Below are 120522 nucleotides of genomic sequence, written 5' to 3'. Positions count from 1 at the left end.
AGGTTTTTAAAACCCATACCTCATTGTACACCCCCCCCCCCCCCCCCAAAAAAAAAAAAAAACACCTCATTTTAATTTTGGACAAGTCATTTGATTGCAAGAGAGTTGTCTAATTCTTTTTTTATGGTCCTCTTTGAATTTTCCATCAAAAAGAGTTTATCATCCTTTCAATTTTCTTGAAAGTGAGTTGAGGCAAGAGATACACACTCATGATATAGAACATGATCGTAAAAATGTATTTAATACGTTTCAAAACTCATCCTTCACATAAGTAAAGTGATGTTTTTCCTTCTACCCACCGATGCGAGAAAGGCTTAGAAAGTATACTAGCGGTAGTGGCGTCTCCGAGTTTTAGGGGCTCTGTGCAAAATATAAAAGTGATTCTTTAATAAATAAAAAATTTAAAAAAAATAAAATTATCGATTTAAATTGTATATAATACAAAAAAAAAATCACTCTTATTCTTGTAAACATATAAATTACCAATATTAAATCAAATGGGATAAAGAATACAAAACAATTATCTTTGTATATAACGTCAAAAAGGAACATCATAATCTAAGATTAAATTTTATGCAAAGATTAAAATGGACTAGAACTATATTTACGAGTATAGATAACTAATCTATTGATACTCATATGATATTTTATGAACATTAACAATATATAACTATTACTTTAGGCCTAAAAATTAATCAATTAATATACATCTGATATTTTGTAGGTATAAATAATATATAACTAATATTATAGGACCTCAAAATTTTGAGTTGAGGTCCGATATCGTCGCACATGCCGCACATGTGTGCAAGCCGTCTCTGATTAGTGTGCCTAGGCAAGAATGCCTACCATTGCCCATACTTTGAAAGTTGAAACAAAGGCCATATATATGATTTTTATTTTTCATTAAACTAACGGTAAACATTAGCTATTTTTTATGGTTTTTCTTTTAGGAAAATGCTAAACAGTGCCCCCGGGGCACTTGTTAAGCATACCTAAAAAGGAAATAAAAAATAAAATTTATATTGAAAAGACAATTTTTTATACTTTTGAGGCATTGACCCTGTTTAGCATGACCCTTTTTTTTATTGTGTAAATTCGTTATAATATATGTGTGCAACTGTTGTGACTAAATGTGTGACTTAAATGAACAACAAACTATCTATAAGAATTTTAATCACGTTATGTTCAAGTTCGAACTCGAAATATTGATTAAACTAGAAGATATTCGTGTTATTTCATCTAAGCACTTTTGAGTTGTTTTATGTTGTGTTATATTTCTGTAATCCTCGATGAATTTTTCTGGTTTCATTCATTGATTAAACTAGCTAGTGTGGTTGGTTCAAATGATGGGAGAGGAGTTGAAAGAATTTTAATTACAAACATGTTTTAAAAGAAGTTTTTGACATGTGGACGATGACAAGAGACAAACAGAATTGAACAAAAGCTTCGAAGAAAAAAAAAGCACCAGATATGTCAGCAACACAATAGATAGCCTTTAAAATCTCAATTAAGATATTGTGTCTGTTAGACCAATAAATGTGATTTTTAGAATGATTGATTTTGTCATCCAAAAAAAAGAGCAAAAAGCGGTCTAAAATGTGTTTTGAATCCCTCTCTTTCCCTCCCCTCCCCTTCTTAAAAATTGAACCAAACAAACCTTAAAAATAATTTTGTAAAAATATTATTCTCTTTGTTGATTTATGCATCCTTTTTATAATTGTCAAATTGGTAACTCATGAGAGGGAGGAAGAATTTGACTATATATCCATATTCAATTGCACCTTTTTTGAATAGAAAGATTGCTTCGTTTGGTAAAAGGATCCCAAAAGCAAAATGGTCCTTTCCAATGCTACCATATATGGCCCAGCTGACACACTAACTTCAATCTCAACTTTGTGCTACCATTGAATTTGAATCCGCCATGATTTATTCATTCAACCCACTTGACCCCTCCATCGTCCTTGCATGTTTAATGCTAGTACTGTATGTGTGTTCACATTGGTCTATCATGGATATGGAAAGAAAAGAGTATTTATTTTAAACTTCAAATTTAGATATGTTGGAATTATATGTGGGTTTTAAATTTATAAAAAACAATTTATGCAAATAAATAATTTTTATATTAATTTATAAGCTAAAAAATAAGTTATTTAAAACAGAACTTAAATATTACTATAAAACTAGAATAAATAAATAAATAAATAAATAAATAAATAAAAATTGAGTCTAACAATGGTTGTTGGAAGCAAGTGGAGGTTGTGTCAAGACCAAGGTTCAAGTGGGACTTGGACTTGATCCATTGTCTTGAATAGAAGTTCAAGATGGAGACATCAGCTAGGTGGCAGATGGTTAAATTGGCATCACCACTGATTTGAAGTTAATGTGGAGAATTGTGAGAGTGAATTTAAAATCAGGAAGATTCAAGTCTGTTCAAGTTCAGGATGAACCGGTGCATATCAGGGATGCACTGTGCAAGCAGCCTAGAACGTGTGAACTAGTGCATGAACAGGATGCACCGGTGCATGGAAAGTTTGAGCTGGTGCAAAACTATCGAAACTGGATCCAATAGGAACTTGAACCAATGCATGGCTAGTATGCAATGGTGCATCCGCGAAAGATTTGAAGAAAATATATTTTGATTTTGTTTCAAAATATAGCATATTTGTTCCTAGCTTTAATGGTTATATTTTTCCATAAATAGGAGTTGTTTTATTCATAGAAAATATTAAAAATTAAAAGGAAAAATAAGGATTTGTCACCAACTGAAAGATCAGGGTTTTAGAGAGAAACAAGAGAGGTTGTCTCTTGGTATATCTTTAGGGTTTGGCAAAGGGTCATTGGATTCATCTTGGGTAGTCTAAATTATGGAGTCTCTTGGCAACATGAAGAGATTCGAAAAAATTATAGAATTAGGATTGAAAGCTAATTCTTGTAAAAGCCTTTAGAATCTCTTTGTAACCAAACTCATTAGTGAACGGAGAGCTGCTCTCTCCTTCAGAATAGATCATTGTTAGGCCGAACTGAATAAACGAATGGCGTGTTCTTTCATTTTTATATTGGTTGTCATTCTCTTACTTCATGTATTATTGGTGTATTTAATCGAATTCACACCAATAATAATAAGTACTACATCTCTCTAGTAGAAGGAGAAATTTAATAATTAAATTTGAGATGAACTCTTGTTTCTAGGATATATAGTAGTTTGTTTTGTATTACATCCATTTCTTTCCAAAAGTTTTGATGCAGCATGGAGTGATTCAAATACCATCGTTAGAGCATATAATATAGTAATATAATATAGGAAGAATATTATGTATGTCATTTTTTTATGTCTTCCGCAAATTGACAATGATTTTCTTCATGCTACTTTTATTTTATACACAATATTTTTGTCTTGATAAGGAAATATTGGTTGGTGCCAGCCTCATTAGCATTGGAATATAAAAATCATTTTATAATTATGAATAAATATTTATTTAGTATTATGTTTATCGTATGTATATGTAGTTATGCACACCAAGTTAGGTTGTGCATTTTGTTTTGATTTATAACATAATTGTTTTCTTAGCTATAGATCTTGTGCAAAATTACGTCAGATCTGAAGAAAATATTCGAACTCATGCTAATAAAACAAGGGTCATGCTAACCGGTGCTCTCGGGGTACTGGTTAAGGAAACCAAAATTAGAAAGTTTTGAAAAGAAAATAATACTTTTTAAACTTTCGAGAAGTTGACTGCACAAATTCCAATGCCAAATTACTATTTTTGTATCCTTAACTAGTGCCCCGGAGGCACTGTTTAGCATTTTCCATAAAACAAAAGAAGAAAGGAATGAAACTTGACACCCATGCATTTGACCATGTTTCTATCATTTTTATTGGATATACTTATTAATGTTTAATTTATGTAAAAGTAAAACTAAACAAAAAGAAAAGCTTATGGAAGAAATGTTTAAAGAATTAAAAAGTGACTAACCAAAACTAAAGCACTGGTTTAGCTTCTTTTTTTTTTTTTTTGTTGACAGGAATGGATATATTTCATTTAATGAAAAAGAATATTAACAAGAAAGTTATGAGAAAGATGATAAATATTGTGAAGACAAAAATCACATAGTGATTTAACTTGACAATGATGAATTGGCCGTTTGAGAACAAGAGTAGAGGTTTAGAGGCTAAGATATAACATTTGCATCAAGAGGAGTCAATATTGGACATTGAATGGAAGTCGTTAGGAATGATGTTAATCAATGTCGAGATCAAGTAGTCGTTGGGAGGTGTTACGAACTTGATCAATCGTTTGTGAGCCGAGTAAAATCTAAGATTATTTGATGGTTTCGATAAATTGGACACCCCTTAGAGAAGTTAACCTCAATCAAGATGGAGACGGACTAGACTTTATGCTAGTCTAGAATATTATAATATTATAAATAACTGCTACGTAAAAATGATAAAAAGATTGAAAATAGATGGACAATAAACTATTACGCTAAACCTTTTTCTTTTTGTATAGAGATGTGTTATATAAACACAAAAAGTTGGACAAAAATACAACATTGTATTTTATTCACTCACAACACGGATATCGAGACATGCAATAAATATTAAAAAAAAATGTGTAGTTTTATTGTATTTTTGTTAAAAAATTGTGTTTGAATAACATTTTTTTTTGTATAACATAATCAATTATTTGAAAAACTACATCTATAAATTTAGGGGACACGTAATGTTGTGTATAACTCTTTGAACTCTTTTTAGAAGGTTTATAACCTTCGATACTAAGAAGTCAAAAGAAACGAAAATGGTATAAAAACATGTCGAATAGAAGTTGCCCCTTCTAACATTCTCTATCAAGTTTTTTTATTCTAAGTATGAAAAGAGATAACAATAGAATTGAAAATGAGAAAGAAAAAAAATATTGTACTTAAAAAATAAAAATCAAAATGGGCACACTAGAGTAGATGACATCACAATGTCAAACCCTCCTAACACTGTCCTTTGTGCTGTTCATGAAATTCACAATGCGGCAAGAAAGAAATTGCATTTATAAGGGTCCATGTGTTTTGATTGTGACTTCAACAGTCACACACACAAAATAAAAAAGAAAAACCAATTCCAATTCCAATTCCAATTCCAAAACCTCACCACCCTTTACACACACACACACACACCACTATATAGGTACTACAAAAGCCTCATCAAAATTCTCTCTAGCCTTCATTTTCTTCCTTGTTTTCATTTTCACACCCCCCCCCCATCTATTTCCTCTTCATATGGCTCAGGTATTGTCCCTTTTATTTTTATCTTTCTTAATGTTCATAATTTATTTCTTCCTTTCTCTTAGATTCCTTATGCACATCCTCATGATTTAGCCAACAATTCAATATAAAAATATATTTATTTTAAATACTTTATTTACCATTGTTTTTTTTTTTTATTGGATTGATTCAAAGCAGAAGGTTGTGTTAAAGGTATTAACTATGACTGATGACAAAACAAAGCAAAAAGCCATAGAAGCAGCTGCAGATATCTATGGTTAGTAATTAATTTTACAATTTTTTTTATTAAATTAAAATAAAAAATAAATTTTTAATTAATTCCCAGAATTTCTATGGTTAGTAACATGCAACTTTTGAAAAAAAAAAATTAAATATTTAATTCTGGGAATTTTTATTTATGTAAAAAAATGTTATGTAATAAATTAAAGGCTGATCTAATGAATTATTGGTGATTTTTTTATGAACAGGGGTTGATTCAATTGTTGCAGATGTAAAGGAACAGAAATTGACTGTGATTGGTTCAATGGATACAGTGAAAATAGTGAAAAAGCTGAAGAAAGTAGGAAAAGTAGATATTGTTTCTGTTGGACCTGCAAAAGAAGAAAAGAAAGAAGAAAAGAAAGAAGAGAAAAAGGAAGAGAAAAAAGAAGAGAAAAAGGAAGAAAAGAAAGAAGAGAAGAAAGAGGAAAAGAAAGAAGACAAGAAATAAATAATTAGTATTATTATTCTGTTTTTTTTTTTAAAAAAGCTCTTCATTTTGTTTCTTTTTTTCTTTCTAATTTTTGTTTGGAGTATTTTTCCTATATTGAGAAGCCAGTGTAAGCTGCAAAAATTGTGTATAATTTTATTTTTGCTTATTATTATTATTATTATTATTATTATTATTATTATTATTATTTACTTTATGTAATTTCTTTTCAAATATGATGTTCAAGATTTTTTAATTAAGCATTGATTAATCTTCAATTACCAAGATGAAAATGGGTTTTGAATGGATGAGAAGAATTAAAATGAGGGCTTTTTGCCCTCTTTGATACCAAAAAAAAGAATTAAAGACAATGCTTAGAATTCTTTCCTTTTTTTCTGTTACATATTTTCGGTATGGGAAAGTAATAATTGGTAATTAAGTTCATCATAAATAAATTGCATTGAAAATATTGTTACCTGATTTTTTATAGTTTAATCAAGATTTTAGATTTGATCTCGGACTTAAGGCTCTGTTTGGTAACACAAATAAGCTAGCTTATAGCTTATTATATGAGCTTATAAGCTTGTTTCAAAAAATTAGAGGTGTTTGGTAACAAGCTTTTTGTACTAGCTTATAGCTTTTTTTCAGATGCTATTTCAAGTAGCATTTGAGCTTATAGCTTATAGCTTTTTACACTTTATTCCATTTTTACCCTTTAATTTAATAACTATCCACTCTAAAAAATAAACTACCCACTATCAATTATCAATTATGTAATTTTATATTTAATAACCACTTTAAAAGCTAATTTTACCAAACACTTTAATTTCAATAAGTTAGCTTTTCAGCTATCAGCTATAAGCTAGCTTTTCAGCTATCAGCTAGCTTATCAGCTATCAGCTAGCTTATAGCTTATTTTTACCAAACAGACCCTAAGTATGTATCAGTATTAAAATTTTTAGGTAGAATTTGGCACTGTTTGGTAAGTCCAATAAGCTAGCTTATAGCTTATTGAACTAGCTTATAAGCTTGTTTGAAAAAAATGTGAAGTGTTTGGTAACGAGCTTCTCTAAATAGCTTATAGCGTTTTTTGAGAAGCTATTTCAAGTAGCGTATGAGCTTATAGCTTTTTCATTTTATTCCATATTTACCCTCATTAATTTTTTTATTTATTTTTTAAAAATTATAATAACTACCCATTAACACTTACCAAAAAAAAAAACTACCCACTAACCATGTATTTTTATGTCATTTTGTACTTACAACAACTAAATTGTCAAACACTTTAATTTTATTCTACTAGCTTTTCAGCTATAAGTTATCAGTCATCAGCTATCAGCTATAAGCTAGCTTATCAGCTAGCAGCTAGCTTATAGCTTATTTTTACCAATTAGAACCTTTATCACTTATTTAGATTCCACGAGACTTAAAAAATTAGTTATGTATTTAGTATGAGTAATGCTAGGATCACACTTATTTACACACTCTTTAACACACAAAAAAAACTATTATATTTTTTATGAAATTTCAAATTTTTGTTACTATTATGTTAATAATTTTGTTGTACGAATTATTCCTGTAATCTCACTTTTGTTTTTTCCTTTGTTTTACTATTTACTCAAATGGCTCATGTGACTGATAATATCAATGCCAGTTGTTATGGTTATGGATAGTGAATCAAAATTGTGAATAGAAAATATCCGTACAAGTTGATGAAGGTAAAATATAGTATGTATATTTTGTACATTAATTTAGTTGAGTGGATAGAAATATTGTTATATCCACGTTTTGAAATTTGAATTTTAGATTTCTTACTTATTTATTTTAAGGTGTAAAATTTTAGTCATTGATAAAAAAATACTCTCTCTATTCTATATTATAAGCAAAAAAAAAAAAACTTAATTAATAGGTTAACATAAATTAATGTATTTGGCTTAAATTTACACCAAATACATCAATTTTTATTGATTAATTTTTGCTTATATTATGGGACGGAGGGAGTATATTTCATACATGATTACTTCGTCCATAAATATTGTAACATGCACTAATAATAAATTGGTTCAAGTGGTAAGATTATTAGACTCTGTAAATAAATGGATAAAGGTTCGATCTTTGACTATTATGTATGAAAAATATTAAGTTGAAAGAAGATAATTCATCTTGTGTGCATTATAGTGCATGTCTCCTTAGTCATAATATTAAACACCAACTTAATATAGTTTGGGTATATATAAAACGGAATGGAAGTATTGTTAACATATCAATTAAGAATTAAGACAGACATATCGATACTTATTTGATTTTTGTTATCTCTCTGGTTCTTAGGAGAATAAGACATTAATAATACGATAATTATTGTTCCATTCAAAATTCATACCCATATACACCCTAAGGGTCCGTTTGATCTGCAAAATATAAATACTGGACATAACAGTACAGGACAGTACAAGACATAACAGCACAGGACAAATGTTTAAGGTATTGAACAAACTTTGTGTTGTACGATGTTTGGTGGATAAAAGGTTATTTTGGTATTTTAGACAACTTGTGCTTAGGACAAAAAGTTGTCCCGTGGTTCTTTGGGGGACAAGAATTTCAAGTTTTGTCTTGTCACTTGGCCCCCAGTTTGTCCAGTACCAGGAACAGTTTTAAAATCAAACACAGTACAGCAGAAGTTGTCATGTCCAGTCCCTTATTTTTAAGCAGATCAAACGCACCCTAAAAACTCTTCTTTTTTCAGAGTTCATTAACCATTTGATGTCAACTACTTAATTATATTGATATTTGACTAGTGACTAGTGAGGTCCGACCTCAACACTAGTTTGATTGTTCAAGTAATGACAACTCACCTTGTACAATCATATCTTACTTTAACACTAGCGTGATTGTTCAAGTCATGACAGCTCACCTTGCCCAACTAGGTTTTACCTTAACACTAGTTCGAATGTTCAATCATGTCAACTTTCCTCGTCCAACCATGTTCTATCTCAACACTATCTTGATTGCTCAAGTCATGCCTAAATCGACTAACCATATCAAGCTTGTCTCCAAGTGGGTTGTGCAAGTCAGCTTGTTGTGGTCCTCCTTCAAGGTATTTGGTCTATAATATAGACCAAATACATTCATTATGCAATGTACCTAGAAAAATGATTTTTGCCTATATAGTGCTAGGGATGGAGTATTGTTCACAATAATTAGGAAGTAAAGTTGGAATTAATTAATTAATTAATTACTTGTATTGAGAAAAATAAAACAACACTTATTCTTCTATAACAAATTACTTTTGCTAAAACCAAGACACTATTAATGAACTCCACCTATAACGAATTGATTGGGAAAACCCGTGTTCGTTTTTTTTTATAAGCCCATGTTCGATTCTTAATACTGTATGAATCATTCTTTTATCAAATTTTAATTACCTCGCGGTCGAACTCTAAATTATCGAAGTCATTTTTTCTAAAGTGACCATCATTGTGAAACAAAAGGAGTAAATTAATGATTTAATTAAACATTCCTTCCTCGTCACGAAATTTCATGTATTCGCTTGTGGGTCATTTTCATTTTCTTAATGTCAATAACTCCAAAGTCCAAAAGAGATGGCGATCTCATTCTTCTAAAAAAAAATGAAGTAATTCGTGCAGATAAAAATTGTTGTCAAATTATTATTTCGAGGGACAGGAGATGACTCATTGCAACCCTTTACTTGATCAGCTAAGCATTTTTTCGATGTGAATGAATCAGCAAAGCATTTTAGTCACTTTTCTTCCTTTTTGTAATATTTAATGTTGGGATATTTCTTATTTTAACACTTCTTTTTTCTTTTACTCTAGTTGTGATAAAATATAAACAAAATTCACTTTTTTATGTTCACTTGCATGATTAATGTATCTGATCTATAATATAGAACAAATACATTAATTATACAATAAACTTAATCGTGAGACTAGAGAAAATTGTGAACTTATTTTAACTATCCTTAATGTTTTGGACCATTTTTAGGTATCGGTCTACCGGCAGGAACCACCTAATATTTTGCCTATATGACGATAGGATTTTCATTAAGGAATACTTTCTCCACTAGAAATCTTTTTCTGTTGGAGAAATTCAACATTCTTCCATGCTAAGTTTATGTATTTTCTATCTATGTTTAGTGTGATAAAGATAGAATCATAACGTCTCTCTTGCCTTTGGTTTATGAGTTCAATAATGGCCCAGGCTTAGCATGGGCAAAGGCAGTATGAACACTTCTCCAACCCCTCCTCACACCTGATTTCTTAAATATAAGTTTTACGATACATACATATGTACGAGTATTAGATGCCTAACTTGGTGAGGACAACGGCAGCCCATCACAAGTTCTCAACTTAATCTTACCGGTAGTATATCTTGGGTGCGCAGTATGTTGGGAATATCTAGCATAGAGACCCCCAAGCATCCCTGAGTGAGTTACAGCAGCTGGCAGAGGCAACACAAATCAGGGAACCATTCCGCAGAAGTCAGACAGCTAGTAGACCACCTCAGTGAGCGCCCAATAGTAGTTTACACCCGAACCAATTCCAGGAGTAGGAGAAATATCTTTCTAGATAGAACTAGGCCCTGAAATTTTATAAATGAAATCTAATATGGAAAAACAGATATCAGCAGCCCGAGGCAAATAATTGAATAAATATAGTGAACCATGAAATTACATAAAAATCATATTGAGGGATCAATGAAGTGTTTCTCTCAGCTTCTACCTAGGAAATTTTGTAAAAGATTGTAAGAAATGGAAGTTTGCGTACAACAAGAACAATAGCAATAAGTTGTCAAAGTTAAATAAAGATTAAGAGAATCTTCAGGTATGATAATTGTCATCCTCTTCGTATCTTTGAAGCCATTGGCATTATTTTATCAGAAGCCGGTGCTTTACACTTTTATCGAGGCCAAAAAAATGTTAACTTACAACAAACTTCAATATGCCCAACCTCATAGTCGTCTCCAATAAATCATGTGCAATATTGCATATTGCGCAGACAATGCATTCATGAAATCTGGACTATAGCATCCAAATTCCAATGAGCATGTTGATGTAGCGAATACTGCATGAAGAATTGACAACAATACATGCAATAGCATTCATACATGTCAGAAATAGCATACTGCTACTCAATCAGCACATGCAGGTCACCACATTCTTGCATGATGACAGATTTTGTTTATCGCATGTTAACTCAGCACAAAATATCTAGCCGACGAATGAGCCAGCCAAAAAATAATAACAGTAAAAGGTCACTCTTCTTGATAAACCATCTGGAACACGACAGAAGACAGATTGCTGTCATTGAAAACCCAGAAGCAAAGCAACTGACTTAAGCATGTGTGAAAAGCAACAAAAAAATGCCTCACATCTAACTCTTGGCAATAGCTTCAGGTAATTTTGCCCTCATCTTGCCTGCTTCAGAGATATAAGGAGATTATCTAATATACCAGGTGACCAACAACTGATTCCACATTGCTTTCAATTTTAGGTCCAACATCTGCAAGCAAGAATATGGAAGTGAGTATAGCAAAAATGATTCTCATATTTTTATTTTTATTAGGATCAAGATGCCCTACAGTTTGGGATACTCTTAGTACACAGTCAGCTCATCAGTGACCGATTCATGAGGACAGTACGGTTCTAATTTCGAGCTTGGTACTTTAGATTTAAAAAAAAAAAATCAAAATATGCATTTTTGTAAACTCTACTATCTGAATTCAACGGTCACCAATGCACTGACTGTGTGTATACAGGGAATCCATTTTGCTTGTTACCAAACCCGAGTCAGCTGACTAAACAACAATATTATGAATGATTGACAAGCATAATAAGCAATATTGATAATAATACATTAATAAAAAAAATGGCTTACAGTTACAGATTTACATGTAACAAGCTAAAGATTGAATGAATAAAATATGTTAGAAGGGGAAAATTACATACTTTTTATCTCCAGCTTCTACATCAGCTCAGCAACCAGAAGATAATTGGTCCGGGTTGACCGGATGTCCGGATCAATAAGTTGATGCATCACGAGTTTACATCAGCAAATCTGTTATCTCATTTCTTATATCGTTTCGCTCTTAACTTGGGAAGTTGATGGACATTCCTTCCCTTCTCCATCATCTGCCGTAACACTTTTCGAGCTCTAGAAAGCTTTCCAGCATTCCGTAGATTACTCACTAATGTCCTATAGACAACAAAATTTGGACTACAACCTTTGGTCTCCATTTCCGTAAGCTTTGAGCATGCTTCGTCAAACTTTCCCACCATACAAAATCCACGAATCATGGAATTATAGGTAAATACATTTGGAATTTGTCCTCTAGAAATCATCTCATCAAACATTTCCTGAGATTTCTCGAATTCACAAGCCACCACATATCCGGTGATCATTACAGTGTATGCTACCACATCTGGCATGCAGCCAATCTTCACCATTTCATCAAAAAATATTTGCAAGCATCCATATTTCCTGATCTACTCAGTCGATCTATGAGTGTTGTGAAATGAAGAACAGTTGGTTCTATACCTCTTTCTCTCATGTGATTCAAAAGATCAACGGAAGCAAGTGGCTTATCCCCTCTACCAAGAACATGTAGAAGTATATTATAAGTATGAAAATCCGGAGAAAGGCCGCTTCTTTCCATCACATAAAGCAATCTGTGAAACAGATTCATCTTCCCAAGACTGTACTTCGCAAGCATGACAATATTATATGTCAAAACATCCGATGAAAAATCTTCCTCAGACAACATCTGGCCATAACATAAACCCACTCAATCAACGGGTACCGATTCATATAAGATTGAAGAGCTAGGAGATGAAGGAGTAGAAAATCCAACTTAATTGAGGTATGAAGGAGTAGTATTTTCTGATTTATTGAATCACGAATATGAATCATATAAAATAAATATAAGTATATATACCTTGTGAAAACCATATAAAATAAATATAGCTTAGGAACGTCTGCATAAACATCTGGGCCATTTGGTCTATTATATATATAGCCAGGAGATGGGTTTTCATCGTTGAAGGCGATATCATCATACATCATCACCCAATTATATTCCCATCCCTTAGACCACCATCTTTGAACACATGATAAGCATGGCATACATCAGCTTGATGTCTATAATTTGAAAATACTCTTGAAGCAGCAATTAGGAAAGCCCATTTGGTTCCTGTCCCATCACCATTTATGCCACTCATCCACGCCATTGAAACCATCCAAAATACAAATATATTTCTTATTTCCATTTTTTTTCTTCAAAGTTTTATTATGAGACTATAACAAAAGAGTTTTTTTTTTTTCCTTCAAGTTTTACAACTATGAGACTGTAACAAAATTAATATCCTTATATACTTTAACATTCCACTCTTTTGTTACAATGTCATAGTTGTAAAACTTGAAGGAAAAAAAAAACAATTTTGTTATAGTCTCAGTAAAATTTTGAAGAAAAAAAATGGAAATAAGAAATATATTTGTATTTTGGATGGTTTCAATGGCGTAGATGAGTGGCATAAATGGTGATGGGACAAGAACCAAATAGGCTTTCCTAATTGCTGCTTCGAGAGGATTTTCGAATTATAAACATCAAGTTGATGTATGTCATGCTTATCATGTGTTAAAAGATGGTGGTCTAAGAGATGAGAACATAATTGTGATGTGATGATGTAAGATGGTCCTGGCTATAAATATAATAGATCAAATGGCCCAAATGTTTATGCAGACGTTCCTAAAGTATATTTATTTTATATGGTTTTCACAAGGTATATATACTTATATCTTTTATATTTATTTTATATGATTCATATTTGTGATTCAATAAATCAGAAAATATTACTCTCATACGTTAATTAAGTTGGATTCTCTGCTCTTTCATCTCCTAGCTCTTCAATCTTCTAGCTTCTCCTCTTCCTCTTTGTTCTTTCTCTTCTCTTCTTTTCTCTTCTCTTTTTTTGCTCTCCTCTCTCTCTACCTCTTTTCTATCTTTTCTTTATGTAAAAATGAGCTATCCTTCTATATCTTCCTATTTATAGCTAGGTTTCACTAATTGCTCCTTAAGCCTCCTTACTCATCTCACCCCCCAACCTCCAAGGCCCAAAACATAATCTTGCCCATTACTTCCCTCATTCTATTCTTAATGAATTAATCTACCCAAAACACATAAACCAACAATTAACACATAATTTATTAAATTAAACCACCACAAATAAACAAATATAACTAATCAATTAATTACAAATAATTAATTCTAGGTCGTTACACTCCAAGACAACTCTATAGGATAACTCACTTGTATTTTGTGTTTATTTAACATGTGAACATTTTTACTCGCATTTAATTCAATTTTCAAATATAAAATTATTTCGTTACTGATTTATAGATGAATTGTATCTTAAATTTTAATCTCTCATCCCTACCATGTTATCTTTTGATTTTATACTATTTAAGATCTTTAAAGAGTACTCCCTCTATTCCAAATTATAAGGGGAAAAAACTCATTTTTTTGTCCAAAATTATAAGAGAAACAAACCAACATTTTTCTTTTCTAAGAATTAATTTTACATATTCTCGTGAAATTAAATGTAAATTACGTTTTATTTCTCTATCTACTTTTCCCAATAAGCAATAGCCAACGAAAATTGATTTTATATGTTTCTATTAAACTTATTTTAAGGAAAACACAAAAAATACTCCAAATTATATGTTTTAGTTTTTCTTAATGAGCTCCTCCTAGAACGAATTGTTTGGGAGAACCCATATTTGATTCTTAATAGGAATAATTTTTTGTCAAACTTACTTCAAGGTCGAACTCTAGATTACTGGAGTTTACTTTCGGGGATTATCACCCAAAAAATTACTCCCTCCGGTCCTATATATAAGAAAACCCTGTTTTTAAGATTCATTGTAAGAACGCTTCTCCAATCCCAGGCTTAGCATGGGCAAAGGCAGTATGAACACTTCTCTAATCCCTCCTCACACTCAATTTCTTAAATGTAAGTTTTACGGCACATAAATATAGATAAGAGTATTAGATGCCTAACTTGGTGAGCGGCAGAACGTCGCGGAAGTTCTCAGCTTAATCTTAAGGGTGGTATCTTGGGTCCGCAATATGGTGGGACTGTCTAGCACAGAGACCCCCAAGCATCCCTGAGTTACAGCAGCTGGCAGAGGCAACACAAACCAGGGAACCGGGAAGTTCTTCCGCAGAAGTCAGACAGCTAGTAGATAACCTCAATGAGCAAGCCCAATAGTAGTTTACACCCGAACCAATTCCAGGAGTAGGAGAAATATCTTTCTTGATAGAAATAGGCCCTGAAATTACATAAAATGAAATCTAATATGGAAAAACAGATATCAGCAGCCCGAGACAAATAATTGAATAAATATAGTGAACCATGAAATTACATAAATGTCATATTGAGGGATCAATGAATTGTTTCTCTCAGCTTCTACCTAGGAAATTTTGTAAAAAATGTTAAGTAATGGAAATTTATGTACAACAAGAACAATAGCAATAAAATGTCAAAGTTAAAGCTTCCACTATAAAGATTAAAAGAATCCTCATCATATGTTTGAAGCCATTGGCATTATTTTATCAGAAGCCGGTGATTTACACTTTTTTTTATTCCAAAAAAATGTTATCTTACAACAAACTTCAATATGCCCAACCCCATAGTCGTCTCCAATAAATCATGTACAATATTGCTCAGACAATGCATTCATGAAGTCTGGACTAGCATCCAAATTCCAAAGAGCATGACGATGTAGTGAATACTGCATATCCCATTGAAAACAACACTGCAGTGCAATAGGATTCATACATGTCAGAGATACTCTGCTACTCAATCAGAACATGCAGATCACCACATTCTGCATGATGACAGATTTTGTCTATTGCATGTTAACTCGGCACAAAATATCTAGCCGAGGAATGAGCCAGCCAAAAAATAATGACAGTAAAGGGACACTCTTCGTGATAAACCATCTTGAACATGACAATTGCTGTCATTGAAATCCCAGAATCAAAGAAACTGACTTAAGCATGTGTGGAAAGCAACAAAAAATGCCTCACATCTTAGTCTTGGCAATAGCTTCGTGTAATATACCAGGTGACCAACAACTGATTCCCCCACTGCTTTCAATTTTAGGTCCAACATCTGCAAGCAAAAATGTGGAAGTGAGTATAACAAAAATTATTCTCATTTTTATTTTTATTAGAATCAAGATGCCCTGCAGTTTGGGATACTCTCAGTACACAGTCAGCACATCAGTGACCAATTCATCAGGACATTACGGTTCAAATTTTGAGCTCAGTACTTTAGGTTTAAAAACAAATTAAATATGCATTTTTGTAAATTCTACTATCTGAATTCAGCGGTCACCAATGAATTCAAAGATCACCTATGCACTGACTGCGTGTATGCAGGGAATCCATTTTGCTTGTTACCAAACCTGAGCAAGCTGACTAAACAACAATATTATGAATGATTGACAAGCATAATAAGCAATATGGATAATAATACATTAATAAAAAATGGCTTACAGGAAACTAAAGATTGAATAAATAAAATATGTTAGAAGGAAAAAATTACATTTCATCTCCTGCTTCTACATCAGCTCAGCAACCAGAAGGTAATTGGACCTGGTTGACCAGATTAATAAGTTGATGAACCACAAGTTTACATCAGCAAATCTGTTATCTCATTTCCTATATCGTTTCGCTCTTAACTTGGGAAGATGATGGACATTCCTTCCCTTCTCCATCATCTGCCGTAACACCTTTCGAGCTCTAGAAAGCTTTCCAGCATTCCGTAGGTTACTCACTAATGTCCTATAGACAACAAAATTTGGACTGCAACCTTTGGTCTCCATTTCCTTAAGCATTGAGCATGCTTCGTCAAACTTTCCGGCCATACAAAATCCATGAATCATGGAATTGTAGGTAAATACATTTGGGATTTGTCCTCTATAAATCATCTCATCAAACATTTCCTGAGCTTTCTCGAATTCACAAGCCACCACATATCCGGTGATCATTACAGTGTATGCTACCACATCTGGCATGCAGCCGATCCTCACCATTTCATCAAAAAAATATTTGCAAGCATCCATATTTCCTGATCTACTCAGTCCATCTATGAGCGTTGTGAAATGAAGAACAGTTGGTTCTATACCTGTTTCTCTCATGCGATTCAAAAGATCAACGGAAGCAAGTGGCTTATCTCCTCTACCAAGAACATGTAGAAGTATATTATAAGTATGAAAATCCGGAGAAAGGCCTCTTCTTTCCATCTCATAAAGCAATGTGTGAAACTGATTCATCTTCCCAAGTCTGTACTTCGCAAGCATGAGAATATTATATGTCAAAACATCTGATGAAAAATCTTCCTCAGACAACATCTGTCCATAAACCCACTCAATCAACGTGTACCGATTCAACACAAGAAGACAATGTAGAATTGCATTATAAGAATGTATAGAAGATCGAAAGTTAAAAGACCTTGACTTTATAAACCTCACAACCAAATTCATAGCGAAACCCGCCTCACCGCTAGCGCAAATCAAAATATTGAAAGTGCGAGCCGTGGCAGGGAAACCCTTCTCAATCATCACATCAACAAGTCTCCACATTGCCTTAAAATCCTCACACTTGGCAAATATCTGCATAATCAAGTTATAAGAATTAACAGTATGGCAATAACCTTTCTTCTGATCACACCAGACAAAGAACTTATAAGCCAATCTTGCAATACTACTCTTGTTATCACAATTCACCTCTCTCAACACCGCATACAAAACCTCTCTAACCAAAATCCACGTCGGCCTTATATTCAACTCATCTAAAGCCAACTTAAAATCAAAATCTAACTCATCTTTTCGAAGAACCTCAAGAATCCTCTCAACATTAATCCTAACATTTCGTAACAAACAATCTCTAACAGAAAACCTCCTTTGACCGCATCCAAAACTATTATCCTCATCATTCAAATCCCCATTTTCCCTCTCGAAATCGATCCTCCCAACATTTCCTAACAAACCATCTCTACCTAAAAACCGTCTTTGATTGTAACCAAAACCATTTTCCTCATTATTATTCAAATCAACATTTTCAAATGAACCTAGAAACATTTTTTTCAAAGGCTCCTCAACCAATTCAAACCCATTCCTAACAACCTCGTCATCAACAACATGAAACGGTTGATCACATAACTTCCGTGTAATATTCAAACATTGATAAATTTTATGAACCATCCTATGACCTAAGAGGGTTATTGAATTCATGATTCGAATCCATCATCGTCTTTGAAACGACGACGTTATGAATATAACTGAAAACGAATTTCCTGATGATAACAGATTGCGTTTTCCGATTCCGATTAGAGGCTTCGAGAAGCTCATTGCGAGATGAGAAAATGAAAGGAAAAATCGTACCGTTGGGGACGAGAAATTGAGGCGAGTGTTGAGAAATTGCGTCATCGCGAGGTACAGTGCATGGTTGCTACTGGGAACTGTGGTGGTGGAGAAAATGGCGGTGAAAATCGGCAAATGTAAATCTGAAAAACCCTAGAAAGTAACGAAGGAACAACATGGAGCTGAACGCAGCGTTTTAGTCATATATAAATCTCAGTCACATTAATCATAAGTCGTATTAAAATTGCAAATTAATCCACAATTTTTTATTATTAATTATTTCGGTTCTTGAATCTATTAAAAAAATAGTGGGACTCAACAGTACCAATTTTTGGGTCAATGGAAGAAAAAAGTTTACTCAAAATTAACTAATTAAAATGAAATTTTCAATACTATGTTTTTTTTCTTGTAATAAAAAGTATTTAAATTGGAAGAACTAAAAAGAGAAACACAATTAGAGCTTGTTTGAATTAACTTATTTTTGAGTTTATGGAAATATATTTTTATATATTATTATAGGATCAGGATCAAATAATACCAATTAGTTTGACACAAAATGTTACACCTATCAATAACGTTTTAACCCATATAAATTTTATAAAATCCACCGTTGGATTGAAATTTTATATCATATAGATCATTTGTGTAAAATTTCAAACAAATCCAAAATCATTTGATATGTTATTGCGACACATAAAGATTAACGGCATATAAAAAAGACGCAAATCTTAATTTTGATGTATCTCAATAGTATATCAAATAATTTTAGATTTGCCTGAAATTTTACACAAATATTCTATATGATATAAACTTTCAATCCAACGATAGATTTTATAAAATTTAGGGGTTGAACTTGACGCAGTACGGAAGCGTGAAGGAAAAGCAAACGCTAATCCTATAATAAAAACTCTGGAATCCACCAGATTTCCGGAATCCACCAGAAAAAGTAACTAATCTAGAATCCACTAGACTTCCGGAGTCCACCAGAAGGAGTAATTTGGAATCCACCAAATTTGAGAAAAATCTCTGAATTTTATTGAATCAAAAGTTTGTCTTTCAAGGCTACAATAGTTTGGTTTAAATAGTGGTGAAAAATAAAAATAACAAATCTCCTAAAAGATTGTAAAAATAAAAATAACTAACCTAACTAAATAAAAATAACAAATCTACCTAAAATATAAAAATAAGAAATCTGCCTAAAGTATAATAAAACTAAATATAGCTAAAATAATAAATTATTAAGGAAACTCTCCTACATCAGTCTCCTCTACCTCAAAAGAACTCGACCCCGAGTTCTTATCTTGATAAAGAACCTCATATGCTTGATACTGACTCATGCGTTTATCATAGTAGAAACTTAGTACTGGTTCTGCTTTAATTATCAAATTCTTTCTCGTTTGCTTGATTGCTACTTTTTGCTCTTTGTTTTTCTCCTCTAACTTGAGATAACAACTTGTTAACACATCTAATAACTCCACAGTGGAGGTAGAGCTTATATGCATAACATGGGAATACCGATCAATGTTCATAAGTTCCTCTGTTTGTGTTGTCCTTGAAGTTGCATCATACCGTGTTGCCGATGACCATAAATTTGTTACAAAACCTTCTTTCTCCTTTGTTTCTTTATCAATTTCGGGTGTCGCCTCTGTTTGGATGTCGTAATCCATGTTATTGTTGTTCTCGTTGAAACTACCCTCCAATTCTAGATTGAGCGCTCCTTCCTCATCGATTGTATTTTCTACCATTTTACACTCCACATCTGTTTGATCCTCTTTCTCTGAATCATCATGTTCATCGATCTCTTCCTTCTCATCTTTCGATTCATCAACTTCAACCGAAGCATCTTGTTCAACAACTACTTCGGTTTCTTTCGGTTCGGATTTATAAGCAGGATCGTCAAGTTTCTCGGGAAGAGATGGCTGGTTATCATATAGGGTTTCAGTAGCTATGTGGCGTAGATGAAAATTATTGGCATGATTGTTGTTATTGGCATTATTGAAGATGCTAAATGCTTCCTCAAATTTAACATTAACATACCAATTAACATAAGTTATCAAAACAGAATGTTTAGCAATATCTTTAATCGTTTTACGCGAGTTACCTGTCATTCTGTAAGCATGCCTCAAAAGGCCGGACAACGAGTAATCTTTGTTGTAACAAAACGGACAACGATATGTCGAATAAGAGATTTTAAACTCGTAGTAATCATCCTTCAACCTTTTGTAATATCGACGCTCATAGTATTCCAAATCAGATTCACCACGAGTATGTTCTGATTTTACGTACGTAACAATATGGTTGTTATTGCGAACCCTAATAACCGGAATTGATTCTCCCATGGCTGATCACGTTAGGAAAAGAACAGGAGAAACCTGCTCTGATACCAACTGACGCAGTACGGAAGCGTGAAGGAAAAGCAAGCGCTAATCCTATAATAAAAACTCTGGAATCCACCAGATTTCCGGAATCCACCAGAAAAAGTAACTAATCTAGAATCCACTAGACTTCTGGAGTCCACCAGAAGGAGTAATTTGAAATCCACCAAATTTGAGAAAAATCTCTGAATTTTATTGAATCAAAAGTTTGTCTTTCAAGGCTACAATAGTTTGGTTTAAATAGTGGTGAAAAATAAAAATAACAAATCTCCTAAAAGATTGTAAAAATAAAAATAACTAACCTAACTAAATAAAAATAACAAATCTACCTAAAATATAAAAATAACTAATCTAGGTGAAATATAAAAATAAGAAATCTGCCTAAAGTATAATAAAACTAAATATAGCTAAAATAATAAATTATTAAGGAAACTCTCCTACATCAGAACTTTTTATCAATACTGTAAAGTATAATCCCGATGTGATAAAAACAGAATATTTAAAAAAGTAAAATCTTTTTTTTTTAACGTTTAAAAAAGTAAAATCTTAAAAGTTTGTATTTTTGTTAAAAAAAATAAACAAAAGTTAGTATTTTGTGAATTAATAAAGTATAAACCGAAAAATATTATATTTAAAAAAAGAAAAATGTTAAAAGTTTGTATTTTTTCAAAAAATAAAATAAAATTAGTTTTTTTGTGAAATATAAAACGAAAAATAGTATATTTAAAAAAGAAAAATGATACAGTAAAAGTTTGTATTTTTGTCAAAAAAGAGAAATTATTATTTTTAGGCAAAAGAAATTATACTTAGTATTTGTAGTCAAAATAAAAATGAGTTTAATTGAAGTGCAATGGCAGTGTAAAGATTTTTTAAACATACATCCAATGATATGCTGCCACATCATTTAATGAACGTGACACATTATGTGTTTTTAAATATCATATATGATGTGTTAGTATGTTATTGAATGCATGTGTAAAATAACTTTAAACTGACGATATATATAAATTAAATTCAAGAGTTTAATTGTTATGTACCGTCGGTGTAAATTTTTTACGCATACATCCAATGACGCGTTGCCACAAATTTTTTACGCATACATCCAATGACGCGTTGCCACATCATTTGTTTTTAATGACGTGTGAGAAGAAAATGAGAGAGACAGATGAACTTAAAATATTAGAGGAGTGCTAGCAACACACTCTTTAACTAACACACTCTAACACACTCTCTTCTATTGGTTAAAATTTATATGGGTCCCATAAAAGTTATATGGGTCCACATTTTTTTATGGGACCCATGTGAATTTCAACCAATAAAAAAGAGTGTGTTGGAGTGTGTTTGTTAAAGAGTGTGTTGCTAGCATTATTCAAAATATTAACATTAACGTAATTAATGTTAACGTAATACATTTCTCCTTTAAACCTAAAATTGCAACAGAGTCTTGTACCAGAAGAGTTACATAACATCATAACGATAAAAATAACACATCTAAACAAACATGACTTTAAAACAAGATACAAAATCTACATAAACATAAAATATTGATAATTCACATAAGTAACCAATTCTTCAATTCGTTGACTCATGTAGTCTTCTTTCACCTGCAGTTTGATGAACCTGTCTAACCTCTCCACTAGTGTTCTTAGACAAATCTCCTGTTCCTACAATAACAACAAAACAACCCAAATGAATGAAATCACACTTTCGACAAAAAAGAAAAAAGTCAAAAAAGATAATGCTGCTGTTTTTTTTGGAACTAAGGACCTTTTTGGATAAAAAATGACAAACATTAGGAAAATTATTTGAAAAGAGCTTCTTGTAAATTACTCCTATGTCATTTTTATAAACTATTTTTAAGCTCATTACTATATGATTTTTCAATATAAAATATCAAAATATTTAAGTAAAGAATGATTGTTATTTTTTTTTTATTTTAGATGAAATAATAATTCACTAAAATTAAATTCACATATAATAGTGAGATCCCGAGTTCGAACCCGGGACCTAATGTCTGAGGTAACAATTTTGGCATTTTACCAGTTGAGCTGAGCTAAGAGTTATGAGATTTAATCTAATGGTCTCTAATATGCTGAATACATGAATGTGTAAAATATTATTATAAACATAAACACTTGCTGGAAAATAATTAAAACTATCTTTATAATCTAAACAAACTAGAAAATATGATAATTGAAGAAACAAAACCAAAAAGTACTAACCTTGAGTAGATTCATTCTCCTCTGGTTTTTCAAACCAAGATCCAACAACACCCTTAACCATATCAACCATACCCTTCCCAAAGTCACCTTCTTTCACTTCCTCATCCCACCCCCCTAATCTTCTCTTCACCTCTTCACTCTCAGTCACTTTCCCTCTTGGCCTCTCCATTTTCCTTCCCTCATCATCACCTCTCTTATGCACAGCATCAGAAACCACTTTCCTCACATCTCTACTACCTTCATCATTATGATAAACCTCTTCCACAGACTCATCTACACTTTTCTTATATAAACTCTCAGAAATTGCATCAGATAGTGCTCTATCATCTTCACCAGGTCTTAATTTTTCAGCTATATACTCTTTCATTGATACCCCTTTATCCTGTTCTACACCCCCAGTTTCTCTTTCAGTTCCTACACCAGCAAATTTTCCGTATACCGGAGCTAACTTCTCTGTCAAGGAAACTGCAATTTTCTTTCCATATTCTGCAGGTGACACTGAAGAAGAAGAAACGTTTTTCTCATTGTTGTTGTTGTTCTCTTCATAGTTTGTTTCGGTCTCATTCTTCTCGCCAAAGCCGAGCTTTGAGGCTACTGTGTTTTTAGCAGATGCAGCTTTATCAGCTATTGCAGAAGTTGCTGATGAGATTTTCTCTGTATAACTACTTTGGTTCGATGGTGCTACTGCAGATGTTGCAGATGAGTAGCTACTCTGGTTTGATGGTGTTTCGCCATATCCAAGCTTCGAAGCAACTGCGTTTTTAGCACCGGCGGCTTTGTCAGTGACTGCAGAAGCTGCAGAGTAGATTTTGTCTGTGTAACTGCTCTGGTCAGACGGTGCTTCATTGGTTGTGGTGGTTTCACCTTTTTCACCGTATCCAAGCTTCGAAGCAACTGCATTTTTAGCAGCAGCGGCTGTGCCAGTCACTGCAGAAGTTGCAGAGTAGATTTTATCTGTGTAACTGCTCTGGTTCAACGGTGCTTCTTCGCCAGTTGTTGTTTCTCCTTTTTCACCATAACCCAGCTTCGAGGCGACTGCATTTTTTGCATCTGCAGCTTTGTCGGCGATTGCAGAAGTTGCAGAGTAGATTTTGTCTGTGTAACTGTTGTTGCTTTGGTTTGATGAGTTCTTCATTGATTCATGGTGTAGCTGAGGTTGTTCCTCAACTGTGATGTTTCTGTTGTTGGTAGAAAACTCTGGTGTAAACTGATCATGGCTTCCAGCTGAAGGGTATTGAGTTTTCATTCCACCTGAATGCTGTGGCATATATTGGCCATGACTTGTAGCAGAATGGTGTTCAGTTGGTAGATGGCTTCCAGCAGATGGATACTGAGTTTTCATTGCACTTGAATGTTGCGGCAAACTTGTAACTGATTGGTGCTGAAGATTAGGCTCAGTTGCACTAGAATACGGTGCCGCATATTGATCATGGATTGTGGCAGAAGAGAGATGTGGTTTAGCCTCAGTTGGTAGCAAATTTGTTTTAAACTGATCATGGCTACCAGCAAAAGGGTATCTAGATTCTGTCGCACCTGGGAGAAATGTGCCGCCGGAAGATGGTGGCAGATATGTGTCATGACTTATAGTAGAAGAGTGATAAGGTTTAGGCTCAGTTGGTAGTAAATTTGAAGTAGTTTTTGTTGCATTGGAAAATTGAGGTTTATGTTCAGTCGGTAGTAACGACGGTGTAACATGATCATGGGTTGTAGCTGAAGGGTATTGAGTTCTTGTTCCACTAGAAAAATGTGGCAAGTTTTGGTCATGAGTAGTAGGGTGTTGAGTTTGTGTTGAAGTAGAAAAAACAGGTGTGAATTGATCATGGCTTTTAGGGTATTGAGTTTTGATTTCAGGTGATTGTTGTGGTAAATTTTGGTGATGTGTTATGGTTGATGATGGATAAGGTGTTTTGGTTGGTGCAGAAATTTCTGGAGAAAATTGGTGGTGGATTCCTAGAGAAGGGGAAGGGTGTTGTTGTGTTTCAGAAATAGTTGAAAGAGTTTTTGGTTGTTGGGTTGGTATTGGTTCATTGTATACAGTCATTCTGTCAATAGATTTTTGAATTGGAGTAATGTCCATTTCTGCAGCACCTGTTAGAATTTAGTAAGAGACAATATTAGAAATTGACCAAATTTGGATGTGATTAAAAAATTGATTGCGACTAAAATAGAAGTGTTACATTCAATCAATTTCATTTTCTTAACTAAAATAGAAGTGTTACATTCAATCAATTTCATTTTCTTAAATTATTAAGGGCAAGGGCTTGCCCCAACTTTGTAGTAGTTGACACATGATTTTTTTTTTTTTTTGAGGCCCTATGTGGTGGCACACCCTGAACACCCCATAAGGACAGTCTAATTACGTTTTCTTAAATTATTACTGTGTCTACATATTATTACTATTTTGGGTACTATTTGAGTCTACGCAACGGTGTCATATCTATCTAATGGTCATGACCTATGTCAAATATTTTTATAGGAACTAAGTTGATAGAATAGAACACTTTCTACAATGTACTACACTATGTCATGAGACATAACAAAATCAAATTTTTAAGCCAAACAAAGACTCAGCAAAATAATAATTTCATCAAATTAGACCACTATCTTTCAAACTTTTATGACTAACAATTCATTAAATTAACGAATCAAGTTATTTTTAGTTATACTTAATAATAATTACCTATCCCAGTTGGATCAGTGACTTTGGTTTGATAATTAGCTGGAGCATATGCTTGAAATCTACTTCCTGGTGCATGAGGATCTTCCTCCAAATTAACCTTAGGTTGCACCATTGTTCTCTCTTCCCTAACAAATGTTCTAGATGGCTCATTGATTCTACTTTGATTAATATTTTCAGTAGCTGATTTAACAACTACTACTCTTGGCTCATTATGATGATGATGTTCTTCTCCCATAATAGTTGTGCTTCCAAAATTCACTCCTTGACCTGAATTTTTTACTTTGCCAGTTGGTGTCACATTTCTAACTTTAGCACTGTCATAAACTGCAAAAAAAAAAAAAAAAAATTCAAGCTTGTATTTGTGAAATCAAAATTATTTCTTGATAATTTTAGAAAATCTAATTGTTTTAAAATTGGTTTTGGCCCTGTTTGAATAAGTTTGTCAAGTTTGTTTATGATAAAATAACTTATAAAAATACAATTTTCATTAATGTGAATTTTTTTTTTTTTTGAGGAAAAAGTGTGAACTAACATTTTATAATTCTAGAAACATTATAAAATATTAATATTGTGAACAAATAATTTTCAGAACAAATTGTTTGATCAAATTTCGTAGACTAAATATATGATTTACTTATTATTAAAAAATAAAATTGAAGGCTTGAGTTAATTAATTTGAAAAGGGTCCAATCTTTTTCTATCTTGCATACATAAAAAGTTAATTCCTATATTTCTCTAGATAAATGCTGTTTAAAAAAACTACATAAATAATTAAAGATCAATCCTACAAAAAATAATTGAAGTGAACAAGTAATGATAACATCTTAGAAGAAATGAAAGGAAAAACAATTACTTGGTGCACCATGGATTTCTGGGTCATGAACATCATCTTCTTCATCCAAGTCATGGTCATCAGGGATATGTTGATTTTCATAATGATATTGATCATGACCATGACCTTGTTCATGATCATCATGATGACCATGCTTGGTGATTGTGTCCTTAATTTTCTTAGCCTTTGCCTTCACTTTCTTGAGAACTGACTTCTTCTCATGATCATCATGATGTTCCACCGTACCATGTGTCACTATACATCCAAAATTTAAACCAAAAATTAAAAATATGAAAAAAATAATGCATGACCATTAAGTAGAAAACAAGTAAAATTAAAATGTTCCTTTAAATCAAAAGATCATTTAAAATATAATACATAATATTAAAACAGACAAATCAATCTAATCAACAATTTGTCTCCGAAAGTGTAGTCCACCTATAAAAGGTTGGGACGTTGAAGAGATTTGAGAAAGAGGTTCAGAGTTCGATTTCTGACTACTAAAATTTCTCCTTTCCTTTCTAAGAATATACTAACAACTGGATTGAGATTGGATTGAGATTGGATTGAGATTGGCTACGGTTGAAAAGCATGTAGTTTTGGCATGTAGTTTTCATGCGGTTTTCAATCTCAGCTGTTTGATTAAACGGTTTAAATTGATAAAGTAATAAAATCAGTGAAATCAATCACAGTTGTACATGTGAAATCGAACGGTCATAAATGATTACCGCGTGAAAACTATGTCAAGGAAATCCACACGCCTAACAACTAACCTACAATATATTAACAAGTAACATTTACAAAAAAAAAATCTAATCAACCAATTAATTAAAATCTAAAATACCTTGTTGTGAGCCCAAATTATGGGGATGGCGATGTTCTTCTTGCATTGTTCTAGAGTTTATGATTTTGATTGGAAAAGAAATTGTAACTAGTTAAATTCTTGTTGAGTAAGTAGTAAGCACGAGGGAATGTTAAAGACTAAGACAAGGGGGTTTATAGAGAAAAGAACAAAAGAATATCATACTCTGCTTTGCCACCTTTGCATGGTATTGGGCTTGTGGCTTCTTAAAATGGTGACACGTGTGATGTAAGTAAACATGTGTTTGTCGTTTGACACGTGTTGACCAGTTTTATCTACGTGTCTTGCTCTTATACAGCATGGTTATATGAACTCAACTTTTCGAAATACTCTTAGAGTGTGTTTGGATGAGAGATTCTAGAAATTCAAGGGATTTTAAATACTAGGCAATTCAATTGAATCAATTGAATTCCCTTGATTTTCAAATTCCAGTGTTTGGATAAAGTGTTAAAATTGCATCAATTGTAAAATTCTTTGTTTGGGTAATGTAATTGAATTTCCTTCATTTAATTTTATTTATTGTAATAAAATCGACTCTAAACCCAAAAATTGGCCGAAAAACCAAAAAAATCGACGGAAAAACCTAAAATCGGTCAAAAACCATAAATCGTTTGAAAAACCTAAAATCAACTATAAACCATAAAATCGGCCGAAAAACCTAAAATCGGCCAAAAACCATAAAATCGGCCGATAAACCGAAAAAATTGGCTAAAAAACCTAAAATCGGCCAAAAACCCTAAAATCGACAGTAACACACAAAATCGGCTGAAAAACCTAAAATCGACTCAAAGCCCTAAAATTGACTATAAACTCTAAAATCGGCTGAAAACCCAAAAAAATAATCGAAAACCCAAAAATCGACCCTAAACCCAAAAAATCGGCCGAAAAACCTAAAATCGGCGAAAAACCCAAAAATCGACCAAAAAACCCAAAAATCGACTATAAACCCTAATATCGGCCGAAAAATAGGTTTATAGTCGATTTTAGGTTTTTCGGCCGATTTTGGGGTTTATAGCCGATTTCAGGATTTTGGGTCGATTTTAGGTTTTCAGCCGAGTTTTTTGGGTTTAAGGACGATTTTAGATTCTTCGGCCGATTTTTTGTATGTTGGCCGATTTTGGGTTTTCGGTCGATTTTTGGTTTTTCGAACGATTTTTTGGGTTTTCGGCCGATTTTAAGGTTTATAGTCAATTTTTGGCCGATTTTAGGTTTTTCTGCCGATTTTTCGGGTTGCCGGCCAATTTTAGGGTTTATAGTCGATTTTTTGGATTTTGGCCGATTTTAGGTTTTCGGCCGATTTTTTGGGTTTATAGTCGATTTTTGGAATTTTGGCCGATTTTAGGTTTTTCTGCCGATTTTTTGGGTTTTCGACCGATTTTAGGGTTTATAGTCGATTTTTGGGCTTTTGGCCGATTTTAGGTTTTTTCTGCCGATTTTTTGGATTTTCGGCCGATTTATCATTTATCGTCGATTTTAGGTTTTTCGGCTAATTTTAAGTTTTACGATCAATTAGTAATTTTTTAAAAGTTTATAGAGAATAAGGAATTTCAAATTCTTTGGTTTTAGGTGTCATTTTGAAATTCTCTAAATTTAACTTGAACAAAATACTTCATAAATTTCCATCATTTTGAAAATTCTTCAAATTTTCATCTAAACAATGAAATTCACCTCAAATCATTTGAATTCCCTCAAAACATTACTTTACCTCAAAAAATTCCCCTATCCAAACACACGAACAAACTTATTAGCTTCATAAAGACAATGATATCTTTTAACATTAAATGCTATTTTTAGATGTACACAAGTAAACCGACAACTCTCATATATGAGTAGAAGATAGGTAAATATTGAGCACGGGTCCGTTTGTCCAACTTTTTTAGAGTTTATGCAAATAACTTATACAATAAAAATTATATTTTATGTTATTTTATAAGTTTATATTAGTGAAAATTGTAATTTTATAGATTATTTTATCATAAACTACCTTGACAAACTTATAATAATATAAAAAAATTGCATAAGTTGTTTGCATAAGTGTTATCCCATATTTCAGTCGAGCTAAAATATGCATTAAATCTCTTGTTTAAAGTAGTAATGACTACATTCAAAGATACATTGATTTTGACTTTCATAGAGAGACACAAATGTCTTCAAGAACAAGAGAGATTTTACTTAAATTCTCTTAATTATGAAGGTTAAGGATAATGTGTTTGAGAATAAGAGGGTTCTAATGGAAAGTATTTGAAAGTATGAATTTTGTATCGTACTTTAAGTCTAGGGTAAATGATCATTTACCCCCCTGCAAAATAAGCAAATTTTCGTTTACCCCCCTGCACAGATTTTTTTTCTGTTTACACCCTTGCAAAAAATAGATTCCCTCATTTCGCCCCCTGGGTGTACAGCAGGACAAGTGACTATGCAAACCTGTTGACGTGGCTTGTACATGTGGAAAAAATCATTTATATTTATTTTTTAAATTCCACGTCAGATAATATTTTTTAAAAAAAATAAAAAATATTTTTTTCCTACAAAATAAAAAAAAATTCTGTTTTGTTTCCCCAAAAAATTTTTAAAAAATTCCTACAAAAAAAATTAATTTTTTTTTCATACAAATGATTTTAAAAAAATTTCCAGCAAAAAAAAAATTTCCTCCCAAAATAAAAAAAAAAAAAGAATTTTCTTATTTTGCTCTCAAAATAAAGATTTACTCCGAAATAAAGTTTATTTCCGAAATAAAAATTTTAAAGATTTATTTTCAAACTTTTTGAATTAAAAAAAACATAATCTTTATTTTTTAAAAACAAAACTTTATTTTTTGTTATTCTCTTTGAATTAAAAAAAATAGAAAAAGATTTTGAAAAAAAATATAAAATAGAAAAACAAGTTTTATTGGTGTTTTCTTCTTCTATCAAAACCATTTGCCCTAAAACTAGAAAAATATAAAGAAGCAGAAGACAATAATGAAGTAGAAGATGATTTCGGCGACTGAAGAAGACGACGACGAATACAATCATGACGGTGGAAGCAAACGATTACGGCGAAGATTCTGTTTTTTTTTAATTCAAAAAGATTTGAAAATAAATCTTTATTTTTGGAGTAAAATAAGAAAATTCGTTTTTTATTTTATTTTAGGAAAAAAATACTCAATAATTTTGTATGAAAAAAAAAAGTTATTTCTAGGAAATGTTTTTTAAAATTTTGAAAAAAAAAATTCGTTTTCTAAATTTTGTAGGAAAAATAATTTTAATTTTAATTTTTTTAAAAAAATATTATTTGACGTGGAATTTAAAAATAAATATAAATGATTTTTTTCCATGTGTACAAGCCACGTCAGCAAATTTGCACAGTCACTTGTCCTGCTGTACACCCAGGGGGCGAAATAAGAGAATCTATTTTTTGCAGGGGGGTAAACAGAAAAAAAATCTGTGCAGGGGGGTAAACGAAAATTTCCTTATTTTGCAGGGGGGTAAATGATCATTTACCCTTAAGTCTAAAAGGCAAAAATGAAGAAATAACTTAGTTTCTTTTACTATATGATATAGCTATATGCCTTTCGATTATTCTTTCTTTCAATCACATATATTAGATCGAAATATTAATGATTGTGGACTTAGAATATTTTCTTATTTCAAAGCATAATTTGATTTCGACGGTTGTAGTGTTTCAAGTAACGTCTCATTTCAAATGAAAGAAGACACGTGGCAGAAGATTAGTATTAGAACGTTAGACAACAGTTATCTATTTGTAACTAAAAATACTAGTTTTTTAGTTGAAATCTGGGTCACAATTTGCATACAGAAATTTTCACAAACTTAAAGTACCCATGCTAAAGCGAGAAACGAGTGCAAAGAGAAACATGTTGAATCTATGAACCATTCCTTTTATTTGTAATCATTTACAATTCAATGCAAAGTTAATTTCTGCAAAGTCTTTACTTTCAAATCTATTTTTCTGCATTTAAATGGTTTTCTCATTCGATTGAACTTTCGCTCCTTTTACATTCAAACTTGCAACTTATGTTTTCTTTGCAACTTCTATCTTTCAAACCATTTACAATTACTTGCATTTAAAACCTTTTTTTCGCATTAAACGTTCTTCACTATAACAAATGTTTCATTCAACGGTAAACATTCAAAACTCTTTGAATTCAATGCACAAACACTTGTCCCGAGATTTACTAGTTGATCTCTCAAACAATTAATTTAAACTAGCGCTTGTTTACCAAAAATCAATGTAAACAATAAACTTTTAAAAAAGCTGGGCCAAACGAGCCATGAGAATATGCTGATTTGATTAGTGTGCGATTTACTTTAGAGTGTAAAGTGAGCGATTGACTTTTAATTAATAAAAATTATAGGTTGATATATCTTAATAATTACAATTATAATTTTTTATTTTCTCACTTTACATTTTACTTTAAAGATCTAAATTCGAATCGGTACCCATCATTCAAAACTATGATATTTGTATGCGCCTTATATTTATACGAGTATCCATTAAACAAATAATTCATGAAACTTAAAGTATCCGTAGATAATATATAATTTTTTTAAATAATTTATTGATTTTTGAATTTTTTTCTAATTGCCCAAAATTTCTTCAACTTCAGCTACACTGTTGTGGATGGCACGTGCGTTGCTATATGTGTTTTATTCTTTTTCATCATGTTGTTGATGAAAGTATTCAAGCAGTTGCAGGATATATTATGTAGGCTACACAAAATTTTCTATAAATTGTTTGTTCTCATCAATCACGTCATTATAACTTCAACTAAATCGCTTTTGTTTTGGTTGAAGTTATAATGAAGTGGTTGAAGAGAACTAAAGAGAAAATACAATTTATAAAAATTATCGTGTAGCCTGCAACATATGCTTGAATAATGTTTCATTAACAGGATGAAAAAGAAGAAAACATAGATAGCATTAAGACGAATGCGTCATCTACAGTGTAGCGTCCTTCTCTCGAACACGCCATTCGCAATGTGGCTTTCAGCTTTTCAGACTCGCATCTGAGCGCGTCATCCATAGTCACGCGTTTCAAGATTAAGTAGGCTTAGGGATGGCTAACCCATACTTTCACACCAAAAAGTAGACAATTCCATATTTTTTAAAAGGAAAAAGCTAAACAGCGTCCATGAGACACTTTTTAGAAATGTGTAAAGTCAACACATTAAAAATTAAAATATTTTACTTTTTAAATAAATTATTTATTTAAATAAAATGCTTAAAAAGTGTCATGTTTAGCGAGAACCTGTTGAAAAAGGGTAGGTCAGTTTGGCACTTTGGCATATATATATTTTTTGTTAGAGGGATATTTAGAGAAAAAACAAAAAATCCCCAAATGTTAATCCTCGTGTCTGTCTATAAATACAGAAAATAAAGCGCCAAATTCAATTCGATTTCGTTCCGTTACCTCCATTTTCTTCAAAATGCGAACTCGCTTTCTCAACAACGACTACTTCACTCTCCCTCCATCCCAAACCATCCCTTTCCTCCACCTCCCTGTCCCTCGCCTCCCTGCTCCGCCTTCCTCCGCCGTCAACCACCATCTCCACCTCCTGTACTCTCCTTTCCCCGACGTCTCCCTCCACATCGATCCTTTCCCGATCCAATCCGCACTCTCCTCTTTCCTCTCCTCCGTCCTCCCTCACAAAATCAACCTCCAATCACACGATCTCGAAGTTCCAATTCCAGATCTAGCTTCCTCCGTTGCCAATTATCAAAATCGCAAGGTTAGTTTCAGTGATTCACTCCACGATTTTCGTTCCTCTGTAGATTTTGTGTTGATTTTCGTTAGTTACTGTTAGAATTTCATTTCACTGTGAAAATCGAGATTCTAAGTGCTCATTGTTTTGATTGCGTTGCAGGGAGAAGCTGATTTTGTCTTGGAAGATTATGTTTCCGATGGTGATATTGAATTTTCCAATGTACAGTAACGGTTATTGTTCTTTGAAATTTTTATCTAGTTTATTTATTTTGGTGAGATCTTATTGGATTTTGTTTGCAGGAGAGTAAAACGGTTACTCGTAGTGATGAGAATGAAGTCGTTTATGAACCGATTCAATTCGAAGCACCTGAGCAACTGGACGCACTCTTGGTGAGATGAGATACATGTTTCTAATTTTGTAGTTATAATAATAATTTGTTGTGTTTATGGCATTTGTTTGTTTTCATCTTCAACTTTAATTTTCCTAATTCGTTGTATTTTAAAATGATCGTGGAATATAGAAGTTTGTTTAAATATGGTATTGTTGATACACTATAATCGCTTTTTGACAACACCGATGCTAACTTACAAAGCCATTTGTTCAAATTCCACTGCTATCGCCATGTTTGGACATCATTTTGTAGTAAATAGCTTATCATGAAACAATATCAATTTGCTTAAATTGTGCTACACTAGCGCCACTACAGCTACTATTATTTCTTCTTCTTTTGAACAACACTATAGCTGCTATTTGATGACACTAATGCTAACTTCTTGTACTTAAAGCATTATAATTCAATCCTTACCTTTTTTTTTGTATTTTGAAGGAAAATGTATGCTTCACTGAGAAGGAGCGGATGCAAATGTTGTCTCAGACTCCAGAGGTTGAAAATAGCATGGTAACTACGCTATAATATATAAGTACTCTTATGCTCACTAGGTTTTGTTAGAGCTTGTACTGTTGCTGTAGGTTTGTGGGCTTGCATTGTCTAAGTATGAACTGTGTATAATATAGATTCGGTAAAGGAGTCTGATAGTTTGCTATTGGAGTATTAATTTAGGGTGTGTTTATTGAATATCCAATATGGAGGATCTAGGTAGACTTTGTTTTAGTTTTTGACTTGCACCCATTCAGGAAAAAGGGTGGGATTTTCAGACATAAGAATGAATTTTGAGGAACATATGTTATATAGTGATAGACAGGACATGAGCAAAGATTTCAATTTTTCTTTATTCATGTGTTCTTGTTTCCAAATTTCTTTGAGAACAAGCTCCTGTGTTTTCCTTGCAGGAAATGCTCATGCCTGAGTCATTAATGCAGTACCCTTACGAGGATCTGGAATCAGTATCAAGGGTTGAGGATGTTATTTCTGAGTACCTGAATGGGGATAATGCATACACTGTAGAAGGTAATATTTCTGCTCAGCCCCTGCCACACTCCGACAAAAAGACATTTCTCATTTTGGAAGTGGATGAGGAAAGTTTGGGAATTCCCACAAGCTTATCTATGGTAGATATTGTTGAATCATATTTTGGAGATCTCAGACCTCAAAGTTTTGATGAACGATACCAGTCCATAACAGAGGGAAATTCACTATTGGATTCGAAAGTGCATGACATGGTGAAGTTGTTCTCAGAAGACTGTGTATCAAAGAAGAGTTTGGTGTTATCAGATCTATTTCCTGAAAGAGATTTTATAAATATGTTGGAAAATGAACATGTGGGTGGGAATGCTACTCTAGATGGGACATTGCAGGCTGATTATCATTTATTAGTGAATCTAATTACCTTCCAGGAGTTCGTGTTCCTTGATGAGGACATGATTAATACCTTTGAAGCTTTTTATGATACAAAAGCACCGGATGATCTAGAAACAAGTGACCGGATGTTCAAGAAAGAGTTTAACTTTAAGAGTTTTGATGAATTGATTGTTAGTAATGAGATGGCACTAATAGATGACACTTTCAAATCATTGCCTGTACCAGTAATCTCTGATCACAAAAAGATGATAAATGTGCATGATATCATTGGAGAACTATTTTCAAATGTGAAGACCCTGCCCTTATATGCATCTGATGGAATTTACTTGAACTGGGATCTACTGGAAGAAGATAAATGCAATTACAATATATCTAATTGGTATCAGAACATATGGGCAAAGATAGATATGAACAACTATGATTTCAGAGGAAAATCTTTTGACGATACAAATATGATATTTGATTTAGTTTTCTTTGGTGATACTGTAGGTGAATGTGACCTTAAAAATAGTGAAGAGTTGCAGAATTTACTTTCTCATAGAATTTCTCAGCTTGACAATCAGTCTGTAGAATTTGCTGCGAGCACACTCTTAGAACATGGATCTTCCAATAAAGGATGTCAAGAACGGTTACCTGAAAAAAAAGTACAGAATACTTCAATGTCAGAAATCAGCAACCGTAGTGATACTATAGGTAAAGGTGACCTTCAACAAAGTGAAGAGTTGCAGAAGTTGCTTTCTGATGGGGTTTCTCAGCTTGACAATCAGCCTGTAGAATTTTCTGCAAGCAAAGTTATAGAAAATGGATCTTCAAATAAAGGATATCGGGAACAATTACCTGAAAGAAATGCAGAGAGGGCATCATTATTATTTAAGTCTATGTCAGAAGTCAGTAACATTGATTATTTCTTAAATCCTCAAAAAGCAACCATTAAGGGGAGTTGCCACTTTGCAGTAGATTCCACCAATGGTAATGTTAATATTCCAAATATTCCATCCACCGCATTGAAAGATGGTATACAATCACTAGGATGGCACACTGTTCTGCATAGAGTAAAGCTATCAGATAATATTGTGTCCCTTGCTAGATATTTTGAAAAAAGCTATCTGGCTATTTTGCAGAGTGATACAGAGCTGACAAAGACGCATAAATCAGATGTACATTATTTTGATTTGCTGAGTCTTCAAAAGCACAAGCTGATTGAATTCCATGTAAATCAAAATAATATGGCGTTTATTGTGTTAAGTGCAATTAAACAGGCAGTTTGGTACTTATGTTTCTATGGTCTCAATCCAGCATGCTTGTATCTAGAAAAACTATGTCAAAACACGGACTACTTGAAATCAAGATTAGGCATCCTCCAATCTTTGATCAAAGATGAAATCAGGAAGATGGGAAAAAATATTACTATGGCACACCCATCACTGACAATTGTCAAGGAAATTTTACAGGCAAACATCAAACGGGATAGTTTGAAAGCTCTAATTGTGGCTGAAGAAGTATTCTGGTGGCCTTTGAAAAACCTCATTCTCTCGTTGGGGTTATCATTTGGTGAACTAAATAATTCTTACAGAAATCAGCCATTTGCAAATAATCTTCTGCCTGAGGACACTCATACTAAAATGACGGAACTTCTGAGCTCAGACTGCTTGCTGGTTTCATTCAAGTAAGCATTCATTTCAGGATATTTTATTCAGTATTGTCAAATGCAGAAAATAGCAGTCTGTTTAAATTTTGCGACACTAAAGCCCTATAGCACCGCTATAGCCACTATTTGATAACACTTTGTACTAAATTATGTTTCCCGGAATAATCGGTGTGTTCAGATTCCATTATGCTATAGCTGTTATTTGACAACCTTGATTTTGTTTATCTTGCATATATAAAATTGGACTTTATTTTCATATAACATATTTTAAGTATCTTGTGTTCATTGTACAAAGATGGGTATGTCAACCATAGGATTCAAGCAGAGTGAATGATATGAGTGAAAGCTTCAGGTATAACCTGTGATAAATAAACACCACTCAAGTTTAAAAGAACATTTTACTGCACATCTAAAAATATTTTCTATGTTGTATGAAACTTAATGCTGATTGGTGAAAAAATCAACAAGAAAACAAAATTAGTGTTGCAGAGATGATATTTTTAGATCATACTTTATGGTATGAAACAAAGTAATTTATTTGTTAATTGAAGGAAAATACTATTCTGTAGAACAGTTTACGTTATATACTTCTGCTATGAAACTAAGTAGTTGCTTTGTTAAATGAAGGCATGTTTCTCCATTTTTTCCATTCAACAAATTCAGCATTATCTTGGAATATGGTGGTCCACAGGGCTCATCTAGAATATCTGAACTTTCATCAAACTCGGTTGGATTGCCTAATCTTCATTTTTTGATGGTTGAATTGGATGACCATGGCGTTCTCAAAGCACTCTGTCAAGGTGTTGAAATGCCTCCATATACTGAAACCTTGCTGGTAATCCTCTGTGTGGTTCTGGATAGTTTAATGCTTATAGAATCTAGATTATACATACTATATATGATGTTGCAAATGAATATCGAAATCACTTATCTAGTAGTTTCTGATTTTTTTTTTTAAAGGAGAAGTTTCTGATTATATATCTGTTAGTTGCACAATTTCTACTGTTAGAGTATAACACTTTACAATAAAATCAGATGATATTGTATCTCCTGTTTTATGATTTAATTTAGTACAGGAATACTTTAATATGGTTTATGATAACTCAATTAGTATTAGAAATAAAAAATCAACAATAATCAATGGAAAAGAGATACTTTTATTTGGAACAATTCCCCGGATCAATGTGATACAGATGTGGAAATCAAATGCTTTTAGTTGTTATTGAAATTACTGAATTAGCTACGTCACCTATTGTTATTCGTATTTCTTGGCTTATACTTTACCAATCAATATGTAAGAATATTAAAAACTTACACATGAAACTGACAATGATTGTCTGCTAGGAAACCGAGACTCCTCTTATTTCCAATCACAAGGAAAGTATGGTGAAGCGAAAGTTTGAGCGACTATTGAACTTTTATCCTGTGGAACAAAGCTATGATATGAAATCTTCGAAGACTGCACTTGAAGCAGACAATTTGGTGCCTCTAGTTCCTGCTGTGAAAACTGATTATGGCCATCAAAGCTGGGAGTCTTTTGCTGGACCAGTTATCATTGTAAATACTCAAAATGTAGATAAGGAGATGATAGTGTCTAGAAGAAGCTCTTACCAAGTAATTCTTGCAATGGAGAAAAGAGGAATTCAAGTTGTCGAACGTGATTTAGAATTACCTGTGGATATTATATTAAGTTCAGCAGTTTGCTTGGCATGGTATGATAGTAGAAATCTTGGGAAGAAAGCAACTCCAGCGAATGAGGCATCTTCAAGCTTACCTTTATATATTGAGAGTATTGCAACTGATGTTCTGCCATTGCTTAGTTTTTACTTTCGTGCCTGCTTTCTGGTAATCAGCTTTTCATTTTAATTACACTATGTTCTGCCATTGCTTAGTTTTTACTTTCGTGCCTGCTTTCTGGTAATCAGCTTTTCATTTTAATTACACTAGCATTATGTGATTTTCTTTTTAGCCGCTTCTATAAATACTGCAGTGTCAAATGGGGATTGAGAAAAATTACAAAGGTGGTAGATGTTGGGTACAATTGTATTTTCTTTAATTAATATTTGAGAAACCTTTCTGGTACAAAGAATGTCAATCACGGGAGCTAACATTCAGTTTTTCCATTTTAGAACTTTCCTTAGACCCCTTGAATGGTGTCTAACTGTATAAATACATTCTAATATAAGCACCACTGGGAAGGGGAATTAAGGGATTTTCACCATTGTCATCATTGGGATTTTTGTATTATTATATGCATGGAGGATATAAGCTTTTAATACCATTGAACTGATAAACATAGTTTGCTGAATCTGATTTTCATGCTATATGGTCGTTGTTTAATATATTATTGACCACCTGTACGTAGAACTGGTTTCAATATGTTTTGTTCCCCTTTCAGGTCTTTGAAGGAGAATTTAACTTTCTTTCAACTATTATGGAGTCCTCGGATGGACTTTATGCAGCAGCAACAAGTCTAGGAATTGATTTGCAGATTTTCTTCTCGTACTCACCTGAGTTGACCAGTGAGATTATGATAAACTGCATTAGGAGCACTGCCATTCAGACAAGGGGTCTGTATCCCAAAATGCCTGATTCGGTAACTCTAGCAGAGTCATTTCTTACACAATTTCCTGGAATAAATCCTTTAACAGCACACTCTATACTATCTTTAGAGGCCACACTTAATGAGTTTCTTGCGTGGTCACATGAACAAAGGATGCGTGTTTTAGAAAAATATCATGTTCCCGAAGAAAGTCTTTCTCTACTCGGTGTTTTCTGCAGATATGGAGAACGCGAGGATTCAAAATCCATAATGACAGACTGCTCCTCTTCAGTATCTTCTGGTCCAGACTCAGATAGATGTCACTTTTATCAAGGTGACAATAAAAGAAAAAGAACAAACCCTGTGATCATTGATCAGAATGATGAACTATGTTTTGATGAATTGTTGCAATTCGAAACAATGAACCAAGAAGTTCAGGCTGCCCCAGATTCGTCTACCTTGCAAAATCATTTTGATTTTGGTATGTCAAGAGATGCTGGGAGATCCAGAGACTTGGGAAAAGCTAGATTCTGCATGAATGACACGTTTTGCCAAAAGCGAAGAAACATTGAGACAACAATGAGAAATTCCAGAGTCTCCAAATCATCGTGGAACGGAAGAGCTCCCCAAATATCAGAGCAGCTAGAACAGCCCAGTTTATCTTTTAAAAATAGAGAGTTGTCTCAAAATGAAATAATGGATACTGGTTTGAATTGGCACAACCTTGGTAATTTTGAGAAGCTGCATGAGGACATTAGAGGTGAGGTAGTTGATTTGACTAATAGTCCTCTATTAGATGAAAGCTTCTCCATTTCTGACTCCAAGTATTTCCCAAATTTGATAACTGAGACGGAGAAAGATCATATGAGAAACAATAAAATTGTAAGGAAATTGTCATTTGATAATAATATTCACCCAGAAACCAACTCAACATGGAGATCAGTGAGACATACAGGAGAAGTTGATCACCATGCAGAACCTGACTTTGGAAGAGATGCATTTCCTCTTGATTTCAATCCGCATGGGAACATTGATTCAACTCCAGTAAGAAACTTTGGAGGAATAACCTTCCAGGAGGGAATGTCATATTTGAGTGAAACTCCACTCTCACGTGTCCGCAGGTCAGGTACTCCGTTAAAGAATTCACCTTGGACTACTGAATTTATTAATAAAGTCAAAGAAAAGAGCAAACTGCGTCAAAAATCAGCATTAAGTGGGAATATCGGCTCCTATTTTGGGTATCGGGGGAATATTTCGAGTGCTTCTAAGAAGAGAAGTCCCTCTATACTTGAGTCCTTTAGGTACCAACCTAGTAAAACACCAGGAAATATTCAGGAACAGAAAAGACAAAAGCAATCTGGTGGACAATCTTCAAACTCAGCCAAGAAAGGAAGATATTCTGTTCCCGTATCCTCATCAACTCCCAATGACAAGAGATCGACAAAGGTACGTTTTACATTTTATATATTGGTCTATACTCAACCACAAAAGCTAGCTTGAGAGTTGAGGTTTGCACTACACTTATAAAGACTATCTTTACCATATCTCTAGCCAATGTGGGACTTTTAACACACCCCCTCACGTCCAGAACTGAACAAGCTGGAACGTGGAATCAACACCCAAATATAGGCTATCTTTACCATATCTCTAGCCAATGTGGGACTTTTAACACACCCCCTCACGTCCAGAACTGAACAAGCTGGAACGTGGAATCAACACCCAAATATGGGAGGTCTCCACAACAAACAACAAATGGATCTAGGATAGACTCTGATACCATATTAGAATTTTAGAGGCCTATACTCAACCACAAAAGCTAGCTTGAGAGTTGAGGTTTGCACTACACTTATAAAGGCTATCTTTACCATATCTCTAGCCAATGTGGGACTTTTAACAGATACATGTGTAAAAAAAGTTATATTCGAGTACAAACTAAAACAAACTCGTGAGATTTTGTATAGAGGATCTTTATTTTGGGAGATATAGTGACATTATACTAGACTACATGTTTCCTGCTGTCATATTATTCATTGACATTCAGTCTATGGCAGACACTTACATTTGGGAAGAGCGCAAGTGGAGGTCAAACTAAGCTGGTCTGGAGTGATAAAAGAAAGTTTCCATATCAGGCACATTAATCTATTACTGGAGAGAAGAATGGAGGTTTATATTATATGACCCTGGGTTTAATAACTTTTGAAATGTAGTTTGGTAAAAGCATAGTTACGGAGTACATCTCGTATGATTTAAGTTTCATGTATTTAGTTTAGTTTCATCTAACTAAGAAACTCTCAATTCAATTATCAAAAAGAGAAAAGAAACTACCAATTGAGTTCCTTTCTGTACTTGGTACATATCCAATATTTCTCCATAAAAATGATCAAATTGTTGACAAATGACAATCCATTTGGTACATAACCTGTCTCATGGCTACCATGTGAATGTATCATTTGACCTAAAAATTTGGACTAATCGTCTGTTTGAACTTTGAACCACGGTCATATGCCTTATTAACGCACAATCATTACCAAGCTACAATTATAAGCTTTAACTCAGCATGCGGTGGAGTCTCTTGACGTGAAAACAAACACATATTAAGTGATCAAGAAAATTTGGGGTGATGTGAAAATGTTTTTTGACTTGCAAGATAGATATAGGTTAAAACTAAAGTGAAATTGTAACAACACCTGTTTTTTTAACTTTTGACTTGACCAGACCATTAGGACTATGATATCCTGTTTGCTTCATTCATAACCCACATCTGTTTTGTGAGTAACACCTGAAAAGAATTCTAGTTCTTACCATTCTTGAGATTATTACGTAGAACCATAACATTATCTTTCTCTGTCGGCCTCTGCAAATTTAAGGCTAATATCTGAATATCTTTCGCCTATTTCTTTTAACACATTCCATATATTTTCTTCTTTCATTTAGGAATGCCACTTCCTTCAACAATTCATTTGTGCAAACGCCATCATGATCATAATTGAATACAATAACTTAATTTGCGAGCATGTTTTTACATCACTGTTAAGAGTGAAAAGGATTTAACAAGAGTGGTAAACAGAATTTAAGTAAGAGTGAAAATGATTTAACAAGAGTGGTAAACAGAATTTAACAAGTTTATTCTATTTTAATCTATTCGCATGCCTCATGCTACCTTAGATTCTAAAAATTTGTCACAATGTGACATCTAAAATTAATCAATTAGCGATGGTTATATTGTATAAAAATAATGTAGAAGTAGCTAACATTAACTCTATACTTCAATTTTTGCTTTTCCTTTTTTTCTCTACAACATGCCAGAATAAATTGATAAACTATAATCCCTTTTCTTGAGAATGAATTGATGACATTGATCATGCTTGGCCTGAAGCAGTAGGACTATAAGCATCTTCCTCTACATTGTCAAAGGCAGATTTCCCGGTTAACATCTTTAAAGCCATTTCACAAACTTCAACAAACCATTCATCCTCGGGCAAGACACTGCCATTCAACTCTCTTAGATTAGTACTACGAAGCAAATAGAAAACAAAAATGGATACTCACAATATTTATCTATTCATGTGATTAGTTGTAGACTCATTTTCAAATAATACATCTTTGGTTTAAGAAAAATAACTTCATTTTCTGTTTTCATTTTTAATTGCAAAATTGGTAATTGTTTTTACTTTTTATATTGTTTTGTGATTTTAAAATACCAGAACTAGTGAAATATATATATATCGTTATATTCATTTAGGATTAATTCAAGTAGCGGTTAAACCTCTACATAAATTAGGATTAAATACTCCAATATTACTGGTATTAAGAGATAGCAGAATTAAAACGTTTCCTGAATCTATAATAGCTATCCTTGAATCAAATTTAAATGATGGACCAGTTTATTTTAACTGTTATCCTAATTACTCTATGAATTTAACAGATAGTTTCACACCTACATCATTAGTAATTAATAAGTTAATAGTTTCCCTTTGATGAGTTATAGATTTTGAGGATTCTATCGTTTGAGTAATACTATGTGCTCTAAAGTTATCAAACATACTTGATTTATAAATCTCTTTATAACTGATTTCGGGTAATTTCCAATTTTGTAATCTGTTTTCAATTTCAGCTATTTCTAATTCATGGTTTTGATATTTATCTTGGTCACTTCTAACTTCTAATTCTTGGGGTGATAATCCAGAAGTAACTATGGCACGATCTCTCCTAGAAGATCCTAGTTCACTTAAAGTTCTAAGTATTCTAGACATACTACTTGTTTTCTTTATTTTTAGTTTCTTTTCTTAACGGGAACACCAACAGACTCAAAAGGTTGCAGGAACACCACTCAACTCCTCTCCTGGGATTTTAACGGGCTTACCAACACAACTATCCGGGCTTACCAACGCTAGGAAATAGAAAAGACAAATAAGAAAATAAGGAGTAAATCTTAGTTTACAAAAAACCTTAATTAAACTTTAATCTCTAAGAGACCTCTTTCGAGGCTCTGATACCATAATTTACACATCCTAAAAATCTTTGTAATTGAGTTTTATCTTTTAATTCATCTGGGAATTTATCTCCAAATTCTATAGCTCTACTAATGGGAGTAATAGTTCCTTGATATATGTTAAAGCCTAAAAATCTCACATTAACTTGGAATAATTTCATTTTTCTAGCTGATAAAACTAATCCATTGTTTTTAATGATTTCAAAGAATTTCTCTAAGTGATCAAAATGTTCATTTAGAGATTTAGAAAATACTAATATGTCATCTAAATAGACAATAGAAAATTCTTGATAATCATTTAATATATCATTCATAATATTTTGGAATTCACTGGGAGCATTTTTTAATCCTAGGGGCATTACATTCCATTCATAATGACCGAAGGGGACTACAAAGGCAGTCTTATATTTATCCTTTTCTTCTAATTGAATTTGATAATATCCTGACTTTAAATCAAATTTTGAAAATATAATTGAATTAGATAATCGTCCTATTAAATCCTTTTTATTAGGAATAGGATATCTGATCCATTGAAGTACCTTATTTAAGGGTTTATAATTAATAACTAATCTGGGTGCACCTCTCTCTAATTCTCCTGGATTATTAACATAAAATCCTGTACAACTCTTTTTCTATTAGAGCCAGAATTTAATGCCAATGGATCATTACTACAAATTACTTCCAAATTCTTCCCTCAAGGTTTTCATTACTTACCCTCTCACCCAGAGAAGTCCAGATTATTTTATGAGTTTATTTTAGTGGATACTGAGTCCATTGATATAACTCATACTTTTGATAAAAATGATAAAAATAAAAATACTGAGTCCACTAGACGCTTTACTCCCCAGAATTACTCATATTATGATTACATGGACGCCTGGTCCAATATGTTATATTATCAGCCATTTGATCATTCTTGGTTCATCTGGTTTAAGAAAGACTTCGCCCTTAAATTCCCATTATGGTTTATTAAATGGTTCCATGAATGGGGCCCAAAAAGCAATATTTATCCAGATTTCGCAGCAATAGCTTTTGAATCATTTAGCTCAAGAATTAATGTACCAGATCATCTAAAGGTATTAGCTTTTCATGCTACTTTTGGAATTTCATGGATTACTTCATGGACTTTCAAAAAAGAATTATCAGTTCCAAATTCCAACATCTTCTGGATCGTTCGGAGCATAAGAATTAAATGGTGGAACAAGTTCAACCCAGAATTAATTAAAGCACAAGTATTACAAGATTGGTTTATTAAAAATCCTAAGTGCCTCGAGTCCAAAGAGGTCACAGAGAAGGAAGAAGAATTCTTAGCTGAAAAATCAAAATTTTTGGCTGATTTATCTTCTTCAACCAACAAAAAAGAATTTTTAAAGAAATTACAAGTAGCAATTTCGGAGTCAGACATCAACAACGATGAAGACTCAGGAGATTCGTCTCAAAGCCTAACCAAAGATAATGGAGACGATTGCTATGGCATTATAGATCTACAGGATTAAAAATTATTGGTTCAAGCATCATTATTTTTATCATTTGGCCGACAAGATTATTTGGGAATCTTTGCTTTTCAAAAAGCTAGATTCGTGGCAGACATCTTTATCTTTACTTTTGACTATTTTGTAAAAGTTTTTTGTTTGTATTAAAAATAATTGTCATGTAATTATTTTGTTTCAACTGACAGCTGTCAGTACATTAAGTCTAGGCTCTTCCTTCCTCTCTATAAAAGGAAGTTTAGTTTTCATTATGGATCATCGAAAAATTCTCAAAGAAGAACAATCTGAGGAATTCTAGAGATCCAATATCTTGTAAGCATCTTATATTTGAATAAAAATGTTTTGTTATAATTTCTTCTTACTTATATTAACTTTTCAAAGCATATATTATTTTTTAGCAGCACTGCGACGGACTGTAGCAGTTTCGTCTTATTATAATTCTATGCGACGGACTGTAGCAGTTTCGTCTTATTATAATTCTATATATTTTCATATTTTAAATATGCACTCAATCTACTGTTATTCGATCCAATTCAATTATATATATATTTTATGTTTCCTCTATTTTCTGTACAGATATTTAAAACAGGAAATAAAATAAAAATTAGTGCTGGATTTGAATTTAAAATAAAAATAGAAAATATTTTCTCAAACCAAAACATCCTGACCTTAGGTCCACCCAGGTGGGTTCTGTGGGGTGGACCAATACTTAAAACTCATTTGAAATTCTAATGATGATTGACGATGACCCTCAAAAGTAGAAACTCAGTTCTTATGACCCAGATGGTAACCTGACCAGTGTCAGTTCGACAAAAACAAGGAAATCCGAATGAGTTGAGTGTTTTGTTTCCTTTGAACCGACATCGATCAAGTCATTATCTCATCCATGACAAAGTAGGACCGTGAGCTTCTACTTCTGGAAGGCGACGTCTATCAATGGTAGTGTATTAAATAATTTTCAAGCACCGTTCCACAATAGACTACATATCAAAGTAGTCCACGGTAGAATTTGTTTGTCACACATGTTATTTAGAGCTAGATATATATGTACTAATGTACCTGTTGGGATCTAGCCCTGAAGCAGCAACAGCATCAATAGCCCTACCAATAATATTTTTAATAGCTTGATGCAGATGGCGAGACAAGTAACGACCTTGGGCTGAAAATATCATCACAAATTGCATGTCCAAATAAAGCTGCACAATTATTTAATAGTGAGTTTGAAATTATTTTTGGTGACTAATCTTAAAGCATTAAACTAATATCTTCAATAATTTATTCACAAACTACCAACTTAGAAATAGTTTTTGTGTATTAAGAGTTCTGTTTAAGGATACTTTTAGAATCCATGCCTACTATTTGTTTTTATAAAATACCAAAATATAAATATTTTTACAATATTTTCAGAGTTTCGTCGTTATTTATTCTATTTCCATGTCCACTTATCAAAAGCTTAACTTGTCTCGAAAACAACATTTTCAATGTTTACTTACACCAGAGATTATGTTTGCAATTAAGTTTTTAAAATCACTTCCACACTACCTTGTTTTAATGTTCAAGTTTTTTGTATAGTACCAACAAACAATGCTTTAAATCAGAAACAAATGATTCTGGAAAAAACTTTCTCCACCCCTAACATGAGTCCATATGTACGCACATTCAGAAAACTAATGATTTGTGCCGCTTAGAAGTATTCTTTCAGACAATATATGTTGTTAGAAAGTACACTTTCGAAAACATGTGACATTTTTTAGAAACTGAGGTAAGGTGAAAAGTAGCACTCTACCTGTTGAAGGCCGAGAGGACCCAAAGGGCCTGTTTCAATGTCTTCCCAAAAGGCTTGGTCATCAGAAAGCCATAGTATCACTGTTTCTGCAAGTCGCATCAATAAAATAGTTGCAAACCTTTCCCTTCCCACAAATACATCTGCCGCAATGCTTGCTACTCCGGTAAGCCTTATAAAAAGCTCCTGGACAATCATTTTGGAATTGATCAGCTTTATTATATTCTGTTTAGCATTGACATTTCATATTGAAGTCGTATTCAGTGTCTGACACATGTTAGTGTCCGACGCCAATGCATGTGGATACACTCAATCACTTCTACTTTTTCAAATTATTACTGATGTCTATATCGGTGCTACATAGATTATACTACTATCACTATGCTTATATGAAAACATGTTAGAATATAACAAAGTAGAAGTGTAGAGCTATAACCAAAGGAAGCATGAAGCACCCTTTGTTTGTTTACCTGAAAAATTCCAGAAGGAAACGAGTCAGATCTCTCCCCTTTCTGCTCCATACTCAAATACATTTGAGCATTCAAAAGTGGTTCTCCATCTTCTGCAAAGATCAGTTCAAGGGCATGTTGTCTGCAGAAACTGTCTCTCAGACGATCAACTTCGCGCTGCAGCTTTTTCTTGAGTTCGCGCTGTTCAGGAGGTCTTTGTATATCTGATGCTCTTCTCCGAGAATCATCATCACCTTTTGTGCTATGTGAAAGTTTGATGACAGCTCGCGGAAGCAGCTCGTCTGCTAGCAGTATTGCGTTAGCTAACAATGCTATCTGTTGTGTTTCTGTCTCGGCAATTTTAACAATTTTGTGTCCTGTGCCTTCTAGATTCTCAGTGACAGCTGAACCTGGCATTGCATTTATTAACAGATTAACATAAAAGTTGAACACTTGGTGAAGTCCTTCTAGTGCAAGGCCATCCAATTGTAGGACTTCAAGTGGCCCTACGTCTTCAAAAAGCTCCTATAGATTCACACATAAAAAATGTATTACATAAAGATGGAAAGGGGAGTGGTTTCAAATTGCAGGATGCATCACGTGATGTAGCCACAATATTGCGATTGCGGCAGTGTCCGCAACTGCATCAGGCCTAATATTGCTAGTTGATATGATTTGCTAATTCAAATCCTAATTGATTGATATAGTTAAGAAGTAATCACCTGAACCATAGAGTTGAATTTGTGAGCACTGCTTGAAAGCTTAGGCTGGTGTGAAGTCAAACTAGAAAAAGAAGAAACAGGAGGTAGGCCAGTATTATTATTCCTAGTAGTTGGCGCATAAGCAAGCAACCAATCATCAGCAGCAGCTAAAGCAGCACTACTTTGTTCAATTCTTTTCAAATTTGTGTTAAGTGCTTGCTCAACAAATGGTCTAAAATGTTTAATCAACACAGGTGAAAGTGCCATTCCACTAGCCTCTAAAAGATTACAGTGACTAAGACAAACATGAACACATTCAGATGCAATTCTAAGACCTCCTGATGCAGCTATCGAGGCGAGAATTCGCTTCTTAAGGAGAAGTGAAAATTCTTCGGCTTGTCTTACTGCCCAAGTTACTAGCTCAGATGTATATTGAGGTTCTTCACCAGCAAAAAGTGTCAAAGAATCTGATGCTGCTTGTGAAATGGTTGAGAAAACAAGGTGTGAAATTGATGCAGTGTATGCACCGACTCCACCATAAGTTGTCGTCTCGAGACTTTGCATATTACGGTTCAACTTTTCTTTGTGAGATTTAAGTAGTAACGTATGAGCCCGAGGACCGTCTCCGAGATTTTTCAATGCTAATGCAGTTGATCGAATCTCCGTGGCACGAGTTGATGGTTGGCAGATTGTTTCTGCTAGCTGATCAGCTAGTTTTTGTCTGTGTTCAGTAATGGCATTTTCAAGTGCTTGAAATAAACTTGGACTTAAAGTGTTCCCTTCTTCAATTTCTATTGTCATTTTTTCTCCTTCTTCTAGTGCAGCCATTGATTCACCCACTCTTTTCTCAGCTAATAGAACATCAAGGGTTTCTAGATATCCTATTAACCATTTTTCTGTTTTAGATATATCTGTTTTCTCGTTTAGTATATCGTCTATGTCCGAACCTTCGTTTCCGGTTACCAATGAACCAAGTTGACACCCATCTGCTACACCATGAACCAATGCAGCTTGGTTGGATAAAAGGTTTCTCATGGAAAGTAGCTCCCCTTCAAGATCTGAAATCTCTTTGGAAGTACTGCACATAGTATTGCAGAGAGTTAGTTTTGAAGATACTGATAGAAATTTTAATAATGATTTTAAATAAAGGTCCTGCGGCCGCGATCTGGACCATGACATTAGGATTTTCGATGTCTTCGGACCGCAGTGCAACCTCAACTAAGGCATTTTAGACATCATATTATGGTAATACATTGCTGTAAAAAGTGGTATGAAGCTATAAAGCACTGACACAAACATGGACATCGGACACGACAATGACACATCGAAACCAGTAATAATTTGAGGAAATGACATAATTGAATGTAATCACATGTGTCTGAAATTTATCAAATATTGGACAATGTTGTGTTATAATATTAGGTATATTACCTTCCAAAAACCGTAAAATTCAAACCAAATTACTTGTCCCAAATTAACAACAATAAAAGCCTAATTTCTAACTTCCATTGCTTTATATCTCACAACAGAAAAAATAAGCTTGTATAACAGAATTCAAACTCAGCTCAACTTCTTATTTCCTATCCTCATATACTTCTTTTCTGGAACTGTATCAGCATCATTAATATGTAAATAGAACATACAAACTCTCTAAAATTAACTTTAGAATGTGTGCCGGATACCAAGCTTTCAAAAAAAACTTTAGAATGTGGTAACCCTGAAAATTAACATAACTACTAACTAATATTTGTCTGATGTGTACTCACCGTATGAAGGCAGAGTAATTAGCAAGAACACTTTTGCGCATTTCTTCTGCGGAAGCCTTCTTAAGGTCAATAAGATAAGCACACAAGTGTTTTATCTCCTGTAAAAATTGCAAATATTGATTAAACAAGGCAACACTGTCTCTAACACATTGCATAAGAAGACACAGATATACGCTGAAACTGTAATCTAATCATACATACATTGTCAGTACATATAATATTTAGAAAATGGATTCCCTGCGGTCAAAAAGTGATTATAGAGAGAGATCTTGAACATTGAATATATCGAATATTATCTAATGATTAAAATTTTGTTAACGAATTTATAATACAGGTCGTCTGGTCTTGCATAAATAGTAGTGATTCGTCTAGCTACTTGATTGCAGGGGATTGTGACTGCAAACAATCTCGTCATGATATCTATAGGCACACATCGTTGGATATTAAGTGAGCGCTACACAAAAAATATATATTTTATTTTTATATGCATGTCAGACAATAGAATAATCAATCATCAATGTCAGACAATAGAATATTCAATCATCAATAAATGTTTATTCGTTTATTCATACTAAAAAACATGAGATGATATATGTCTTTCCAATTTAACTAGTCATCTCAAGTTCGAATTCAACCTTAAATATACAGTAACGTTAAAACTCTTAAGGACGTTTTTTTTTTGCACCACCGGTATCCGGCCCACTAGACTGCCTATAGTTTTGGGGTCAGTTCTGGCATCAAGTGGTTTCAGCCCCCTCTCGATCACAGTTGCGGGGATCAAACTGTGATCCTCCCTACCAAGTTCAACGCCAATCACCACTGGACCAACTAACGACTGGTAAGATGGTTTTACCTTTTACCCTTTATTTGTTGTTAGTGTGACCAACTCAAGGAATTAATCTCAACATAAACACACATTCCCTTTTATCAATTCTTGACATAGAACTCAACTTATATAAATATTCACAATGTATACAAATAAGAGACATTAAGATAGAGAGTAATGAACCTTCTCATTCATGCTGCGAGATTTGGAAGCAACATAGGCATTGGGATCAAATGTAGAGCTTTTGAAAACCCTAAGCTTATCACTTAGTGAGAGATTTTGATTGGCTTCAAGAAGTTCAGCAGCATCTCCAATGCTTGTTGAAAGAGATCCTCTTGGAGTTATGAAAGGTGTTTGATCAAATGACATCTTGATTTGATCTCTCTTTGTTATATAATGTAATGTGTTACAATATTATATACTAATATGCATGCATGCAATAATACATTACAAATAAGAAATCCCTATATAAGAATGAATTAGGAAACATGAAAACTTCAAAGATGAAGAAGAATCACTCATAATAAAGATCGAGTGTGTTAGTTTAACAATATGATGATCTTACATGGATTATAGATATAAAACTAAACATTGAGATATGAATTAATGATCTAATATTTAGGATCTGGTAATTGCAAAATGAAAAGTAGCATAATTTAGAATGATTCAAGACAATTTTGCTTTCAAATATATAATTTATTTTATTTTTTTGTTGCTTTTCATAGATATAATAATAACTAGAGGTAATGACTGTGTAACGAATGGGCTTCTTGATTAATTAATGTTTTAAAACTCTAATTAGAAATAAAATTCTGAGTAATTTATCTAAAAAAAAATCATTTTTGAAAACTTTTTTTTTTTAAATAGTTTTTATTATGGTAAACAAACACAAAATAAGTAAATAACTTATAAAAAATATCTAAATTATTAAATATAAAAAATAATTATAATTCATTACTGCCGCGGGAGCCAAGTGTCCTAACCCTATGTACACTTTAGTGTGAGTAGGGTTAATAAAAGGACCCGGATTGGGTGCAATTGTCATCTATGACGGCATGCAATCATTGAGATCAAAATCGAATAATTTTTAATTTTAGGTAAAAAAAGTTACATTTTAAAATACTAAAATTGAGTTAAAATTTGATCGGACAACTCTAATTAGACGACCACTGCATATGAAATGACAATGAGACTGAATCTGTTTCCTTAATAAAGGGAGCAACTCTTGTGTGATAACAAAAATTTCGGTATAAAATTTGAACACTCAAAAATTAAAAAAATTAAATAATGTATCAAAACAATCTAAATATGATAATTTCACGAGATAAGTTTTCTCACCCTTTCTTCTTATACTATTTATTTACGAGATAATTTCACTTATAAAGGTGGTCCACTGTATTGCTTAACAAATTTATCGAATCAGGAGCCTCATTTACTTCATCAAAGTTCATTCACAATCAAGATAATATGGACTGATCACTGAAGATAACAAGGAGCCAACTCTATTTACTGCTCATCAGACCATATATCTAACAGAAGTATCTAGCCTCATCTGCTTATAAGGCAAGTTTGCCTAGTAAAAAGTTGAAAGATAATTATGTGTATATAAGCTAAATTTAAAAAGAATCAATTATATAGGCTCAATGATCAAATTAGAATTAAATATCATACATAAGTAAAATTAAAGAGTTTAAGTCCATAAGTAGCAGCAATTGTTAGAAGAACATATGCAAAATCAACTACACTGACAACATTCAATAATTGAAGGAATCTTAAAAAGTCAAAAGTTCTATATCAGATTAAGGTAACTATGAGGAAGAAGGATTTAGTCATACAAATGAAGTTGTTAGATGAAGATAAGACGACTCAACGCTGAACATGTCTTTTAATCCGATTTGTTGATTATGAGTCATCTGATCTCTATCCAACGACTCGACGCATGAATGTATGACTACATTTGTTAGTCACATCTACCAAAAAGTGTATTGAGAAAACTTTCATTTTGTTCTGAGAATCCAATTTCATCGTCTAGAAGGCGATTTAGTGCAGAATCATAAGAATCGAGAAATTCATAATAGCCTGACTCTGAACCTGTTATGCCATCTTCAAGTTTTGGTTTATAGTCACTACCTTGTTCTTCTTGTGACTTGTTTACCAAGGCACTGCTATCATTGTTTGAACATGACTCCAATTTTGAGGATGATGATGCCTCTGAGACAGTGCTTTGACACATTATCTCTTTTCCTTTGATCATTCTAAATGACTTTCCAACCTCAGAATTCCAAAGTTGAAGAAAGTAATCAGAATGTGTTTCACTTGTTGGCAACTTCGCCTCAGCTTCGATTTTGTCACTTTCCCATTGCATCATGTGCTGTTTCGAAGGAGATTCGGGCTTGACAACAATATGATCAGAACTGAGATAGTGGTGCTGTTGTGTCGCTAGTGAATTTCCCGACTGAGTGACGCGCTTCTTCAGTTGTGTGTTCCAGTAGTTCTTTATTTCATTGTCTGTTCGTCCTGGAATTTGGGATGCTATAGCAGCCCACCTATAAATTAAATGTAGGATTTAGTTCATATACAATGTCAGTGTAAAAATATTTTACAGTGTCAATCAATTATAATCATATCACTAAAAACGTTTAACCTTAATCTTAATTAAATTCATACATGAATGGTTGGAAATTTTGAAATTGTAAAACTTTTTACACCGACAGTATATCAAAATTAAACTCTGAATGTAATTGCCGTTACAATGTCAAGGTTTATAGTCTCTTGCAACCACATTGTAATAGTAATTGCGGTTCATCAGAGAATCCGACCACAATTTTCTATAATATTAAGGTTCACAGCAGAACTGCAACTACCATTGTATAAGCAAGAAAATAAGCATAAGGAGCAATGTGTTACCTGTTGCCAAGCATGGTATGAAAATGAATAATTCTGTTTTCTTCATCGGTAGTAAATGGTCCACGCTTAATGTCAGGGCGAAGATAATTTATCCACCGAAGCCGGCAACTTTTTCCACATCGAAGGAGACCTGTTAAGTTCTGAACATTAGAGTTTTACTAATAGAATAGATATGTAAAATTGTAGTATGTAATCAATAGAGACTATTTTAGAGAACACTTTCAAGTGTTTTACAGTACATTCTTAATTCATTATAGAGAACTGAATACAAGGAGAAATACAGTTGGTTTGATCCATCAAATATTAATAGAAACTACTCTCAGATGTTTTCTGTAATTTTCACACATTTAGAAACTATAGTGACACCGTCTCAGCCATCTAGAGGCCAAAACGACTACTTGGTCTTTTTTTTTTTTTTTCTTCTGAAGAATCGGTATCTAGCCCAAAGACTGATTAATCCGAGGAAACCAATCTCACCGTCCACTAGCGGACAGTCCATTTAAGGTCAGAGCTTTGCTTTGTATGGACTTGCCCATTATAGGAAGTGGCACTAGGAAGATTCGAACCTGAGACCTTGAAAAGAGCACACTCCAACGTTTCAACTAACCTGTGGGTTTACTCTTTGGTCTTAAGAAAATCACATTGTGATTGGAGTTTCTTCAAGATCTAGAGTCTTCAACTAATATCTAAAAACATTGTGACCTAGATAAGGGCAGCAACAAAATTTGTATCTTTAATTTGTCACTCACTCATAAATACCAGGTTCGATTTCCCCTAGTGTCAATTTCGGTGGGCTAAGTCCATACAGAGCAAAAAAAACTCTGGCTTTAAATAGGGCTCCCGCAAGTGGGCGGTGGAATTGGTCCCTTTGGATTAGTCGGTCCTAGGCCGGATACCAAGTTTTCAAAGAAAAAAACTCATAAATACCAACACAAAAAAAGTTTTTAAAAAAATTGAAATTACATGTACTTAGACCACCAACCAATGAATGTAAATCATAGAAGAAATATGAAATTCAAATACACCCTCTTCTAAGCCTTTCTACCATAACCTCTATTTCCACCTAGCTTCAAGACTTTCAAAGCTAAGAAGCAAAACAAAAGCAAAGAAGAAAAGGAACAAAATAAAACAAGAACATGGAATGAACAAAGCATACTAGGAAACATGCACCTGCTAGTTTTGGAAGTGTTCTCCAACTTCCATGTCCATTTTTGTTAATATACTCAACTAATATTTCATCTTCTTCAGGTGTCCAAGCTCCTCTCTTCACTTCATGTTTATCACAACATGGTGTTTTTCCCATTTTAATTTTCACCATTTCATTACCAGAATAATACTATTAAAAATTCCATTATATAATAACAATCTTTACACTTGCAAATCAACCATCATCATAGGTAAGAAAAAGTGTAGCAGAAGAAAAGCAAGTGGTGGTTGAAAATTTGAAACAGAAAGCAATAAATGCATATGTATAGGACAAATGAGTAGCATTGGCTTTGGCCTTTTACAGGATCAGGTAGCATTTAATTCAATTTATTGCATTACATTAAATGGAATACAAAATATGAAAAATATACTCCATAAAGAGTGCCTATTTATAATGCTTGTGTTATACAAATACGAGTGAATTTGTTGGATATTTCCGATTCTTCAGGGTACATGTTAAAAAATTTAGGGTAAAAGATCATTTACCCTATAAAATAAGCGAATTTTTGTGTATCTCTCTATTCAGATTTTTTTCTTTCTGTTTAGCCCCGCAAAAATAGATTCACTCATTTACCCTCTAGGTGTACGGCAAGACATGTGACTGTGCAAATCTGATAGTGTGACTTGTACACGTGAAAAAAATCATTTATATTTATTTTTAAAATTCCACGTCATCAATTAAAAAAATTTAAAAACAAAACTTGATTTTTTTTATCGTACAAACTTTACTCCCAAAAGTTTATTAAACATTTATAAAACTTTATTTATTTTTTAAATCTTAAACATTTATAAATCTTTATTAAATCTTATTTATATTAAATCTTTATTTTTTTTAAAAACAAAACTTTATTTTTTGTCATAAAACTTTATATAAAAAAACATAATCAGAAGTAGAAGTTTAATCGTGTTTGTCTCTTCTACCAAATCGTTTGCCCTAGAAATAGAAACAAGCAGAAGACGAACGATTCCGGCGAAGAAGAAGACGATTCCGGCCAAAGAATAAGACGACGATGAATTCGATCACGACACTATATTCATATGAAATTATGCAGCAAAGTATGCAATAATTTTGGGTCTGCACAGTAAGCAAAATTATGCAGCAAGATTATTATGAATTTTTAAGAACCAAAAATTATCAATTTTATGAATATTATAAATTTTTAAGAAGCAAAATTATCAATTTTATGAATTTTTAATTAAAAAAGGTTTAATTATTTTTTTTAAAATAAATTAATAGATGACGTGGAATTTTAAAAATAAATTTAAATGAATTTTTTTTCACGTATATAAGCCACGCCAGCATATTTGTACAATCAAATGTCCTACTGTACACCTGGGGGGGGGGTAAATGAGGGAATCTATTTTTTGCAGGGGGTTAAACAGAAAAAAAATCTGAGCAAGGGTTAAACTAAAATTAGCTTATTTTGCAGGGGTAAATGATCATTTACCCAAAAAAATTTAAAAGTATAAATTGTGCATTAAAAATAGTTTTTGTACTTCTAAGAAATTTATTCCATATTTTTTTTAGACAAAATTATTATATATAATTTTTTAACATGTATATGTTATCATTTTTCATATTAGATTCATTCAACATTTGGTCAAATTTTTTATTTTAAATTCAATATTCAATATTCAAATTCAATATTCAATGTATAAGTATATGTTAGGAATCTCAAATTCAATATTCAATTTTGGTCCCCGTGAATTTAGCTCGGTTAGAAGGGACATCACACTATATGTGCAAGAGCCCGAATTCGAACCCGGAACACTTCATTTATTCACCTTTAATGTGGATTTTCTAGCCACTAGACTACTTGACAAAAAAAAAAAACTCAATTTAGTATTTAAGTCTTGAAACTTTCACACCTATTTGAATTTTTGAGTTGAACTCTTCTCCTGTCCTAAGTCGTATAACAATTGGTACTTTCATTGAAATTTGTTCCACGAAAAAGGCTCTTTAAGCTAGATTAAGGTACTCCACTGTGTTGGGAAGTCCTGAGAAGTTCAGAAGAAACATTGAGTCAAATGAAAGAGAAGCGAAGAAAGTGACAGAATATTTAAAATGTATATTGAAGGAGAGGTGCATGAAGTTCTGTAGTCAGAATAGATCTGACAGTCCGATCATAATCAAACATTTTAGATTGAAAGAAAATTTAATCGAACTTATTGGGTCACAAGGGGTCCATGGATCATCTCAATAACTACATATAAGTGAGCTGGACACCACATCTTAACCCAAAACCTTAGGGTATTATTAGGTTTATGAGTTCTCTCACTTATAAGGTATTCAACATCTACTATTCCATTTCCGATGTAATTGCATAACTATATGATTGTTTTATAAGATCTGTCTGCACGACTGCGTGGTGGAAGCCAAAGATATTACCAAAAACGAGGGGATAGCTTGACTTACATGCATTCAAGTATGAAGTCATTTAATTTTTGTCTGAAAATCCTTTGGATTAAATGTCATATACACACTACTGTATATGGTATCCGTATATTTATGTGTGCACTGTTTCACACACGACCAGAGTTGGCATTTTCCCTGTGGTTCTGCTTCATCACCTTCATTTGCTACTTTTCGAATGGATATTCATATGAACCAATGGATAAAAGAGGCACTTATTGGATAGATTGGGTTGGTCCGGCGGTGGTATTGGTTTGGGACTTGAGACGAGTGTACTCTTTTTTAAGGTCTCATGTTCGATCCTCTCTAATATCAATTTGGGTGGACTAATTTAGCTTCTTAAAAAAAATGTTGGTCATTTTTGAGAGATTAATTGAAGAGAATTGGGATACCAATTAACGGATCAATGCATCAAATTAATGTATTAGTTATAACTTGAATTATATCTTGAACTTGCATTTTATGAATCATGCATAGTTTGAAAATATTGAAGTCTTTGATTGTTTACAAACTTTGAAGTTTGAATACTGAGCAATGCACAAATTAATGTTAAACCTTGTTTCAAGAATTTTGTAGGATTTTTCTTTAAGGACAAAAATAGTTCTAAGTTGGAAAGAGATGATATTTAAAACGAGTGATTTTAATTTGCCTAGTATATTTAGGCACTTAGGCACTTATTAAACCTGTTTGGCAAAAAAAAACTATTTCCTTCGTCCCAAATTATAAGGGAAAAAACAAAAATCACACATATTAAGAAAAAGTAAAACATGATAACTTGAAATATGTTTTTATGGGTTTTCCTTGGAATAAGTTGCATGGGAAGATGTAAAAACAATTTTTATTGGTTGTTGTTTATTGAGAAAATGGGTGAAAGAGAAAATTAAATGCAATTTGCATTTAATTTTATGAGATTAAGGACAAAAAAAGTTCTTGAAAATGATTTTTCCCTTATAATTTGGGACAAAAAAAATGAGGTTTTTTCCCTTATAATTTGGGACGGAGTGAGTACTTTCTCCGGACACAATTATAAGCAAAAATCACATTTTAGGTTCATTAAAAAGGTAATGTATCTGGTCAATAATATAAACTGTATACATTACTTTTTCAATGAACCTAAAAAGTGATTTTTTCTAATAATTGTGTCCGGAGGGAGTATCAATTTAAACACATAGAATTTAATTGACACCACATCTTTACTCAAAATACAAACACATTAAATTTTTGGGTCGCCTCACTTATATGTTGGTCAACTTCAATCTTTCATCTAATATGAGATTTTAACTCACACTATATATCCCAATATCTCTTACAAGTGTGAGACTCTTCATGTTTGTGATCAAAGACCAATAATCTCTCCCACTCTCCTATCAAGTCAAATCAGGCTCTGATACTAACGCTGAAACATGAGGGCGAGCCTCACTCATAACAATCACACAAGTGAGTTTGTACACCACATTTTCATCCAAAATCATAAAAGAGTTAGGTGTATGATGTTGAGTTTCAAGTGTGAGTGATTAAGTCTCACATCGACTATGAATGAGAAATATTTGATTTATAAGAAAGGTGACACATGAACCTAATGCCTTAAGGTTTGTGGTGGAGATATGACTTCTCCCTCTCTTATGTTCCTGGAGCATTGAGTCATTGTTTCTTCCGAGCTCCCTTGGGTTCCTCAAACAAGTGGTATCAAATCGTCGTGGCTCGGCATGGTGGGGGAGCGGGAGTGAATGTGGGATCTCACACATCGGGGGAGATTATTGAGTTTTAAGTGTGAGTGGTTAAATTCCATATTGATTATGAATGGAAAAAATGTTGAATTTATAAGAAATGTGATCCATGAACTTAGAATTGTCAAATGGATCGGTCCATTCTGGTCCAGCCTGATGGGTCAGACTAAATAAATGGGCCAAATTGGCCAGACCCAATTATTATTAGGTTATGCATTAGTGAGTCCGGCCCAGCCCATGTGGGCTAATGGACCAGGCCGACCCATTTCATTTTTTTTGTCATGTTTATTCTATTTTGTGTCACTTTGATGTATTAGTTCCTCCTAATTATCAATTTTATAGATATGTGATTTGATGCAAGTGTAAATAATTTTTACATCAATACTAAATATCAATTAACCTCTAGTTTGACTCCTATAAAAAAAATTGAATCAAATTAATAAAATAGAAACTTAATTTTTTTTTTAAAAGTTTTAGGTAAATATACCATTTTTCATTAAGCTTACAAATTTAAATATATATTTTTTATAATAATTTATTAATTAGATGATAATTTATCATGTTTTAATTGATATTATTTTTACAAAAATTTGTTTATAATGGACCGACCCTGCCCGATGTTTATTTAGGCTACATTGGCTTAGGCCAAAAAGGCCTGATTATATTTGGGCTATGTTTTTTAGGCCCGACCTATCCAATACCGTGCGCTAATGGGCTGGCCCCTCAGCCCGTCTCATTTTTTACAGCTCTACATGAAGTAGTGTCTTAAAGTTTAGGTGGAGATGTAGCATCTTCCTTTTTTGTAGTCTTGAAACATTGACTCATTGCTACTTACTTATGAACTATGGTGTTTTCCAGAACTTCACAACATATAAATCCTCTTATTTATGGGTTGCTCAACAAACATTTTATTCAATATGAAACTTTAACTCACCCTTAACATATCACAACGTGCAATTTTTTTTTTACACTTGTACTTTACAAGAGTACTAACTAATGTGAAGCATGACTGTATAATATTATAGCAATCCTTTTCAATTTTAATTGGTTACATAGATGAGGCTTGATCATTACAAATAATAGTTTTCAAGCCATACTTGTTTAACATTTACAGAGGAGGTAAAACATTGAAAACCATATATATGATATTATTGAACTTCTTAATTTAATTTGAAACAAATTTACATGAGCATGCATAAACAAGTCTGAAAGAATAACAGTAACAACTAGATACACTTATAGGATATCCTACTGAATTTATTTGAGTTGGATACAGGTGTTATTAAACAATTTTAAGAATAATTTTATACTACTTTCTTTTTCTGTATGTATAACTACTAACTAGACGGGTTCTACGGTGGGCCACTTTGATAGATAGTCAACAATAGACCATATTCCTTAAAAGTAGAAACTCAAGATCTTTCTTGTCCTTACGACGAATGAGACTATTACCTTGTAAATGTTGGTTGAACATAAAAATATAGAAAAAGGAATATAAGTTGAGTTTCGAGAAAAATATATTCATCTTCTTTTTTTTTGTTTGAGTGGATCCGATCAAGTCACTGTCTCAACTGTGAAGACAAGAAAGACAAATTTCTATCTTCAAAAAGCACGTATGCTCAATCATGTAATTCCAAATGATTCCGAAAAATCCGTCCGACAAATTAATCCACCTTGTAAACTTCTTCCTCATACTACATATCTTCCATCATTGTTCATATAATGAACCAATTCATTTTCATCCACTTGATTTGATATTTGAAGCTGTGAATAGTAAACCTCATTCTCTAAATTTTGAATTAAACTATCATGATACTCTTCACCAAATTGTCCTTCTTGCATTTGCATAACATTTTCTTGAAAAATAGAATTTTGATCAAATCCATTTCCCAAGACCATTGAATCATCTGAATTTAAAGATTTTCCACCATTTACATGATCCAATGAAAGCCACTCAGCAAATAAAAGTTTTGGTAATGAGCTTTGACAAACTTCATTGACAGTGTTATAATTCTGAGAAATAGATTGATCAGAGTGTGTTGCTGCAGTTGTTGATTTATCAATGTTTTCTAATAACATATAGTTAGGATCTTGAATTGCACATTTTTTTGTAGAGAGTAAAGAGTCCATTGTATCTGAACTTGAGCTAGCATATTGAATTTGATTATGAGATTCAATTATTTCCTTAGCATTGACCACTTTCTTTTTCAAGTATGAATGCCAATAATTTTTTATCTCATTGTCTGTCCTTCCCGGTAATTGTTGTGCTATTTGAGACCACCTATAAAGTTAAACAATTTAGATCAGTCTATAATTATCTAGAAGTATATTAATATTTAGTTAAAATGTATTTATGAATTCTTTAAGTTTTGTGTTTGTAACAGTTAGATCTTTTAGGTTTTTTAGGTAACAGATAGGTCTTTGAGTTTTTTAAATAAAACTTACTTAGGTCATTTATATTTCTAATTTGTTGCACTGTTAGTCTTTCAGTTAACCTTTGTCACCTTATTACACCGTAGCGTTAACACTAACTTCCACCATAGTGGGTATTTAGATGTAAAAGACACATATGAGATTAGCTGAATGGGTAATAGATGCAACAAGTTTTTGAGACCACTTTATTTGTTACCTAAAAAATTTAAATGATTTAAGTGTTACAAACGGAAACTTTTGATTAAAGAAAAGTGTATAATGTATTTAGAAGTGTGTATTAATTACAAAGTTCATAGAAACATATTTAGAACAAATTGAATTCTCTATAATTAGGTTTATCGTACAGTCGACAATAGATCATTAAATTATGAGAATATAAATTCTCTTTGTTCATTTAGGGTGCGTTTGATCTGCTAAAAAATAAGGGACTGAACAGGACAACTACTGCTGTACTGTGTTTGATTTTAAAGGAGCCAAGGGACAGGACAAAACTTGAAATTCTTGTCCCCCACAGAACCACGGGAAAACTTTTTGTCCTCAACACAAGTTGTCTAAAATACCAAAATAACCTTTTGTCCACCAAACATCGTACAACACAAAGTTTGTTCAATACCTTAAACGTTTGTCTTGTGCTGTTCTGTCCTGTACTGTCCTGTCCAGTATTTATATTTTGCAGATCAAACGAACCCTTAAAGTTCAACGGTGGACTGATTTATATCCCACTACATGTCCTTATAAATAATCTCTTGTATTAGAGTTTTTTTTTACACAAAAAAGTGTATTAGAGACTTTTTTTTTCTAGTAGCGTAGTCGTTAGAAAATTCACCTTATAGATGAATAAGTGAAGTGTCCGGAGTTCGAACTCTGACTCTACATAATATATGTTATGTCCCTATCAACTGAGTTATGCTTACATGAACGTATTAGAGACATTTCCTTTAATAAAGTTGTTGTCAACATTTTCCATTAGGAAAAAGCAAATAATAGAATGCAAAATGGGTTGCCGGCAAATTGCCATCCAATAGTGATTATTGTATAAGAGTTGAAAAATAATAAAAATAAAGATGTCAAATTAAAAAAAAAAATGTATCCCAAAATATAACACATTTTCTAATTTTCTAATTATATCCTTAACAAATTAATTGTTAATTATTAGTATTGACTTTCTATTTAAAATGTGGGAATATACCTATGAGTATTGACTTTAAAAGACAGATGTAGATATATGTTTCCTTCGTTTTTTTATTATGGTAAATCCTTTGATATTTCCTTCGATATTATATATAAATAAAAATTATGACTTATTTATATATAATCTAAATTTAAATCAATATTTTTTTAACTTTATTTATATTGAAGAAGAGTATTCGGGCATAGGATATATTACCATCATATTTCGTGTACTCATTTAAAATAAAGATAAATTTATATTACTTTAAGGTGTAAGCTCAAATTAGGTGACCAGTCTTGAAAAATAAGTAAATTAGTTGAATTAAGAGTAATTAAATAAGAGTATACATAGAATAATTTTAAATTTATAGGAGTATTAAATGAAAATAACTATTATAAACCAAAAAAAATAAAATGAAAATAACTATTTATAATGTGTTTTCTTAGTCTGTTTGATTTTTTCAATATGTTTCTTATAAAAAGGACTGAAGTGAGTAATAATTTCATGCTTCTGAATAAACAACACTATTGAGGTGTAAAATATTTAATTCATATTGTTAATTAATAATTAATTGCATATAATGCAAAAGTCCAAAACAAACAACAGTTAGTTGCATTTGTTTTAATTTAAGAAATGAAGAAATAGTACACTATATAAGTCTTTTCTATGCACATTATGCTAAAATAAATGGAAATGCTAAGTCATGCTTTGACTCCTATCAATTTTTCTTTTTATTAATTTTTAAATAGAATCAAATTGCTTCTAACATTAAAGTCGGTAGGAAATCGCTGGCATCCAACTACATTATTTAATCTAAAACCATGGAAACAATTAAATAAAACAAAACTATTCAGAGTTATCGCATCATCGTTTGAATTAGCTTATTTTTGAGCTTATGCAATATAAATTAAGTTTTATGCTATTTTATAAGTTCACACTAGTATAAATTGTATTTTTATAAGCTATTTTATCATAAACTATCTTGACAAACTTATAATAATACATAAAAATTGTATAAGCTGTTTGCATAAGCTCAAAAATAAGTTAATCCAAACGGGACCTAATTATTAGTTATATATTTCTCCGATTGCATTTATAAGTAAAATATATTTTTTGGATTTATTAAATAATTTATATATTTAATAATAGATTATTGCTTATAAATGCGACCAGAGCAAATATTGCTCCCTCAATTATCGTCTTAGATTCTTTTACATATGCCAAAATAATCAATAAATTATGTTATTTTTATCGTAATATTTATCTTTTTTTATGTAATAAATAAAAAAGAATGAAGTGAGCAACTAACAACTCCTTGGATTTAGTTTAAATTATACAATCATAATTTAATTAATTATTAAAATTATTATCATCTTGAGTGATAATTACAAAATCACTTCCTTTTAACTTCAAAATGTTCTAAGGAGCTAAAATTGACAGAATTGATCCCCGGATCAAATTAAATGATCAAGTGAATTAGATACTGATGATAAAAAAAAAAAAAAAATCTTGGTAAAATTGCGAGCATTAACATTTTTAAGTGGAAGATGTTCATGCTTACTTGTTGCCTAACATGTGGTGAAGTGTCATGATTGTATCTTCCTCATGTTTGCTAAGCATACCTCTCTTTAATCCTGGTCTAAGATAGTTAATCCATCTTAATCTGCAACTCTTTCCATTCCTTTGCAAGCCTGGATATTCAATTTTACTTAGTCAGCACCTCAGTAAAAAATAAAATAAATACAAAGCCACATTTATTTTCCATGTATAAGGGGAAACTCACACACATGCATGCATGAATGTTTGGTTCTGCGGTGAATAAAATTGATTTTGAGTGAATATATTAATTATTATGTAAAATTCACTTTTGTAAAAATAAAATTGAGGATAAGTAATTTATGTTTAAATAAATATATTATAGATCAATTGACTATACTTAAAGATTATAGATTGAAGAAAAAAAAAAGAAGAAAGAAACACACCTGCCTTAATGGGAACAGAACTCCAGCAGCTATGACCATACTTAAGGATATAATTTCTGAGCTTATTATCTTCTTCAGGGGACCATAATCCCTTTCTGTATTTTGGTTTTGCTTTTTCTGCCACCTGGATTCCCATTTTGGTTTATTCTAAGTAAAACTAAGTTTAAATAAGATTAATTCTAAGCTTGGATTCCTAAAAGTAGGTTTGAACTATAGAGATATCAAAACATACTTAGAGAAAGGAGGTAGAATATTTGGCTTGTAAACAGTGCAAAGAGCTTATTGATATATATAATGGAATAAAATGCTAATGATTAGTCTATAGTCTATGTCTATGTGCATAACTTATTCCAAAAATGAGTTGAAACAAAAATAAATAAATAAATAATATAAAAATTTTGAGAAAAAAAAAACTATTACTGTATTAATTAAAATGGTATTGATAACCATTTTACATCTGTTTTTTCAGAAGAATTTAAACTATATATACCATAAATTATTATCACGGAGCTGACATCTTATTTATATTAAACTAAACATGTGATTGTTCTTCTTTATGATGATAATTTAAAAATAATAATTTACGACATGTTCCTTGGTTGAAATCATGTTCAACCTAGCTGGAAGGCTACCAACTTTGAAATTGTTGGATTATTTTGTATAAAAGTCACATAATCATTGTTTGTCTTTCTTTTTGTTTTGGCACTTATAATTTATAATAATCATAATGATTACCGCACATTAGAAAACCTTCAAACAATTTTGTAAATATAGCTCAGTTAATATGAATATTGTTTTTAATATGTAGGGATGGAGATTCGAACTGTAATACTTACACTTATTTACTTTAAAAAGTGAAATTCTAATCAATAAGCTACTAGACAAAAAAAAAACAACGTCAATCAATCTACAAGATCAGACAGTGTGACCAAGGTACGAACCTCAACTCTTCCACGTTTGAGTGAGTGAGCTTTAAACAACAATATTCAAGTGGTAAGAAATTTAAACTTTTTAGGCTTTGTTTACGAATTTGAAGGAAAAGAAAGGGATTTTGAAAAAAACGAAAGGAGCAAATTAATGCAAAGAATGAAGGACTTTGGAAAATTCATTTTTCTTCCCAATAAAAAATTCTTTTAATTTACTAAGAGAATTTATATGAATTTGTCAAATTTAATCTACATTTTATAATATTCTAAAATTAAAAGTATATTAAGCAAAAACATTTACTTATGTTTATGTACAAAAAACTCTCTCAAAAATTGTCAAAATTTTCCCTATTTTTTTTCTTTCTATTTTCACCTCCCTGAAAATCCTCAACTCCCCTCCAAAACTACTTCATTTATCTCTCAGGGTATTCCTTTGTGCACAAAATGGCCCATTTTAAATATTAGACGAGTCGTGGCAATTTAATAAATAAATGCCAGACTAAAGTATTTCAAGTGATAAGATTATTATATGGTACTACCTTCACCCAGTAGTTTAATTTATCACCTAGTTGTTTAATTTAATATATCCTGGTTTATTATAAAAATAAAATAATAATAACCTGTAGTTTAATTTAATATCCGGATTTATTATAAAAAAATAATAATAATTTAATATCGGGATTCTGTACTTAATTACCTAATATCAAAATCATGCTAAAATCCATTGTTTAAAATATATGAGAAGAAACTTCAAACTCACCTGCAACTTAATTAAATTCATCTAACTGGTTCAAATTTTATTTTATAACTTTTTTTTAAAAAAAAATATTAAACTCCTCTAACTGGTTCAAATTTTTGTACTCTCTAGCCATGGAGTAGACTTTTTGCACATTATTAAGTCAACATTTGCCGACACATTCTCTAGCTCCAATAGCAATGAACAAAGTACATTACTATAATATTATTATAAAAAAAAAACTACTATAATATGAAGGGAAACTTTTTTTTTTTGAAGGAAAAAAATTGTTATAAACATCCTATAAATATTTCAAAACATATATACACCGACACTGCTATAAAGAATATTATAATATAATTCACTCTCAATAGAAAAATATACATTTTAATCATTTTGTGTGTATTGTAATAATTAATTAAAAATTCATATATCATTCAAAAACATTCACTAGTACAAAAAATTCACTAGTACATTTTAATCATGTCCTATATAGAAGAATTGGATAAAATCTTACTATATAGTTAATACATTTATACATTTTATAAAAACTAGTTACGTTAATACATTTATACACTTTTATAAAAACTAGTTAAAAGACCCGTGCATTCGCATGAGTCTATTGACTTTTATTCGATATTTAAGTTTGTTATTATATTAAGGTAAAAATTTATTTAGAATAAAATATTTAAGAATTTGTTATTTAATATTGTTAAAATATAAGTGAAACTATTTATGTGTTTTTTGTTGTAAAACTTATTAAATGAAAAAATTATCAATGACAAATATTTATCAAATTTTTTATGTATAAGTGAGGAATAATGGTCCCGTGTATATTTTTTAATAAAAAAAATTAGAATTTGATTAGGAATATTTATGGTAATTTAGTAAATTTGATAGTAAATGATTTATTATATTTTTTTGGCATCTTTATTATATTCTTTTATCTTTATTATATTATTATTAATAGTTATTAGTAAATTTGGTAGAAATATTGTTTATGTTTTTTTATGAAAAATATTGTTTCTATCAATTCATGCATAAATTCATATATACTATGGTGGTATTGGTTGTATTCATTCATCTTGTGCTTTCTATATTTTTTTTTCTATAATTGTTTTATTGAGTAAACTTTCTATAATCTTTTTATTGTTTATGTTTTGTTCCTATTTTTGTGCATAAATTAATATTCCTATTTTTAATCATATAATCTTTTTATTGTATTTATCTTATATTCTTTCTATATTTTTTTTAATATTTTTGTTAGTAAAATTACAAAATTACAATGAAGGATATAAAACTTGCAACGCGATTAAAAGCAATAAGGATAAATCAATAACTTTGATAGTAATCAATTTTAATACATTAGTAATAGATATGATCAAAATAAAACATATAAATAGTATTTTAATCAGAGTAGATCTTATAAAATGGGACAGAGAGAATATGTGTGAACATATAGCTATAGGAAATGAGACAAAAGAAAGAGACCAAATTATTGGGTATAAAAATATGTCATCAGATTCCCCTGCTCTTTTGAAAAACACCAAAATTATTACTACATGCCTGATAAAGTTAAGAAAACCATGTTTCAACTCTGTCATTAGATGATGTTTGCAAATGACATACATGCCAGCTCCAATAATCATTTTTCTTTTTTTAAATTAAGAGCTACTAGCATAATAACCTTAAAGAGAATAAAAACATCTCAACAAAATTGACATCTTTTATAGACCATAATTTTTTTTGTCAATGTTCATATATACTAGTATTCGGTTATATATACCTAGTATAATAATCTAGTTGGTTTAGTGGTATTGACTTTGAACCTAAGAGTATGTTCCTTTTTAAGGTCTTATGTTTGATTCATCCTGAACTAAATAATCCTACAATTTTTTTTTAACTCAAATCTTATGTTAAGCGAATTTAACAGACCAGCTTATATAAATTAGCCAATTTTCAAAGTGCTAGCTATAAGATTAAAATTGACCATCCAAGTTAGTAGACTTTCATGATTGCTTTATAAAAAAAATAAAATTGTGAGTAGATTATTCCTTTAAATCGGACGGTTGATACTGTAATTGTGTAAATACAGATACAGTAGGCAATCTGCATCCATATAAAATGGTCATGATAACCTGTGTCTTAAACAACCATTTCATGACAATTTTTGTGACAATCTTGTTTTTTTCTCTTTTTATTGGTCAAAACCATAGAGAGATGGGAAAGAGAAGATAAGTACATCATGTAAGTATGGGAGAAAAAGTTGTTTAAAATATGTCACAAAACAGTTGTTCAAATTTTATTTTTCAATTTTATATTGTAACAAGTAAATGCACACCATTTTAAGATAATGATTCGGTATTAAATTTGTTAACTTGTCTTTAAAGGCACAAGTTAGCATTTTTGTTTATAGATGTTTTTGAGTGTACTTTTGAGTTGGCTCAAGTGTGATACACTAATACGAGAGTGGATTCTCCCAAAACAATTTCCTCACGTTCCTTAATTCACTCTGTCATTAAAATAAGGAACAATATGATTATAGAACAAGAGTATCGCTACCTTCTCAGAATGAAAAAACCAAGAAATTAGGACCACGTGAAACCTATTCAGAATATACACTGTTAAACATTTCAAGGGAGAAAATCTCCAAGAATGCATTAGCATGGAGTTTGCTGAGGCCGAAATCAGGTTTCCAAGAGAAATCAAAGGAGGCCCAAACTCTTAACTTTTCACTTTTAGTGATGGTTTTCTTGACCTTTGGCTACGAACAAAATTGATTTGCAATGATTTTTCACCATCTCTTCATTAAGAAAGGTCTTCCACTAATATATATAAGTCCTAAAAATACGTCCCATAAATTCTAGCTCAAATGACAAAAAATGCCGAAATTATTAGGCCGGATATCGTGATCCGGGGTCGAACCCGGGATCTCACATTAATTTCAGTGGATTACCACTTTATCTAAAATCGGAAAAAAAAATACAAAATAAAGAAAAACAAGTAAATAGTTATCATTGTTTTAAAAAAAGTAAATAGTTTTAATAAACCTAAATAAAAACTTAATTTATTTAAATAAAATACTACTAAATATTATGCATATTTTATTGTCATAACCACTGTACGATGAAAGAATAAAAAGGAGAAAAACCAATGGGCAGCACCACTAGAGTACAACAATCCCTTAAGTTCAATGTATCTATTCTAAATTTTAGACCAAATACAATTAACTTTTTGAATAATATTTCCTTAAATATTATTGTGAATTTTAATCCAATGCTTTGTTTTATTGCGATTTTTTTTTTTAATTTCAATTTGAGATTTAGTTTAAATATCATCATCATCATTATCACTCACATTTTCCTGACTCCCGAACAGTCAGATCCTTTGTATTTCTCACTGTCATGGACCCACTTCTCCCTCCTCCATGGTCGTGGAATCCCGAGGACGATTTTCTCCTCAAGGAAGCCATTGAGGTATATCTCTCTACTCTCATTCATTTTCAATTATATGATTTCATTATTTAATTTTACATCCTCGAAACTAGATATAATTAAAACCCTAAACTATGCTTTGGTACCCGAAATTATGCTCTAACGTCGTTCACCGGCATATGCATGTAGAGTGATATGGGGTTGTTGCTCCTACTGAGGATATTTTTTATACTTGAATCAAAATGTCTAATAATTTTTATTTTGCCTCCATAAATCATAATAAATTGTATAAAACATAATAAATTGTATTAATTTTAATCAGTTATTTCTTACAAAAAAAAAGAAGTTATTCTTCCAACTTTTATTAATCATTTAAAGTTGTAGTGAATAAAGTGTAAAGTGGAAAAATCAATGGTTGTAATTGTAACAACCTCATGATTTGTTATGATGTACCTATAATATATACATTTGATTTATTAGTTAACAATTGATATTACTCATTTTACACTTTAAAGGAGTTGGATCTGTTTGTTATAGACCATTTTATTTGGGGGTCTGAAGAGGGCTCCTTGACCTCCGCACCACCTTTTTTGCCCAAGTAGGGGTTGCGATGCTGCCAGTGTTGCCTCGCCAATTGTGCTTTGCTTCCCAATGGTCGTCGCACAGATGGTTGGGGTCTGGAGATGTATCTCATAACCACCATGGTGGTTCGCGACTGTGAATCCACGAGTGTGTTCGGCCGTGATGTCCATCGTTGTCATGTTTTGTGGTCCTTGGTTTATGTTGGATGAAGAATAAAGCATGTCGTTCGGTTGCAGACTTTATTTGCAATGAGGAACATGTTTGTTTTTTGTTACACCCTTGTTAAAAAAAACAGTTCCGGTAGATCATCTATGTGTACTGTTTGGTTGGAATCCACTCACAATTTGGATTCTTCAAGATTTGTCTCGGCCTGATAATGTTCGAAAGAGTTAGGTGCGTGGATATGCCGTTTTTGCGGTAGTGTTTCTCATCGCACTATTGGGTTCGATGGTTAGTTTGGCGATTCTCAGGCTCGTGGTGCTCAACTCCGTCGATCTGGCTTTGGAACAGTTCTGGGTTGCTTTGGGTGTTCCACTAAATTTGTTTCGTCAGAAGTTGATATTTCAAAATCCGTATCACTCATCGATTTCGGACTGCATTGCTTGAAAAAGTTTCATCACTTGCTGCTAGTTGCAGGGAGTAATGACTACTATTTTGTCTTTTAGGATTAACTAGAAGTTGGTATATCTTTTTTGTCCTACACGCTTTTGTGTGGACACACTAGGTTAAGTCCATGTTTCCCCAATTTTTGTATATATTTTATTTTCTACTTTTTAATAATAATATGAGCTATAGGTGGAGGACGGGGAAGAATAGAGATGCCAACAACATTGGTATGTCTACTCTTACCTTGATATCTAGATGCTCTTAAATTATATAAAAAAATAAAAAAAATTGGGGTTTTTGTTGATAACATTGTGGATTTTGTAAAAACTTAACATTTTTGTTTTATGAACATAATTTAAACTATTTTCTTGCAGAAACTGGAAAGTTTATGGATCTTTCAATGATGATGCTTAATTGTTTGTGCAGAATGGAGCTTCACTAGAATCGTTGGCAAGAGGAGCTGTTTCTTTCTCGAGGAGGTATTCTCTGGAGGAATTGACAGAGCGTTGGGGTTCTCTTCTCTTTGATTCTGATGTTGCGGAGGAAGCTGCTGCTGCCATGACCAAGTTTGAGATCGCTAAGTATCATGGCAACACAATCAAGGAAGCTACCAAGAAAAAAGTTGATTCCCCCAAGAGGAAAACTCATAACATTTGCAAGCAGTTCAACATCATGCGGAAGAAGATTCACAAAGAGGTATTTTTCAATTCTTTTGATATGGCTTTGATGCTCTCTTGAACTCTCTTGAAAGATGATACTTTTTTGTGTTATAACTTTTACCAAATGTTTCGATGATAACAAAAATTCAATAACAAGCAAATAAATAATTTGTCTACTAACCATATATATGCTCAAATGTGCAGGTTATCGAAGAAGACGAAAATATAAAATGATAAAAACAAGACAAATTATCGTGAAGATCAACTCTCTATGTAACAACATCATGATATTTTTTATTAGCTAGAAATATTGTCACTTTAAAAGGTTTGATATGATTGCAATTTAGAAAAGATTACAAACATCCTAGAATGAATTATGGTTTTGTCACAATATATTTCCAAATTCCAAATCTTTCATTTGTTATGGATAGTGATAATGATTTTAAAAACAAATCTTAATGTGAGTTAAATTAAAGTAACATCATGTCCACTCCTGTGGTATTAGGAAAATTGAATGAGTGTGTTCTAACTTCTAAACCAATATAGTCTCATATTCTCATGGTTTACCACATTACTAAAACCTTTAAGACAAATTACCCTATATCACCTCAAGACCCTTTATACTATTCTTATGTTTCAAACGGCCTGTGCAACCTTATAGTTTTGACACTAATATTCACCGATAAGTTCCTCGGTTTATGTCTATCATTATGTACCATAGTATTGAGATCATGTGTGATCTGGATTTTCTATTTTGTCTTATGTTAAGATGCGTTTGTTAATAAAAAAAATTTGCTGTTAAAAGAAAAACATGTCTTATGTTATGGTGAGTTTGTTAATAAAAAAATTTTGTTGCTAAAAAAAACGTCAAGGATACATTGTTGGTATTAATTATGAAAAGTTCACACCAAAAATTTTGTATCTAGGTAGGGATTGCTCTCACTTATAAACATATATTCATGTCATCTCGCAACCGATGAGACTTCTTAATATCTTAGAATTAGGAGTTGGACCTAATTCAACCCTACAAAACCGGCTTATAAGGTGGGGATACCCTAACTTATAAATACATATTCGAGTCATCTCGCAACTTCTTAACACACTCCCTCGCGTCCAACACTGTTGGACTTAGTGTGCGGATAAATAATGGATGGTCCGATCAGAAACTTGATAACATGTTGCCGAACAGATCTTGGAGAGACTTTGATACCATCTTAGAATTAAGCGTTGGGTCTAACTCAACCTTATAAAATTCACTTGTAAGGTGAGACTTGTCCTCACTTATAAACACATATTCTGACAGTCTCGCAAGTCGCAACTAATGTAGGACTTTTTAACACTACTTATATTTTTTTATTTAAAAGCTCGTCTCAAGGTGATTGGAGAGGAAATACTTCCAGAACAAAGACACATATCTTAATGATTGAATAGCTCAACTTAATTATATGAAGTAATTAAACTGTTAAAAGGGTTGAAGAACTAAGATTGAAACTCGTGAAGACAAAATACTAGTATAATACATGTGTATCATAGATAATTCCATCATAGAAGAAATATTAATCTACTTTAAGATTAGGATCTCAACGACCTACTAAAAGAATCAAATCCTAAATGAATGCATATTTTTGGGCTTAGTCCCTCTTCAATATAAAAAAAACAAAAAAAAAAACAACAAATGAATGCATATTTTCTGAATATTCCCATCTCCGTGCACTACATGTGTATCGATTGTTTAAGAATATATTACTCCTTTTGCATTTAAATTATAAATGGTTTTAATTTAACTAGACCCTTACCCGTGCGATGCACGCGTGTGATGCGCTGTTTTATATTATAACATAGAAAAATTGAAACTATAAGTATGATCAAAATAAATAATAATAATAATAATAATAATAATAATAATAAAGAAAAAGAGTCAATAATAAAAAAAGCAAAGGGAGGAAACAAAATTGGTTAAGCATTGGAACATTATTATAATAATGGAAAAAGAGTCAATAATAAAAAAAAACTAAAAATGTTTACTATAATAATAGAAAAAGTAAGGTAAATATTTCTAAATTGATATAGTATATATACACTTGCCTCTAAATGTGTCTTGAGGAATGGATTTATAGAGATAAAAACCATCACAATATTTCACCGAAAAAAATGATGAATATCTATGCACCGTATATATAGCCATATAGGTATTGAGTGCACGTGAATAATTTAAAAATGAAATTGATAAATTTAATAAAATATAAAGGATTTTTAATACATTAACTATGGAACATGCATGATGTAAATGGATGAATTGTTTTTGCAACCGATGGAATATATGGTGAGTAAGTAGTAAATTGTGGCTCTTTAGTATAAGTTCCTCATGGTTTAATGTGGACAATATGAAAAGTCATTTATATAAATGTAGGTATATGAAAAGTGGATAGAGTCTAGAGATGATAATGATGTAAAGAGAAGTAATGTGGCATTGTAAGTGGCTGACGTGGCTAAATGGAAAAAATTCATTGGTTTAAGTGAATTAGGGTTTACATAGATAGTAGGAGAACTATCTAGGAATTATATATATAGATACATTATGAGAAATGTAATTTATTTTTTTTATTGAAACGTGGATTTATGAATTATTTTAAAAATTATTCTTAAGTAATTGTATGAAAAATTGATCAATTAAAAAATTAAAAGAAGAGAGAGTAATAGTTATTATCAAGGATATAAGAGGACACAAAATAAATCGACTTATAATTTACGTACGTATAACTGTTTTTTTTTTTCAAAACAATTTACAATTTAGAATGGACGAACTACATTATATTTCCTCCGGTCCTTTTTATAATGAACATTTTGAGGGAAAAAATTTGGTCCGTTTTATAATAAACTTTGACCAATTTTCAAATGTTTTAAATGTTTAATTTCACTTAGGCGCTTATTTATTATGAAAAAGAATATTAAAAATAAATAAGTTAGTTAAATTAAGAGTAATTAAATAAGGGTATACATGAAATAAATTTAAATTTATAAGAGTTTTAAATAAAAATAATTATTTACAATGTGCTTTATTAGTCTGTCTAATTTTTTTAAAGGATTCCTTATAAAAAGTACAGGATTTAATCAAAGATCAAAGATATGAGACATCCTTGGGTTTGTAAAATAATAGTTAACTTAATTAGGTGTCCAAAAAGTACAAACAAGAAGATCCCTAACAATTAAGGCCGTCCTTGTTGAAAATCTTACTATTGGTTTAGAATCCTTAGCTTCCATTATTAATTTGTTTCCTTTCCATAAACGATTGGATATTCTCTTTGTACTACTAGTTGTAATTTCGGTTAATATTTAAAAAATCCTGTTAGAAGCCTATATATAAATTTTTGTTGCAATTTATCGAGTTAATTTTCACATTAAAATAGTTATTAAGGTTGAATACTTTATAAGTGAAATGACGCATAAATCTAATGTTTTAAGGTTGAGTGAAAATGTAGTGTCAAAGTCACTCGCATGATTGCTCAATATTCAATATATCGATCCAACTCGGTGAGACTCTTCCTGCCCAACAATTTCATTATAAATCATCATCAAAGTTAATTGTTCTTGTATGAAAGTGAGGCTCCTATCATTTATTCTTTCAATAAAAAAGACATGCAATTTATTTATTTTTGTAACAAGTCTTGTGTCTCTAAGTTCTTGTAAGAAAAATAATTTTGAAATAAATAAGTCTGTGGTACAAAAAGATATTTGTCAAATTGTGTGTTAAAGAGAATGTATTGAAATGTGTGTTAAAGAGTGTATTTCTAACATTATTCTTTACTAAATATTATTTCTAAGAATCAAAAGAAAAAGTTGAAGATTTATCAAGCCACTAAAGTGTCGGTGGTTATAACACCTGCTTCAAGGGGCAAAAGTTATGGTGCATAAGGCATTTCCTTATGCATATATGGTGCATAAGAATAGGCGCCGATCCTCTGCGCGCACCTGCATCCCACGCGCCATTCCGTTTTAGCCTTTGATCCTTGATCAAGTGGCCTTAGTGCTTCCACCCTCCTGATCATGCATGAGCCGTCTGATTAATCAAACAGCTCAAATCATTCTCTGTTTGTTTTGTTTGTTGCTGCTCCATGGGCCTTCTTGTGGTTCGGGCCTGTATTCATTTCCTTATGCCCGGGGCTAGGGTGTACGAAGCAATTATGTTGGGGGGTTGTATGACGAAATGGGCTGGGGTTATGTTGGGGGTGTATGACGAAATGAGCTGAGGTGTACGAAACAATTATGTTGGGGACTTTGGTGTTGGAAGCAAATGGGCTAGGGTGTAGAAAGCAAGCTTATGCATGGTGCATAAGTTTGACTTATGCACCATAACCAGACCCGCTTCAAGGGTGTTTCTTTGTTTCATCCGCTTTAATAATTAACTTTTTTATTTATCTTTTTGGCTTAACTATACATTTGGTCCCTTACGTTTATTTTAGGTTTCAATTTGGTCCCTTACGTTTTAAAAGTATCAATTTGGTCCCTTACGTTTATTTTAGGTTTCAAATTACTCCTTTCCGTCAATTTTGTCATATGTGGCAGTCAATTTGCATATGTAGACTGACACGTGGCACTTGGACACGCTGACATGTGTACTGTTCAAACGGTGTTAGTGACAAAACTAACGGAAATGACTAACTTGAAACCTAAAATAAACGTAAGGGACCAAATTGATACTTTTTAAACGTAAGGGACCAAATTGAAACCTAAAATAAACGTAAGGGACCAAATGTGTAGTTAAACCTATCTTTTTTTATTTTTATTTTTTTGTAATTTTTTTGTCTTTCCAATCATGTTCTATTTTCCCGTACCCGTTTGTGTGATCCGCATTTTCTATTTTGCCTTATGTTAAGATGAGTTTGTTAATAAAAAAAATTTGCTGTTAAAAAAAAACATGTCTTATGTTATGGTGAGTTTGTTAATAAAATATTTTTGTTAAAAAAAACGTCAAGAGTACATTGTTGGTATTATGAAAAGTTCACACCAAAAATTTTGTATCCTCTTTATATATAGGTAGGGATTGCTCTCACTTATAAACATATATTCAGGTCATCTCGCAACCGATGGGACTTCTTAATATCTTATAATTGGGAGTTTGACCTAATTCATCCCTACAAAACCGGCTTATAAGGTGAGGATACCCTAACTTATAAATACATATTCGGGTCATCTCGCAACTTCTTAACACACTCCCTCGCGCCCAGCACTGTTGGACTTGGTGTGCGGATAAATAATGGATGGTCCGATCAGAAACTTGATAACATATGGCCCAACGGATCTTAGAGAGACTTTGATACCATCTTAGAATTAAGCGTTGGGTCTAACTCAACCTTACAAAATTCGCTTGTAAAGTGAGAATTGTCCTCACTTATAAACACATATTCTGACAATCTCGCAAGTCGCAACTAATGTAGGACTTTTTAACACTACTTACTAATATTTTTTATTTAAAAGCACGTCTCAAGGTGATTGGAGAGGAAAAACTTCTAGAACAAAAACACATATCTTAATGATTGAATAGCTCAACTTAATTATATGAAGTAATTAAACTGTTAAAAGAGTTGAAGAACTAAGATTGAAACTCGTGAAGACAAAATACTAGTATAATACATGTGTATCATAGATAATTCCATCATAGAAGAAATATTAATCTACTTTAAGATTAGGATCTCAACGACCTACTAAAAGAATCAAATCCTAAATGAATGCATATTTTTGGGCTTAGTCCCTCTTCAATATAAAAAAACAAAAAAAAAAACAAATGAATGCATATTTTCTGAATATTCCCATCTCCATGCACTACATGTGTATCGATTGTTTAAGAATATATTACTCCTTTTGCATTTAAATTAAATTATAAATGGTTTTGATTTTTTAATACATTATGAGAAATGTAATTATTTTTTTTATTGAAACGTGGATTTATGAATTATTTTAAAAATTATTCTTAAGTAATTGTATGAAAAATAAATCAATTAAAAAATTAAAAGAAAGAGAGAGTAATAGTTATTATCAAGGATATAAGAGGACACAAAATAAATCGACTTATAATTTACATACGTATAACAGTTTCTTTTTTTCAAAACAATTTACAATTTAGAATGGACGGACTACATTATACTCCCTCTGGTCCTTTTTATAATGAACACTTTGAGGAAAAAAATTGATCTTTTTTGTAAGAAACTTTGACCAATTTTCAAATGTTTTAAATGTTTAATTTCATTTAGGCGCTTATTTATTATGAAAAAGAATATTAAAAATAAATAAGTTAGTTGAATTAAGAGTAATTAAATAAAGGTATACATGAAATAAATTTAAATTTATAAAAGTTTTAAATAAAAATAATTATTTACAATGTGCTTTATTAGTCTAATTTTTTCAAAAGATTCCTTATAAAAAGTACATGATTTAATCAAAGATCAAAGATATGAGACATCCTTGGGTTTGTAAAATAATAGTTAACTTAATTAGGTGTCCAAAAAGTACAAACAAGAAGATCCCTAACAATTAAGGCCGTCCTTGTTGAAAATCTTACTATTGGTTTAGAATCCTTAGCTTCCATTATTAATTTGTTTCCTTTCCATAAACGATTGGATATTCTCTTTGTACTACTAGTTGTAATTTCGGTTAATATTTAAAAAATCCTGTTAGAAGACTATATATAAATTTTTGTTGCAATTTATCGAGTTAATTTTCACATTGAAATAGTTATTAAGGTTGAATACTTTATAAATGAGATGACGCATAAATTTAATGTTTTACGGTTAAGTGAAAATATAGTGTCAAAGTTACTCGCATGATTGTTCAATATTCAATATATTGATCCAACTCGGTGAGACTCTTCCTGCCCAACAATTTCATTATAAATCATCATCAAAGTTAATTGTTCTTGTATGAAAGTGAGGCTCCTATCATTTATTCTTTCAATAAAAAAGACATGCAATTTATTTATTTATTTTTGTAACAAGTCTTGTGTCTCTAAGGTCTTCCTTATTAAGTATTGGTGGTGCATCATTCTCTTACTCTAAATTTTTTTAACAAGAAAAATATAAACAATGAAACAACAAGCATTTGAGCCAAACCTTAATTTTGCAACCCAACTAGTACAATGACAATTTTGGAAAATTAAAAATGGTTGTTCTGTATTCTTTTGAAATAACAAATGGAATAATAATGTGATTGCTGATAAATTGAATATTCCTGAATTTGTGCAAGGTAGCTTATCTGTCAAGGTATCTTCACCGAAGAGAACCCTTTTCCATGGAAACTTCATACCGTTGACGCAAGGCGTCAAATTATGAGTTAAAGTTTTACTGATAATGCATCAAATAAAATGCAACACATGATAAAAAAAAAATCTCATTATGAAATTTAATTTAATACACACTATATTACACATCAAAACACTAATGTTCAATGGATTTCATTTCTAATACTTGCTAAAAACAATCTCAGCTCTTTAGCTTTCTCCTTGTGTTCAGGTGAAACCTCATTTTCTGAATCACTCAAATTAATCACTTCAATATTTTGGTCACTTGATCGATGAAACTTCGAAGAATTGTGTGATTGCTTAATTGGAGTAGGGCTCAAAAGATCTATGACCACATTTTTATCTATACTAGGAACAGTTTCATTGCTTGTTATGTTGCTGATATTCTCAATCCATTCATTATTTTCTCTGTTGCATGGTGCACTACTGGGCTTGGTGCGTGGACATAAACGGTAGGTGGCCCGATAGCGGAAACCTGATAACAGGTGGCCCAACAGTTCATGGAGAGGCTCTGATATCATCTTGAAATTGAATATTGGGCCTAACTCATCCTTACAAAACCGGCTTGTAAGGTAAGGACTGTCACTTGCTTATAAACACTCGTCAAGGCCATCTCACAACCGATGTGGGACTTCTTAACAATTTTTTATCATTATCGATTTTAGTTATGTTTATATATTGAGCATTTATATATTTAATTTTAAATTTAATTTTTAAATAATGTATCACGTCCGTATAGTATCGGAATTTTGAAATTTTTCTCGTATGTTCGTATTGATGTTGTATCGTATTGTATCGTGTCACGTATATGGTCTTCATAATTGAGACAACATATGGGTCTCTTTTATGTTACCCAAAATCCCCAAATAAATAAATTAAATATAGAAGAAGGAAACATGAAGGAAGAACAAAAAAACTAAATGTATCTAAAGGTCATATAAGTTTTGCGTTTGTAAAAGTTACGTCTTTTATATTGTTTAGATAATAAATAAGTCCTTTGATTTTATAATTTGTTGCAATGTTACCTTTTCAGATAATTTTCTATATCACATATGTGTCTTTTTCATCAAAATATTTCCTCCAAGTTATCTTTCTAGTAGCTCAAGTGGTAATGGAAATGGATTGAACACGTACGTGAGAGTTTTTGATTCTCACGAAAGGCAAAAACTCTACTAGTAAAGGGGTAGAAAAGATCGTGAGGTGGTAGCTTCGGGATCGCCTAAGATGAAGGTCCGGACCGTTACATCTTTACCTTCTAAACCTATATGGGCTTAAATTATTATAATCAACCAATTACAATATTAAGATATAAACGTATCTTTTTTTTAAAAGAAAACCGCTAAGTTTTATTAATAACGCAAATGAGCGCAAGACGTGCACAATGCGTAAAACAAACACATACGATCACATCAGAAGACAGAAAATAAACTAAAACAACACATAAATCCAACGACTACCATAGTGGGCCTTACATCAAATATCATCGACCCCACTCATCCAACTCAAGCATCACCACAATAACAATCAATCCTACTTTTAAGTTAACACTAAACCACATCGCATCAGCCACAACCAAAACGGAAGTCCCAAAGCCAAACAAAAATCATTGCACCTAAAGGGACTTATCTATCTCACAATAGAGGACCTCCACCTAGTGACCCTCCTCACAAGAATTTCTTGCCTCACAAAAAGAGAACTTTCTTCTAATAACCCGTTAGAATTTCTCTATCTCACAAGAGACGTCTTTCTTGTTTGAAAATAAATTGTTGCACACCTAAAGTTATATATTTTTTTATTAATTAAAATTATATATTTTTGTATTTATAGTTAAAATATAATTAATATTTATTTGAATATGATATTGCTCTTTTTTTATAAAAAATATTATTACCTTATAAATATATATTAATATACGATATGAATTTTTTTGCATATATAAACGCCATAATTGATGATTGAATTTTTTTTTAAGTATTATTATCATTTTTTGTAAAGAATAAAATTATTTTAATATCTTACCGTTTATGCTTATAGATATAAAATAAAATTATAACTTACCAATAATGTTTTACTATAATACAAAATTAATTTACAAATCTCTACCAAAAAAATAATTAATTAATTTACAAATCTACGATATGACCAAATTTAATTTGCTTATTCAAATTTTAACGGAGATGTCGACTATATATAGTTTCTTTTGCCTCAAATTTTTACCAGCAAACATTTAGTTTTTATAAATTTAATTTACTTCAAAAAGATGTTTTCTAAACTATCCTTGCTTATCCGAGGCCTCTTGGTCATGGTTGTTTTGATCTCTTCTATGGGGGAAGCTAGAAAATTGGGTAAGATTTTCCCAATCTCTAAAAAGAGTTGGTTTTCATTTTGTTTTATTTGCATGGATAATAATTTAAAATAAAGTTGTAGCTACAAAATCTACTCATATCGACATTTTATTTGCAATTTGTGATCATATCACGCACCTACACATTGGATATGGATTTTATGTAAATTGTTACTAAAAACAATTGTGAAGATTGTGTTCATTATTCATGAATTACTACTATTTTAAAGATAAATTTGATGGAAGATATGTAATTTGAGTTGTTTATGATTTTTTTGTTTGCAGTTGAGGTTGCTACAAAGCAAAATAATGGAGACGGTGCACGTACTGATTGTTTTATACCTGGTTTTCCATGCCCATTCCCAAACATTCCGGGCATACCAATGATTCCAGGTGTTCCAATCATACCTGGATGGCCTTGGACACCAGGTACGCCTTTAACTCCTAACCCGCCTAGTTCACCTGGATGGCCTTTGATACCAAGTCCGCCTTTAACTCCCCCGCTTAGTCCACCTTTTGTACCACCCATCTCACCCCCCTCACCCCCGAAATCCTCTAGTTCATCTCTTGAATGACAAAGTTCGCCTCTTGAATCACCAATTCACCTTCTGAATCGCTAGTTCTCCTTATGAATCACCCATTTCATCTAATAATAAAACCCTCGGTTCACCTTCACCTTGCCCAACCTACGATGTATGGCTAATGTTGATTTGCTAGCAAAATAATGTTATTTTTAAATGAAGACAAAAATAAATGTTGATTGCCACTTTATGTGATACATAGTTGAACATGTTATGAGAATGTATTTTCAAAGCTTTTGCTTTATGTTTGCAAGTAAAATATGTTACTTTTATCATTTTTTTAATGCATATATATATATATATATATATATATATATATATATATATATATATATATATATATATATATATATACACACACACATGGGGGAATGATCAAATTACACCAATAATTTTGATCCCGATAAATAATATCAATGACGGATACTTAACGATGGTTTTGATCCATTAATTTTAAGTCATGTAACTTACTTAATATATATATATATGGTCAGGATCAAATGACACCAACTAGTTTGACACCAAATGTTACACATCTCAATAACATTTTAACCGATATGAATTTTATAAAATTCACCGTTGGATTGAAAGTTTATATCATATAGATCATTTATGTACAACTTCAGACAAATCCAAAATCATTTGATATGTTCTTGAAATACATCAAAATTAATGGTTTGCGTCTTTTTTTATATGCCGTTAATCTTTATGTGACGCAATAGCATATCGAATGATTTTGGATTTCCCTGAAATTTTACACAAATGATCTGGACCGGATAAAAGAGGTTAAGCCCAACGAACGTTAACGGCCCATATCTAGGGATGGCAAAAAAACCCAAACCCGAGAGACCCACCCGAACCCAAACCTAAGTCAACGGGCGAAATCCGATTTGACTGGGTTTGGGTTTGGGTTCGGGTGACACCCGATAATATGGGTGTGGGTTTGGTATCAGTCAAACCCACACCCGAAACCCATACACTCACCCGAAATATTTTATAATTACCTAATTACCCCCATAGTCTCCCTCAATTTCCTTGGAAGACCTTAAATTTTAGTTGTAATTTAATTTCTTGAAAGTCTGTGTTGTAATTTCTTGAAAGTCTATGTTTGAATTTCCTTGGAAGACCTTAATTTTAGTTGTAATTTAATTCAAAGTCTATGTTGGAATTTAATTTATTAAATTTGCAAATTATTTTCAAATGTGTTGCGGGTTTGAGTTTGGGTGGAAAAAACCCGAACCCAATGGGTGTGGGCGTGGGTGTTGTTTTGTCACCCGAACAGCCTCTGGGTTTGGGTTTGGGTGATGATTTCGGGTGTGGGTTTGGTAAGTGTCAAACCCGCATCCATGGGCGCCCGTTGCCATCCCTATCCATATCACCACCTTGCCTCAATCTTTAAGCCTCGTGCTTGGGGGGCTGTGGATTGGGCGACCAAATAAGAGCCCTTATACAGTTAGACTCATTATCATCTTAGGCCCAACAACTGAATAGGCCCAATTCGCCTGAGGGCCTCAATTCACCTGCAACACATCCTTCTCGCCCACGATCCAAACCGCAAAAACAATTACCTCTGAAGACTCACGATCCCCACTACTCCATAATCATGGAACGTGGGAAATAGGGTCTCCAAAGGCAAAAACAGTTACCTCTGAAGCTTATAAATACTTCACTCCCCTCATTAAGAAGAGATACGTTCCAAATTGATATTAGCCAGAGTAATATACCTATTCAGTTATTCATCACTGAATCAACCCCCTAGTTCCTTAGCAGGAACATGATTTATATGATATAAAATTTCAATCCAACGGTGAATTTTATAAAATTCATATCGGTTAAAACGTTATTGATATGTGTAACATTTGGTGTCAAACTAGTTGATGTCATTTGATCCTGACCCATATATATATATATATATATATATATATATATATATATATATATATATATATATATATATATATATATATATTTAAGAAGCTAAATTAGCCCACCCAAGCCATATATATATATAGGGGCATATCAAGTGAGTGGAATAACTTATGGTGAGAGATGAGAGGGTTAACTCATGACCCTACAATCAAAATTAACGGTTCCAATTCATTTAATTTTTCAAAGTTCATAAAATTTTGTTAAAATCAAACCAACAACATGTAATTTTAGTATTTGGCATCAAGTAATTTTTTCTTTGAAATCAAAACGAAACTAACCACATGTGAACCCCTAGAGTAATTAAACTATACCGTGAACCCCTAGAGTATTGTAAAAGTAGATAGAGTATTTAAGTTATTGTCATTGTGAGCATAATTTATTTAGTAGAAATATCATATTATATATGTAAGGGTCAGAGATTGAACTCAAGATTCTCATTTATTTATCTCGTGGTGAATTTCCAGTTACAATGACGAAAAAATATCTAAGGTATCTCTAAATGATAACTAGGGGGAATTGTATATTTGTATTAAAGTCAACTTTTTGTCATGGAATTGGATCATCTACTGCGATATTTATGCTGCCATCTCTCATGCGCCTATTTAATGAATGGGATAATAATTAAGGCCGTCCTTGTTGAAAAACTTACTATTGGTTTAGAATCCTTAGCTTCCATTATTAATTTGTTTCCTTTCCATAAACGATTGGATATTCTCTTTGTACTACTAGTTGTAATTTCGGTTAATATTTAAAAAATCCTGTTAGAAGACTATATATAAATTTTTGTTGCAATTTATCGAGTTAATTTTCACATTGAAATAGTTATTAAGGTTGAACACTATATAAGTGAGATGACGCATAAATCTAATGTTTTAAGGTTGAGTGAAAATGTAGTGTTAAAGTCACTCGCATGATTGCTCAATATTCAATATATCGATCCAACTCGGTGAAACTCTTCCTGCCCAACAATTTCATTATAAATCATTATCAAAGTTAATTGTTCTTGTATGAAAGTGAGGCTCCTATCATTTATTCTTTCAATAAAAAGACATGCAATTTATTTATTTATTTTTGTAACAAGTCTTGTGTCTCTAAGGTCTTCCTTATTAAGTATTGGTCGTGCATCATTCTCTTACTCTAAATTTTTTTAATAAGAAAAATATAAACAATGAAACAACAAGCATTTGAGCCAAACCTTAATTTTGCAACCCAACTAGTACAATGACAATTTTGGAAAATTAAAAATGGTTGTTCTGTATTCTTTTGAAATAACAAATGGAATAATAATGTGATTGCTGATAAATTGAATATTCCTGAATTTGTGCAAGGTAGCTTATCTGTCAAGGTATCTTCACCGGAGAGAACCCTTTTCCATGGAAACTTCATACCGTTGACGCAAGGCGTCAAATTATGAGTTAAAGTTTTACTGATAATGCATCAAATAAAATGCAACACATGATAAAAAAAAATCTCATTATGAAATTTAATTTAATACACACTATATTACACATCAAAACACTAATGTTCAATGGATTTCATTTCTAATACTTGCTAAAAACAATCTCAGCTCTTTAGCTTTCTCCTTGTGTTCAGGTGAAACCTCATTTTCTGAATCACTCAAATTAATCACTTCAATATTTTGGTCACTTGATCGATGAAACTTCGAAGAATTGTGTGATTGCTTAATTGGAGTAGGGCTCAAAAGATCTATGACCACATTTTTATCTATACTAGGAACAGTTTCATTGCTTGTTATGTTGCTGATATTCTGAATCCATTCATTATTTTCTCTGTTGTCGCGTGACAATATCAAGTTTTCTGTGTTTAGATCAGATTCAGCCATAGCGGTTATCTCTCCTAATATCCGTCCTGAAGAATCAGATTCAGAGACATTGTTGTCGGTTTTGTCTTCCAAGTTATTGTCTAACAACAGATTCTGCAGTGTTAGATCAAGCTCAGCCAAAGAAGCCGTAGTTTCGGCCTTTTTCTTTGGTCTTCTTTTTTGAACATTTTGTTTCTTCCGCAGTGCTTTTCTCTCCTCGAATTCCGAAATCTTCTCCGGACAAGCACTGCAGATGACAAACAGTGAGGCAATAGTGATAATATTAATGTCGGATGACAAAATTCATGTAGTAGTTAGTTTACTGAGTGCATGTTTGGAATTACAACGAGTTTGACGAAATTTTTGTGGCACTGTGATTTCGTTGAAACTTTACAGTGTAGGTTTTGCCAAAACCACAGTGATAGACATAATTCCATCAAACCCAGCACCAATCCAAACATGCACCGAAACATTTTTATGATGGTGATATGATATGGTTACAAAATAGGAAAGACATTTTCTGAGCCGTTGTAGTTTCAAAATATATCATGGATTGATAGAGTAATAAAGATTTACACAAGCGTGCAATCAAATTTCACTACAATATGTCATCGATTACACGAAATGCATTACCTTTCTATAAGATCTGCAGGTACTATTGAAGTTTCAAGTCCATCCATGTCTTTCCAAGAAACCTCATAGCACTCTCGCCCTTGAGCTCTTCGGCTCTTAATGATTTCTGACAAAGGACACTTCACAGGGATCTGCGATCCAATATATACTATGCATTATACAAATGAAACAGACATAGATATAACAATGTTTCATGTATGATAATGAATGATAATACGAAATGTATTATAGAAACCTTAATAGCTTTCATCTTAAGTACTGAACAAAAGAAAATAAACATCGATTATTAAAATGGTATTGGATTCTATGTGGGCGAACACATTTTTTAGTTTAAATAAAATGTCCATAATTTGGAGGTGTCAATATGTGATAATGAATTACAGTACTAATTAGGTTTAGTGAAAAGAGTTAGCAGTACCTCATGTAAAGGAAGGTTCAAGCCAAGTTCAGATGAAGTTAATCGCAAATTGGCAAATCGTCGTAAATCTCTTTCTGCTATACCGGGAAGGATATATCCATCTATTTCATGAACCAACAATCAGCATTGTAAAATAACTTCCAAAACTTCAACCAAGATGTATCATATAGATCAACTTGACATTTCATACTTTTGAGAAATTTCATCTACTGCATGAAAGATAAGTGCTTATTTGACTTGACTCGAGCACAAATTCTTGACTTATAACTATAAGAATATAAGCATTTCAACGTAGATGAAGTACCTGTCCTCTCCGAAGGCCATTCAAAGAATTCAGCGCATATCTGCTGGAGTTTAATACGTTCAAATGGATACTGAGCAAGAGCCCTATAGAAATTAGTCAAACTTTTAGTAGCTGATAAGTGATAACAATGTTCTACAATTTATGATCAGAATCTAACTCAACTCTACAAAACCGGTTTGTAAGGTGAGGGATGCCTCTCACTTATAAACTCATTTTTAGGTCATATCGCATCCAATATGGAACTCTTAACACTATTGATGACAAAAATTAAGTATTGGTGGCATATATATCTAGTAAAGGAACTGGAATCAATGAACTAAATAATCTACCTGAGCACAACATCTGAATCTGCTGAATGGCATTTTGGCTTCAAATAAGCATTAATCACTTCTACTATGGTATCATCCCTTCCTATATTATTTTCAGCTCCTTCATAAACAAATCACAGAAACAGTGATAAAATGTTCAGAATTTCGATACAAGTTCTTGCAGGCAATACGAGAGTACATACACGTAAAAGTTCCAACATTCCAGTTCAATCCATTGGTTTAGAATTAAATATTATAGAGTCTAAATGCAACACCATGTTTGATACTCTTAAAATTTAAGTTGGACCGAGCTCGAACCTACAAAACCGATTTGTAAGGTGATGGATGCCTCCAAGTAAAAACACATTTCCGGATCATATCCAATATTGGACTCTCAGATAGTTGATGAAACTCTAATTCTCTAGAATTTAAAGTTTACAGTAGTGCAATTTTGACTCGTACAAAAAATGAATACCACTAAAATTATTGAAAGAAAAAAATATTACCAAAACAAATTTTGTATAGCATAAAGTTTATGGTAATGGAATTATAATAATGCAATAAAGATGTAAGAGTATACCTTTACTTTTTTTAACCCATCCAAGTCCTTCATACGCAAATTTTTTAAGAATAAATTTGTCCCCGATTGATTTGACTATCTGACAAGCTGACTCCTACAGTTATGGAAAAAATTACGCAAAAGCATAAGCATCCATATAGTATGTAATATTCAACTCTGCTAAGCCGCTAGGGGTGAAAAGTCAAAACGCAATATGACAATGAAGGACGTATTTAAGGACTTACCGGACCTAAACCATGAACACCTGGATAATAGTCACTGCCGAGAAGCAAAGAGAGAGCAATCTGAAGATCACAGGTTACTTGGTTACTGATTTTCACTAGAAAAAGAATCTAATATCCTTGAATTGACAAGTATATATTGAAACTTCAAATTGGTGTATAAGATGACAATGTTAATAATTTAGGTACAAGACCATAAAACCATGCACAGGGGAGAAAAAACAAAAATCACAGGCAAGCACGCTTAAGGGCAGTTTACTTTATTAGTTGAAGTAAAAACGAAAACAGGAAATTTGGAAAACCATTTTCTATTCAAAAAATGGAAGGTAGATCAATTAGGCTTTCTTATATATTGACTGAATTTGCATTAAACAACACTGAACAATCAAAAATCGTCTCAGCAAGCATTGTGATTCTTAAGTATTTTAAAACATCAATAAGCTATTTACCAATGAGTCCCGTCCAAATCCAAGTTTTCTTTCGATGTCTGCCATCTCATAACATACAACATATCCGCCGTCTCCTAATTCATCAATAAAACACTCCTTGTAAGTCATTTGGAAATACAATTAGTACAAAAATATATCCAACAATAATATGAAATAAAAATAAAACAAATAAAATGATCTACTCACCGAGGCAGATATCTCTGTACACTGTCCTTGCACCAAAGAGAAATATATCTGAATCTGAACTAAAACATCCATCCTATAATCAACAATCATGATAGTTAGCAAACATCAATATCATAAGTATCTTATAAATAACTGATAATTAAAAAGTTGGGAAAAAAAAATGGATTTTGAAGACAGATAAGTAGATACAGTGCTTACACATAATGATTCAGAGTTCAACAAAGCACACTGAGCTTCAGCTTCTTCAATCCTGGATTTTGGTAAAGAGCAAGATGACACACTATCGGTTCAAATTTTTGCAGTATCGTCTTTAGCATCAAGCAAAGCAACTTATTCAATCAACTATCAACAAAAACAAAAAGTACATAATAATATCGACCAATCTTAACCTCTATCAAATATTACCCATTCAAACAAGAGATACCAAGAGCCATCCCTAAGACTTTAGCCTCTTTAATCATGCATGAAAACTCAGACCCCATGTTTCTCCGTAATGATGTCACTTTATGTAAGTTAGTTTCATTTTGGGCTACCTGCATTGTAATTATTGACAGACTAAAGTTAAAAAGTAAGAAAAAGTTGAAACAATATGTCAAAGTACATAATTTGTATATATTATACCACCACTAGTACTAACCTCCTTTCCATTGTTTAAGCGACGCCTATAAGTCGATAATTTAATGGCAGGAATTGATCCATCTATAAGACAACAAAGATTGCATCATTTGGAAGAAATACAATGAATGAAGTAAATGCAAGCACATTCAAAAGACCAATAAGCAAAACGAATGGTTATAAAAAGATAAAAACAACATAACCAAGAAAGAACTAACTATCACCTATAAACATGTTGTCAATCACGTATCACAAAAAATAGCGATTTGTTCGAATTCCACTACAACACACACACACACACACATTTTATGTGTGTATATGTACATGTGCATTTTCTTTATTAGGAACATACTGTAATTAGGGAATTTAAAGCTTTTGCGACTCTATCAAAGTAGGTATTCCTACCACATTGGCCCTTTGAACCAGCTATGGGACTAATCCCCAGTTTAACCGAATAGACGCACCCGTTAGAATCAAAACCTCCCGACCGAGACGCTTCCTAGGAAATGAACTCAAGTTCTATTCATAGGACTCATAATGCATATCCACTCTAACCAATCTATTGTTAGTATTCATGTGTCTATTTTATAGACACATACAACTATAAAAACAGTCTGAAGTGGTGGGTTTAAACTCAAACCACGAATTGAAGTCATTCACTTTGTCCATATTTCCCGCCATTGAATTACCCTGCACTCACTGAACTTAAAGCTAAATGGTAAAGACCAAATAGGTGCTCAAATAAGAAAAAAAACAAAAAACAAATCTCTCTAAAGACTTCAAATTAAATTAATGGTGTGTCTTTTATCCGATCCTGTTAAGAGTCCCACATTGGTTGCGAGGTGGTCTAAATATATGGTTATAAGTGAGGGCAATCATCACCTTACAAGCCGGTTTTTTAGGTTGGGTTAGGCTCAACTCCCAATTCTAAAATGCTATCAGAGCATCCTTCACGATACGTTGGGACACCTGCTATCATGTTTCTGGTCGGGCCACCCACCATTTATATCAGCGCACCAAGCCCAATAATGTTGGATAGGAGGGGGTGTGTTAAGAGTGAAGGCAATCCTCATTATACAAGCCAATTTTTTAGGGTTGAGTTAGGCACAACTCTCAATTCTAAGAGATACATCAGTGTCTGACACTAACATGACACTGACACATGTGGTTATAATCAATCACTTCCATTTTTTTAAAATAATTATCGAGGCGTCAATAGAAGTATTTGTGTCCAGTGTTTAGGCGCAAAATCCAAATTAAAAACAAAAGTGTCCCAAATGGCAAACAAATGTAAGCAAATGCACAATTTTCTGGTTGTTTCATCTAAAATTTCACACATACACACACACAAAATGAAAAGCAATTTTTACATATAGAAACCAAAAGCAAAAAGAGAAATGCAAAGAGACAAACCTGAAACAAAAACAACAGTGCAATTAAGAGCAATGAGAGCTCTAAGACGGTGAAAGAGTCCCCTAAGATGAACTTTCTCTTTCAAACAAGCATGAGATTTACTCACATTCTGAAGCTGAACCATCCAACATGATAGATCCACACACACCCTTTTGTTCCTGCAAATCAAAATCCAACACACACCCATATTAATTCATCCAAAAGGGTACACGATTCAACAGGAAAAAACAAATTTTGGTTGAAAATGGAAAATATGAACGAGTGTGTTAACTGGAGATTGTGAAGAGGAACCGTTTTCTTGCAAGATTCGAGGATGTCCCATAAATTCTTGACACCCATGGTAATGGAGAATGAGAGATTCTTCTTCTACTGAAAAATGATTTGTGTCTGTGAGAGGGATTTGTTTAGAGTTTTGAAAATTTCAAACGCTGATTCAAACTCTTTAATTGTAAAAAGCGCCACAGTTTTTTTTGTTTTTTTTAAATATTATTATATTTAATTATTTTAAACTGTCTGACATTCATATCAATAATAAAAAAACTTCAACAAAAAAATAATAATAAAAAATTTAGATTTCCCCAAAAAAGAAAATTGACGCAGATTTCCCCAATTTATGAAATCAAAAACTCGTTATTATTTTTCTTCTCGTCTTTATTTTCTAATCTCTATCATTTTGATTCTTAAAGCTATGAAGTCCCGACACTCCAAAAATAGCGAAGTATCGTATCCGATATGTATTTCTCCTTACTAGGACATGAACTCTGACCTCCAATTGTTTAACCATTCGCTCAACTAACTTAAACCAGTTGAGCTACACATCTCACCTCTTTTTTGGGTAGTACTTAACTTAAGATATGTAATTGTCACTTGTTTGCTCGTTTTGAGTAATTTGAATGTTAATTTTTCTTAAAATTGAGTATTGGGTCTAACTCATCCTTACAAAACCGGCTTGTAAGGTGATGACTATCACTTGCTTATAAACACTTGTCAACCGATGTGAGACTTCTTAACACACTCCCTCACGTCCAGCATTACTGGGCTTGGTGCATGGATATAAACGGTAGGTGGCCCGTTAGCGGAAACCTGATAACAGGTGGCCCAACAGTTCGTGAAGAGGCTCTGATACCATCTTAAAATTGAATATTGGGCCTAACTCATCCTTACAAAACTGACTTGTAAGGTAAGGACTGCCACTTGCTTATAAACACTCGTAAAGGCCATCTCACAACCGATGTGAGACTTCTTAACAATTTTTTTATTATTATGGATTTTAGTTATGTTTATATATTGTGCATTTATATATTTAATTTTTAATTTAATTTTTAAATAATGTATCTCGTCCGTATAGTATCGGAATTTTGAAATTTTTCTCGTATCTTCGTATCGGTGTTGTATCGTATTGGTATCGTGTCACGTATATGGTCTTCATAATTGAGACACCAGATGGGTCTCTTTTATGTTACCCAAAATCCCCAAATAAATAAATTAAATATAGAAGAAGGAAACATGAAGGAAGAAAAAAAAAACTAAATGTATCTAAAGGTCATATAAGTTTTGCGTTTGTAATAGTTACGTCTTTTATATTGTTTAGATAATAAATAAGTCCTTTGATTTTATAATTTGTTGCAATGTTACCTTTTCAGTTAATTTTCTATAACACATAAGTGTCTTTTTCATCAAAATATTTCCTCCAAGTTATCTTTCTAGTAGCTCAAGTGGTAATGGAAATGGATTGAACACGTATGTGAGAGTTTTTGATTCTCACGAAAGACAAAAACTCTACTAGTGAAGGGGTAGAAAAGATTGTGAGGTGGTAGCTTCGGGATCGCCTAAGATGAAGGCCCGGACTGTTACATCTTTACCTTCTAAACCTATATGGGCTTAAATTATTATAATCAACCACATATAAACGTATCTTTTTTATAAAAAAAAAAAAAAAAACCGCTAAGTTTTATTAATAACGCAAATGAGCGCAAGACGTGCACAATATGTAAAACAAACACATACGATCACATCACACGACAGAAAATAAACTAAAACAACACATAAATCCAACGACTACCATAGTGGGCCTTACACCAAATATCATCAACCCCACTCATCCAACTCAAGCATCACCACAATAACAATTAATCCTACTTTAACAGTTAACACTAAATAACATCGCATCAGCCACAACCAAAATGGAAGTCCCAAAGCCAAACAAAGATCAATGCACCTAAAGGGACTTATCTATCTCACAATAGAGGACCTCCACCTAGTGACCCTCCTCACAAGAATTTCTTGCCTCACAAAAAGAGAACTTCCTTCTGATAACCCGTTAGAATTTCTCTATCTCACAAGAGACGTCTTTCTTGTTTGAAAATAAATTGTTGCACACCTAAAGTTATATATTTTTTTATTAATTAAAATTATATATTTTTGTATTTATAGTTAAAATATAATTAATATTTATTTGAATATGATATTGCTCTTTTTTTATAAAAAATATTATTACCTTATAAACATATATTAATATACGATATGAAATTTTTTGCATATATAAAACGCCATAATTGATGATTGAATTTTTTTTTAAGTATTATTATCATTTTTTGTAAAGAATAAAATTATTTTAATATCTTACCGTTTATGCTCATAGATATAAAATAAAATTATAACTTACCAATAATGTTTTACTATAATAGAAAATTAATTTACAAATCTCTACCAAAAAAAAATTAATTAATTTACAAATCTACGATATGACCAAATTTAATTTGCTTATTCAAATTTTAACGGAGATGTCGACTATGGGGAGGGATCAAATTACACCGGTGTAACATTTGAGTAATGTTACACCGCTCAATAACGCTTCAACGAATACGAATTTTACAAAATCCACCGTTGGATTGAATGTTTATATCATATAGATCATTCATGTTCAATTATATAAAAATCTAAAATCATTTGATGTGTTATTGAGATTGATCAAGCTTAACGGTATTCAATAAAAACACATAAAGCGTTAATCTTGATCGGTCTCAATAACATATCAAATGATTTTAGATTTTTGTAAAATTGAACATGGATGATCTAAATGATATAAACTTTCAATCCAACGGTGAATTTTGTAAAATTTGTATTCGTTGAAGCGTTATTGAGCGGTGTAACATTACTCAAATGTTGCACCGGTGTAATTTGATCCCTCCCCGTCGACTATATATAGTTTCTTTTGCCTCAAATTTTTACCAGCAAACATTTAGTTTTTATAAATTTAATTTACTTCAAAAAGATGTTTTCTAAACTATCCTTGCTTATCCGAGGCCTCTTGGTCATGGTTGTTTTGATCTCTTCTATGGTGGAAGCTAGAAAATTGGGTAAGATTTTCCCAATCTCTAAAAAGAGTTGGTTTTCATTTTGTTTTATTTGCATGGATAATAATTTAAAATAAAGTTGTAGCTACAAAATCTACTCATATCGACATTTTATTTGCAATTTGTGATCATATCACGCACCTACACATTGGATATGGATTATATGTAAATTGTGACTAAAAACAATTGTGAAGATTGTGTTCATTATTCATGAATTACTACTATTTTAAAGATAAATTTGATGGAAGATATGTAATTTGAGTTGTTTATGATTTTTTTGTTTGCAGTTAAGGTTGCTACAAAGCAAAATAATGGAGACGGTGTACGTACTGATTGTTTTATACCTGGTTTTCCATGCCCATTCCCAAACATTCCGGGCATACCAATGATTCCAGGTGTTCCAATCATACCTGGATGGCCTTGGACACCAGGTACGCCTGGATGGCCTTGGACACCAGGTACACCTTTAACTCCTAACCCGCCTAGTTCACCTGGATGGCCTTTGACACCAAGTCCGCCTTTAATTCCCCCGCTTAGTCCACCTTTAACTCCCCCGCTTAGTCCACCTTTTGTATCACCCATCTCACCCCCCTCACCCCCGAAATCCTCTAGTTCACCTCTTGACTGACAAAGTTCGCCTCTTGAATCACCAATTCACCTTCTGAATCGTCTAGTTCTCCTTATGAATCACCCATTTCATCTAATAATAAAACCCTCGGTTCACCTTCACCTTGCCCAACCTACGATGTATGGCTAATGTGATTTGCTAGCAAAATAATGTTATTTTTAAATGAAGACAAAAATAATGTTGATTGCCACTTTATGTGATACTTAGTTGAAGATGTTATGAGAATGTATTTTCAAAGCTTTTGCTTTATGTTTGCAAGTAAAATATGTTACTTTTATCATTTTTTTAATGCATATATATATATAGACACACACACACATGGGGAAATGATCAAATTACACCAATAATTTTGATCCCGATAAATAATATCAATGACGGATACTTAACGATAATTTTGATGCATTAACAGGGCCGGCCCTGTGGGTGTTCAAGGTGAGCCACCGCACAGGGCCTCAAACATTTAGGGGCCTCAAATTGTTTATATCGGTCTATTAAAAAATTTATATATGTAAAAAAAAAATAAAGACTTTGTTATTACTAAACATATTTTAGTACTAAAAAAAATTAATAGACACACTCTTAATTTTATAAGTAACTTGCGGTTGATTGTAAAAAACGAAACTAACATTTCAAGAAAGTTTTTTTTCCCGAAGGAACCGTAAGTTGATAATGATATTAAATTGAAGATGTATTTTAATGTTATTGATTAAAATATGTCGCTTTTAGATGTTATTTACTATGATGACTATTTTTTATGTTATTTACGATTCAAATAGAGAATAACTTTTAAAAAAAAAATTGTATTTTATATTAAAGATCTATTTTTAATTTTCAAACAGGACCTCCAAATACTCGGGACCGACCCTGTGCATTAATTTTAAGTCATGTCACTCACTTAATATATATATATATAGGGTCATGATCAAATGACACCAACTAGTTTGACACCAAATGTTACACATCTCAATAACATTTTAACCGATATGAATTTTATAAAATCCACCGTTGGATTGAAAGTTTATATCATATAGATCATTTATGTAAAACTTCAGACAAATCCAAAATCATTTGATATGTTATTGAAATACATCAAAATTAACGGTTTGCATCTTTTTTTATATGCCGTTAATCTTTATGTGTCGCAATAGCATATCAAATGATTTTGGATTTGCCTGAAATTTTACACAAATGATCTGGACCGGGTAAAAGAGGTTAAGCCCAACGAACATTAACGGACCATATCAGCACCTTGCCTTAATCCTTGAGCCTCGTGCTTGGGGGCTGTGGATCGGGCGACCAAATAAGAGCCCTTATACAGTTAGGCTCATTATCATATTAGGCCCAAGAGCCGAATATGCCCAATTCGCCTGAGGGCCTCAATTCACCTGCAACACATCCTTCTCGCCCACGATCCAAACCGCAAAAACAGTTACCTCTGAAGACTCACGATCCCCACTACTCCGTAATCATGGAACGTGGGAAATAGGGTCTCCAAAGGCAAAAACAATTACCTCTGAAGCTTATAAATACTTCACCCCCTCATTAAGAAGATATACGTTCCAAATTGATATTAGCCAGGGTAATATACCTATTCAGTTATTCATCACTGAATCAACCCCCTAGTTCCTTAGCAGGAACATGATCTATATGATATAAAATTTCAATCCAACGGTGAATTTTATAAAATTCATATCGGTTAAAATGTTATTGAGATGTGTAACATTTGGTGTCAAACTAGTTGATGTCATTATATATATATATATATATATATATATATATATATATATATATATATATATATATATATATATATAGGCATATCAAGTGAGTGGAATAACTTATGGTGAGAGATGAGAGGGTTAACTCATGACCCTACGATCAAAATTAACAGTTCAAATTCATTTAATTTTTCAAAGTTCATAAAATTTTGTTAAAATCAAACCAACAACATGTAATTTTAGTATTTGGCATCAAGTAATTTTTTCTTTGAAATCAAAACGAAACTAACCAAGTGTGAACCCCTAGAGTATTTAAACTATACCGTGAACCCCTAGAGTATTGTAAAAGTAGATAGAATATTCAAGATTCTCATTTATTTATCTCGCGGTGAATTTCCAGTTACAATGACGAAAAAATATCTAAGGTGTCTCAAATATTTGTATTAAAGTCAACTTTTTGTCATGGAATTGGATCATTTACTGCGATATTTATCCTGCCATCTCTCATGCGCCTATTTAATGGATGGGATAAAATTGAAAAGGAAAATTAAAAATAATGTTAGAAGAGAGAGAACAAACTGAGGTGAATCCAACAGCCGATATTGGCGCAGGACAAACGACAACAGACAACAAACATGAGACGATCCAGATCCTTTTGTCATCAACGACACTTGGCTACGATTTTAGAGTATTGTTATGAACCGTTGACAAGAACGCTGAGTCAATGTTGTCATGGGCGACACTTGGGTCTAATATTAGAGTGCTGATTTGACCAGTCAACATGAACACTTGGTCCGTGCGACGAAGCTCCATGCTGAGAGCATGATTGTGTATTTTAATATCACTAGTTCAACAATAAGCAAAACCAATGATGATTTAGAAATACTGCCTTTTAACTTTTTTTTAAAGGATTCCTCAAAATAAACTTGATTGGATGTTTGGAGTTGCAGAAAACTTGTAGAGGTTTGTTTTGCAGGTTGGCAAATGTTCAGGTCCCAGTGATTTTGCTATGGAATAAATTTGATTGATGTGGGGATGGATTTGGATGTGTATTTGTGTTGCTCGGATTAATTCAAGCTCGGGGTGTGGGCCTTAAGGCTTTAATTTTTTGTACTATAGCCGCTGTGTTTTTTATAGGTTGAGCTTCGAGCGCCTTGTCTATTCCCCGTGTTGAATTTAATTGTGTTGTGCCTTGGTTGAACCTCATAAAGCCTTGTCTGAATTGGTTTGGGTTGGAAACTATATTTGTTTTTGGTGCCTAAGCATTGTTAGAGGTCCTAAGACATTATCATTTAAATGTAGTCACGGAATATTTCAATTTCAATATTGGTGTTTTTACATCAGGCAATTCTCTATACTCAGCTGTGTAAATGAGGGCTCATTCTCCTAATCAAATAATCAAGGGAAGGATATCTGTTCTAATTGCAGACTGTAAAAGGTTGGCTTCCGTAACTTGCGATAAGCATGTTTTTAGGCTACTCTCCTGAGCTGACTTTAAATTGAGTCTTCCACAATGGTGTTATTATGTTAGAAATAGGCTTCGTTATGGAGCTTTGTTGTGATGTCCAATTGGTTTTTTATACTGGTTCTCCATCTAATTGGCCGGTTAATTCATTCCACCCTTTTTCAGAGTGCATTTGTCTTCTAAACCTAAAAGGGCTTAAATCATTATGTATAATCAACCTGATTACAATACCAAGTAAGATGTATGAATTTATTCCTCTAGCACGTACTTGTTAAATGTTCAAACCAGGCAGAACTTTGATACCTATTGAAGTAGCAAAAAAATTTTATAAGAAAGGAATGTTTGAATTGTGAACCTTTTAAAAATTTAACTTAAACCAAAATCAAGTGATGAGTGAACCAAAATCTAGTTGTAAGTTAAATTTTTAAAAGGTTCACAATTCAATGAATTTGGTCCATAGTATAGACCATCAATGAATATGAAAATTTATTTTTCTAAAACCAACTTTTCATATTCATTGATGGTCTACATTATAGACCAAATTCATTAATTATTCAATGAATCTGAAAAATAAATTTTTCCTAATAGTTGAAATCGAAGGGAGTAACACTTAAAAAGAGAGAAAAGGGTATCATTTAAGTTTCTTCTATTAAATTAATTAGAGATTAGAGATTTACTTAGTCAATTTTTTTTTTTAATTTTTTTGTATAAAAGAGGGTCAAAGCCCAAAAGAAACGAAACTACAAAGTTAGACGGACATTCCTAGGCATGCAAGCCTCAGAGATATCGTCAAAAAGAAGACTCTGAAACTCCGTAGGTGGAGACTCGAGAAAATGATCATTGAAAGAACTTAGAGAGTAGCTGAGCTGAAATTAGCTAACCAATCGACGCTTTGGTTTCCTTCACGCCAAGTGTGAAACAAATGAACTTGTCAATTCAACTTCAGGAGTTATCTAATACGATGCACTAAGGAGGGTATGTTTCCGTTGAATTTAGTTTTCTTTGTCACCATATCAATCATAACTTTAGAGTCACTTTCAACATGAAAAACATCACAAGCTTCAAGCTTCCGCGAATAGTTTTACACGATCGTCCAATAAACAACCACCATTTTGCCATGTCATATCAAGAAAGTGGGGTGAAGTGGGGTGATGTGACAAAAAATATGGTTGGTATTGATTGACTGTCGGTGTATTTAAATTAAATCCCTCAACTTAATCGTTGACATTTTCATATTATGCACAAATTAGTCCCAAGTTATTTATTATAAAAGGACAATTATATATTTTTTTGTATTAACTTGTTTTTAGGAAAAAAGGACTTCGATAATCTTAAATTCAATCATAAAATAAGTAAAATCTAACTAAAAATTATTTCTACAAAAAATTAAACTCATATTTTTACCCACAACTAATTTGTTTACAATATAAAAATATTATTGTGGAGTTTTTTTTTTTTTTTTTGACACAATATTATTGTGGAGTTTTAGATGTTAGAAAATGGTGAAAAACTAAGGGGGTGTATTGGATTAAGATTTCACAAGACAATTTTAGCAAAAAAAATCTTGAAGATTTTAAATGACTTTATGGGATTGTATTGATTTTATGGGATTTTAGAAGACTTTTTTGAAAGTCTTTTTACAATCAAGATTCTTAACATAGGAGTTTGTGAGACTTTATAGCACAGACTTTTGAGATTTCAAATTACTTTATAGACTTTTAAGATTTAAATGACTCAATAAATTCAATATAAATATTTTCTAAAATAATAATGAATCAATCAATGAAAAAGAATCATTCCTTAAGAAAATCAAACAATCATGAATATCAAATAAATGGATATTAAACAAAAAAAAGTAAAACTCAATCAAAAGAAGATGAATAAACGTTGGAAAAAAAAAATTAACAAGTTGATGAAAAAACAATCATGAATCATAAAAAAAAAAAGTGAATAGTTGCATAATCATTTTTTTTTGTTGCAAAAAGTTACAAAATTATGTTACATAATTTTTCAAAGTTGTAAAATTATATTACAGAAATTATGTTACAGATTTTTTAAAGTGACATATATGTATGAACGATGAATAACTAGTATGCAATCTTTCTCTCTCTACACTTTCTATCTCCACAACACCACAACCAAACCCAAAAAACATGGCTCTTCAACTATGGTCAACCCTCAAAGAAGCCATAGTTGTTTACACTGGTCTTTCTCCAACAACCTTTTTCACTGTCCTAGTAATTCTCTTCACCCTTTACTACATCATCACAAGTCTCTTTGGTTCCTCAGACACACACCAAAGCCATGGAAGTTCAAGAAACCTTGATGCTGAAATGGAACCTCTTAAACCACCTGTTCAGATCGGTGAAGTTACTGAAGAAGAACTTAAGGATTATGATGGTAATAACCCTGAAAAGCCACTTCTTATGGCTATTAAGGGTCAGATCTATGATGTTTCACAAAGCAGGTATGGTTTTAAAGGGAAAAAAACGTTTTTTTTTTTTGCCCTTTTTGTTTTTTGTGATTTTGGATTCTGGGTTTTGTTTTGTTTGGTCAATAGAAGCTTTTTGCTATTCTGGGTATTTTTTGTTTTCGGCTGAAATTTATGTTTGAGGTTATATTTTGTTGTATAGTTTGTCTGTGTTTTGTTTCTGTGTTTATTTATGATTTTGTTGTGCTATTTTGTGAATTGTCTTATTTATTTGTTGTTGTGCCCTTTTGTGGATTTGAGTTGATTGAATGTTAAAAATTTATCCGATTTTGAATTTTTATTTTAATCTTTAGAGGTCTTAGCTTTGGTTTTGGTTTCTGGTGTGAATCCTTGTAGTTCTTAGAGTTGATACTCAAAATTTTATGATTTTTGAGTTTGTTTTTTTCATATTTAGTGGGTTTGGTTGTCCAGTTACAAGCATCGATTTTGAATACATTGATTTTTGTTAAAGTTAGTTGATTGTGAAGTGGTTTATGTATGGATACATTCACTTAAAAGTGAGCTAATGAATAAATTTGAGTGAAAAAATCAATTTGGATTCAAAAGCTGAATTTGAGTGATATGACATCAAACACATCAAAATTAATGTGTTTGGGATCTGCTTGTTCTCAAATTTTGATATCCCCCTCTTATAGTTTTATCATTATAAATAGTTTTGATGATTGGAAGACTGAAATTGGTGGGTGTGTTTTCTTATCCTCAAGATCCTATCATTGTGTTTAGAGTTTGGCAATGTTGTATCCTGATATTTTGTCAAGTTTTGAAGAGTAAATACTTAAATTTGCCCCAACAAAAAATATGAAGACTTTTTAGTCTCGAATAAAAAATATCATTTTGATCCTTGAAAATAGCAAATAAGAGTTAAATTACTCATTTTAAGGACAAGTTTTAAGGATATTTTAGTCCTATTATGGACTAATTTGATCCAAATTTAACATTTTTAAAGACCAATTTCATTTCTTAAAAATCAAATAGGTTTATGTTGGGGTCCAATTTGTTATTTAGTCATTTATTTTAATTTATTTTAATCTTTCATTTTTCAATGTTTGGTCCACACTTCTGCTGTACCTAGCCTCATTTTGAGTAGGTAGAAAGTGGTTAAGGTGGAAAAGAATGCCTATTCAAAATTATTTTCAACACTTCATTTTATTTTCTTCTACCTTTTAATAATAAGAAACTTGATATTCAAAACATGCCAAGCGTTAAGTGACTTTAACTTCAAATTTTGTGGTTCTAACCTTGAACAAGTCAAAGAAGCTTGTAGCATAGATAATAGATTGTAAACCAACCATGAATTGATTCAATTCTCAATTTGTAATACAACTTTTACTTCTTTTAGCTCAAGCCTTTGATTTGATACTAAATGTTAAATTTTTCGGCCTAACACAAAAATTACTTTTAGACAGTCAGTTCTAGTCAAACTAAGGGTTGGATGTGAAATCAAATTTTAATCAAAACATTTCACGAAATCATAATTAGAACAAATTGAATGTGATTTCTGGGCTTTAGGATTGTGGTATCTATTCTAACATACCAAAAATTCATGTTAAAAATTTATCCAACACGAGATCAGAGTAGATTTGCTTGGTAACTATTTGTGAAAGTCAACCTAGTTTATAACGAGGCCACTTAGTTTAAAATTAGGCCTGTTTTGGTAAGACTATGAACTTGAAGTTTCTAAATTTCCACTTATCATCCAAGACTAAGTTGTTCAATAAGCTAAGGTTTTCTTATAATTTTTCTTTAGTACATGTTATGTATGTTGCTTATACAAGGAACAGGTGTGTATAACAAGTAGGGGAAAGTAGGTACATCTTAATTTTTTATGTAGATTGGCAAGACTCAGGTATGTGTTGTTTGTCGATGTGTAGGTAACTAGGTGTGTGTTGTTTGTTAATGTAGTGTTTCTTAGTGGAAGTGTTTTGATATGAAAATTTACTAAATATAGCCTAAGTTTGGTTCGACGTTTCCTTTTTCATTCTTGCATCTCAATGTCTTGTTCACCGTGATTTCTAGATGCATGGTGACATTGTGGTTTTATTAAAACCTAAACACACGCAAACTTGATAAACCTTGGCCTCCTTTAAGAAAGTATTGACCTCCGCCTCCTTACTTTTTACCATTTGTTAAATATTTCTCAGATTTTATATTGGGCCTAACTCATCCTTACAAAACCGGCTTGTAAGGTGAGGGCTGCCACTTGCTTATAAACACCACACAGGCCATATCTCTTAGCAATGTGGGACTAAATCCACCCCTTCACACCCAACACAATGAAGGTGTTGGAGGCTGCAATGAAGGCAACCCAAATGCCGCAATTAGGCAGATTGGGGTGGACCGCAATGAAGGCGGAATATCCAACACACCCCCTCACGCTCAGGCCCAATGGGCCTGAAGCGTGGACGATGCGGGAAGCCCAACAATAGATCTAGGATAGGCTCTGATACCATCTCAAATTTTATATTGGGCCTAACTCATCCTCACAAAACCGGCTTGTAAGGTGAGGGTTGCCAAAGCTATATAAACACTACACAGGCCATATCTCTTTGCAATGTGGGACTAAATCCACCCCTTCACACCCAACACAATGAAGGTGTTGGAGGCTGCAATGAAGGCAACCCAAACGCCGCAATTAGGCGGATGGGGGCGGACCGCAATGAAGGCGGAATATCCAACACACCCCCTCACGCTCAGGCCCAATGGGCCTGAAGCGTGGACGATGCGGGAAGCCCAGCAATAGATCTAGGATAGGCTCTGATACCATGTCAGATTTTATATTGGGCCCACACTAACTCATCCTCACAAAACCGGCTTGTAAGGTGAGGGTTGCCAAAGCTATATAAACACTACACAGGCCATATCTCTTTGCAATGTGGGACTAAATCCACCCCTTCACACCCAACACAATGAAGGTGTTGGAGGCTGCAATGAAGGCAACCCAAACGCCGCAATTAGGCGGATGGGGGCGGACCGCAATGAAGGCGGAATATCCAACACACCCCCTCACGCTCAGGCCCAATGGGCCTGAAGCGTGGACGATGCGGGAAGCCCAGCAATAGATCTAGGATAGGCTCTGATACCATCTCAGATTTTATATTGGGCCTAACTCATCCTTACAAAACCGGCTTGTAAGGTGAGGGCTGCCACTTGCTTATAAACACCACACAGGCCATATCTCTTAGCAATGTGGGACTAAATCCACCCCTTCACACCCAACACAATGAAGGTGTTGGAGGCTGCAATGAAGGCAACCCAAATGCCGCAATTAGGCAGATTGGGGTGGACCGCAATGAAGGCGGAATATCCAACAATATTGAATATTGAATGAAGTTGCAATTAGGACATGATGCATGCATGATGCATGACTAAGCTTGAAATGTATATTCTACATGATAAAACTCTTTTAAATCTTAGGAAAGTATAAAATATCAACTATCCCCTATTAGAAAAATCATCACAACGTATTTTTTTATTCATTTTTCTTTTTGATCTATACTTTCGAATGCCTCAAATTTATACTTTCGAATGCCTTGAAGTAAGTATTTTTGCAAAAGGAAATTGATATATGGTTTTCTGTTTCTGTTTTCCAATGTTTCTGTAATGTGTCTTTATCAGGATGTTTTATGGACCCGGTGGACCTTACGCTTTATTCGCTGGTAAGGATGCTAGCCGAGCCTTAGCAAAGATGTCGTTCGAAGAGAAAGATCTAACCGGAGACATATCTGGTCTTGGCCCATTTGAGCTTGAGGCTTTACAAGATTGGGAATACAAGTTTATGGGAAAGTATGTTAAGGTCGGAACTATCAAAAAGACGGATCCGGTAACTGAACCAGAATCCACAGGAGAGCCTTCAGAATCAACTTCTCGTGATGTTGACGCTTCCATTCCTCATGAAAACAACCATGATGCTGCTGAAGCCTCTAAGCCTCATGAAAACACACCTTCAGAAACTGCAGCTGTTATAACCGATGAAACTCCTTCAAATGTCAATGCAGATAATAAAGAGGAATAATAAGTAGGTTTAATAATAATTCTACTCAAATAATGGAAACAAATACATAGGAGCTTCTAATAGAGATTGATCCTTTGTGAGTGTGTATTTAACATATAGGCCAACCCTTTTGCACTTGAACTTGGCTTAAAATGTTTAGTTTTATTAAAGAAAAGAATTTGTAGTGTTTAAGTTAAGCTCTTTTGGATTTGAACTTCCTCTTGTATTCTATTCTACAAGATATATGTTACTTAAGAGATTACATGCAAGTGAACATTTTGTGATCATTTTTACGAAGCCAAATATTTATTTAATTTTTGTATTAAGCCTCTGTTTTTTTACAGGAGAATGATGCCTCAGTAATTCAGAGTTCAACCATGAGGTAAGTAAAAGTTGGTCAAGAATTGTTTTAAGCCAACTATTGAATGCATTTGGTCTATAGATGATCTTTTCTAATCATTGAATATTGTATTATTGCTCTTCATTTTTCTTGGAATCACTTGATTGTTTTTATATTTTGATACCATGAATTTTTACACAACTCATGTGATTTGGGAACCGATATTGTAAGATGATGTGTGGCTTTGTAGATTTTTTTTTTTTTGAATAACAAATATATTATTAACCAGGTCTCTGTTCAAGACGAATAAAGACCGGTGAAAAAGAAACTACATAAGAGAGGCGTTGTATATATCCGAAAATAACAACCAAATCAAACACAGTCTAATCGAGGTCCACCTCCTAATCTTGTAAACACAAAGAGACCCCACAATCTTTGGACCAACATCAACCCCATCTGCTACCGAAAAAGTTGCCCCCGGATACTAACTCTCGATCTCAAAGCAAAAACAATCGGCCCATCAAAATTCAAAAAACAACTCTATTAGGCAAAAGGCTGACAATCTAGTCGGTAATTGATACGCCAATGACAATAAATCACCACCTCCCTCACTGGCATCCACCACCTCAATTGAAACTGTAGTGAACAAACACTGCCTAAAACCATAAAACCCCATCGCAAACAAACATCTTGAAACCACCGTTTGGCCGACCTCTATTCTGGAAAAGTCCAGAACTGTGCACAAAAACAACACACCGTGGTGGCTATGCCGCAAGATAACTGGCCAAAACACCCTAAACCGCCACCAGATAACTGGCCAAAACACCTTAAACCACTACCATAAACAGAACTCAGAATACACAATATAACCACCGCCAGACCTCGAAAAAACCCCAAACCAACCAGATCCGCCGCAGAACCACACAACAGTGAACCACGTCGGACAGGAATGAAAACTCCTTCACTACCCAGAACATAGAACAACACGTAACCACCAGACCTCGAAGATACCCCAAACCAACCGCTGCAGAACCACTGCAAAAGTGAACAAAAACCCACAGCCAATCACCGGTGCAAAACACATCACCATCCTTCCAGATCTGATGCAAAATTCCTCCGTAACCACTGACAACGCAACAGAAAACTCCCAAATCAGTCCACACCGAAAACCGAAAAACAGCCAATCCTGTAACAATCCATTCCACCGTCGTAACAGAAAACACGAAAACAGAAATGGAACCACACCGCGAAAATAAACAGCACCAGAAACGGAACACGGAAAACAGAACCAGAGGACAAAAGAACAGACGAAGCAAAGAAACTCGGACCAAAGGAATCCGACAAAATCGCAAAAAGATAGTTGACGTCGGAGAGACGCCGGCGAACTACCGATGGTGACACTCAGCCATGAGTTACGATCGCACCACCAAGCCACAATCGCTACATCTTGAAAATTGCAGACTTGGATGGAAAGGGAGGGAGGTTGCGGATTTGAATCTAGTGAGAGGGCAGAGCAGGTTTTGAAGAGAGGTGTTTTTGTAGAAAATCTTGGTGTATCTTCTTTTGGATAATCACATTTGTAAGTTATGTGTCACAAACATTGAGGTGATTGATACCTGAAAATAAACACCTACAAATATCCACAAAAAGAAAGTTGATGGTTTTCTTTGTTCTTAAAACTAATACGGTAACCTGATCGATGCTTGTTTGAAAAAATACAGAAAAATAATATGAATCTATTCTAGAGTTAAGATATTTATTTTTTGTTTTGTTTTTGTTGAATTGAATTTTAAACATTATATTAATTTGGTTTATAATATTGATTTCTGCATATAAAATGTGATATTTTTATCGGACTGAGTTAAGCGTAAGCGTATGGGGACGCAATTTTAGACAAATGGTTCCACAAGTATATGCCATGTTATGAAACCATGTATAAGCTAGGATTGGACACTACATTGCTAACAATATTTCTTTTGCATCCACTGTCAAATTTTAAGCAAGTATTGGACTGTATTCCTTGTCTTCATCTTATAGGACACAAGCAACAATATTTTTTTTTTGTATCTAATACTCTTAAAATATACGTTGATACCAAAAATATACCTTGTGTTAAATAAGATGATTTCGCAAATGAAAGACTAATTATTTTGGTTCCTTAAATTATTTTTAGTTTTACTTTAATCTCTTAAGTTCTTTTTGTTTCATTTTACCCTCTTAACTTACAAAAGTTAAAAAATTTGATTTTTTAATTTTTTTTTTTTCGTTTCATTTGGATCTCTAAAGTTATCAATGTTGAACATTTTGACCCTTTAAACTATAATTATTAAGATATTTAAGTTTCTCCTAGGATAACTAAATTGTCTAAAGTTTGTAATTTAAAGGATGAAAGTGTCCAACATTCATAAATTAAGGGATAAAAATGAAATGAAAAAACATAATTGATCAAATTATATAATTTAACAAACTAAAATCAAATAAAAAAACTTAAAGGATCAAAGTGAAACTTAAAATTAATTTAAAGGACAAAAGTGTAATTTGGTCAATAAAAAAATGATGAAATTTTAGAACCTAAAATTTAAAAAATTACACGTTGATAGTATGTAATACTTTTTTTTTATATATATATAAAGGCTAGTGTAGTGCAAAGATATCAGTTGTAGAAACTTGACATCCCAATTATGTTGACACTTCAACCACCACCAATCATTTGCAACACCATACACAAAATTTTATTGAAAACAATGCAACTGAACATTGCGGAGACCAGGCCAAAACCCAAGAAAAACAATCAACTGAATCTATAAGAAGCGGACACCTTCCAAAACACCATACCTTTATAATGTCCGCTACTTAAGTAGCGGACACCTCCCAAAACACCCTACCTTTATAACCTCCGCTACTTAAGTAGCGATCGACAATTTTTAGAAATTCTCATTTTTATAATGTCCGTTACTTAAGTAGTGGAAGGATAAAAAGGGAAAGGCGTAGGGCTCGTGAGTAACTAGTAGGGTGACAAAAGTAAATCTCTAACATGGAAGCAATAGCATGATCTAACTTAGAAGTAATGGAATCTAATATGGTTAATTTCATTAGTTTGAGAGAGCAAGCATCGAGATGGACCACTTATAAATGTAGTTAAAAGTGGTCCGTCTTAACACTAACCCTACTTTGTTTAAGTTGTAATAAATTAAGAAAAAAATTTCTCCCCCTCACGTTTGTTTCATTCTTAAGAAATTTAAATTTTATCTACGCGAAAAAAGTTTGGAACATATGTTATTTAAGTAACTGACGTTATAAAATTTCTGCTCAAAATTTTTCATTTTTTTTAAGATCCACTACTTAAGTAACTGGCGTTATAAAAATCTTGGTAGGGTGATTTTTTCCTCAAAAATCTCTTTTTATAACGTCCGCCTCCGCTACTTAAGTAGCGGATGCTATAAAAATTTATAACATACGCTACTTAAGTAACTGACGTTATAAAAATGAGATTTTTGAGAAAAAACACCCTCCTATGTATAATCCGCTACTTAAGTAGCGGACGGGTGATATATTGATAATTTCGTATAGCGCGCCCCAGAATCAGTAGGGTGACAAAAGTAAACCTCCTGCTCATGATATGTGGTGTCCAACCTTGCTTTTGGTGTGTTTTTGGTGTGCTTGAAGTAGGTTGCAGAGGAGATTTATTTTTGTCATCCTATTCATTTTTATCAAAATACCCTTGTCCGTTACTTAGCGGATACCACCTAAAACACCCTACCTTTATAATGTCAACTACTTAAGTAGTGGATGCCATTTTTCAAAAAATATCATTTTTATAACATCCGCTACTTAAGTAGCGGAAGGATAAAAATAGAAACGCATAGACCGCGCGAGAAGCTGATGGGGGTGGCAGAAGAAGGTCTCACTCTGGACTCTCTGGATTGATAAAAGTTAGCAAGTGACAGCCGAAGAAGCTTAAAAAGGAGATGCAAATCGAGCAAATTCTTGGTGCATAAGCAATCAACTTTCGGAAGAAGCACAAAATTAAAGAGGGATAAATACATTTAAGGGAAGACAAGGTTGAGGGTTGAATTTGTACTCAGCAATAGAGTTGTCTTATATGCTTTTGCGATTTTATAGCTCAATTTTGGTGTTACATAGTCATATATTGAGAGATAGTGGGATATACAGTATGAACTCTGATTTTGACTGTGTTTTGGATGATCTCGTGATATGATTTTGATTTTTTACTCGAATAATTTTACTAGGAAGGACACCATTCCCCCTAAAACACAACATGTTTTGGCACATGTTCTTTTTAGTAAAATTGTTTACGGCATGAACGTCAATTTTGACATGACCACAAGAAAAAATAAATATATTTGGGTGTTTGCAAGTAACACATTTTCAAGATTTTCTTCTAGCTATCCTTATTGATAGGTTATGCCAACATATGTCACTAGCGGAATATCATACTATTCTTAAGTATCGCCTCATGATTTCATTATTTTCTATTGTTGAGGTTTGTCCTATTTGCTGTAAGACGTGCTTGGATACTTTTGGAGGGAGCACACAATTCATTGTAGGGAACTTCCAAACTTCAAGTACATGCATGATTTTGTTTAAGGTGTCCGTTTTTTTAGGTGTGCATGAGTATATATGAGGCATTTGTGAACTTCTTGACGATCAATAGAAGGGTAGATTGATACTTAGACCAACAAATGTTCTTGTGTGTGGGTGAGTATGAAGGAAAAAAACATGTGTGGATTTGACTTGGGTTTCCCCACTTGTGAGATTGAGAACCAAGACTTTTATTGTGGGGTAGACAACCCTTAAAGTTGTTTCAAGTAAAATGGTCAAACATACGAATGCGTGACAATCAACATGTTTTTATATTATTTGCCTTTTGACATTTTCAACTTCCTAGCACAAAAGATTTTGAATTTTCTAAAAAAAACTCAAAGAATCATGCATAACAATGTGTTTTTTAAGTCTATAGATATTATTTGATTAAAAAAAAAAGTCTATAGATATTATTCATAAGAGCATTGATTTTGTCATCTGAAAAGGTTAGAGAGACAAAATCTAACTATAACTATGATCTCAAGCCATTATAGATGGCAAATTCATCATTGACTTTATTAATAATCTCACCTCTGACCTTCTATCAATGAAAAAAAAAAAACTTATACTAAGTGTTTCTTATTATGATTATGAAGTCTCTCAAGCTGAAACAACCACACGATCTCAATGTAAGATTTGTTTTCTAAAACACACATTTCCATTGTAATTCATATGTTCTATGTACTACTGGTAGGGTGATCCCTCCTTGGACTTGTATTGTATGTTCTATGTACCACTGGGGCCTCTGATCGAAGAAATATCTGATATCCAACAAGTGTCGCTATCTGACACACTGATACAACACAGTACTATATACATAATTACATTCAATTAATTTAATTTTCTTTTTAATAAAATTAGTATTTGTATCAACTTGTCATTATTAAGCATTTAAAGGATATACATGGTCAATGTAAAACAATTTTACATAGACATTCAATGAAAATCCATCCATTTGCCATATCATCATATTTTTGCATGGTTATTTTGAAACTACTTATATGACATAAAAGAATGACTATTTCTTATTATATGTTAGGGTAAAACTATTTTACATTGACGATATATGTCTATTAAATTTCATTATTAATGTCATGTACAATATATAACCGTGTTTGTGTCGGTGCTTATAGTCTATACTCTATACTTCACCCTGTACTGTACCGTATGTGACTAAGGGTACGTGCATTCAACATTAAATGCTTATAATCCTTTTGGCATGGATCTGGGACAAGTGATCCCATCATCAATTGTTCAACTTTGGCAGCAGAAGAATGCATTATTGAGATCTAATTTGTTTCACTGTGTCGTCAATGTCGACACCCTGCACCACAAATTGATTGATAGCATTTGTATGTATCCATCCCATCCCACTACTAATTAAACGAACAAAATTTTCTGTCGTAGAAATGTCCACAATTTTATATCCGTCCGATCTAAAATTAATAGTTAAAATTATTTTATACTGATTTTGTTAAGATTATGAGTCAACCAATTTAAAATAGATGCCTGAGATCTACTACTGCGTGTAACTTCAAAACTTTGTTACGGCAGTGGATCCTAATTAAATACCACGTCTGCTAAGCACAACAACAACCTATCTTTGAGTGTCATGTAAATTGGGAACTCGTGTTTTCTTTGATTGTGATAACTCTGTAATTCACTTTTTGTATTCTTCTTTTTCTTATTTTGTACATTAATATTTAGATGAGTTAAATTTTGAGCATAGACGCATCTTGTGTGTCTAAATAATTGTCGGATAGATACTAGTTACTGTTAAATAATTGTGAGAATTACAGTATATTAACAATTTCAACCTTAAATTTGAGTATTCGACACATTTCCTATACTTTATCCATTACACTTGGATTTATTCCCGCTTGCCCACCAAGTCAAACCAAAACTTTTATACCACTTGGTTGAGGGCGTCCAGAGGAGCACATGAAAACAAACAACATACTAATATCAAAATCATGGTCACATCTCCATACAAAACCTCTTAAATCTATAGTATTATTAATCAAAGTAGCTCCCCCTTTTCCCTTATCATTTGAATATAATGAGAGTTCATAAATCAATAGTATTAATTATTATGTTCTTTCTTTTAATACTACTAATACTCCATCTTTCAAGTTGGAGGCACATATCTTTTGATGATAAAGAAGATATCATGGAAGAAAGAAGAAGAATGAAGTTCCCTTTTCCATTTCCACAAGACTATGAAGAATTCAAAGACAAAAGGGTGAGTGGATTTCAAATTGTTTCACATACATCTACTCCAGGTGGACCAAATCCACTTCATAATTAAGGAACTAGTAGTGGTTCTTAAAGTGGAATTAATTTCATTTTCCTTTAGTTTGGATCAATTATAAGGTACTTGAAAATTGCTTGTATTTGTGAAAGAACTTATAATGTATAGTGTGTACTGTCCATATTATATAAGTTGGTTACTTCACTCGCAATGTTCTTGTGATCTTTTTATCTAAACTTTATATATCATCCACAATAGATGTTTCAAATTGCGATCATCTTCTCCTATGTTTAAAGTTGTGAGAGTTTGATAAAATCATGTTGAGTCACTGTAATTGTCTATAACTTCCCTGACTAACTCCTTAATTATACTATATTGTTGAAATCTACTATATTGTTCTTGTTCCCATTGGATGTCAAAACAAAAGTATGTCCTCTTGGATCCTCGGTTTAGAGCTTGATGAACCAATTATAGCTTTAGTCAACTACACATTCAATTGTTTGTTTTTTCACCTTCAACCATCTTCAAGTTCCGTTGTTCTTCACTTTCCTGACAATATTAATCGACCGTTTTTGCTAACTAGCCCAATTGAGAAGTCAGGTGGCCAAGTTTAAGACTCTTGTAATTAAAAATTGGTATAATGTATCTAAACAATTTGTAAACTGTATCTAAACAATAATATTGTTTTGAATCCATTTCATTTAAATTGGTATTTTCTCCATAATTATTTTTCTATAAAGAATGTTTACAATAACTAGTCTTGGTATATTTTTTTTAAAAAATACATGTATAGCTGCAGCAAGGAGTCGATTACCTATCATGTGTGCAGAATAGATGCAATGGAAGTTCCCTGCGACGGGTGGTGGAACTGTAATGTCGATGCAAGTTTTTTACAAGTCTCCGGCCGTACGGGATGGAGTTTGTGTATCCGAAACTCAAATCGGGTCTTTGTCGCTGCTGGTACAAACATGAGTATCCATAAACTTGCTATAGTGGAAGGTGAAGCCATGGCTATACTACAGGCTATGCATGAGGCGTTTTCTAGAGGATGGACCAACATTGTGTTTGAAAGCGATTCCAAATTCGTGGTAGACGTTATTCATGCTAATTATCAAAGTTGAGTTCTATTATTGCAACTACTCCCTCCGGTCCTTATTATAAGGAACACTTTGGGAAAAAAATTTGGTCCTTTTTATAAGAAACTTTGACCAATTTTCAAATGTTCTAAATGTTCAATTTCACTTATGCCCTTATTTATTATGAAAGAGAATTTAAAAATAAGTAAGTTAGTTGAATAAAAAGTAATTAAATCAGGGTAAACATGGAATAAATTTAAATTTATAAGAGTATTAAATGAAAATAACTATGTTAAATGTGTTTCCTTGGTCTGTGTGATTTTTTCAAAGTGTTCCTTATAAAAAGGACCGAAGGGAGTATTAAGTTATGAGTTTTTCTAACCTGTGCAACATTGCACGGGATGAGAAGTCATTTAATACACCATCATAGCAACTAATGCCTATTTTTTCTCATTTCTTTCTCTCTCTTTAATCACTCCTTCTCTCTCTCATCTCATGCTCTGTTCTCTCTCTTTCTTTATCTGATTTTCTGCAATTCCTCCGACATCCAAGGCAACACAAAATCTACCTCTAACCTTTGCTTCTTCCTCTTCAATCAAAATCAGATCGCGAGACACTGGTATTATTGTTGTTTTGGGATTAAAATTAGATCTTAATGACTATATAGTTAACAACAAGCGACAAATTCAATTTGTTTGTTGACCTTCTAACAATATCACACCATAGAACCATGGAGATAAGTTCCATTCATTATTATTCCGAAATTCCAAAACAGAGAGAAACAAATAAATAAAAACGAATATGAATTTTGTATCACTAAAACTCACTGTATTTGGAATTTCATCATCTCTTGCTTCACACCACCTTACTTCTATCTTCTACTCAACCTCATCATCCTCACAATCGTCGTTATCTCCAAGTTTCACAATCATCACCACCGACGGAGGAGCCATCGCCGGTTTTGAGAATTGAGAGAAAGAGAGAGAAAGAGAGAGAGAGAGAGAGAGAGAGAGAGAGAGAGAGAGAGAGAATGCAGAACAGATGAGAGAAGAGAGAGAAACTGATGTTATGGTTTTGTCGTTAATAGAGGAGAGAAGAAAAAAAAAAGAATTCCATAAAGTAGTGCATTAAATGACTTCTTATTCTGTGCAATGTTGCACATGTTAGAAAAACTCTTAAGTTATTATTACAATGTAATTCGAACTTTGAGATCAAGTTCACTAAGCGACAAGCGAACATGACGGCTCACACATTAGCTAGGACGACCATTTCATGATATAGTCGCACGTTCTTTAACTATATTCCTCTTTGTATTGAACCTTTTATTACTAATAAAATGAGTTGAGTATACTATTAACTTAAAAAAAATGTATAGCTCAAATAAAAAACGGATCACACCTAAAATTAAAATGGGTCAAGTTCTAACTGTTGACCGTTTAATTAGTTGAGAGGATCTATATCTAATTTTGGGGGCTTCTATGGTACAATAGGAAGATTAACATGTACCGGTACAATAAAATGCATTGACCAATTGTTACTTGACATGCTGGAATAGTATTGACAGGATGTAACAATTAAGTTTGACCAATATTTATATATTTAACACCACAAAATATTTACATTTTGCACTTTTCACCACTCAATTTTCTTGTTAATTTGCTTCTTCATAGAAACTAACTTCAAACATTTCCTGAAGTACTATTTCCCATTCCTATTTCTATTTGAAGTTGTTGATTTGGTCTTCAATTTTGAACAAATGTGAATATGGATTATCTACGAGTTTCCCTTTCAAATTGAAACCCAATTTCTATTTATTCATTTTCAATTAAATTCTTTCAGATCAAATTAAAACCTAATTGTATATTCTCTGGGAAAATTAATTGTGACTATTTTCTTAAATTCACGCGTTCAATTTAGTTATTGTTAGGAGAATATATGCAATATTGTTGTGTGAGGGACTTTGGGTGTTTGTTATTTCTTGTGATTGAATAACTTAGAGATTTCTATATTGAAAGAATACTACAGTTGTTAGTGCCATGTTTGGATAGGTATTGAAACTCGAGAGAGAAGAGATGGAAGTGGAAGAAGGGTTTGGATAGATATTGAAACTCGACAACAAACTAGGGTTGAAAGAATTGATTATTGAAGGAGAGGTTTTGAATTTTGATCGTGGAACAGTAGTTAGGTTTAGTAAGAGATGAATTTGTTCTTCAATCTACTATATAAGAAAAGAAAGTACCTATGAAATTCCTAATTTGCCCCTTTTTCATTTTTTGACACATAATTAATTGAGGGTTATTTTGTGTCTTTATTAAAAAACGTTAGTAGAAAAATGCTAAAAAATTTCTTAATAGGAATCGAACCCTTAACCCTTTACTTACAATTCTTATTAGATTTACCACTAAGCCATATGAATTAATTTGTTATATTTTTGGAACCAACATATAATCAACATGAGTTAAGTTAAAAGAAGAAAGGGGAAGTGTTTATTTATTTTTTCTTTTTTATAATAAGAGAGTAAAATTCATGTACAAATAAAAGGAGAGATTCAATGAAATTCTTTATTTCAACGTCATAAGTGCATTATACCAAATAAGACAACAAATATATGGTTTTTTTTTTACAATATAGAGGTACATGGTGTTGTTTCCATTTATTTATGATATTTTATTTGAGTTCAACCCTTTCTTTAGTGTAATTTTATCATTTATTGTTTATGTTTCGTTATTTTAGATTCACTCAACTTGATTTATGGACTTCAATCCAATATTTAATTAAGTTAATTTTCAATTTGTAGTTCAACTCAATAAATTTAATTAATTTAATACAAGAATATGGTGAGAGAAAAACTGAAAAACTCCCGTAAAAAAATGGTGAGACAAAAATAATAAATTTGTCAGTTACCTCAAGAGGATTATTCTCTACAGTTGCGCGTGAATGATACATTTAGTTTAAAAAAAACAGTAAAAATTAAATACAAAGTTGAAAATAGTTGAAAAATAAATGACATTTTTTAGAAGTTTTTTTTTTTAAAGATTTTTTGTTTTTGATATAAGGACTAATATTTTTTTTAACAAACTAAAATGAGATATATTAACATAGAAAACCTCCCCAACACAAGACGTACCGAGGTAGACTACAAAAGTTTACAAAGAGTCAGAGAAACAAAACCATAAACAAATCACACAAGAAAGATATAATAAGAAAGATATGACTTTCATTCTTATGAGATTTTTCTATGCGGAAGAAAATTATTGGAGAAAAAAAAGGACTAAAATATTATGTTGACTATTTTTTTTAAAATAATTTTACGGGTTATATTCAAATTAATACGGGAACCTAATTTTTTGGATATATCTACGGGTCTTATATTTTTACTCATATATTAGTAAAGTTGTTTATTTTTTTTTTATAATTTTACAAGTTATAGTCATATATTAATATGGGGACATAATCTTTCGTGTGAATTCTACGGGACCTATGTTTTTCTTTTTTTTTAGACTAACAACAAACAATATTCATTTATTCAAGTAAGTAGAGTACGTGTGAATCTGCACTGAATCTGAATCGGAGCAAATCTACAAATCTGAACAAAACAAACATTGTACTACAACGGAATTAAACCGAACACCGTACCAAGACGCGAACTCAAGACAAAAAAACTCTGCACTAAGACGGGATTAAAACAACATCAGACAAGAACAACAAAAGAAAACTCAAATGAAACATAAGAATGTGTGAAAAATCACTTATTTAAATAAAAAAATATATAAAACAATAAAAAAAAAGGGTGATTTTAGATCAAAATTGATCCAAAATCACCCCTCATTGAAAGATGAACAAAAATAAAAAACAAAAAGTAGGGTTTACTATGTTGTTGTTGTGGGGCGGCTATGAAAAAGCAAAAAGTGGCATATGTTTTTCCTCTTATTAATAAGATTTCATGTTCTTTAATAATTTATGTAGGACTATATATATTTATACTCATCAATTAATAAGATAACCTTTTTTTTTTATTTGTACGAGACTTATAATTTTAATCATATATTAATAAAGTTGTTTATTTTTTTATAATTTTACGGGTTATACTAGATCAAATATTAATACAAGGACCTAATTATTTTGTTCATTTTTACGAGCCATATTTTTTTTTATTAATATATTAATAAGGTTGCTCATTCTTGACATATATTTATACACATGCATTAACAGAAGGATATAATCTTTTGTGTGATTTCTGCGGTGCCTGTGTTTTTTTTTTAACAAATTAAAATGAATTTTATTATTAATAATGAGTCCTGATTGACACAAGGTGTGCCAAACAAAATAACAACAGTTTATATCATACACGTACGCAGGGCCTATGTTTTTACTCTTATTAATAAAATTTATAGTTTTTAACTATTTTTTGTGAACTTAAATTTATACTCATATATTAATATACGATAACCTGATCTTCTATGTGGTTTATGCGGGACCTATGTTTTTTTACTCATATTAATACGATTAATACGTTTGTCCGTTCTTTTATAACATATACGGAACCTATAAAATACTCATATATTAATATGGAAACTTTTTTTTTGTGATTTATACGCGGCTTATACTTTTATTTATATATTAATTAAGTTGCCTATTTTGTTTTATAATTTTACGGGTTATACTCATATTTAATACGGTGACCTAATTATTTTGATGATTTTTGTGAGACCTATATTTTCACTAACATATTAACAAGGTTACCTATTTTTAATAATTTTAAAAGGATATATTTATACTCATAAATTTAATACAGAGACCTAATTTTTTGGTGGTTTTTACAAGGCCTGTGTTTTTACTAATATATTAATAAGGTAACCTATTTTTCCATAATTTCTACATCATCATTTATATTCAAATATTAATACGGAGACATAAGGTTTTTTTGTGATAGTTTTACCATTGTTCTTTTTCTATTTTTTTACCAAATATTACATCTTTATATTTTTTTAATCTTTTAATCTACTTCCCAATAAATTACTATTTTATGTTATCAAGTGAAGTTTTCAATTTTTTACTATTTTTTTTAGAACTATATTTATAATTATATATTAATACGAGATCCTAATCTTTTGTGTGATTTCTGGGGACCTATGTGTTAGTCAAGTGACTCCAAACGACACAAGAGGGGGGGTGAATTGTGTACTAAAAAAAATGATTAAAAGTAAGCACTTAAAATATTTTAACCAAATAAAATAACTTGTAGCGAGAAATAAAAGAGATGAAAAAAAAGGGAATGATCAGCAATTTAATGTAAATGGCCGTTGGACAATTTAATCCAAGAATCAGCCCTTTGAAAATGATTAGGCTAGTAGCCGTTAAAAATTATTACGCCATATATACAATTACCTAATTTGCTGATCATAATAATCAATTAGCATTAAAAGGGAAAACATTGAAACAAAAGATTGGCTAATTGATTATTTGCATAAATGTTTGTGTAGCAAGGAAATTAAATCATGATCACGTTTAGTAACAAGCTAACAATTTTCAAAAACATTTTATGCAGAAAATACTTTTATGCAAAATCATATTTAAATAAAATGATTGTGAGTGTGTGATATATTTTTAAGAGAGCTTTTTCAACTACTCACATAAGGGTACTAAAAATATATTGATTACAACTCAACAAGTCTATAACCCAAGTCTTGAAAGCTTGATCCTCTTTTCCGCTTTTTGCATCATTGTCATTCTTAGACTTCTTTTTGTCAATCATCAAAACCACAATGTTCCTGTCAAGGCATATATTCACATTCTCCCCCTTTTTGATGATGACAAACATCTCAAGGTGGGATTTGCTCCATGAAGGGGTTAGGATAAAATAAATCAACAATAATAAAGTATATGTCAGAGATAAGCGCAGATTATTCTCCCCTTTCTATATGCAAGCATTTACAAACTTCTCCCCCTGAAACATGCAAATCACATAACTCTCCCCCTTTTGGCATTATCAAAAAGCGGGGAAAAAATTAATCATGGCAAGACAAATAAATCATAAAAAATAGTAAAGTGAAAAGAGTAAACCAGTTTTGCTTCTCTTGAATTTGCAATTTCTTTTTGGAAAAACTTTCAATAATGAGGATTTAATTAACAAAGTTCTTGGATGTCTAAATCGGAGTTGGCAACCCAAAGTGACTGCCATTTCAGAATCTAGAGATTTAGCATCTATGGACTTGGCTACTCTTTTTGGAAAACTGCAGGAACACGAGATGCAACTAAATCGACTCATAGAAAATGAAGAAGGAGAAAAGAAAAAGAAAGGGCATGCTTTAGCTGCAACTACCAAAAATAGTGACTTTGAAGGTGGTGACAGTTCTGATGAAGATGACGTGGACATGGCTTTAATGTTTCAAAATTTCAAAAAGTTCATGCGACACCAAGCTAAACCAAAACAATTTCGAAATTCTCAAAAGAAAAGTGATGAAGGAACCTCTTTCAATCCAACATGCTATAAGTGTGGTAAGAAAGGTCATATAAAATCTGAGTGTCTGCTATATCAAAAGAAACATGAGAAATTAGATAGAAGACCACAAATAGAATCTAAAGGGAGAAGGGCTTACATTTCATGGGACGACAATGACACGGATTCATCCGACGAATCAGATAATGAGGAAGCAAATCTATGTCTCATGGTTAATCAAGAAGAAGAGGTAAATTCATTTGAATCTGAGCCCAACTTTACTTATGATGAGTTGCTTTTTATTTGTGAAGAATTAAACAAAGAGTCTAGTAAATTTAAAAAAATTGTTTCTACTTCTAAGAAAACTATTTCCACTCTTGAATCAAAAATTGAAGTTTTAAATAAGGAAATAGATATTCTTAAAGAGAAACAAGTTTTTGTAAGTAAAGTCTCTACTTACACCCCTTGTGAAAACAACAAAGAAAATATTGAATGTAATGAATGCAATATATTGAAAGATAAAGTTGAAGATTTGAATAATGTTCTTGCAAAATTCACAATGGGTAGAGACAAACTAGACATCATTTTGGGCAATCAAAAGGGGGGGTGAATTGTGTACTAAAAAAAAATGATTAAAAGTAAGCACTTAAAATATTTTAACCAAATAAAATAACTTGTAGCGAGAAATAAAAGAGATGAAAAAAAAGGGAATGATCAGCAATTTAATGTAAATGGCCGTTGGACAATTTAATCCAAGAATCAGCCCTTTGAAAATGATTAGGCTAGTAGCCGTTAAAAATTATTACGCCATATATACAATTACCTAATTTGCTGATCATAATAATCAATTAGCATTAAAAGGGAAAACATTGAAACAAAAGATTGGCTAATTGATTATTTGCATAAATGTTTGTGTAGCAAGGAAATTAAATCATGATCACGTTTAGTAACAAGCTAACAATTTTCAAAAACATTTTATGCAGAAAATACTTTTATGCAAAATCATATTTAAATAAAATGATTGTGAGTGTGTGATATATTTTTAAGAGAGCTTTTTCAACTACTCACATAAGGGTACTAAAAATATATTGATTACAACTCAACAAGTCTATAACCCAAGTCTTGAAAGCTTGATCCTCTTTTCCGCTTTTTGCATCATTGTCATTCTTAGACTTCTTTTTGTCAATCATCAAAACCACAATGTTCCTGTCAAGGCATATATTCACACTATGTGTTTTTTTTTTTGGTACATGGGGACCTATGTGTTTTACTCATATTAATAAGTTTGCCCATTCTTTTATAACATCTGCGGGACCTATATTTAAACTCATATATTAATATGGAAACTTTTTTGTTTGTGTGGTTTCTACGGAACTTATACTTTTAATTATATATTAATTAAGTTGTTTGAAACAAAAATAAAATAAAAATTAAGTTGTCTATTTTTTTTACAATTTTTCTGGTTATACTCATATTTAATACGATGACCTAATTATTTTGATGACTGTGGCGAGACCTATCCTATATTTTCACTAACATTTTAATATGATTGCCTATTTTTTAATAATTTTTACGGGACTATATTTATACTCATATATTAATACATGAACATAAGTTTTTTTTGTGATTTTTCAACACCTATGTTTTTACTAATATATTAATAAGGTAGCCTATTTTTTTTCTTCATAATTTCTACATTATCTATATTTATATTCCTAAATTAATACGGAGACCTAAAATTTTT

At 32.2% G+C, this 120522-nt stretch overlaps 11 protein-coding genes and 1 pseudogene across 14 annotated transcripts; 5 read left to right on the top strand and 7 right to left on the bottom strand.

Moving 5' to 3' along the window:
• Positions 1–5079: 5079 nt before the first annotated feature.
• Positions 5080–6161, top strand: LOC123908599 (heavy metal-associated isoprenylated plant protein 39-like). The gene is made up of 4 exons (XM_045959286.1): positions 5080–5212; positions 5247–5280; positions 5455–5533; positions 5745–6161. The coding sequence occupies exons 2-4, from the start codon at positions 5272–5274 to the stop codon at positions 5984–5986; spliced, it is 330 nt and encodes a 109-aa protein (XP_045815242.1). The 5' UTR covers positions 5080–5212; positions 5247–5271; the 3' UTR covers positions 5987–6161.
• A 4444-nt stretch (positions 6162–10605) lies between these two features.
• LOC123907926 (pentatricopeptide repeat-containing protein At3g60050-like) lies at positions 10606–18679 on the bottom strand. 4 transcript variants are annotated; one of them, XM_045958385.1, is made up of 4 exons: positions 16590–18595; positions 15039–16154; positions 11931–14144; positions 10606–11484 (listed from the first exon to the last, which is right to left on the bottom strand). In XM_045958385.1, exon 1 carries the CDS (start codon positions 18277–18279, stop codon positions 16699–16701), a length of 1581 nt encoding a protein of 526 aa, XP_045814341.1. In that variant the 5' UTR covers positions 18280–18595; the 3' UTR covers positions 10606–11484; positions 11931–14144; positions 15039–16154; positions 16590–16698. The 4 variants fall into 4 exon arrangements, with proteins under 4 accessions (XP_045814341.1, XP_045814343.1, XP_045814342.1 ...); XM_045958387.1 differs by having other exon boundaries at positions 11931–15309; positions 16070–16154; XM_045958386.1 differs by having other exon boundaries at positions 11931–16154; positions 16590–18679.
• On the bottom strand, positions 12048–13208 carry LOC123904822 (pentatricopeptide repeat-containing protein At1g55630-like). The gene is made up of 3 exons (XM_045954432.1): positions 13107–13208; positions 12506–12745; positions 12048–12419 (listed from the first exon to the last, which is right to left on the bottom strand). Exons 1-3 carry the CDS (start codon positions 13206–13208, stop codon positions 12048–12050), a joined length of 714 nt encoding a protein of 237 aa, XP_045810388.1.
• A 3676-nt stretch (positions 18680–22355) lies between the features above and the next one.
• On the bottom strand, positions 22356–27407 carry LOC123904821 (low-temperature-induced 65 kDa protein-like). The gene is made up of 5 exons (XM_045954431.1): positions 27362–27407; positions 26539–26772; positions 25686–26009; positions 23006–25093; positions 22356–22447 (listed from the first exon to the last, which is right to left on the bottom strand). The coding sequence occupies exons 1-5, from the start codon at positions 27405–27407 to the stop codon at positions 22356–22358; spliced, it is 2784 nt and encodes a 927-aa protein (XP_045810387.1).
• Positions 27408–32634: 5227 nt separating this feature from the next.
• Positions 32635–41450, top strand: LOC123910239 (protein SHORTAGE IN CHIASMATA 1). The gene is made up of 9 exons (XM_045961327.1): positions 32635–33110; positions 33246–33305; positions 33386–33475; positions 33913–33984; positions 34377–36511; positions 37121–37328; positions 37838–38338; positions 38892–40481; positions 41087–41450. The coding sequence occupies exons 1-9, from the start codon at positions 32808–32810 to the stop codon at positions 41171–41173; spliced, it is 5046 nt and encodes a 1681-aa protein (XP_045817283.1). The 5' UTR covers positions 32635–32807; the 3' UTR covers positions 41174–41450.
• A 905-nt stretch (positions 41451–42355) lies between these two features.
• Positions 42356–50911, bottom strand: LOC123904820 (annotated as a pseudogene).
• Positions 50912–52179: 1268 nt separating this feature from the next.
• LOC123911104 (transcription factor MYB17-like) lies at positions 52180–54793 on the bottom strand. The gene is made up of 3 exons (XM_045962451.1): positions 54620–54793; positions 53450–53579; positions 52180–53088 (listed from the first exon to the last, which is right to left on the bottom strand). Exons 1-3 carry the CDS (start codon positions 54765–54767, stop codon positions 52503–52505), a joined length of 864 nt encoding a protein of 287 aa, XP_045818407.1. The 5' UTR covers positions 54768–54793; the 3' UTR covers positions 52180–52502.
• A 5070-nt stretch (positions 54794–59863) lies between these two features.
• Positions 59864–64718, bottom strand: LOC123911105 (transcription factor LAF1-like). Its single transcript, XM_045962452.1, has 3 exons — positions 64382–64718; positions 63961–64090; positions 59864–61076 (listed from the first exon to the last, which is right to left on the bottom strand). The coding sequence occupies exons 1-3, from the start codon at positions 64515–64517 to the stop codon at positions 60485–60487; spliced, it is 858 nt and encodes a 285-aa protein (XP_045818408.1). The 5' UTR covers positions 64518–64718; the 3' UTR covers positions 59864–60484.
• Positions 64719–69386: 4668 nt separating this feature from the next.
• On the top strand, positions 69387–71758 carry LOC123909487. The gene is made up of 3 exons (XM_045960327.1): positions 69387–69519; positions 71092–71361; positions 71529–71758. Exons 1-3 carry the CDS (start codon positions 69448–69450, stop codon positions 71556–71558), a joined length of 372 nt encoding a protein of 123 aa, XP_045816283.1. The 5' UTR covers positions 69387–69447; the 3' UTR covers positions 71559–71758.
• Positions 71759–80938: 9180 nt separating this feature from the next.
• On the top strand, positions 80939–81534 carry LOC123904819 (leucine-rich repeat extensin-like protein 5). The gene is made up of 2 exons (XM_045954430.1): positions 80939–80960; positions 81245–81534. The coding sequence occupies exons 1-2, from the start codon at positions 80939–80941 to the stop codon at positions 81532–81534; spliced, it is 312 nt and encodes a 103-aa protein (XP_045810386.1).
• A 3157-nt stretch (positions 81535–84691) lies between these two features.
• On the bottom strand, positions 84692–91119 carry LOC123908482 (single-strand DNA endonuclease 1). Its single transcript, XM_045959135.1, has 14 exons — positions 90690–91119; positions 90419–90576; positions 89028–89089; positions 88796–88923; positions 88589–88640; positions 88391–88463; positions 88205–88278; positions 87759–87818; positions 87535–87628; positions 86976–87075; positions 86647–86729; positions 86343–86443; positions 85925–86055; positions 84692–85538 (listed from the first exon to the last, which is right to left on the bottom strand). Exons 1-14 carry the CDS (start codon positions 90755–90757, stop codon positions 84995–84997), a joined length of 1728 nt encoding a protein of 575 aa, XP_045815091.1. The 5' UTR covers positions 90758–91119; the 3' UTR covers positions 84692–84994.
• An 8372-nt stretch (positions 91120–99491) lies between these two features.
• LOC123905957 (membrane steroid-binding protein 1-like) lies at positions 99492–104336 on the top strand. Its single transcript, XM_045955763.1, has 2 exons — positions 99492–100052; positions 103692–104336. The coding sequence occupies exons 1-2, from the start codon at positions 99739–99741 to the stop codon at positions 104086–104088; spliced, it is 711 nt and encodes a 236-aa protein (XP_045811719.1). The 5' UTR covers positions 99492–99738; the 3' UTR covers positions 104089–104336.
• Positions 104337–120522: the final 16186 nt, after the last annotated feature.

The sequence above is a fragment of the Trifolium pratense genome, linkage group LG2, assembly GCF_020283565.1.
Source record: "Trifolium pratense cultivar HEN17-A07 linkage group LG2, ARS_RC_1.1, whole genome shotgun sequence".
Classification (NCBI taxonomy): domain Eukaryota; kingdom Viridiplantae; phylum Streptophyta; class Magnoliopsida; order Fabales; family Fabaceae; genus Trifolium; species Trifolium pratense.
The sequence above is the reverse complement of the archived record's forward strand: the minus strand, read 5'-3'. Positions and strand labels throughout refer to the sequence as shown.

What these genes read in the sequence shown, in the direction of transcription:
- LOC123908599 (XM_045959286.1), top strand. An exon ending in AGCAGCTGCAGATATCTATG is followed by an intron (nt 5,534 to 5,744) that starts GTTAGTAATTAA and finishes TTTTATGAACAG; the next exon opens with GGGTTGATTCAATTGTTGCA.
- LOC123904822 (XM_045954432.1), bottom strand. Translation starts at nt 13,208, where the DNA reads ATGGCGTGGATGAGTGGCATAAATGGTGATGGGACAGGAACCAAATGG. An exon ending in ATTATAGACATCAAGCTGAT is followed by an intron (nt 12,746 to 13,106) that starts GTATGCCATGCT and finishes TGTTATGGCCAG; the next exon opens with ATGTTGTCTGAGGAAGATTT. An exon ending in AAAGAGGTATAGAACCAACT is followed by an intron (nt 12,420 to 12,505) that starts GTTCTTCATTTC and finishes GAAATGGTGAAG; the next exon opens with ATTGGCTGCATGCCAGATGT.
- LOC123907926 (XM_045958386.1), bottom strand. Translation starts at nt 18,279, where the DNA reads ATGAATTCAATAACCCTCTTAGGTCATAGGATGGTTCATAAAATTTAT.
- LOC123904821 (XM_045954431.1), bottom strand. Translation starts at nt 27,407, where the DNA reads ATGCAAGAAGAACATCGCCATCCCCATAATTTGGGCTCACAACAAG. An exon ending in CACTGATCCAACTGGGATAG is followed by an intron (nt 25,094 to 25,685) that starts GTAATTATTATT and finishes AAATTCTAACAG; the next exon opens with GTGCTGCAGAAATGGACATT. An exon ending in GGAGAATGAATCTACTCAAG is followed by an intron (nt 22,448 to 23,005) that starts GTTAGTACTTTT and finishes TTGTTATTGTAG; the next exon opens with GAACAGGAGATTTGTCTAAG.
- LOC123910239 (XM_045961327.1), top strand. Translation starts at nt 32,808, where the DNA reads ATGCGAACTCGCTTTCTCAACAACGACTACTTCACTCTCCCTCCATCC. An exon ending in CAGAGGTTGAAAATAGCATG is followed by an intron (nt 33,985 to 34,376) that starts GTAACTACGCTA and finishes TTTTCCTTGCAG; the next exon opens with GAAATGCTCATGCCTGAGTC. An exon ending in ACTTTCGTGCCTGCTTTCTG is followed by an intron (nt 38,339 to 38,891) that starts GTAATCAGCTTT and finishes TTCCCCTTTCAG; the next exon opens with GTCTTTGAAGGAGAATTTAA.
- LOC123911104 (XM_045962451.1), bottom strand. Translation starts at nt 54,767, where the DNA reads ATGGTGAAAATTAAAATGGGAAAAACACCATGTTGTGATAAACATGAA. An exon ending in AACACTTCCAAAACTAGCAG is followed by an intron (nt 53,580 to 54,619) that starts GTGCATGTTTCC and finishes AGAACTTAACAG; the next exon opens with GTCTCCTTCGATGTGGAAAA. An exon ending in CATACCATGCTTGGCAACAG is followed by an intron (nt 53,089 to 53,449) that starts GTAACACATTGC and finishes TTTAATTTATAG; the next exon opens with GTGGGCTGCTATAGCATCCC.
- LOC123911105 (XM_045962452.1), bottom strand. Translation starts at nt 64,517, where the DNA reads ATGGGAATCCAGGTGGCAGAAAAAGCAAAACCAAAATACAGAAAGGGA. An exon ending in TTCTGTTCCCATTAAGGCAG is followed by an intron (nt 64,091 to 64,381) that starts GTGTGTTTCTTT and finishes TTGAATATCCAG; the next exon opens with GCTTGCAAAGGAATGGAAAG. An exon ending in CACCACATGTTAGGCAACAA is followed by an intron (nt 61,077 to 63,960) that starts GTAAGCATGAAC and finishes TTAACTTTATAG; the next exon opens with GTGGTCTCAAATAGCACAAC.
- LOC123909487 (XM_045960327.1), top strand. Translation starts at nt 69,448, where the DNA reads ATGGACCCACTTCTCCCTCCTCCATGGTCGTGGAATCCCGAGGACGAT. An exon ending in TCCTCAAGGAAGCCATTGAG is followed by an intron (nt 69,520 to 71,091) that starts GTATATCTCTCT and finishes TTGTTTGTGCAG; the next exon opens with AATGGAGCTTCACTAGAATC. An exon ending in GGAAGAAGATTCACAAAGAG is followed by an intron (nt 71,362 to 71,528) that starts GTATTTTTCAAT and finishes TCAAATGTGCAG; the next exon opens with GTTATCGAAGAAGACGAAAA.
- LOC123904819 (XM_045954430.1), top strand. Translation starts at nt 80,939, where the DNA reads ATGGGGGAAGCTAGAAAATTGG. An exon ending in GGGGGAAGCTAGAAAATTGG is followed by an intron (nt 80,961 to 81,244) that starts GTAAGATTTTCC and finishes TTTTGTTTGCAG; the next exon opens with TTGAGGTTGCTACAAAGCAA.
- LOC123908482 (XM_045959135.1), bottom strand. Translation starts at nt 90,757, where the DNA reads ATGGGTGTCAAGAATTTATGGGACATCCTCGAATCTTGCAAGAAAACG. An exon ending in GTTCCTCTTCACAATCTCCA is followed by an intron (nt 90,577 to 90,689) that starts GTTAACACACTC and finishes TTTGATTTGCAG; the next exon opens with GAACAAAAGGGTGTGTGTGG. An exon ending in CACTGTTGTTTTTGTTTCAG is followed by an intron (nt 89,090 to 90,418) that starts GTTTGTCTCTTT and finishes GTTGTCTTATAG; the next exon opens with ATGGATCAATTCCTGCCATT.
- LOC123905957 (XM_045955763.1), top strand. Translation starts at nt 99,739, where the DNA reads ATGGCTCTTCAACTATGGTCAACCCTCAAAGAAGCCATAGTTGTTTAC. An exon ending in TATGATGTTTCACAAAGCAG is followed by an intron (nt 100,053 to 103,691) that starts GTATGGTTTTAA and finishes TGTCTTTATCAG; the next exon opens with GATGTTTTATGGACCCGGTG.